The sequence below is a fragment of the Ostrinia nubilalis genome, chromosome 10, assembly GCF_963855985.1.
Source record: "Ostrinia nubilalis chromosome 10, ilOstNubi1.1, whole genome shotgun sequence".
In the NCBI taxonomy this organism is placed as follows: Eukaryota; Metazoa; Arthropoda; class Insecta; order Lepidoptera; family Crambidae; genus Ostrinia; species Ostrinia nubilalis.
The window spans coordinates 448,968-574,093 of NC_087097.1; the positions used below are offsets into that span (position 1 = coordinate 448,968).

The 125,126-nt window shown below is 36.6% G+C and overlaps 7 protein-coding genes across 12 annotated transcripts; 2 read left to right on the forward strand and 5 right to left on the reverse strand.

The window, feature by feature from the left end:
- Positions 1 to 28,323: 28,323 nt before the first annotated feature.
- Positions 28,324 to 34,230, reverse strand: LOC135075655 (putative inorganic phosphate cotransporter). 3 transcript variants are annotated; one of them, XM_063970069.1, is made up of 11 exons: positions 34,088 to 34,230; positions 33,542 to 33,677; positions 32,646 to 32,825; positions 31,773 to 31,914; positions 31,033 to 31,250; positions 30,284 to 30,433; positions 30,024 to 30,156; positions 29,806 to 29,927; positions 29,499 to 29,618; positions 28,610 to 28,724; positions 28,324 to 28,464 (listed from the first exon to the last, which is right to left on the reverse strand). In XM_063970069.1, the coding sequence occupies exons 1-11, from the start codon at positions 34,117 to 34,119 to the stop codon at positions 28,445 to 28,447; spliced, it is 1,368 nt and encodes a 455-aa protein (XP_063826139.1). In that variant the 5' UTR covers positions 34,120 to 34,230; the 3' UTR covers positions 28,324 to 28,444. The 3 variants fall into 3 exon arrangements, with proteins under 3 accessions (XP_063826139.1, XP_063826138.1, XP_063826140.1); XM_063970068.1 differs by having other exon boundaries at positions 28,589 to 28,724; XM_063970070.1 differs by having other exon boundaries at positions 28,589 to 28,724; positions 34,092 to 34,202.
- Positions 34,231 to 39,822: 5,592 nt separating this feature from the next.
- LOC135075490 (putative inorganic phosphate cotransporter) lies at positions 39,823 to 46,505 on the reverse strand. Its single transcript, XM_063969929.1, has 11 exons — positions 46,376 to 46,505; positions 45,755 to 45,879; positions 44,370 to 44,549; positions 43,727 to 43,865; positions 43,354 to 43,571; positions 43,136 to 43,285; positions 42,897 to 43,029; positions 42,368 to 42,489; positions 41,735 to 41,854; positions 40,125 to 40,251; positions 39,823 to 39,904 (listed from the first exon to the last, which is right to left on the reverse strand). The coding sequence occupies exons 1-11, from the start codon at positions 46,416 to 46,418 to the stop codon at positions 39,861 to 39,863; spliced, it is 1,401 nt and encodes a 466-aa protein (XP_063825999.1). The 5' UTR covers positions 46,419 to 46,505; the 3' UTR covers positions 39,823 to 39,860.
- A 481-nt stretch (positions 46,506 to 46,986) lies between these two features.
- LOC135075654 (putative inorganic phosphate cotransporter) lies at positions 46,987 to 54,696 on the reverse strand. The gene is made up of 11 exons (XM_063970067.1): positions 54,461 to 54,696; positions 54,195 to 54,316; positions 52,575 to 52,754; positions 51,434 to 51,572; positions 50,865 to 51,082; positions 50,299 to 50,448; positions 49,585 to 49,717; positions 48,903 to 49,027; positions 48,307 to 48,426; positions 47,767 to 47,890; positions 46,987 to 47,118 (listed from the first exon to the last, which is right to left on the reverse strand). Exons 1-11 carry the CDS (start codon positions 54,501 to 54,503, stop codon positions 47,078 to 47,080), a joined length of 1,395 nt encoding a protein of 464 aa, XP_063826137.1. The 5' UTR covers positions 54,504 to 54,696; the 3' UTR covers positions 46,987 to 47,077.
- A 2,508-nt stretch (positions 54,697 to 57,204) lies between these two features.
- LOC135075653 (putative inorganic phosphate cotransporter) lies at positions 57,205 to 70,797 on the reverse strand. The gene is made up of 11 exons (XM_063970066.1): positions 70,650 to 70,797; positions 65,881 to 66,005; positions 63,321 to 63,500; positions 62,977 to 63,115; positions 62,623 to 62,840; positions 62,186 to 62,335; positions 61,912 to 62,044; positions 61,461 to 61,585; positions 60,923 to 61,042; positions 58,378 to 58,507; positions 57,205 to 58,043 (listed from the first exon to the last, which is right to left on the reverse strand). Exons 1-11 carry the CDS (start codon positions 70,684 to 70,686, stop codon positions 58,000 to 58,002), a joined length of 1,401 nt encoding a protein of 466 aa, XP_063826136.1. The 5' UTR covers positions 70,687 to 70,797; the 3' UTR covers positions 57,205 to 57,999.
- A 1,624-nt stretch (positions 70,798 to 72,421) lies between these two features.
- On the reverse strand, positions 72,422 to 79,908 carry LOC135075651 (putative inorganic phosphate cotransporter). Of its 3 annotated transcripts, none has more exons than XM_063970063.1 (11): positions 79,682 to 79,908; positions 78,465 to 78,586; positions 77,818 to 77,997; positions 76,916 to 77,054; positions 76,060 to 76,271; positions 75,222 to 75,371; positions 74,790 to 74,922; positions 74,064 to 74,185; positions 73,501 to 73,620; positions 72,760 to 72,889; positions 72,422 to 72,545 (listed from the first exon to the last, which is right to left on the reverse strand). In XM_063970063.1, the coding sequence occupies exons 1-11, from the start codon at positions 79,755 to 79,757 to the stop codon at positions 72,508 to 72,510; spliced, it is 1,422 nt and encodes a 473-aa protein (XP_063826133.1). In that variant the 5' UTR covers positions 79,758 to 79,908; the 3' UTR covers positions 72,422 to 72,507. The 3 variants fall into 3 exon arrangements, with proteins under 3 accessions (XP_063826133.1, XP_063826131.1, XP_063826134.1); XM_063970061.1 differs by having other exon boundaries at positions 78,465 to 78,589; XM_063970064.1 differs by lacking the exon at positions 79,682 to 79,908 and adding an exon at positions 79,485 to 79,504 and having other exon boundaries at positions 78,465 to 78,589.
- A 24,953-nt stretch (positions 79,909 to 104,861) lies between these two features.
- LOC135075637 (putative inorganic phosphate cotransporter) lies at positions 104,862 to 110,489 on the forward strand. Of its 2 annotated transcripts, none has more exons than XM_063970042.1 (11): positions 104,862 to 105,131; positions 105,825 to 105,970; positions 106,091 to 106,270; positions 106,513 to 106,651; positions 106,968 to 107,185; positions 107,421 to 107,573; positions 107,993 to 108,125; positions 108,845 to 108,969; positions 109,228 to 109,350; positions 109,945 to 110,086; positions 110,371 to 110,489. In XM_063970042.1, exons 1-11 carry the CDS (start codon positions 105,077 to 105,079, stop codon positions 110,439 to 110,441), a joined length of 1,485 nt encoding a protein of 494 aa, XP_063826112.1. In that variant the 5' UTR covers positions 104,862 to 105,076; the 3' UTR covers positions 110,442 to 110,489. The 2 variants fall into 2 exon arrangements, with proteins under 2 accessions (XP_063826112.1, XP_063826111.1); XM_063970041.1 differs by having other exon boundaries at positions 104,865 to 105,131; positions 110,368 to 110,489.
- A 1,331-nt stretch (positions 110,490 to 111,820) lies between these two features.
- LOC135075650 (putative inorganic phosphate cotransporter) lies at positions 111,821 to 120,896 on the forward strand. The gene is made up of 11 exons (XM_063970060.1): positions 111,821 to 111,945; positions 112,184 to 112,323; positions 112,679 to 112,858; positions 113,306 to 113,444; positions 114,111 to 114,325; positions 114,687 to 114,839; positions 117,587 to 117,719; positions 117,982 to 118,106; positions 118,409 to 118,531; positions 120,050 to 120,194; positions 120,753 to 120,896. The coding sequence occupies exons 1-11, from the start codon at positions 111,888 to 111,890 to the stop codon at positions 120,824 to 120,826; spliced, it is 1,485 nt and encodes a 494-aa protein (XP_063826130.1). The 5' UTR covers positions 111,821 to 111,887; the 3' UTR covers positions 120,827 to 120,896.
- The last annotated feature ends 4,230 nt before the right edge of the window (positions 120,897 to 125,126 follow it).

The following is a 125,126-nucleotide window of genomic DNA, read 5'->3' on the forward strand; positions in this document are numbered from 1 at the left end:
TTTATAATATTAGTAAGACTAGTAAGATAGTAAGATGAATTATTTTAGTTATTTGTTTACTTATAATAATATTTATTTATTTATTTCTTAGCTCTGTCTGATAATGGATCTGGAGGAGATGCAATGGCCACCTCCGTAACAAAACAATAGAACCCTATGGAGTTTGGGCTTGTGTGATTCACCTTGACGAATAGTTCGTATCCAGCGTCCGATGATGGAGCTGTAAGGGGGCATTTTTTTTTTTTACTATGTGACTGTCTTCATTTTGTACTTAATATATATTTTACATATTATACCTATTCGTGTTTCATTATGAATCGAAATATAAAAGACTTAATAAACTCTATTAAAATTTTAAATTAATTTATCAAGTTTGAATACCTCATTCTACCTTAAAATCAATAACTTAAATCAAGTCTTAATACGGTCACGGCTCAAGATTTTTTTGTCCATTTCAGCGTTCTTTTTACTCTTTTAACGTTGCGTTGACAGCTTTTACCTAAATTCGCGCGGAATATTTTTGTGAAATGGCTCTTAACAATCATGGCGGCTCAATATCGTGTGTATGGCTGTAAAAAGCCTAGAATAAATTATTGAGGGTCATGCGGGAGAACTATAATTTTTATTGTAACAACTTTTTTAATGTCGGATACCTAAATCATAAAATAGAAAACATTAAAAGTGTGTTTATTTAATATTCCCGGTATTTAAACTAAAGCACTTGAATACAAAAAGTGTGTTTACCAAAGGGCTTAGTAATTTACTGCCTGCGTAAAATGAAGTTTTCTTTGGTAGTAGGAATATTATTGATCATGTTGGCATTACCTTCACCTGGTAAGTATAAAAAAAAAAATCTTCAAAGCAATTCCCGTGCAAATCGACTTGATTTCATATGACCTGTGTTATGGCACTTACAGAGACATTGTGGGTTGAAATGACAAATAAGTATACTTGTATACTTAACTGGCTCTTATAATTATAATTTAAACTTAAAAAAAACTAAATTAATTCCTATATTAACACACATATTTTATACAAGGTGTCCCAAAAAGTAGTGTCATGCCGAAGCGCAGAGGTATGGGAATCACCCCCATATGTATGTTCCGCGATTTTTGATAGTTTTCGAGTTATGATTGTTTTTGACATTACTTTTTGGGACCCCCTGTATAATAAACTTGTTCATGTATCGTTAGATGTTGTATGAAGTGTTTTCTATCTTAAAGAGATTATGAAGCCTTGTAAGAGATTATGTGTGTTCTTTTTTCAGCAAATACCGAACCTGAAATTACCGTGCTTTGTCCTCCGGATTGCCCATACGACTGCCCACAATTTTGCGGCTCTCCGGGCACGTGTTTTTGCGGCGGCTGCCTCTGTGAATATGATTAGAAGACAAATTGAAAAATAATAAATATATTTTGAGTCCATTCAAATTTTGTAGCTTATTGAAAATTAACTTAAATAAGGTTCGACCAAACCGCGTTGGTGCGCGTTGGCTATGGTGATTAGTAGAAATCAGTAGTATCGCCATCACCCAGGCGGGCTGCATGCGGTGGTTTGGTCGAACTTTTACTGATGAACATTGACACTCAGACTGAGTTGCACTATCTTACTTTGATTTTAACAAACAAATTCCATACAGAAAACACCGGTTATCGTTAAAGATGGGTGGTGCAACTCAGCCTAAGATTTAGTCTTACTGGACCGGCAGATTAAAACGTACTCAAGTAGTTTTAACGACACAGTGAATATTAGGATAATAAACAGAAGTCAGATATGAAAACAGGATCTTTAATCAAAGCCACACCTACCTTAGATTGTTCTTCAGATTATTAATAATTAATACCTAACCTACTTTTTGATACTTATTAGGTATCAAAAAGTTATTATATTAAAAACTTTTTTCACTTTTTTATGCATAACAAGGCAGGTATTTGTCCGCAATCGCACCTGGTGTTAAGTGAGATGTAGTCTAGGATGGTAGGTACATAATATCTGCCCTGAAAGTGCCTATTCACTCTCGCCTTGAAAAGGCCCGATTTACTGATTATAGGTTTAAAGCAAGCATATAGCAAATTTTCAAACGCACCGGACTGTATCCATGTTGTGCGACTATAAACTTATGGCCTGGAATTCACCATGCAGCACTTTGGGGTCATGCGGGTAATAAATACATAAAATAAGTATAAAGTAAACTAAGGTATTTAAACACATGTATTGTACTAAAGGGTCAGTAGAATAATTGCTTAGTTAAGATGAAGTTCTTATTGCTTATTGGAATAATATTACTCGTGTTGGTGTTTAATATACTTGGTAAGTATAGAAATTAAAAAAGTAATAACAAAATAAACTTTAGCATAAAAATGTAGCCAATTTTAGAGCAGGCATGCTGAGGGAAAATAATTAGAAAAAAAAAATGGAATAAAATAAATAATGCAGCAAGCATTCTGGCCACTTTGTCGCTTTAGGGCATATTTTATACTATTTCTTTTAAATGTCGTTTACGTAGGTAGATTTGGTGGATAATTTAAGTTTATTTTATTATATCATGCTTATAAATGAACTACGTCTACGTCATGGACTAAATATTTACAAATAAAAAATATGTCCCGAATCGCTTATAAATTAATAAGTACTCGTATTTCTTCTCTTTTACCACCAATGAGAAATCTAATCAGAAAAAATTAGATTAAAATCGTTGATGCGACAACCCAAGGGGTGACAAGATGTACCTTTTCCTGTTTTTTTTTTTGTAGCACGGTTTATCTGTTTATTAATTTGTTCTTTTTTTCAGCAAAGGAAGAAAATCCCTTTGATAAATTTTTTGACACCACGTGTCGTCGCAGATGTAAAGAAAACTGCAATGCATATTGCGCCCCAGACTACGGCTACTGTTACTGTGGTTACTGTCGTTGTAACTAGGACACGAATATTAAAACAAATTTTCTTTTGTGTACCTACATAAATAAAATTATAAAATTTACAAACCACACTTTTATTATCAAATTTCGCTTAGAATTTTTTGAGTGAAAGAGTAACAAACGTTAATATATTCTCACAACGTTCACATTATAATAGGGGAGACCGAGGTACCGAGGAACCTATTAACTATCAGTATCAGCGAGCTCGCAACAGCGCGCATTAATTTGTTAGCTTGAAACTTGAATTAAAAACGCGGACTGTTACGAGCTCGCTAGTATTTAATAAGTTCAAAAAAATTGACAACATCACAACTCTCCTCTGTTACAACTCTCCTCGGTCTCCCCTAGATACCTACGATACTACGAGTACAAAATAGGAATGATTTATATTTTCGGAGTAAGTGCCAGTCCAGCAGTGGACGTCATTTGGCTGAAACAACAACAACAAGTGCCATACTGTAAAGCATTCAAAGTCAGAGGCATCCATATTATGGGCTCTTATTACTTACACGTAATATCATAAATTAAAAATTGTGACGATTATTTTGATATGGGTGTAGGTAACTATCATAGAATAATAACAACTAGCTCAATATCATAATTGAACTACTTAAGTACAACTACTAAAAATTCCTGTAATTGACTTTTCTTTATAGTCATGCGGGTGATTTTTTTTATAACTATCATTTAAATGCCAGACATTAATTATTAAACGTAACGTAAAAAATATTTTTATTAATCATTAAAATTGAGGTAAATACGTATTTAAACTCGAATAACATTTCTATCAAAGGATCAGTAGTATAATCGTAGGAACAATGAAGCTTGCTTTGATTGCAGGAGCAATATTAATCATGCTGACATCAACTGCACTTTGTGATGATGATGATGATGAATATAGTAAGTAGTTGAATATTAATTAGTAACACGAACAAAGCTACTGTAATGTAACAACGATTCACAAGAGTGTACATACATTACAATTACTGATTCAAGTTCTGTATGCATGACATGCATTGCGTGCTTTATACAATGCTTTGAACTTCTACTCCCTTACTAATAAAAAGTTACACAGTTGTTGATCACTGTTTTAAAATGATATTTCCATACTAAACGTCACTTTAAAACACTGATCACCGAACGTGTAAGTTTTATTAGTAAGGGGGATAGTAATTAAGCCATTATTAATTATACCTATTGTAATTGTGAGACTTTAAGGCTGGGTTGCACCATCTCATATTATTATTAACTTGGACAAACGTCAAAAATCTGTCAAAATCCATACAAAATACACCGGTTATCGCTACAGTTACGGTCAAAGTTAGGTGGTGCAACTCAGCCTAAGTGAACTTGTTTGACTGACAAAGAAACTAGATAATCTTATAACAGGGGTCTAATATAAATTGTCCTACTAATAATCCTACTTGTTCGGCAAGACGCATTCCTGATCTAAGGCATAGGAGTAATTTTTAGACACACCAAGTTTTTTTTAACCTAAAAAATTAATGTATTGATTTTTTTTGCAGACTATACAGCGTATGTGCTTTGTCCTGATGAGTGTTTAGAGGACTGCAGGAAATTGTGCGCGCCATTGAAAGGCGTTTGCTTTTGCGGGTCTTGTGTTTGTGACGCGAGCTAATTTTTAACAAACCACATGTATTTTTAATAGTCTTATTAAATCCGTTCCATTTAAATAAAAATATGTAAGTTGAGTGTCGTATTTGGTGATGAAAGGAGAACCAGCCCATAAAACTGGTCTATTCCATTTTGATCACCTGGGTGATCTTATCCATGCGTGATAGACCAGTTTTAAAGGCTGGTTCTCCTTGCATAAACCTTAAAACTCAAGCCAAACAGAACATTGTGACACTGAATACAGGTACCCCAAATGGAGGAAATAAATGGATTTACCTTATTTAATTTTTGGTATCTTTATTTATAACCTTTCCTAGTTAATTTATGGCCTGTAGTATTTAATAATGTTGAATGATAAATGAATAATGGTACTTTTAATTCTATAGGTAAGAATGACGTCATGCTGGCTCCATCAATCAGTTCTATGCATAAGCTCTGAATATACCTTGCCTTTATTAATAATTGTTTACAATAAAAGAGCATTTTTTTCAATCGAAACTCAAAAAAAAGACATAAATAGATATTATCTCATCCTAACAATCCATTGAAAATTACACACTTGGATGGATAAATTAGGATCAATCCCACGATTTTAAGTTAAGGACATTATTATTTTTATGCGGTGGTGTCCCAGTGCGTACAACGCGTCGTGTATGACTGTTGTTTATCTTACTTGGGGTCATGCGGGCAAATTACGTCATTTTTAATGTTCCACAAAGTATTTCAATGCTGAATGATTACATAAAACAAAGTTACAATAAAAGTACATTTTTTATTATACAAGGCATTTAAACTAAGGTTTTTAGTATGTAAAAGCGGATAGTGTGTCAAGGAATTTCATAAATATTTATTTATTAGGATAGTTAACAGTGTGGCCGTGTGTACCTACATAAATAAAATTATAAAATTTACAAACCACTTTTTTTTGTTTTTTTTTTTTTCGTTTGCCTCCTGTCACATAAAAAAACACTAATTTATTTTTTATTATTAATCAAATTTCACTTAGAATTTTTTGAGTGAAAGAGTAACAAACATCCTAACAACATTCACATTAATAGGGGAGACCGAGGTACCGAGGAACCTATTAACTATCAGCGAGCTCGCAACAGCGCGAATTTGTTAGCTCGAGACTTGAATTAAAAACGCGGACTGTTACGAGCTCGCTAGTATTTAATAACTTCAAAAAAATCAACAACGTCACAACTGTCCTCTGTTACAACTCTCCTCGGTCTCCCCTAGATACCTACTTATAGGAGTAGTAGGATGAGTAGAAAATATGAATGATTTAAAATTTCAGAGTAAGTGCCATACTGCAAAGCATTGAAAGTCAGTGGCGTCCATATATTGTTTTTAATAACTTCGGCACTTTTGCGATTTTGGTTAAAGTAGTAATGTGTTCGACCTAATAATGTGCTCACAGTTTTTATTGAACTTCGAAAGTTCTGAGCTCCAAGGGCGTTTGGCTGCAGTCTGCTAATGGATATGTCACCGTAAAATTGTGAATTCCGTTAGATTATTATCTGACGTAGTTAAATTACAATCTAACCTAACCTAACCCACTGTTAGTTTACAATCTAACGCGTTATATTATAAACTGACAGAGTTCACAATTTCACGTTGACAGATGCAGTCTGCTACCAAACGTGAAAAGAGAGAGATCCAACAATACGTAGCTTACAAACTATGTTTTGTATTATGGACTGTTATTACTTACCTACACGTCTCAAAAATTACAAATTATGACGATTCTTTTGATATGGGTGTAACAATCATAGCATATAACAACGAGCTCAATAACATAATTGAACTACCTAAATACAACTACTAAAAATTCCTGTAATTGACTTTTTTATAGCCATGCGGGTGAATTTCTTATAATTACCATTTCAATGCCAGACATTAATTAAATGTAATGTTAAAAATATTTTTATTATTCATTAAAATTGAGGTAAATACGTATTTAAACACGAATAACATTTCTATCAAAGGATCAGTAGTATAATCGTAGGAACAATGAAGCTTGCTTTGATTGCAGGAGCAATATTAATCATGCTGGTATCAGCGGCACTTTGTGATGATGATAAACATAGTAAGTAGTTGAATATTAATCAGTAACACAAACAAAGCTACTGTAATGTAACAACGATTCACCTACATTCTAATTACTGATTCAAGTTCTGTATGCATGCAAAGCTTTGAACTTCTAGTAATTAAGCCATTATTAATTATACCTATTGTAATTGTGAGACTTTAAGGCTGGGTTGCACCATCTCATATTAACTTTGACAAACGTCAAAAATCTGTCAAAATCCATACAAAATACACCGGTTATCGCTACAGTTACGGTTAAAGTTAGGTGGTGCAACTCAGCCTAAGTGAACTTATTTGACTGACAAAGAAACTAGATAATCTTCTAACAGGGTTTCCAATATAAATTCCTACTTGTTCGGCAAGACGCATTCCTGATCTAAGACACAGCAAGTTTTTTTGAAATTATATAATTAATTTATTGTTTTTTTTTGGCAGATTATGCAACGTACTATGTACATTGTCCTGATGACTGTTTAGAGAACTGCAGAAAATTTAGGCTTTTGGTTTTTCGGGTCATGTGTTTGTGACGCGAGCTAATTTTTAAAAATTATCAAATACCTATATATAATAGTCTAATAATTGTATTGTATAATACTGTATAATAGTGTAATATTAATAATAGTGTAATATTGTATAATATTCTAATTGTATTGTTTAATTCGTTACATTTTAAATAAAAATATCTACTTTAGTTGAGTTAATAATAATGGTACTTTTAATGCTATAAGAATGACATGCTGACTCCATCAATCAGTTCTATGCATAAGCTCTATAGACTTGTTAACAATATTAAAAAGAGCATCTGGGGGCACGGCAGTGCCCCCACCAAGTCGAGCAAAAAAGCGGCACGGCCGTACCATTCTTTTCTCGAAGCAATTCAGGCCATTTTCGACCGCCTGTAACTTCGTTGTGGATAAAACTAGAAGGCTGAATTTTCATTAGCTATGCAGGCATTGTAAAGACACGGTATATTTCAAATTTCATTCAATTTGAACCAGTAGTTTAAGAATTATAACGGGTCAAAGTTTCTTAATTTTGTCACTCACTGACTTGACTTGGCCATCGCACTAAATAATTTAATTTACACGTGTTTTCATGCGATGGCCAAGTCAATATACTTATATAAAACATTAAAGATTTTTAAGACTGAATCGCTTAAGTAGAGACTGAATAAATTAATAACCGACTTGGTATTACATAGATCTCACAACTTTTTACCGTAGAACAACTGAGTTGCGAGACTTGGTTTTTTTGACAAGTATTGTTTTTGATTATTTTTTTCAATAGAAACTCAAAAAAAGACAAAATAGATATTATCTCATCGTAACAATCCATTGAAAATTACACACTTGGATGGATAAATTAGGATCTATCCCACGATTTTAAGTTAAGGACATTATTATTTTTATGCGGTGGTGTCCCAGTGCGTACAACGCGTCGTGTATGACTGCTGTTTATCTTACTTGGGGTCATGCGGGCAAATTACGATATTTTTAATGTTCCACAAAGTATTTCAATGCTGAATGAATACATAAAACAAAGTTACAATAAAAGTACATTTTTTATTATACAAGGCATTTAAACTAGGGTTTTTATGTAAAAGCGAATAGTGTGTCTACGAAAGGATTAGTAGTATTTTGCTTAGGAACGATGAAGTTCGTTTTGATAGGTATACTACTCGTATTAATCATGTTGGCAAAAGCTTAGGCTGGTAAGTAGATGTCTTTTTAATAGTCAACGCCAGTCCTGTGCAGCCTGTGGTCTACCACAATGATGAAAAGACGTAATTAGCCAGTTGGGTATTTGCCACCACTCCCCAATAATCCTAAAGCACAACTTTTTTAAAACGGTACTTTATTCTGATCTTAAAAACTTAATTAATTTTAAATTACCTGTAATTAAAGATTTTTGGATGCATTGTAGTTGAAAAAAGTAGTACCCATTCAGACCGATAATTATTTTTGTAAATAAAAATCAATTTTTCAGCAAAAAATTACAAAGGGCAGCCTAAAAATCATGAAAAAAATACTCAAAAAAATTATCCATAAACAGGGGCAGGCCTGGCTCACTCCGCGCGGTACATCCGGCGAAGCGCCCCGCCGGCGGGTATTATATCAGTCGAGTGTCACGCGCGCGTCCGTCGGGACTTGATGTTTTGCCTTTAATAAATAATTTCTTTTGAATACAATTTATGATGTTTTAAGAATTTTATCGTTAAAATATTAACTATTACCTTTCCGTGTACTTAGGTAAATGAAACGGAAGAGTAACATCGATACACCAAATTACGACAAGCTAGTTCTTTTACCATAATGCATAGGTACCCCAACAATATTCAGTAAAAAATAAATTGTTGCCAAAGTACAGCGAGTAACATTAGATTAAGTTTGTGCAAAGCCAAATACAAATATGATTTTCGGGTGATGCCTCTCGTTCTAGGATGTAGCCGTTTCGTGTTTGCGTAGTAAGTAGGTAGGTATGATGTCATTCTTTCTTTTGTGATAGTAGGTATGTTTAATTTATTTGTCTTATGTTAAAATAGGTATGAATGAAGACATTGTATTAAAATAAGTACTTTTTTATCCTAAGTAGGTATATTTAAAATGTTATTTTTACAAAGGTAAAACAACACTAATACTTACCTACATACGTACCTCATTACAAATACCTAAGTAGATTAATTCTATTTTTTCACTAGACAGCATAGCAACCCTAGCAGCGTAAGAAGAGTTCAGAGGCACGCGATAGAAAGAGACAAAACTTGTAGGTGAATAAAATTGTAGGTACGTAGTGCTGTACGAGCTGAATTCCACTGTATAGCGTCGTAGCAAGACTCGCATTTATTTAAATCGTCTTGCGGAGTAATCCTTCTGTACCTGTACTATTACTTATTCTGTGACAGGGGGTCGTGGGGAGCCCGTACCATATAGGGTACAGTAGGTCTATAAGCAAGCAAAACATAGTCGTTGTTCAAAGAAGATTTTAATTTATTTTTGTGCGATATAAAATAAAATAAAATCACATAATCACTAGTATCACACTTGGCATATCTTGTAAGACTACAAGATATGCCAAGTGTGATACTAACCACATTTGGTTCTTTTTTCCTACCTTTTCCGAAGTTAGTGAGGATAGCTGAAGAAGTCCTGGCTTCTTCTGATTTGTTGCGTTTAGTGCTATCCATAATCGCATTTAGCAACACGATGATGGAAATTTAGCAAATCCATCGAAGAAAACTCTGAGGGTTATTATTTACATTGACACTATCTTTATCGCCTAAATCTTCGTCAATCTGATCATCATTAACGGTCATCTGACAAGACAGCAGTAGAAAAATACCAAGATTGCTTTATGTTTGCTGAAAGTATAAAATTTTTCATGAATTGTGGCAACAAAGTAAAGCATCAATAGCCTAAACAAATAAAAATAATAAATTTAAATTATATTTTTTCGCATGATTTGCTCATGCATAGACCTACTGTACCATAACGGTACACCTATTTTAGACTGAAATAAACCGTATAAAAATAATCTCAATAATGTTTTTTTTTTGTAGTCATGATATCTATTGTACTCTATTTCTTAAATAAAATTGATAAATAACATAATTTAAGATTAATAATATCAAATCAAATCAAATGAAATCAAATCATTTATTTCGCTTGAAAGTGGTACATGTAAGTGATGGTAAAGTAGATTAGAGTAGTATCACACATTTCACCAGAGTATGGCATGCAAAGATATAAAATTTAAACAATGTCATTTTAAGTAATCATGTCAAAAATAGAGTTATTAAAACATCAAATAGAACACAAATATTAGATAAGAAATTACACCTTCCTAAATACATTGTAAATATTTTATTTTGTTTTCTGTCAAGGAATTTCATAAATATTTATTTATTAGGATAGTTAACAGTTGGCCGTGTGTACCTACATAAATAAAATTATGAAATTTACAAACCACTTTTTTTTTTTCGTTTGCCTCCTGTCACATAAAAAACACTAATTTATTTTTTATTATTAATCAAATTTCACTTAGAATTTTTTGAGTGAAAGAGTAACAAACATCCTAACAACATTCACATTATAATAGGGGAGACCGAGGTACCGAGGAACCTATTAACTATCAGCGAGCTCGCAACAGCGCGAATTTGTTAGCTCGAGACTTGAATTAAAAACGCGGACTGTTACGAGCTCGCTAGTATTTAATAACTTCAAAAAAATCAACAACGTCACAACTGTCCTCTGTTACAACTCTCCTCGGTCTCCCCTAGATACCTACTTATAGGAGTAGTAGGATGAGTAGAAAATATGAATGATTTAAAATTTCAGAGTAAGTGCCATACTGCAAAGCATTGAAAGTCAGTGGCGTCCATATATTGTTTTTAATAACTTCGGCACTTTTGCGATTTTGGTTAAAGTAGTAATGTGTTCGACCTAATAATGTGCTCACAGTTTTTATTGAACTTCGAAAGTTCTGAGCTCCAAGGGCGTTTGGCTGCAGTCTGCTAATGGATATGTCACCGTAAAATTGTGAATTCCGTTAGATTATTATCTGACGTAGTTAAATTACAATCTAACCTAACCTAACCCACTGTTAGTTTACAATCTAACGCGTTATATTATAAACTGACAGAGTTCACAATTTCACGTTGACAGATGCAGTCTGCTACCAAACGTGAAAAGAGAGAGATCCAACAATACGTAGCTTACAAACTATGTTTTGTATTATGGACTGTTATTACTTACCTACACGTCTCAAAAATTACAAATTATGACGATTCTTTTGATATGGGTGTAACAATCATAGCATAATAATATAACAACGAGCTCAATAACATAATTGAACTACCTAAATACAACTACTAAAAATTCCTGTAATTGACTTTTTTATAGCCATGCGGGTGAATTTCTTATAATTACCATTTCAATGCCAGACATTAATTAAATGTAATGTTAAAAATATTTTTATTATTCATTAAAATTGAGGTAAATACGTATTTAAACACGAATAACATTTCTATCAAAGGATCAGTAGTATAATCGTAGGAACAATGAAGCTTGCTTTGATTGCAGGAGCAATATTAATCATGCTGGTATCAGCGGCACTTTGTGATGATGATAAACATAGTAAGTAGTTGAATATTAATCAGTAACACAAACAAAGCTACTGTAATGTAACAACGATTCACCTACATTCTAATTACTGATTCAAGTTCTGTATGCATGCAAAGCTTTGAACTTCTAGTAATTAAGCCATTATTTTTAGTGCCCAACCGAATGTTCGGTTTCGGTTTCGTTTTCGGTTGAGTTTCGGTAAAAACACGAGTTTCGGTTTAATTTCGTTTTCGGCGGCAAACTTGCCGAAACTACGACCGAAACCGAATGTGCATTCGGGAGTTTCCGCGCTCTTATCGGTCATGTTCGGTGCGTTCAATGAGTGAATGAATCCGATCAGAGCCAATGTCGTGATTCGGTCGCTTGTTTGTTTGCTGCTAGTTTTGTTTTGTTGTGGTGGCGAGTTTTCGAGTGATTTATTTTGAATTTGGTAAGTTTTATCTCGTTTTATGTTGTTATAACATAAGAGCGGGTAGTAAACATAAAAAAAAATATTCGATATGACTGATAAAAGTATAATCAAGTTTAATCTAAACTATAATTTTTTTTTGGTTCGCAAATGCTATACGTAAACAAACATTACGATGGTGGAAATATCAATTACTGTAAGGGACAAAACACGACTTTTCAGGAGAGCCAAAAAACGAATTTTTTTTTCTTTATACCTCAATATCTTTTTATGTGATGTTACGATTTAAATAGTTTCTATGGCAAAGGTTCTTAAAATTTTCTGTTCTTTCATAATATAAACGCCAAATTTTCGAAAAACGGGTAGTTTAAAAGATAGCATGTCCCTTACATTAAAGAAACGAGCTTGACTGTACCTTACAATGTTGAAATTTCACAGTATGGAATGTCATGTATGTTGTAAGGTACATTTAAGAATAAATACGTCAGTAATATTATTGTAACTTGACAATTTTAACATTGAAACCTGATGTAAGTAGAGGTTGCATTCGAGTTTTCATTAACAAAACGAAGAGAAGAGATAGAAACAAGACAACTTAGTGTTCACAAATGCAGTTGGAGGCATCAAATACACATCACCAACAAAACATTTAGTCACTGATGATGCGTACGTCTGCATTTGTGAACAAGTTGTCTTGTTTCTATCTTTTTCTGTTCATTTTTACGCAGTTAGGTTTTTTTTTAATCATCGTTCGTTCGTTTTAGCCGAATGACGTCCACTGCTGGACAAAGGTCTTCCCCCAAGGATTTCCACAACAACCGGTCCTGCGCCGCCCGCATCCAGGCACCTCCTACAACCTTCACCAGATCGTCGGTCGACCTAGTGGAGGTCTGCAGCACATTACGTCTTCCAGCTCGTGGTCGCCACTCAAGAATTTTTCTGCCCCAGCGGCCATCAGCTTTGCAAGCTACGAACTCCACTCACTGCCACTTGATTTTAGCGATTCTGCGGACTATGTCAGTCACTTTGGTTCTCCTGCGGATCACGTCATTTCTGGTTCAATCACTAAGAGCATAGCACGCTCCATCGCTTTGAGCTTGAGTCTTCTTATGAGGCCCACAGTAAGCGACCACGTCTCAGATCCATAAGTTATCAAAGACTTTTGTCTTGAGACAGTGCGATATTTCAGACGTGAGAATATCGCGAAGCTTCCTCAACGTTGCCAGCCGAGTTGGATTCGACGATTGACCTCTTCCTCGAAGTTGGACCTACCTAAGGCTGGTTTTAGTGTCACGCGGATCGTCAGTGCGGATCGCTCCGCACAGCCAATCTGTATGAACTGCTAGGGAGCGAGCGATTCCTGCGGACCGCATTACTCTAAAACGCTGCCTCGAAGTTTACAGATCGGCTGTGTGGAGCGGATCCGCACTGGACGGTCCGCGTGACACTATAACCAGCCTAACTGGACTGTTTGTACTAGGTATATATCGTTCGTTCGTTTCAGCCAAACGACATCCACTGCTGGACAAAGGCCTCCTCCAAGGTTTTCCACAATGCACGGTCCTGCGCTGCCCGCATCCAGCAGCAGCAGCAGGTATATATAATTGTCAACAACTGCCGAGTGTAGAGTATCCAACCTTTAGAGTGCGAATCGAAGGTGGGTTATTTACGCACCGTTGATATTTATGCCGAATCCGTTCCAGTCCAGAAGCAGTTCTCCAGGTGGTGAACAGTTTCGGAGTTTTCAGTTCCCCCTGTCTGCTGCTGCAACTGGTTTCGAGTCTTGATCCTGAAGACGGAACGACATTGTGGCGTTTTCGTACAAGCCTTTCAACACTTCGATGTATCGATATAGTCAATTTGACACCGTTGGAGAAACTGTAGTAGGTACTGCCCAGGTCTCGATCGAAGCTTTCTCATAGTCCACAAACGCCAGGCAAAGTGACTGACTATACTCCTCGGTCTTCTGTATAATCTGCCGTGGCGTATGTATGTGGTGTACTAAAGCCTTTTCGGAAACCGGCTTGTTTGAAAGGCTGGAAGTCATCGAGCTTACGAGCGAGACGATTCGTAATGACTCTCGAAAACAGCTTGTAGACATGGCTCAGAAGTGAGATGGGTCTATAATTCTTCAACGAGGTTTTGTCGCCTTTTTTGAAGAAGAGTATCACCACACTTCTGTGCCATACCGTAGGCGTTTTTCCTTCGAGGATGACGGAATTGAACAGCTTCTGAAGAGCCTTCAGCCCCTCGGTGAAAAACCCAACTGCGTAAAAATGAACAGAAAAAAGATAGAGACAAGACAACTTAGTGTTCATAAGTGTAGTAGGAGTGGGAGGCATTAAATGCATATCACCACCAAAAAAAGTAATTGATATCCTATAAGCATATTAACGTAAGGGCCTAATTATGATAAATCAAAAAGTTTAAAATGAAGTAAGGTTCAATGAGTTCAAAAGTTAAAACCAACAGTTTAGGGTAAGGGCTGAATTGTATTATTAAAAGGAATTTACGTCCTTTAAATCATTTATTTCCCCAAAAGTCGTATTCAGACGACTAAAAATGTTTAAGGTAAGGGACATTTTTTTAAAGATATCAACATTTCAAGTATACCAATCGATAGAGCCGAAAATTCTGAATCCGTTGGTATATATGTTACTGTAAAAGCTCGAATTGCAGTAAATCCTAAGATATTCCAGTAAAACCTAAGATCTACCAATTCCTAATGGTAAATGTCCCAAAAGGTTTGCGATTCGAACTCTTACCACCATTTCTTTGGTAAATCTTAGGATTTACATTAATGGCACGGTAAATGTTGAAAAACAAAACAAGCATTTTTGACAGGTAACAATCGGTCTTATCTACGCATTACACGAGCGCAGCCTTTTTGTATTGTTTAAATGTACGAACAATTTAAGAACTAAAAAGAAAGACCACGGCATCACTTTTCATTTTAATACAATTATACAAACCATGATGTCACTGCCTTGTTTTTTCTTTAGCAACGTAAGATCATGTCATATAAAATACTAGCTTTTGCCCGCGGCTTCACCCGCGTGAAATTTAATTTGTCACAGATCACCATAAATTATAGCATATATGTTATATATTCTGGGCTATAAACAATAATACTGTAAAGTTTCATCAAAATCAGTTGAGTAGTTTTTGCTTGAAAGAGTTACAAACATCTACACAAACTTTCGCGTTTATAATATTAGTAGGACGCATGCAGTACAAAATTTCAGTGTCCTAGATAGGCTAGATGATATTTACAGGTATGCGCTACTATCAATGCTGGGTTATTATAATTCCGATTTTTTCCACTTCACATTTCGTCCATGCCATGGACGAAATAACAATCTTACTAATTAAAAGTTCTGTAAACTTTTACGAAAACAGCATCGTTGGTAATGAGTCAGAAGGAATAAAAAAAGGAAACAGTAAAAATGTGAACACCAAAACACAAGAAAAAGAAATTATTGCAAATAATTTAAATAAGTTGGTATTATAATAGTTTGTACTTATTACTATCATATGATACCTTTATAATACAACGAGTATGTACCTGTTTTGTCTAATAGTTGATGAAAGTAAGTAGGTAGTTAACAATTACTCATTGTTTTATTCCTAAAACCACATCTACCAGCTGACAGAGGTAAAACCTAGCATATACTGAATTCGAATGGTAAAAGCTCGAAAAAATCGTCGTATTTTCAGAAATACTTACATTTACCAACTCATGTCGGTAAATCTTAAGACTTACACTTAAATCTTAAGATTAACCATAGTTCGAGCTTTTACAGTAACATATATAACTCATTTTGGCCAAAATGTCCCTTACATTAATTGATACTTCCACCATCGATTAGTTAAGTAGTTAGTAATGACTATAGTGCATTTCATGGTGATTATATTATGGATTCAGAGTTTCAAAGTTCATTTTAGTATTTATCACCAAGGTATCCAAGTGGCAAGTACAGTAGATATGTGCAGGACGACTACAAATCGGCCGAGCGGAACCCTAAAAATATTAATAGAAACCGCAGGAAATAAATATACGTACCTATAGGTATGTAATAAATCATCGGCGCTCGGCAAGTACATCAAAAGACAGAGACAGCGCGAGCGCGCAAAGGACAGCGATAGCACGCGCGCCCGCGATAACCGCCCTTAGTGCATACGCAATAAGGCTCATATCCGGACGCCTTATAGTTTGTTTACGACTCCCGCGAGTTCGAGTAAGTACTTGCGTATTCCCGAATACGGGCGGACCGCGTATGTTTCTAGAAAATAGGCGGGATTTTATGGGTATATAAACCGGCTGCCGGGCCGAACCTAGCATAGTCTTCTCTAAGCAACCGAAGAGAATAGTCTCCGATAGCACAGCGAAGAACAGTCTACTCTCGCCGAGCGCATAGTGAAGATAGTTAATAGAAGAACGACTACAGCATAGACCTCGGACACCGTTATAGCATCGCGACTTCGGATACCGTATAGACCGGACTCCTACAGCGTGTGACATCGACCGCACCGTGTTCACCGTATAGAACGTCACACCGCACACCGTATAGAAGCCACGAAGAACGAAGACGTGGCAACGATCCACCACCGATTATAGTATAGTAGTGCAGCGATTGGAGACACCGTCAGCGGAGCTTCTACAGTCTACAGTCCACCGCTCTCCGTTCACCGCATCCGTACAGCCCACTCCGCTCATCCACTCCAGTCATCAGTTATCTGGCTTCCGACAGTTCCGTACAGTTTTTTAGCCGGATAATAAACAGTCCTGCACATTTTTCTGGTCCTTCGAGCCGGATCGTTGTCGACCTATCTTGAAGACATAGAACCTTCGAGAACACCGAAGCGGCCTTTGTGAAGTGGCATAGTATAGCACAAATAGAAGATGCCTGTGACAAGATCGAGGAAAGGCAAGGCGAAATCATCGCAGCCCGCCACACCTCCTATGACGTCATCACCGGAACCGACAGCGCAAGACATGACGTCATCACAGTCCGCCGTTACCGCGCAGGAGGAACTGATACAGTTGGAGCCTTCATCCGTAGTACAAGTAGAAACCGACGTCACAGGACATGGACAGCACTCGACGGCTTCACCGCGAGCACCGCTCACCCCATACGACTACGCCCGTCGATTAGCCGAGGCGGAGGCAGAGATAGCCCGCCTACAATTAGAGCTTGCTATTGCCCACCGCAAGCTTATAGAAATGGAGTCCGCCGATAGTGAAGATGACTCGGCATCTTTGAAAGGAGATGGCGACTTACAACCGCCATCCCCTGTAACCGTCACCGTACCGCAGCCGACGTCATCAAAAATTGACCTCAGTGAGCTCGCCACAGCAATCGCAACCGCAGCGCGCGCCGGACAGCAGCCACGGTATATTGAAGAATTGCCGAACTTCAGTGGCGCGCACTACGATTGGCTCGCGTTCAAAGCAGCCTATAACGAGACAGCGAGTTTTTTCAGCGAGATAGAAAACATCGCACGACTCCGGCGGTCACTAACAGGAAGAGCAAAAGAAGCCGTGACCTCTTTGCTGATAGTGAACGCGAAGGCGCAAGACATTATGCGCACTTTGGAAATGCGTTTTGGCCGGCCGGATTCAATAGCCCTGTCCGAGTTAGAAAATTTAAGGAGACTACAGAGACTCACCGATTCGCCGGAACAGGTTTGTGTGTTCGCTTCCCGAATACAGAACAGCGTAGCGACTCTCCGTGCACTTGAGCGAACACACTACCTGTACAACCCAGAGATAGTTCATAGTCTTACCGAGAAGTTGACACCGGCGCTTCGCTACCGGTGGTATGACTACGCCTGGGAGCACACAGAGGAGGAACCGGACCTCATGAAATTGAGCCACTTCATCGAGCGAGAAGCCGAGAAGTGTGCCAAATTCGCCACTCCCGAACCGATCTTCAGAGAAGATAGTTACCGATACCGCAAACAACAGCACACCCAGCGTGTCTTCCACATCGAGGAGAAGACAGTACAGAGATCGTCGTGCCCAGTGTGCGACGGCAACCACTCCGTAACCGACTGCGGCAAGATTAAGAAAGCCGAAAGCAGCGAACGCTGGGAGATGGCGAAACAGAAGCGCCTGTGCTACCGCTGCCTTCGACCCTGGAATAGAGCACACAGATGCCCAGGGATACAGTGCAAAGTTAATGGCTGCAGGAAAACGCACCACAAGTTACTGCACCATGAACCCGCTGCGCCTACAGAAAAAATACACGCAATAGTTTCGCCTACGCACGTCGATAAAATTGCTAATAGAAATCCGTCAGGCGCTATTAGAAACCGAAGATCGTCCCAAAACCAGCGGGAGTCATCGAAAAACCGGCGGGAGTCATCGTCAAATAGAAACCGACAGGAGTCATCGCCGCTTCCATACCGGCGGGAGGCTCCATGGCGTGGAAATACAGAAGAGAAGGAACAGCGCAGAAACTCCGAGTACCGCACATCGTCCGTATCACGCCAAACACCGCGAAGTAAAGACAGACGGCGTTCAACAGCAGACTTCTATAGACAACGCCAGACTACAACAAACTGGAGAGAGAAGACTCCAGCACCGGCAGGAGATACAGAACTGCAACACCGTCACTCTAATAGCCATCTGCGTTACCGTTTCACCGGGCAGAGACAGCAGCCGTCCTGCTAGCTGTTTTTCTGCATCGACGAGTCCGTCGCTGCACGGCGGGAGTATGTGCAGGACGACTACAAATCGGCCGAGCGGAACCCTAAAAATATTAATAGAAACCGCAGGAAATAAATATACGTACCTATAGGTATGTAATAAATCATCGGCGCTCGGCAAGTACATCAAAAGACAGAGACAGCGCGAGCGCGCAAAGGACAGCGATAGCACGCGCGCCCGCGATAACCGCCCTTAGTGCATACGCAATAAGGCTCATATCCGGACGCCTTATAGTTTGTTTACGACTCCCGCGAGTTCGAGTAAGTACTTGCGTATTCCCGAATACGGGCGGACCGCGTATGTTTCTAGAAAATAGGCGGGATTTTATGGGTATATAAACCGGCTGCCGGGCCGAACCTAGCATAGTCTTCTCTAAGCAACCGAAGAGAATAGTCTCCGATAGCACAGCGAAGAACAGTCTACTCTCGCCGAGCGCATAGTGAAGATAGTTAATAGAAGAACGACTACAGCATAGACCTCGGACACCGTTATAGCATCGCGACTTCGGATACCGTATAGACCGGACTCCTACAGCGTGTGACATCGACCGCACCGTGTTCACCGTATAGAACGTCACACCGCACACCGTATAGAAGCCACGAAGAACGAAGACGTGGCAACGATCCACCACCGATTATAGTATAGTAGTGCAGCGATTGGAGACACCGTCAGCGGAGCTTCTACAGTCTACAGTCCACCGCTCTCCGTTCACCGCATCCGTACAGCCCACTCCGCTCATCCACTCCAGTCATCAGTTATCTGGCTTCCGACAGTTCCGTACAGTTTTTTAGCCGGATAATAAACAGTCCTGCACAAGATACTAACTTAACGTACCCAATTTTGTTTTGAGAAATTATTATGGTAAAAGACCCTGACCATGGGACGGGTTAACCCTTAAATTGGCACTCATTGAACCCTTGCTTCAAAAATTGTCAAATTTGGGATTTAGGTATTGTTTTGATAGATTAAGAAAAAAATATTTTCTTTTTGAAAAAATTTCAATTAGTATAGAAGTTATGACATGTCACTCAAAACGGACATTGCCAATTATTTAGCATTACATCCATGTCACTTAGGGCGGACATTGCCAGTTTAGGAAAACAAACGTAAAACAACTTTTATTAATAACAATACAGGAATCCCTGATAATCAGCCTCTGGCTAATCCAGCGCCTTTTGCAATCCATCCGGACTATTTACTGTTGATTTTACATACATTTATCAAAAAATACCCAGACATATAAAAAGAGAAACTGACTGCCTGATATATCAACATAAATCCCAAACCGGTGGGTATAAAGACACAAATTTTGGCATGTAGGTTCCTTATTAGGGTCTTAGAGTGTTATCAGAAAGGATTTTTCTAAAATTACCCCCTAAGGGGGTGAAATGAGGGTCCAAAGTTTGTAGGGCGAAACAAAATTAGTTGCACTATTTAATTCGAAACTTCACAGGAGTACTCCTATGGATAAATTAATAAACACGTGTTTCAGGTTATTTCAGAATTCAACCCCTAAAAGGGGTAAATGGGGTAAAAATGACTAAAAATCAACATGAGTATTTATTACTGATACATGGCGTTGTCCGTTTTAAGTGACATAACATTTGTAACCTTGAAATGAATGAAAAAAAATCGATATTTTTTTACAGTTTTGGCAATAATCGTCAGTTTTATTCGTTAATATTCTAAAATCAGTCAATAAAGCACAAGAACAAGTGTAATACCCACAGTGTTGCCATATTTATCAACAGCGAAAACTTGACCTTACTGTTGCAGTTATTCAACTGTCTTAATTTTTAAAATTCGCGGTTTTTTATGGAACTACTGCCCCGTGTTTCACATAAAATATCATGCTTTTTATAAAATATCCCTTGAAAGTCGATAAATTGCTTTAATTTAGATTCTGTAGGCAATTGTTTGACATGTCCTTTATAACGGACAGAAACCATTTAAGGGTTAAGTAGATGTCCTGAATATTGAGAGTAATTGAAAAAAATCTAGACTATAAATCCTTCTTTTTCTTTTTTAATACATAATTTGATACCTTTTAAAGTCAAAAGGCGCTTTATAAGTTCAATTTTAATGCAATTTAAAGAGAAAACAATAAAGACTGACTGATTATAATAACGTTTTCTTTATTTTTCCCTCAAAATATGAGCCTTGTAAGGAAGTTTCGGTTTCGGTTTCGGTTTCGGCCGAAATAGACACCATTGCCGATATTCGTTTTCGGTTTCGGTTTCGGTCGTAAAACTAGTTTCGGTCGGACACTAATTATTTTATACCTATTGTAATTGTGAGACTTTAAGGCTGGGTTGCACCATCTCATATTAACTTTGACAAACGTCAAAAATCTGTCAAAATCCATACAAAATACACCGTTTATCGCTACAGTTACGGTTAAAGTTAGGTGGTGCAACTCAGCCTAAGTGAACTTTTTTGACTGACAAAGAAACTAGATAATCTTCTAACAGGGGTTCCAATATAAATTCCTACTTGTTCGGCAAGACGCATTCCTGATCTAAGACACAGCAAGTTTTTTTTGAACCTATATAATTAATTTATTGTTTTTTTTTTGCAGATTATGCAACGTACTATGTACATTGTCCTGATGAGTGTTTAGAGAACTGCAGAAAATTTAGGCTTTTGGTTTTTCGGGTCATGTGTTTGTGACGCGAGCTAATTTTTAAAAATTATCAAATACCTATATATAATAGTCTAATAATTGTATTGTATAATACTGTACGACCACGAGCTGGAAGACGTAGCGTGGGCAGGCCTCCCACTAGGTGGACCGACGATCTGGTGAAGGTCGCGGGAAGTACCTGGATGCAAGCGGCGCAGGACCGGTCTTTGTGGAAATCCTTGGGGAAGGCCTTTGTCCAGCAGTGGACGTCTTTCGGCTGAAACGAAAGAACGAACGATAATACTGTATAATAGTGTAATATTAATAATAGTGTAATATTGTATAATATTCTAATTGTATTGTTTAATTCGTTACATTTTAAATAAAAATATCTACTTAAGTTGAGTTAATAATAATGGTACTTTTAATGCTATAAGAATGACATGCTGACTCCATCAATCAGTTCTATGCATAAGCTCTATAGACTTGTTAACAATATTAAAAAGAGCATCACCAAGTCGAGCAAAAAAGCGGCACGGCCGTACCATTCTTTTCTCGAAGCAATTCAGGCCATTTTCGACCGCCTGTAACTTCATTGTGGATAAAACTAGAAGGCTGAATTTTCTGGCTTTGTTAGCTATGCAGGCATTGTAAAGACACGGTATATTTCAAATTTCATTCAATTTGAACCAGTAGTTTAAGAATTATAACGGGTCAAAGTTTCTTAATTTTGTCACTCACTGACTTGACTTGGCCATCGCACTAAATAATTTAATTTACACGTGTCTTCATGCGATGGCCAAGTCAATATACTTATATAAAACATTAAAGATTTTTAAGACTGAATCGCTTAAGTAGAGACTGAATAAATTAATAACCGACTTGGTATTACTGGTATTACATAGATCTCACAACTTTTTACCGTTGAACAACTGAGTTGCGAGACTTGGTTTTTTTGACAAGTACCTACCTATTGTTTTTGATTTTTTTTTCAATAGAAACTCAAAAAAAGACATAAAATAGATATTATCTCATCCTAACAATCCATTGAAAATTACACACTTGGATGGATAAATTAGGATCTATCCCACAATTTTAAGTTAAGGACATTATTATTTTTATGCGGTGGTGTCCCAGTGCGTACAACGCGTCGTGTAAAACTGCTGTTTATCTTACTTGGGGTCATGCTGGCAAATTACGTCATTTTTAATGTCCCACAAAGTATTTCAATGCTGAATGAATACATAAAACAAAGTTACAATAAAAATACTTTTTTTATTATACAAGGCATTTAAACTAGGGTTTTTAGTATGTAAAAGCGGATAGTGTGTCAAGGAATTTCATAAATATTTATTTATTAGGATAGTTAACAGTGTGGCCGTGTGTACCTACATAAATAAAATTATAAAATTTACAAACCACTTTTTTTTGTTTTTTTTTTTTTCGTTTGCCTCCTGTCACATAAAAAAACACTAATTTATTTTTTATTAAATCAAATTTCACTTAGAATTTTTTGAGTGAAAGAGTAACAAACATCCTAACAACATTCACATTAATAGGGGAGACCGAGGTACCGAGGAACCTATTAACTATCAGCGAGCTCGCAACAGCGCGAATTTGTTAGCTCGAGACTTGAATTAAAAACGCGGATTGTTACGAGCTCGCTAGTATTTAATAACTTCAAAAAAATCAACAACGTCACAACTGTCCTCTGTTACAACTCTCCTCGGTCTCCCCTAGATACCTACTTATAGGAGTAGTAGGATGAGTAGAAAATATGAATGATTTAAAATTTCAGAGTAAGTGCCATACTGCAAAGCATTGAAAGTCAGTGGCGTCCATATATTGTTTTTAATAACTTCGGCACTTTTGCGATTTTGGTTAAAGTAGTAATGTGTTCGACCTAATAATGTGCTCACAGTTTTTATTGAACTTCGAAAGTTCTGAGCTCCAAGGGCGTTTGGCTGCAGTCTGCTAATGGATATGTCACCGTAAAATTGTGAATTCCGTTAGATTATTATCTGACGTAGTTAAATTACAATCTAACCTAACCTAACCCACTGTTAGTTTACAATCTAACGCGTTATATTATAAACTGACAGAGTTCACAATTTCACGTTGACAGATGCAGTCTGCTACCAAACGTGAAAAGAGAGAGATCCAACAATACGTAGCTTACAAACTATGTTTTGTATTATGGACTGTTATTACTTACCTACACGTCTCAAAAATTACAAATTATGACGATTCTTTTGATATGGGTGTAACAATCATAGCATATAACAACGAGCTCAATAACATAATTGAACTACCTAAATACAACTACTAAAAAATCCTGTAATTGACTTTTTTATAGCCATGCAGGTGAATTTCTTATAATTACCATTTCAATGCCAGACATTAATTAAATGTAATGTTAAAAATATTTTTATTATTCATTAAAATTGAGGTAAATACGTATTTAAACACGAATAACATTTCTATCAAAGGATCAGTAGTATAATCGTAGGAACAATGAAGCTTGCTTTGATTGCAGGAGCAATATTAATCATGCTGGTATCAGCGGCACTTTGTGATGATGATAAACATAGTAAGTAGTTGAATATTAATCAGTAACACAAACAAAGCTACTGTAATGTAACAACGATTCACCTACATTCTAATTACTGATTCAAGTTCTGTATGCATGCAAAGCTTTGAACTTCTAGTAATTAAGCCATTATTTTATACCTATTGTAATTGTGAGACTTTAAGGCTGGGTTGCACCATCTCATATTAACTTTGACAAACGTCAAAAATCTGTCAAAATCCATACAAAATACACCGGTTATCGCTACAGTTACGGTTAAAGTTAGGTGGTGCAACTCAGCCTAAGTGAACTTTTTTGACTGACAAAGAAACTAGATAATCTTCTAACAGGGTTTCCAATATAAATTCCTACTTGTTCGGCAAGACGCATTCCTGATCTAAGACACAGCAAGTTTTTTTGAAATTATATAATTAATTTATTGTTTTTTTTTTTGGCAGATTATGCAACGTACTATGTACATTGTCCTGATGACTGTTTAGAGAACTGCAGAAAATTTAGGCTTTTGGTTTTTCGGGTCATGTGTTTGTGACGCGAGCTAATTTTTAAAAATTATCAAATACCTATATATAATAGTCTAATAATTGTATTGTATAATACTGTATAATAGTGTAATATTAATAATAGTGTAATATTGTATAATATTCTAATTGTATTGTTTAATTCGTTACATTTTAAATAAAAATATCTACTTAAGTTGAGTTAATAATAATGGTACTTTTAATGCTATAAGAATGACATGCTGACTCCATCAATCAGTTCTATGCATAAGCTCTATAGACTTGTTAACAATATTAAAAAGAGCATCTGGGGGCACGGCAGTGCCCCCACCAAGTCGAGCAAAAAAGCGGCACGGCCGTACCATTCTTTTCTCGAAGCAATTCAGGCCATTTTCGACCGCCTGTAACTTCGTTGTGGATAAAACTAGAAGGCTGAATTTTCATTAGCTATGCAGGCATTGTAAAGACACGGTATATTTCAAATTTCATTCAATTTGAACCAGTAGTTTAAGAATTATAACGGGTCAAAGTTTCTTAATTTTGTCACTCACTGACTTGACTTGGCCATCGCACTAAATAATTTAATTTACACGTGTCTTCATGCGATGGCCAAGTCAATATACTTATATAAAACATTAAAGATTTTTAAGACTGAATCGCTTAAGTAGAGACTGAATAAATTAATAACCGACTTGGTATTACATAGATCTCACAACTTTTTACCGTAGAACAACTGAGTTGCGAGACTTGGTTTTTTTGACAAGTATTGTTTTTGATTTTTTTTTCAATAGAAACTCAAAAAAAGACATAAAATAGATATTATCTCATCCTAACAATCCGTTGAAAATTACACACTTGGATGGATAAATTAGGATCTATCCCACAATTTTCAGTTAAGGACATTATTATTTTTATGCGGTGGTGTCCCAGTGCGTACAACACGTCGTGTAAAACTGTTGTTTATCTTACTTGGGGTCATGCGGGCAAATTACGTCATTTTTAACACTGCAGTACACGCGCCCCTTTTTTTACACGAATACACGCGCGGCCTACTCTGGTAAGCCAATTTAAAATCACTGTAAATCAGTTTGTAACCAATTTATAAATATAATAATTATGTAAATGATAAAAGTGTTTATTATAGTTATTTTATAATCAAAGTTTCTTTATATAACTATTTGGGATCAAACATTATAAACAGATTTAAAAGTTGTAAATTTTTTGGACCAAAATTGCACTCTGAGACCAATGTTAACAAAAAAAAATTGTCTGAAAAAATATGATTAGTTTTTTATCTGTCATAGTATTCATGACTTTCTACTGCCTGGTACACGGTGTAAATCCATTTGTTGCAAGTCTTTCATAATTTTTTTGTCGAGTGTTTTCGGGCTTTTGAGTAGACCCGCAGTTTTGACGGCCAATTTTAGAAAAGTGCGCAGTCTAGCGACCTAAGCTTTTCTGGCTTACTGACAAATTTAGTAAACGAGGCTTTCCTGGAATGCTAGCTCTCTGGCGCAAGTTTTCAAAAAGTTATAGCGTAAAATGTTACCCTGGTCTACTATGGTAGTCCGCGCGTGTACTCTAGTGTTAATGTCCCACAAAGTATTTCAATACTGAATGAATACATAAAACAAAGTTACAATAAAAATACTTATATTTTTTATTGTTCCAGGCATTTAAACTAATATTTGTAGTGTGTAAAAACGAATAGTGTGTCGACGAAAGGATCAGTGGTATTTTGCTTAGGAACGATGAAGTTCGCTTTGATAGGAATACTACTCGTATTAATCATGTTGGCATCAACTTCAGCTGGTAAGTAAAATTAGAATATTCGTTCGTTTTAGCCGAATGACGTCCACTGCTGGACAAAGGCCTCTCCCAAGGGTTTCCACAAAGATAGGTCCTGCGCCGCCCGCATTCAGGCACAAAGTCAAAAGTCAAAGTCAAAATTTCTTTATTTGTTTGGACTAATAAATAGTTCTTACAAATCGTCATTTTGCTCTTAAGGAGCCTCTACATGTCTCATAATCTTTTTACCCTACTAGCGCTTCGAGACCAACATTTGGCAAGTGCTGAGAAGAAGCGCCGCAACAAACTCAGTCACCACTGTCTGCCGGTTAATATAAATAAATAGAAATAGTAGTAGTAGTAGGTACATTCGATTCAGGAGCAGTTCACTGAATTTACCATGCATTCTTGTATGGTGTATCTTATAAGAATGGGTATACAAGATTGCGTGGTATATTAAACAAGGTAGTGACGTGCTAATATCTAGACTTACACACACACTAGTCGCCACTCGAGAACTTTTCCTTCCCAGCGGCCACAGCTCTGCGAGCTATGTGCCCCGTAAAATCTTTTAATATAACAACAAATGTCTTAAAACGTTATAGATACGTTGTGAATGCCAAGTGTAGCATCTGTTGAAATGAAATGTTTGTGTATTTGTAAATTAATTTTATTGTTTTGTTTTTGCAGACGATGTGATTATGTTTTGTCCTGGCCATTGTCAAGAGGACTGCGTCGCAAGTTGCAAGCCATATGGAGAAGGAGTGTGTCGTTGTGGTGCTTGCTATTGTTATGAAAACTAAATAAAGTTTGTATAACTTTCTCATTTGTGTAAGTAAATTAAGTAATTTATATTTACCTCGAATTTCTTTGATTGAAAAAAAATAAGGTATCTTTGGTGATCCAATTACCTACTTGATCTGATTACACAATTACTATTATGTTTTCACAGTGAGAAGAGATATTCGTTTGCTCACTATAAAACTGCTCATGTAAAGATTTCAGAACTACTAACGCCATCTTTTACACTTTCAGTCAAACCATTTCCCAGTCTATTGTACGAGACACCACCACAACCTTTTGTAAGAAGGCACAGAGGGATGGAAAAGTACAGCCTTTTAATGTATGTTGGCGCCCACAGATGGCGTTACTTGTTCCTGAAATGAGCAAACGTAATAAAAAACTACACTCAAACAAAAGATTATTAATGATAAATGAGTGATTTATAAAACTACAAACAACACGGTGCAAATGCTTCTCACATAAAAACTGTTGTCAGGCATATAATATTATTTTTTTAAAATACTTTTTATAGTGAAATTACCAAAGCAACAGTTAATTTAATTTAATTCAACTGTCAATAAATTCCTTGTGTGCATTATTAAACGTTAAAGAAGTGGTACTTCCTGCCGGAAAAGCATATCTAAATCCTGTCACTTTAGCCATCAAAGTGGCCCTATATTTTCCGACTATACAAAATTTCTTCTTCTTATAGTGTCGACAACAAACCTACACAGTGTCAGCCCAAAACTCCGCCACAAGAGTGGCGTTGTCAGCAGCATTCATTAAATCCTTCTGAGTGCAGTTGCTCGGGCACTCAGGGCACGACGTCATGTGCTTCATCGACTGGGGAACAAAACCGCACCTGCACTCCATGTTTGAGCGACCGACCTGCGTTCGAAGTTTATTTAAAGACTTCGACTTTAAAGTCTAATTAATGATTATACGAGTATGTCTTATTCCTTCTCTTTCCAAAACTACTAGATGGTAGTACCTACTAATGGGGTTATTCAGTCTTGCAGGCACCGTGACACGGGGACAGGGAAGGGTCGCCGCGGTTGCGGGAGGCTAATTTGGAAATCTGATCGCAATCTACTGGGACCCTTAAGCCTGAAGGAATTGGGGAATAATTCGCGTGTTATCACAATTAACAATTATCGTTAAGACTTAATCTAAATTTAATCTTAATAGTATTGTAAAATACATTTAACACAGAGTGAGCAAGAACTGCGACAGACGATGCAGGCGAAATTTTTGTTGGGACTATTTTATATCGAAGAATTATTTGTTTTCTTCTGCTCCTGCAACATAAAAAAGTATCAGTGATAAAAAAGAAAAAGATTACTGTGGGTTTTTCCTACAAGCGACGAATGCGAAAATTTCTAGACTTTTATTACAACAAATTAAGCAGTTTTATTAATTTACCTCCTTCAACGATGGACGAACCTTTCTCGTTCCATATTTGCTTCATACTTGTTCCAAATGCGATGTAGAAAACTCCTCCAGTTAAATATAAAGCTGCGCTCAAGTTGAAAACATAGCGCCAATCGGATAAATCACTCTAAAACAATAAAAAACGGATAAATCTCGAGTTGGAGATTAGAATTGGGTAAGTACCTATAATTTAAAATTGCTAAGCACCACGCTATAAATCTTTGGTAAAAGTATAAAAGTACAATAAATGTACGCAGTTCGAAATTCCAGAACTTAACGCCCGTTTTCGTGTATGTAAATAAACGAAAAAAAAAAAATTCAACGTGATTCAAAATCGATGTCAATTTTCAAATTGAGAACGCTTACGCCGTAGTTCGAAATTTGAATTACGCGCCAACGCGCAGTCAATGACGAGCGGCGTGCGCGTGCGTGTTTCGTGCCGCTTAAAAATTGTTATTTAGTGTAAAATACGCAAAATAGGGTGATTTTTGGCTGTGATTGGATTCCCTAGATACAGCAGGCTATTTAAAAGTGAGAGAACGGTAGACTTTTTCATCTTCACGTGGTGGATCACCGGTGAGAAGACTCGTGATGTGCTACAAGTAAGTGTCCTTATTGTTTGTATTTTTTGATTCGGTAGTGTCCAGGATGCGAAGCGGCCGCTGTATTCCTCACTTGCCCATTTTCTAAGTTTTTTTTTTCACTTTAATTGATGCTATAGGTACTACATAATTTACTCAACCCACTATTTTGTGTGGATTTGCGGTATAAGTAGGTACTATTTAGCGCCCACAATCGCAATTATATTATTAAAAGTTTAGTTATGTTATCGTTTGTACCTATCCCCGAACTAAAAATAATATACCTGATAGGTTACTTTAAAAAAAATTTGATAACTTACATGGTCTTCCAACATCACTCCAGCAATGAGAGGCGCAAATATTGACACAACATCAGCAAAGCCGACTGTAGTTCTTTTCAAAATGTTTGAAAAATTTGGAGCCATCTCTTCGTGACTAGACTGTAACATAAAAAAACATTTGAACTTAACACAAATAGGTTGAAGTAAGGGCAAAATTCATGGGGAAATTTTGATTGTTACTTGTAAATATTACAAAGATACTACTTATAAGTGATATTTATTCTTCATTGGGATTTTATTATTAATTAAATTACATAAATACTACTCAGAAAAATTATTAACTTACCATGAATCCAGAATACTGTCCGGCGTTGAGCGCCATGAATAAAATGAGTAGTGAGGCGGTAACTTTGAGATCAGTTGCTATGTACACCATTGCTATTAAACAAACTGCTGGTCCAACGAAACCTAATAAGAAATAGTAGTAACTTACAGAACTAAACTAAAAAAACAAGACATTTCTGGAGTAAAAATAAACAGTATTAAGCCATTGTATGTAGTTACCAATAGTGTTAAAAATCTTTCTAGTAACTGTAGCACTCAGATGTTTCCTCTTGATAATACAGTCTGATGCGCATTGGAATGGAAACACCATTAGAAACATTGCGAAGTAAGATGCAGCTATGATGACACCAATCTAAAATGGTAAATTATGAAAATAGGTACTTATTCTTAACGCAATTAACTTCGTTAGCAAGAACCCTAATTTTTATTCATTAATCTATAAAATGTGATGTTAGAATTACTCTAAAAGCGTTTCTTACCAAATCAATTTCAACATTATAAGCCTGGCTCAAATATATCGGCATCATAGTCATGATTGTCCACAGGCCCCAATGTTGGGCACAGCAAGCCAACACCAGGGAAAAAACTGGCAACGAGGTCCACAGAGATTGCCAGGGCATTTTGAGATTCTGTGAATAGATACAATCAAGTTATGTAAATACTTAGAGCTATAAATCATACATAGTATAATGGCATAGTTGTTGCATTTGTTGTGAGTCGTTAAACGACTCAAGCACTGAATCACGATAGTGACTAAAAATATTTATATGAGCTTTCAGAAACTGCTTAATCACTAAGGTTTATTAATCTAAAAATAATTATTTTGGTCTATTCATCATTCACGTGTTTTTTTAGAGACTCAATCAACGATTAGACGATCGAGTCAATTAACAATTGCCAATCATAAAATATTGATAAAATAAACAATATATAATCGATAAAATAAGAACTGATAAATTCATTCGTTGATCATAATACTTTAATCTATTTAGGATAACGTGAGTGATCAATAAGTAATACCTCATTTAAATAATATAAACTTTAATCAAGACGTCTAACTGAAAACTCGCTATAGCACCAATAGACTGGACTCTGTACCTACTGTGGTTAATCATAATTCGTTATCAAAAAATAAAACACCTGTGAGAAAAAACATGCGACATATCGGATTACCAAATAAAGACAAGGCTAATACTAAACAATATTTTTTTAAGTTTAAAATACCCACCTTGCGTTCAGTCTCTTGCGACAAATGATCCTGAATATAAACTTTTTCTTCTTCGCTGATAAATCTAGAAGTTGCAGCATAGCTTGATCCAAATATTACGTAGATGACACACCAAACCACCCCGGTGATGAGGTTGATGAAGAAAGTTGTTTCCCACCCCCAGTATACTATGATGAAACCTGATTTTAAAAACTGGAATGCTGCTCCTAGCTGCATACCTGCAAATATTAAAGTTAGGTAGGGTGATTGCTACAGTAATTAGCCTATACAATCATAGTTATTGGCATATTGGATTGTTAATAAGTAAGAGACAAAAATATTTACTACATTGGACTGCGTATTGTTCAGAAAAAATATTTGTCTCTTTTCCTCTCTAAATAACTTCCATTAGGCTTGTTTCTTTTCATTTTAGGCAAGTTGGCCAATAACTATGTATTGGCTAATTACAATAGCGATCACCCTACTCTAATACCGTCAAGAATTGACTGTTTTCTTATTTTAAACTTTTTTTAAAGGTAGGTAGGTAATTTGTTTTTGCACAAAATACTAATAGTCCCGCCACACCCGCTATCCACTCGTACTAAGCTAAATATGCTTGTGTTATGAGTAGGCTCACCACAAAGTCGAGCGGCGGCGGGATTCGAACCCGCGTACCTCGGATCTCGAGTTAGTCCGATCCCTTCACAGTTCGGCTATCGTGTCTTTTTTTTTGTAAGTTCTAGATATTGGTAAAAACCCACCGCATACAATTATTAAAGTTTCCATAAGTCTTCTATTTTTTTCTGGAATCCAGTTTTCCAAGAGGTGATGAACAGCTGGTATCATGGTCCCTTGCGCCAGGCCCTGTATGCCGCGGCAAAAGCATATCAAAAGCCATCCGCCCTGAAAAAGAAATGGGCAAAAACACTTTTAAATGATTTGTGATTGATGATCTAATACTAACGTTAATATCTTATGGAAGAAGTAGGTAAATAGGGAATTATCAATATCTAAACAATTCATTTTATTGTTAAGATATTGTTGAATTTTATAACTTGGTAACGAGGCAAAGAATGATTGGCTAAGTGACGTCAGAGTACAAACAATAAAACGAAGTTTAATGTATGTGGGACGAAGACTTTGAGTGACGTCACGTCATGTCTGCCAACTCCGAATTAGGATGCGTAAAAGCGTCACAAAGTGTCGTCTCAATTGTCTCAAAAATGTCCCTAACATTTTATAGACTTTAACAAAGTTATTGCTGTGACTTATTCTAGCTAGAGTAATCCTACTAATAACCCATATTATAAATGCGAAACTTTGGATGTCTGGATGGATGTTTGTTACTCTTTCACGCAAAAACTACTAAACGGATTTCGATAAAAATTTACAGTATTATTCTTTATAACCCAGAATAACATATTAATTGTCCATTTGTATAATTCTCTCTGTTTGAATCTATGTCTTGGCTGCTTGTATAACTTTCTTGCAAATAAAAAGTTTTCTATTCTATTCTATTCTATTCTAATTAGGCTATAATATGACGATCTGTAACAAACTAAATTTCACGCGGTTGAAGCCGCGGGCAAAAGCTAGTAACGTATAATTTCAAACATCAAAAGACAAATACTTACATCATACGCACCTAGAGGGATGAAGGCGGACAGACCAGCACTGACGGCTACCCCGACTGTCATCAGAAGTTTCCCCCCGAACCGCGAAGCTAGGACGTAACCCGCGGCCTGGGAGATCACATAGCCCACAATGAAGGAGGACAGAACCACCCCTTGTGTGGAGATCGGCCAGGCTAAATACTGAAAGCAAATTAAAAACTAGTTTAGGTACTTTTACCAATAACATCGAAAAATAATTTTCAACAATTGAATATAAAATATGCAAAAGGCGTTGAATGTTGGAAAGCGTTTAGCACTAAGAAGCTGGTTCGTTCTTGTTTTTCTGTTTCATGAAGTACCAAATGACCTCGTTTTTCTTGTGAGTTAAAAGTTAAGAAAATCGTTAGGGGAAAGGCTGTAATAAATAATAAATAAATAAATAAATAAATAAATCTTTGGACAATTTCACACAGCGCCAGCTAGCCCCAAAGTAAGCAACTTAATGCTTGTGTTATGGGTGCTAGCTTAACGGATATACTACTTATATACTTTTTTTTTAAATACATACATATTATACATAGTCACACCCAGACCCGTCACAGAAATTAAAATTCATCATTTCAATTTCTGCCCGGCCGGGAATCGAACCCGGGGCCTCTCGGCATAGTAGTCCGTTCTGAACCACTACACCAAACGGCCGACGAATAATATGTAATATTAAGCGTTTAAATGAAAAAGTGTCAAACAAAGCATGAGCAAGTTTTTTGTCTTGGTTAATTTGTAGATTCAACATTATAAACGGATAATCTTATGGCAAGATATCGACCTCATATTGATTCTCTACTTCGAAATAACGGGGTTGAAACTATTGGAGAAACTTCTGACAAAAGTCATTGTAGGTACTTCTTATCACTTACTGTGTATCCCTCCCAATCCATACTAGGTGGGGCAGTCATATCCACGATGGCGATGCTCATGTTCACCCTCATCCCGAAGGCCAGAGCCATCCCAAGGAACAGCAGGAACACTTGCACATGACGATAGCCAATCCGTCTGTGAATGTACATTTATTTTAAATTTATTACTAGCTAATTACAGCTGATATAATCTAAACTAAAACAAACTTATTAATTGAGGATATAGTAATAGCCGCCAGTTTGCAAAGTAACGGCTGAACAATATAATAATAATAATATATTTAATTAATTTATAGTATACATTTTATTCTAGCAGGACCGTTCATTGTGGAAAACCTTGGGGGAGGCCTTTGTCCAGAATGTCCAGCAGTGGACGTCATTTGGCTGAAACGAACGAACGAACGATACATTTTATTTTACCCCGGGTATAAAGCTAGTAATGTACCCTCAACGGGATTCGAATCCACTACGCGCACAGATCTGCGCAGACGGTCGTTAGTCATCATAAAAATTATTATAAACAAATAAAGTAAAACAATTTTGTACTTGCTTGCAACGGTAGACCCTTCTTCTGTCATTTTGTTTGATAGCACTAATCAATATCAATATAAACAATAAATCACAAAGTCATGTTTCTGAATACAAGTCCGAATCAGATGTGTGAGGCCACAGATTACCGGTTGAATTTGGACCGATCGGATTATTTTATCTTTTGATATTAGAACGGCGATATCAAAAAGATAAAGTATTGTATGTATTACATACATATGAGAGAAAATAAAATAAAAAGCAAGAGTGATTGAAAATAACGTTGTATTTAAAATTTAAATACATATAAGTATTTAATTACATTATTTATTATAGTTATAAATCATATAAAATGATGTTTATATATTTATATTTAATAACATTTTGTTATTCAACCAAATATTCTATGTATCAAGCCATTATAATATTATAATTATAACAACAGTAAATAGGTATTGCATTACATAATACAATTAGTTTACCTGACGAGCTCCGTCCGGGCCCGCAGTCGGCCAACAACTGACTGCCTCTGCGCGCTGCAGGCGCTTTAATAATACGACACAAACAAGCGGCAAGGCAAGGTGGGGAGAACACGAAATGCTTTTTGTCGTTGGAATAACAAGTCGTTTGTAAACTCCTTGTTTAAATTGAAATTAAGATATATTTTTTTTTAATAAAATAAATTAATCTCCCACACGGCCATACTGACGAGCAGCCGACACAGTCAGGCTCGCGAATAACACTTTGCAAATAAATTATTTAATCATTTTGATATATCAAGAAAATCAACAACATAATACAATCATTGACAAAAATGTGATCATTCACATTATTTTTAAATCGTATGTATCTTAAAGTTCGGCCTCGGTAAAAAACACCGAATTATACGGCACAGCCATTGATGTGGGCCTCGGTAAAAACGCCGAATGTACGGCACAGCCTCTTTTTTAATGTGTGGGCCTCGGTAAAAACGCCGAATGTACGGCACAGCCTCTTTTTTAATGTGTGGCCTCGGTAAAAAACGCCGAATTATACGGCACAGCCTCTTTTTTAATGTGTGGGCCTCGGTAAAAACGCCGAATGTACGGCACAGCCTCTTTTTTAATGTGTGGGCCTCGGTAAAAACGCCGAATGTGCGGCACAGCCTCTTTTTTAATGTGTGGCCTCGGTAAAAAACGCCACAAGGGCACGGCCAAAAATTTACATTTGTGCTCATTACCCTGTATACATCCAGACATCTGGCCAGGATTCAAGGAGTATACAAAACGATGAGCTCAAATCACGAAACTTTAAAAAATATAATTTTCAGTACTCAAACTAATTTCAATTCCCGCCTTAGGCAGTTCGATTATTTTTTTCAAGTTATTTATAATAACAGTTTTTTTTTTCAATGCACGTTTATCCAATTGCTCTACAAACATCTTAATCAAGGCGTCCAAAATAAATAAAAAGAGCAGAGGTGGCAGGAGGTGTTCGATGGCACCCGTCAAGTGGCTGGAATGTATTGAATAAACTATTTATTGCTCATTGGAACTTTTGTAACCACATCTTTCCAGCCCCTTGCCGAGGTGTTTTAAATAAGCGTGAAGCAATCATTGCAGTCAGAACCCTCATAAGACCTTAGACTTGGCTGTTTGCGTGCCTGACACCACTAATTTCTATTATAAAATGAAGTTCAATATTTATTTATTTATTTATTGGGCTATCAACATGTGATACAGGATACAGTATTAAACACAACAAAACAAATATACCATATTGTGGCAAAAGTTTCACAATTCCTGTGCCTGTGTGTGTGTGTGATGCTGCGTAATTAAACTTTGTACAGATGTCCGACAATAAACCGTATGCAATACATTGACAGGAGGGCGCCAAAGACTTTATTGATTTAGTTCCCATTTTTGCCACGTTCGACAACCGTGATAAAAATATAATTCTTAGATAATATTATATATATTTTTTTAATATATTTTTGCCACTCGACGTTTCAAAATCGTTATGACTCTACAGGCCGCTGCATGTTGTGACGAGTGACGTCCGAGATTTCTAGTAGCAATGTTTAAAGGTATTTTAAAAATATTAAAAATAAAAGTACTGGATCACTTGGCATTATGCCAAGGTTAGAGAAATGTGACAATTACAAAAACCTTGCATATTCCCTATTCAATATGGCAGCTGCCGTGAGATTGGCGACATGTCATAAAAGAGAGTACAGTACGATGAACAAGGCAATTCTTAAAATTCTTCGGACATTGGTAGTTATAATTGAGAACCAAAATTGTTTACTGATTTTGCAGAAGTTTGTTTATTACTCGTATTTTGTTGCTTAAAGCAATTTTCAAATTTGTCATAACTACAAAAGTAAAGTGGTAGAGTGTGTGCCTCTTCTTTTTTTTTTTTTTTGAGACTCAGCATTCAATTGACCATTTGTAGATTGAGCGGTGGTGGAACTAGTACTAGGAATATGATTTATTTATTTATTTATTTATACTTCAATGCCAAAAATATTAACATTAGGCGAACTTAATGCCATAAGGCATTCTCATCCAGTTTACCTTTGGAATATGATTATTAGTTATTGTTATTACTTAAAACAGTATGACAGTCCCTTTGAAAATGTCTTAGATAAAAACATCTTTGGAAACATTGATGAACATTATGTTACACTAGATAAGTAGGGGAAGAAGTACAACGATTGGTAGTGCCAATGACTAGGCTTTCGAACGAAACACCGGGAATAATCAATGGTTCCCCACTAAAAACATATTTCCAACTACTTGTTGTAACATAACTGATTTTGCTTTAAACGGTACTAAATTTACCTATCGACTAAAAGAAACAACACATCAACCAATTTTAAATCAAAAATGAATAGCAAAATGTGTTGGTAAGCGCATAACTCAACAACGCATGAACCAATTTTATCATTTTTTTTTTATTTATCGTTGTTGTCCAAGGATGGTTTTTAAGACGGAAAAATTCGAATAATTTCCGGAAAACCTCTAAAAAATAAAATCGAAACTCGAGGTCGCTAGTATCAAATAAAAACAAATTTTTAACTCATCCAGCCCCCCTAGACAAAACGCACTTTTTGATCGAATCGAAAATCGAATCCGTCAAAACTCCATACAAATAAGGGGCTTTTCGACCACTTTTCGACTGGTTCGCGATTATAATTTGCACTTTGTCTAGACAAATTTTCATTATATTTCGCGAGAAATTTGACGTAGCGCATCACCATGACAGAAAAGATATTTTTCGCGGTATTTCCAGTTATTTCGTTATCACTATTTTGTGTTGTTACTAAATAATAAATTCTTCATTTAGCATTTTTTTTTCTTATTTATTATTTATTAGTCAGTGAACCTTAATATTTGCATAAAAATCTCGGAGTGCTGATCACTGATGGGTGCCAGCATTAGCACCCGTTTTTAATTGTAGCTCAAGTCATTTCAGTGCTCTACGTGACGCGGATCGAGTGACGCGGACGAAAAATAGCAAAAATGGGTAAATGCGCAGTGAAAGAGTGCGATTCAAGATCACAAAAATATCTGGAATTACTTTCCACATGTAAGTCTATTGTATCTGTGTTTATATCATAGTAAAAACACAATAAAATGAGGAATTTTTTTTTTTAAATATTAATTTCAGTGTTTCCACTAGGTAAGAACCTAGTTTTAAATGTTGTAGAAATCGAAAAAGAGATACTAGGTGCAATAACTGAATCGCCGTTTTAAAGCATCAAAATGAGGAAATAACCACCACAATTCACCGTTTTTAAAAATGTATTGACTAGAAGACTAAGAAAAATTAAAAATATTCACAAAGAAAATGTCTTAAATATTTGAATAAACTTCTAATACACATTCAATAAGAAATTTATAAAATTATTTCACTTGACGTTTAACGTCTTTTTAAACTTTTTTTTTTTTTATGACTTAAAAAGTTGGGTAAACTTTGTCATGGGTAGGAAACCTCATCGCGCCATTACATGTCTAAGGGGAGGTTACACCAAATAAAAAGGATATTAACTTTGACAAACGTAAAATATCTGTGAAACTCCATACAAAAACACCGGTGGTCAAAGTTAGGTGGTTCCACTCAACCTAATTGTTTCTATTGCATTGTAATATTATAATTGCGAAAGTTAGTATGGATGTTTGGATGTTAACATGTAAGTATTTTTTTCTCTTTCACGCAAAAACTACTGAACGGATTCTGGGGAAATTTACAGTTTTACTGTTTATAACCCAGAATAAACTATAATTTATGAAGATCCGTTGCAGACTAAATTTAAAGCCGTGGGCTAAAGGTATTCTAGTGGTTCCAAGCTATGTCATCGCGTTTCAGTAGCAACATTTTTAACACATTTTAATGAGGTTTGTTTCTCTAGTTAATAGCTCAATGTTTTGCAACGCTGCAATTTATATTCAGATTTCATTTCTTTAAAGGAATAACATGATCATGATCAGTATCAGACACTGGCTATTTACGTTCGTAAGAATTCAGGCGTTGTATTACTTGAGGTAAATAGACTCAACGGGACTAAGCAGTGAACTCTAAAGACAAGGGCTGCCACAATAGATCAAACCTGGTTGAGCTGGCGCAAATGAAGGCCCAAAAACCAATAATAATAATAATACTTGAGGTAAGGTTTTAGGTGTCAGTCGCAACAAGTCCGATCAAATATGAAAGTCTGACATACCTGGTATTACGGCTTCCACCAAATGCGATTCAGTCACCTCCATGCCAACTGCCTTCATTTGCGAGTTACGTACTCTGCTAGGTTGCTCGCCTTATCGCTAGTGCTTGAACCAGCACTTCGGCCGGCCAGCACCATGCGTGCTGGAAGCAGGCCGGTGGCGCTGAAGTCCAGGGTCAGGTGACTCAGGCGTCTCGGCTGCATCATTCAGGCTGATGCTGTTGACTCGACATCGTGCTGCGTCTCTGAAACTCGTAAACAAGAATATATGTGAGCAAGATGCCCTAATTTTGTTCAGATCCCACTTCTGATATGAGAGAAAATAAAATAAAAAGCAAGAGTGATTGAAAATAACGTTGTATTTAAAATTTAAATACATATAAGTATTTAATTACATTATTTATTATAGTTATAAATCATATAAAATGATGTTTATATATTTATATTTAATAACATTTTGTTATTCAACCAAATATTCTATGTATCAAGCCATTATAATATTATAATTATAACAACAGTAAATAGGTATTGCATTACATAATACAATTAGTTTACCTGACGAGCTCCGTCCGGGCCCGCAGTCGGCCAACAACTGACTGCCTCTGCGCGCTGCAGGCGCTTTAATAATACGACACAAACAAGCGGCAAGGCAAGGTGGGGAGAACACGAAATGCTTTTTGTCGTTGGAATAACAAGTCGTTTGTAAACTCCTTGTTTAAATTGAAATTAAGATATATTTTTTTTTAATAAAATAAATTAATCTCCCACATACATTTGCTATAAACACACATTTTCGATTATAGGTATACTTTTATGATTATTTTATCTTATAACAGACGAAATATTTTGCTTCTAAATTACCTAGGTACATATTTTTCAGTTTATGAAAATGATTTTGTTGTAATAGCATCGCCTACCGTGCTCACCCCACCAAAATTCAAATCCAGGACCCAATACTATCCATGCTATAATTTTCTTTACAATATTTGGGGAATATTAATTAACAACGTCACTTCTGTGTTGTAGGTATAATATAAAAAATACAAGTTAAAAAAGTATAGAAAATCAATTTATTTATTTCTAATTGTCTTATGAAGTCTTTTCTGTGTCTTCTTTTTTCTCCACATCAGCACCTGGAATCAATTTGGGTGATATCAATAAAACTTTTTAAGGATTTATCTTATCTTTTCTAATGCGAGAAGATCTACTTTACTGCGCTGTATTTCGTTCATAGCTTGATATATTACCTAAAATTAAATTAACTAGGTCTATACCTATCGCTTTTCACATTCCGCGTAAAAATATTAATTTTGCTTTGGCACAATTTTTACGAATCTAAATACAACATTATACCTTCAGATTTATCTGGCTCATTCCAGCCTTGTCTCTCGCTACTGCCGAAAACGAGATAGAAGATATTGCAGCCGATGTATATCGCTGACGATAGGTAGAATACCTTTCGCCAATCGTTTGCGTCCGTCTGAAAGATAACGAAATAGATCATGCTCTGATAAAAATGTCTTCAATCGGTGATAGCAAAAAAATTATGACACGTGTGTGCGATTGTTGTCACAAAAGTATTTTGATGTAAGTCTTGTACTCATTAGAGAGTAAGTTTTACAAAGAGCTTACTTACGATGGTAACTGCTATTTTTAGTAAATAAGGTACGCAGGCTGGGTTGCAACCTCAGATCATAAAAGGGAATAGGTGTGAAACGGGGGCGTGGCGCGTGTCTCCGCGATATGCCCAGAAACGAACATCGGCCGCGTAGCTAGGTTAGTCGCGATTCAGTCGTACTAAGGAAATGTTCTCCGATATTTTGGATAATGCGTCGTTACGTGCAATAAAACAAGTGAAACGAAGAACTACAGGAACAATGGAGTCATTTACTACATGTAAGTATTGCAAATCCATTGGTATTTTGCTTATAAATAAAAAAAACTAAACATTTTTACGAACGAATTCAGTGCCGTAACAGTTACTGCGATATCGAAATCAGTGGTGATAAAATTCTAACACACTTGTACATTGACGATTTAGTTAGCAACCACTTTATGTCATGCTCAACTACTGCGCAATGTATTTAATTTCTTCCGATATCCACTGTCGTGTGAAAATACACAGTACGGCCGCATGTGCCGGTCGTAACATAGTGCCGTGCTCGTGTTCTAATGCGGTTTCCTATTATCGATAAATAGAAGTAAATTATAATTTTCTATTTTGTAATTTTAAATAAAAAAATGATGTGTTACTTGCGATTATAAGATTTTACAAAAAAAAAACAGTAGAAGTAATTGGTAACTGTCAACTATGTAATTACTATAAGAGCTAGTTGAAAGCCTAATATAATAGGCATTATTTTTGATAAACATATGCGGTACGCAGATCGCCATAATTAAAAAGTAATTGCGTGATAGTAGTTAATAATAACGTATAATAATAAAAAGGTTTTCATACATAAGCATTTTGTGAAACCAGTTTCGTGCCTTGCCCCTAGCGATTTAAAGTATCGATATCTTGTCGACTCCATTTTATCTTTGTTCTCTCACTAGCGTTTTCAAAGTGTGCGTCACGTCACGCGGCCATTGATTGGCCATAAGGCACGCCTTCTGGCCAATCACAGCACTTTTAAGCCGGTTGTACATGACATGTTGTCGTAGACTCTCAGTCGCTTTGTTTTTACACAGTTGAATGTGTGTGTGGGAGCTGTGGTGGGGGAAATGTGGGGACACTGGTTCTCGTTTTAGTTACGCGCGACTTCATATCTATTCTCTTTCTATGATCTGAGGTTGCAACATTTTTCTTTATCTTTAACAAATGTCAAAAATCTGTCAAAGCCTATAAAAGAAACACTGGCTATTGTCATAGTTACGGTTAAAATGAGTTGGTGCAACTCGGCCATAATATTACATTATTATTACTTCGTCTAAAAAAATATTACAGTGTAGGTACATCTACAAACCTCGTCTTTCAATATCACTCCCGCGGCAAGAGGAGCGAATATCGACAGAACGTTGGCGAAACCATTGGTTATGCCATTCATGGTGCCGGCGAAATTGGGCGCCATGTCAATGTGGCCCAGCTGAAAATAATGTTTACTTTAACTCAAATAACAGATTTCAGGAAATAAAGATAACGAGGTACCTAAGAGGTGATTAAAAAATAATGTGCGCAGGAAAGTAGAATCTTATGATTAAAGAATGGACTTAATTCCATGACGTCTATTAGGCCAAAGGCATTAATTATTCTATTCTGTGCCAAAGAAGCGCCTTTATCTAATACCAGCTTTCCGCCCGCGGCTTCGCCCGCGTGGAATTTTTCGGTTTTTATATAACCTATGACACTCAGCAATAATGTGGCTTTCTATTGGTAAAATAATTTTTAAAACCTCTTTATAATATTAGTATAGAAAAACAACATAGGAATGGCGACTGGAGATACATAATATGCCTAATATTTTTTTGTCCCTAATCCTCTATATTTTATTAAAGACAAATTAATAAAATATAGAGTCAATTACAATAAAATCCACGTAGAAATTTATTTATTAAAGAAAGAACAGGCAAAACAAATTGAAGTGTTTCTTGAATCTTACCAAGAAGCCGGTAAAGTGGCCGGCGTTTAAACTCATCACGAGGGTCAGTAGAATGACTGCAATGGCGACGTCAGCCGGGGAGTACGACAGGCCGATCAACGCAAAACCAGGACCGAAAAAGCCTAAAAATACATAACATTATCTACACATCAGAATAATCAAAGGAACCGACATAGCTCGCAGAATTGCTAAAATCAAGTGGCAGTGGGCGGGGCACATAGCTCGTAAAGACGATGGCCGTTGGGGCAGGAAAGTTCTCGAGTGGCGACCACGGGCTGGAGGACGTAGCGTGGGCAGGCCTCCTACTAGGTGGACCGACGATCTGGTAAAGGTCGCGGGAAGAGCCTGGATGCGGGCAGCGCAGGACCGTTCATTGTGGAAAATCTTGGGGGAGGCCTTTGTCCAGCAGTGAACGTCATTTGGCTGAAACGATCTTCCCAACTTGTTTAATAAAATACTACATAGATTTATTCAAAATACTTCTTTCAAATACGATCATAGTGACAACTACGAGTTTTATGGCACATACCTACTGTATTGAAGATCTTTCTAGTGGTGGTGATGCTGCACCATTTGTTTCTTACAACGACATCAGCGATGTATCCAAATACAAAACCCACTATGAATATAGCGAAGTATGGTATCGCTGACATTAGGCCATTCTAAAACAGTACAAGACATAACTTGGTACCTATAGTTAATAAAACTGATGGTCTGTAAAGTCAGCATGAGTCATAGTTTTGTGATTTGTGTCAGGACTTTACTGACCGATCTGATGCTGACTCCTTGGACTTGACTCAAATACGATGGCATGAGCGTCATCAGAGTCCACAACCCCCAGTTCTGTGCGCAGTTAGCTATGATCAGGGATATGAAAGGCATGGACGTCCACATTTTTTTCCATGGAGTTGGCAGCCTCTGAAAAATAAGAAACGCAAGTATAACTGTAGCAATGTCTAGAGCAATATTTACTTTATGAAACCCACCTTATCTCCCCCGATTTGTCCCAAAGATGTCTGTATATAAAGCTTCTCCTTCTCACTGATCCATCTTGAGGTTTGTGGGGAGTTAGCCCCAAAGATGATGTACAAAATCATCAAAACTACTCCCATGATGGCGTTGGTGTAAAAGATCGCAGGCCAGCCGAAGAAACTAACCAGGTATCCTGATATAACCATTTGTAGAGCTATACCAAAATATGCCCCTGTAAAATAAAAATGTTCAAAATACCTAATAAATATCCTGGCTTCAAAATTAATCACTGCTATGTAAAAAAGGGTTTGCAAATATGTAAAGAAACATCACACTATTTCTCAAACAACTTTTCTAAATATCGAGACCAAGTACGAGTATTAATACCTGAATAAATAAAAGTTCCTACACGGCTTTTCTCTTCTAAGGGAGACCATTTCCCGATGAGGTGGTGCACAGCAGGCATTAAGATTCCTTGCGAGAATCCTTGGATGACCCGGCATAAACATACCATTTTCCAACCACCCTGAAATCATTAGGATGAAGATACATAATAAATGCACACACTGTGTTTTGTCATTATTATTTTCCTACTGATATTATAAATGCGAAAGTTTGTTTGGATGTCTGGATGTTTGTTACTCTTTCACGCAACAACTTCTGAACGGATTTTGATGAAACTTTACAGTATTATTGTTTCAAAATCAAAATCAAAATTATCTTTATTTGTTTAGACTAATTAAATTAGTACTTACAAATCGTCAAATGCTCTTAAGGAGCCTCTACATGTCTCACCTAGAATAACATAAATAGGCTATAATTTATGACGATCTGTGACAAACTAGATTTCACGCGGGTGAAGCCGCCGGCAACAGATAGTTGAAAATATTGCTCAAAAACTTGTTATGAAAAGTGATAAAGTATTTTAGAAGACTGAACATCAGAAAGGTCAAAGTAATCTCTTATAAGTTATAAATAATGACAGCATAGGTGCTGATTCAACAATCAAGCCTTTTGAATGAAAACTCACTATTTGTGCACTGATGGGCGTCACCAAGGATACAGCTGAGTTCACTGCTAGACCTAAGCAAAGAAGCAGCTTCCCTCCAAATCGGGAGACCAGCTCTCCCCCCGGGAACTGCGATACTACGTAGCCCCATGTGAAGGATGACAGGATCACACTTTGCGCTTGGATGCTCCAGTCAAAGTGCTGTAAGATAGATAGATAGAAATAGTTATTGACACAAAACAACAGGCTCCAACAGGCCCCCGCTCAGCATTTATTGTGACATGCTAGAAAGGGCATATCACGAAACTGGTCTTCCGCGGACATCCTTGCGTTAGACATAAATTAGGTATTGCGCATCCTTTGGAGGAGATACCGACTAAAATATTTTAGTCGTTAGTACATAATTTATAATATAGATATAGTACATATTCATGTCATCATGTGATATGATAGTTCTAGATATTGGCTAATGAAGATTGAGGACTCTCGTTTTCATACTTAATAATTGGCACCGCTGGCGAGTTTGAACCTTATTCTGTAGTGGCGCCTAGAGTGCAAATAATGCAATAGTCCTACTACGTTTCAACGCTTTCTATTTGGCGTCTCTGTGGCGTCTCTCTTAGCTACCTAATAGTAAGTGACAGGACCTTAGTCTATAGTGGCGCCCACTGGTGAGTGCTATAACCCTCATTGTTTCTGAGTCTGATATACATATTTGGTAACAATCAGAAGGATAAGCTTTCGTCCCATTCATAATCATTAGATAACACATGAAACGAGCTAATCTTGACGCACGCCAACGCTTATTTCACGTTTTGTTTACTCGTTCTCGAGCGGAAAAAAAGGGTTCATCTTCACATTGTCAATACTTATCTAATAGTACAACTTATGTAGATATATTATCAGTAATCTCATAGAAGTTTAGGTAAAATAACAAATACACGGGTGGTATATTATAACTCGATAGCCGATTTTGTCTTGTGGCTGTGGCAACTAAATTGTGAGCGTCAGCTGATGTTTGTAGTTCGCTCCGTTATTACCTAATTACTTGAATCAGAATCATCATTTATTTGCTTTATGTGGTTTAGTTTAGGTTAATTAAGTAGGTAGTTATCTTTAAATATTATTATTGTATTTTTTTGTAACACCAGTTTTGTCTCGAATTAAAAACCACAATGTGGTACAGATTTCTTAATATTGATAATTTTTCTTTTGTAATTTTAATTATTATTATTTTTAATTTATATTTTTCACAACAAAATATTCTTATGGTTTGCCAAACTTTGTGTTTATATTTAACTGTGGAAACTGAATTGGTTTATGTGTGTAACTGTATGTTTCCCAATAAATAAATAAATACATCACTTTGGGTTCCGGAAAAAATGGCAAAAGAACGAATCACTTACAATTTCATTGCTGTTGTCAGTCATGGCCACGACTGCCATACTTATGTTGCTTCTGAATGCGAACCCAAAAGTCATGGCGAAGAATAAAAGCAACACCTGCACGTGCCGAAAGCCAAGACTTCCTCCTGAAAAGTTTCATGATATACCTACCTATAAACAATCAATTTCAGAAATACTGGAGTGACGTTTAGCTAATTCTGAAAATAAATAAGCTACTTTCAGTGATTTCGTTGTATATTTTACTACACGATTCCATTTTAGTTATATTTGTGGCCTGTGATGATAAATCTATGCAAATGATTAATTAACTTTCGTTTATGAATACTAGCTTCCTTTGCACTCAGGTCTGAATTATGAAAGGATAATCCTGAAATTACCTATTACGAGTATAATAAACAATCGATAAAAAGATAACTATTTTACCCATTTTGTTTTACAAAAGTAAAGTTACCTTACTTAGATTTAGAATAAGTCACTTCAGAACTTGTAGCTATTTTCAGAACAAAAAAATGTCTCTAAAACTATAAAATTAAGTTTCTCCGTAGCATGTTTCATAAATACAAAAGAACAATAACCTTAATTCATAAAATCACAAAAATAATAGAAAAACTTGCCACTTACTAAACTTTTTTTCTGAACAATCATCTTCACTGATTGCTGTCATTGCAATTGTCCAATTATTTTAACAATTTTGCTTTTCGCAACACGTCAGCTTCTGCCGTGTCCCAGATGAAGATACTGTCTTCTTACATCATTGATCAATAGCTTAGCGAAGATTCACTACGAGTAGATAATTTACCTATCGATAAGATAATACACTCTTTACTAAAAGAATGAGATATAAGAGAAGGCGCACACCGTTGATTTTTAGTTGGCCGATAGTTGTGCCCGATTTTAATTTGTATGAAGAATCGGCCAAATCGAATCGGCGTAGTGTGCGCACTCCCATACATGCCCATACTGATCAACTGCCCGACTAAACTATCGGCCGACGAAAAATCAACGGTGTGCGCCTACTCTAATGCATTAAGAAAAGTGTCCATCATTACCACAGCAAAAACATGGCAAGTACCTAGTTTATCTACTTACGATATGCATGCTCCCTCAATAGTTTAGGTACGCAAGGGGTCTCAAACGCAGTCTTTATGCATTTCAAAATAGTTAGCCAATCGACAACGATTTAGGGTGCAATTCAATATTTGTTAATGTCAAGTGTAATAAAACAAAATTCATAATAATAATGTACTTTTTAATTTTCACATTTTTAATTAATTTATTTACAAAATTCAGACGGTGAGTTTTAACATAATGCTTATTAGTTAATTACGCCTTTGCTGCTTCTTCTTTCTTGATACTATCGGCATCTGTTGAGTGAAATAAAATATTAGTTGCAATAATTTACGAGTAAATACAGAAACAAATACAATAAATGTTTCTTACAAACTATAAGCGCTCTTTTAGATAAGCATTTCGTCTGCACTTTTTGACATTCAATGCACTTCAATAACAAGATAGTTGGGACTTTAGAATTCTAGACGAGATTCTTATCACTTATGGAACTTGTGGCGATCTATGTACGCCACAATGCAAACTCATTGGTCCGCCCGCAACGCTCCGTGCCGCGCGCTCCTGGCCGGCAATAAAAAAGAAGATTTTATGTCGTGACTTTGAAACTTTCCTACGACTGGCTCTTTTGATTTTATTCGGATTGATAATTTTATTTCTTATATGTTTTTGTAATTTAGTCAATTGTAAATAATATAATTATTTGTTTATTCAAAGCCGCTTACAATTTGTCTAAATTCGATTCGTCTCCCACAAACTCACAAAACAGATCGCACGTGCAGAAATAATGCTAATCTGCATCTTTTTTTAAATTTTAAAATAATCCATTCTTTATGGCCAGTGCTTGGTTACCTTCCAATATTCGACGATTTACATGCGTGTTTTCTATTATAAAGTTCGGTTTAAGCTTAAGCTTCGTTTTTTAATACAAGAAAAACAGTACATACCACTAGTTTCAGGCTCATTCCAGTCTTGTCGCTCGCTGCTTCCAAAGATGACGTAGAAAATATTGCAGCCGATATAGATTCCTGAAGATAAGTAAAACACCTTGCGCCATTCGTTTGCATCCGTCTGAAAAGATACAATGAAATTATTTGGCGAAAACAGAAATTAGAAGAAAATATATTTTCTGTATTGGATTTGGATATTTTTCTCAGCACTATGTAGTTTTAAATTAACCAAATCTTGTGAACAAATACCTATACAAGCACACTGGGATTGATAACAAAATAACTATCCTATGTCCTTTCCCGGGACTCGAACTATCTGTATGCCAAACTTAATCAAAATCGGATTCAGTGGTTTAGGCGTGAAAGCAAGACAGACAGACAGACAGAGAGACAGAGTTACTTTCGAATTTATAATATTAGTATAGATAATGTGGCAGTTCGTGAGGGTGGAATAATGTTTGTTACTTTTACACAAAAACTATTGAACGTATTTAGATGAAACTTTACAGTATACATTTTCGTCATCAGTTAATTAACCTCATCCTTCAAGATCCACCCCGCAGCAATGGGTGCGAAGATGGAGAACACGTTGGATATCCCATTGGTGATGCCACTCATGGTGCCCGCGAAGTTCGGCGCCATGTCGATGTGGCCCAGCTGGAACGAATTAAAATAAGAATCTGTAAAATAATATCGATATTAACGCATGAGTGGGTTAAATAGGAGGGATTAAAAAGTTTTAGAATAGTGTAATTTTATACCGTTTCAGCGCAATGACGTCCACTGCTGGACAAAGGCCTCCCTCAAGGCTTTCCATAACGACGACGACGACGTAATCTATAAATATCTATAAAAGCGAAACGTATCTGATTGACTGACTGACTCACCCACTCATTACGAAATCTCAGAAACTAAAAGTGCTAGGAGTCTCAAATTTGCATGGGGGTTGCTTTTAAAATATAGGTGCCTATTAAGACAGGATTTTGCAAAATTCAACCCCTAAGGGGGTGAAACGGGATCCACGCGTACGAATTCGAGGGCGGCCGCTAGTTTTGTATAATTTTGTATTACAGAGGGTACAAAACGGGAGCATAATTCCATGTGGCGTTTTTCTATAGTCAGTGTATAGTTACCATGAACCCGGTGAAGTGTCCCGCATTGAGAGCCACCACTAAGGTGAGCAGAGCCACAGCGGACGTGACGTCACCGGCCGGCGCGTACGACAGGCCAATCAGCGCCAGCGCAGGGCCAAAGAAGCCTGAAGTAATCTTATGTCATTATTACGTAATGATAGTATTATTATATCTTAGAACTGCGCCTAGATACAAATCTTGATTTTTAGTTGGCCGATAGTTGTGCCCGATTTTAAATTGTATGAAGAATCGGCCAAATCGAATCGGCGTAGTGTGCGCACTCCCATACTTATGCCCATACTGATCAACTGCCCGACTAAACTATCGGCCGACGAAAAATCAACGGTGTGCGCCTACTCTTAGTCACAGAAACATAAGTATTTTTTTCGGAACATCGGAAAAATAAGACTTCCCCAACAAACTGAAACCTGGAATGTTTTTTTATGCATAACAAGGCAGGTATTTGACCAAAATCGCAAGTGTTAAGTTAAGTTAATCATATTATTATCTGCCCTGTAAGTGCCTATTCACTCTTGTCTTGAAAAGGCTCTTAAATAATTTATTATATTAAAGTGGTAAAATAGGAATTAAGGCGTTTTTAGGAATCTTTCGAATCATGCGAACATGCTTCATTAGACGTCTTATTTTTTAAATTGTGTTTGTACTCCTACAATAGTCATACCAAAAGTATTGCAGATTTTCCTTGTAACAGTGAGGCTGCACCATTTCTTCTTGATGGATAAGTCCGCAAAATACCCGAACGGCAAACTCAAGAGGACTATGGCGATGTAAGGAATGGCAGACATGACACCATTCTGGAATAAAAATATCATTATGAATACTAGGGACAGCAACGTAAAGCTTTTAATATCTATTGAATTTGCGGAGCGCAAAAAAAGTAATGCGGATCTCTCGTGACCTGCTTGATTATAGTCTTTGACAGACGAAAACATTAGGTTATTCAAACAAATAGACAAATACAAAGTTATTACTAAGCGTGAGGCATAGCTACGTCGTAGAAAAATATTTAGGCTTTTCTTTATAATCATAGGAATAATAATTTTTCAAGTTTAATTCTATCCACATTCACACGCGTTCATTAGATCAATAGCAATAATGTTTATAAAATTGCACATACTCGTAGTATTTATGTTTTGGTAGGTTCACGTACGAAATAGGTAGCTATAATTTAGCCAAGGTTACTTTTGGAAATTAATATTTATTTATTTATTCCACACATTTACACCATCATTCATCATATTTCATCCTCGACACTACACAAGTCAGACAAGGGATATTCGCCTTTGTATGAGTAGTGTAGTGTCTAGTAAAGTCATGTCGAAGTAACGTTTGTCGGAGTTTACATTATGAAGCCCTTCGAACAAGACAAACTCACAGCCTTAATGCTGACTCCCTGGACGCTGCTCAAGTACGAGGGTATCAGCGTCATAAAGGTCCACAGGCCCCAGCTCTGCGCGCAGTTGGCCACGATCAGCGCGATAAACGGGACGGAGGTCCACATCCTCTTCCAAGGAGTTTTTAGCTTCTGGAGTTTAAGAAGTTACGCTTTAGTGTTATTTTATAGTAGAGGTATCGAGGTGTATAAGATAATCAAAAGATACAAGTCTAATAAAACATACAAATCAAGATGAAGCAATAAAAAATAGTTTGAATTTGATATCTGAAGAAGTCTAAATAATGACTGAAATAATTGTTGAAGATTGAATATAATATGTCTTTGATTCGTAGCTTTTTACGTCACATATTTTTCGACTGAGAATGACTATATTCTATGTATGTGGAAGATTTTAGATGTCATGGTCCATGTTTATTTATTTATTGCAATTTTAGATTTTGCGATAGTTCAATGATGATGCCATATTGTATCTATGTGCGGCTAATAGGTACCCTATACTTGAATTAGATTGGACAGTTTAATGTAAACATCACGTAAAAACTTACTTTGTGCCCTCCAATCTGTCCCAGCGATGACTGGATGTATAATCTTTCCCTTTCGCTGATCCACCTTGAGGACTGAGGGGAATCAGATCCAAAGATAATGTAGACTATCAACAAGGCCGTCCCCATGATGCCATTAGTGTAGAAGATGGATGGCCAACCAAAATAGTTTACTAGGTACCCTGATAGAATCATTTGTAGAGCTACTCCAGCTTGGCATCCTGGAAAATAAATCAAAACATTTTAATTTTAACACAGGTGGTTCATGTCTTTATTTCAATGATTTGCAAAAATTTTGAATTTTATGAATCAAAAATCTTTCAGAAAAATCATATTGTTCATCAAGAAATCGCATCAAAGTTTAGTTATGCGCCTTCAGTAAAATAGGGCTTGGTTAGTCAAAATAAAGCTTGCAATTCCAAGAAACCGCGGGCTTCAAAATATAATCATAAGTGTCTTTAATCCTTTGTAAGCCGTCCTTAACAAGAGCTTAACTCTTACTAGGAAAAAAATCTTCCTTATTAGTGAAGATTTTTCAAGATCAAGAGGCGCAATGTATTTTTTTAACTCACCACAAATAATCAAAGCTCCTATACGACTCTTCTCATCCAATGGAGCCCACTTGCCGATGAGGTTGTGCATGGATGGCATGAGGATGCCCTGGCCCAGGCCCTGCACCACTCGGAAGGCGAACAGCAGTCGCCAGCCCCCCTGGAAAAGTAGACAAACCTTTATGTTTTCTATGTACCTATTATGTGTTTACTTATAACCTTCTCACCCGGGAGGTGGAAACGCGAATTATGATGGAGCGAGCATGCCTATTCATTCAGTCATGCCCTAATTAAAGGCCTTAGGATTGTTTAGTTTTGGAAAAATGACATTTAATGTATAGTTATGTAAAAAAAACATGACCCTCCTTCAGGCGCAGTCTGATAAAAGTAAAAGTAAAAGTATCCATAACATCAAGAGTTGAAGATTAAAATAAAACCATTTGAAAACCAAATCGTTATGAACTAGTCCTAAGACAAATATTTTTTTTTTTTTTTTTTTTTTTTTATGTGATAGGAGGCAAACGAGCAAACGGATCACCTGATGGTAAGTGATTACCGTCGCCCATAGACACCCGCAGACCCAGGGGCGTTACAGGTGCGTTGCCGGCCTTTAAGGTAAAGATACGCTCTCCTCTTGAAAGCTTGCAGGTCGTATCCGTCCGGAAACCCCTTTGTATTTTTCTGTCCCCTGTTACTTTTCCCCCTGTATTTTTGGTCGTCTTAAATAAATACCTGCATGCACTAAATGTAAATAAAATTTTTAATCACTAGGCTATAAATGCATAGGTATCAAGAGAACAAGTGAACGTTCGATATACAGGGTGGAAACGTTAAGTGATCTCACTCGATTATTTCTAAACTATACAAGATATCGAAAAACTGATTACTGATTCTGAAAGTGCTTCACAAGTTCTTTTAAATGGTACCAATAATTAGGTTACAGAATAAACTGGATCTATCCGAAAATTCAATGTTTCCAGCTGTAGTAGTAGTTAAAGCCAAAGCACACGATGCGTTGCGGCGGCTCTGCGACGCTGGAGCGGAGTCACTGCGTCGTCTTACCTACATAAAAATATCTATGGCGGGTTCACGAGAGATACGGCGAAATTTTTGCGCAACGCATCGTGTGATCTGGCTCTTACTGTACATTATGCATACTTACATAATTAGCCCCAATAGGCGATATGAACGATATCAGCGAGTTGGTGATCAAGGCGTTGCAGAGGAGGACCTTTCTCCCGAGCCTGGCCACCAGCTCGCCGCCCGGCGTCTGCGTCACCACGTACCCCCAAGTGAAGGCTGACAGCACCAGGCTCTGCTCTTTGATGCTCCAGTCGAAGGACTGCAAGATAGAATAGATAAAAATCAACCAGATCTGGTTTATAACCCTTTAGCCTACTCAGCCATAGGACGTCCACTGTTGAACATAGGCCTCCCCCAATGATTTCCACAATGGCCGGTTGGTGGCGGTTTGCATCCACGCCATCCCGCTACCTTTATGAGGTCGTCGTCTTTATGAGGTCTTTAGCCTTAATTAATTTGTATATGGCGTAGTTTTTAAGTAAAAGAAAATCTCCAAAATTACTCATCATTCATTTAGTATCCAATACAGGACGACCCTGTCTAATTTACTAGCAGCAGTGCAACAACTAAGATCTGCACTCCTCACAAGTTTTCGTCTAAAATGGTGATCTAACCTTTTCATCCGACTTCTAACATTCGTTTGCCATTTTGATAGCTTTTTTGTGTAGATCCTTCCCACCATTCTTAAACATAGTTAATATTTTTCTTCTTTAGTTATTAAATCTATGAAGTATTAATCGTTTGCTATAGCTGTCTAGTAGCCCTCTAAAATTACGTAGTTATTGGATTGTTGTGATTACCCACATATGACACTATCACCCAGTTTTGCTTGATTCCAATCTTAAGTGTGATAAAACAGCAAAATCTGATATTTCCGTAAACATTCTGCACGTTTAGTTACATAATGGTAAAAGGGTTTTTACAAATCTGGTGGTGACAACGGCACTTCTAAGAGTTCGACTGTGTGTGAAACTTTAAAGGAACAATCATTCAATGATAGCACAAATCTCCAAAATTTGCTCTATTTGTCGCTTTGATCATTGCTTATGTATCTAAGCCTAGGCGCAGATCACCGACTTTTTGTCGGCCGATAGTTTGGTCAGGCTGTTAATCAATATGGACACGTATGAAAGTGGGCACATTGGTATCGGCCGATTCTTCATACAAATTAGAATTTAACTGTGACAAATATGACAAAAATCTGTCAAACTCCATACAAAAAGCACCGGTTATCGTTGTAGTTAACGTTAAAGTTAGGTGGTGCAACTCAGCCTTAAAGTTTTCTCATCACATGCCACCTTAGTTGTTGTATCACTATCACTACATAGTATAAAACAAAGTCGCTTTTCTGTCTGTCTGTCCCTATGTACGAGTATGCTTAGATATTTAAAAATACGCAACGGATTTTGATGCGTTTTTTTAATGGGTAGAGTGTTTCAAAAGGAAAGTTTATATGTATAAAACATGCATGTAATTGAAGAGAAAAGCCGAGAAAATCCATTGCACTCGTGCGAAGCCGGGGCGGGTCGCTAGTCCATACAAAGATGTAGATGTCTACTAAAGATATCGTACTCAATGAAACTCGGAAATCCCAGCTACCTGACATACTGATTTGTTTCTGACACAGATTGCGGCAAATACCAGCTTTGACAGATCTCGCGATAACTTTGATCAATCGAGGCCGTGATAAAGAACTTACGTTCTCGTCGGCATCGTCGGTCATGGCCACTATAGCCATGCTGATGTTGACTCTGAATGCGAAACAGAATGTCAGCATGAGGAATAGCAGCAGAACTTGCAGGTGACGGAACCCGAGAAATCCTGAAAACACCGACAAAATAAATAAATGAAATATTGGTACAGGTGCCTAAAGATTCATAAGTCGAAACTATACCTAATAAGTATTATTTTTATTTAATTCTACACATTTTTGAGCGATAAAACAATCATAGTTATTTTACTTACTGCGATTCCCATCAGTCAAAAGTTCATCCGTGCTTGCTATCATGGTGAAAAAACACTATAAGGATTTTCAACCAAAACTGTATTTCTTTTCGCGTCTACGAGTAAATAAGGAATAAACAAGAAATCTAAATTTTATCTGTCAGTCGCGGTGAGATAAGAATTAAAGGTTACGCTGAGATTGTCAATAATTTAAAGAGATCCTAAATCGTTGTGCAATGGCACACGACATACGAGCGCACAAGGACGGCGATAGTGACCCGCATGCTCGTCTGCCCACGCCACAACTATGAAAATTGACCAAGTGCGTGTCGTGTCACGCGTAGTGTAGGGTTCCGTAGTTGTCCTTCGGTACCACAATATATTTCAGAAGTAAGCAATTACTTCATCTAAAGTCGCTTTTAACATTTTCTTCTAAGGAATTTTTATTAGGTATGAAATTTTATAATACCTGAGTAAAACGACTATTACTCTTAAACTCTATAGTTTCCCTTGAAAGTTCATAAAAAGCACTATTATCATGAATTTTTCAGATTTTTCAAGCCAACAGTTTATTTTTAAAGAGGAGTCCTTGTCAGGACTACGGAACCCTAAAAACTCGTGGATCACGACCTCTCAAGCCTAGTATATTGTCGATGACGTCAATTACGTAAACCTAATATCCGTAACTAGTTTATTCTTTAGCTTGTCCGCGGCTTTTTGCGCGGTGTTCCAAAGCAGTCCTTGAATTAGAAAACGCTACATATTATAAAACAAAGTCGCCGTACTGTCTGTCTGTCTCTATGTATGCTTAGGGTCTTTAAAACGCAACTGATTTTGATGCGGTTTTTTAATAGATAGAGTGATTTAACAGGAAGGTTTTAAGTTTAATACATTTTACCTGTGCGAAGCAGGGGCGGGTCGCTATCCTACTAATAATATTATAAATGCGAAAGTTTGGATGTCTGGATGTTTGTTACTCTTTCACGCAAAACCTACTGAACGGATTTTGATGAAACTTTACAGTATTTTTGTTTATAACCCAGAATAACATATAGGCTATAATTTATGACGATCTGTGACAAACGAAATTTCACGCGGGTGAAGCCGCGGGCAAAAGCTAGTATACAATAATCCTTTGTTAGCTTTGCTTAAATTATACGATTATTTAAATTTTAATTAGTAGTTTGTGCTGCTGTATGTTAATATGCGGGTACAATAGAAAGATTCGTTCGTTCATTCGTTTTAGCCAAATGACGTCCACTGCCAAAATACTCTAGCATAATAAAGTTCTTATTTTCAAGAATTAACTATTTATTTGTTAATATTTATTACTGCTGGACAAAGGATTTCCACAATGACCGGTCCTGCGCCTCCCGCATCCAGGTACCTCCCGCGACCTTTACCAGATTGTTGGTCCTCCTAGTGGGGGGCCTGCCCACACCTTACGTTTTCCGATTAAATAGAATAGAAAGACTAACATAGAGATAAACAGTAGGTCGAAGGCGCTTGCAGTCTTTGGTTTTCTTTATTATTTATAAGATTATTAACTTTGAAAAATGATGTTAACATCGATATCTATTGATTACGCCACTTTAGTCTTTGCCACTATTTGTATCAAATCTATCATTCGATTTTGGAACGTGGAGTGAGGAGGAAGTAAACGTTAGGTAAACTATTTTGTATGGATTCCCAGCATACTATTTAGCCCCCACACCTATTTTATTTTATAAGTAGGTACAATATACTCTTTTTATTATTGCCTTTTTTTAGTAATTATTTCTCGCCAGTTCAAATAATATTATGCTTTCCATTGACATTTCATGTTATTTTTATATTTAGTCACTCACCGTCTTTGTTTCATTATAACGCAATCTGAATTGTCTGTTTGAGTTACTTAGGACATTCTCAAAAACATTTGAAATGCATGAAAGATTAGAAAAATGTCCTAATATCTCATACAGAACAATGACATGTTGTTGTTTCAAATTCGATTTATTTTTTTATGCATAACAAGGCAGGCAATGGTAATGGGTATAATATTTTTGATTTATTTTTTCGTTATATTAACGGATAAACTTCTAATGTATCTTTAAAAATGTTTATAATGCACTCTATTCTGTTTAGAAAAGAATATTGCTTGTTTCAGAAAATAAGACTGAAAATACAAAGGCATCACTATCTGGCAAACTTAACATTATACCAATATACCAAACTTTCTACGGCATAGTAATTTAATTTACTTATCAGGCATGAATGCAATAGCTCGGACTGTACCTACGCTTCATTATTATGAACTTGGTGACTAAACAACAAAATAGGCTAGATGACAAAATTTCAATTATTATTATTTGTCCGTCAGACAGATAATTAGAAAATATTACTCATATTTTTTATTTTCTTTCATAATTAAATAATAACAGTGCTACATCGAGTTGAAATGGTGCGATACGTCACGCTTGAGTAGAAATTTTTACTCAAAAGTGACGTCACGCGACATTTCAACTCAATATAATACTGTAATTATTCGATTATTGAAAAAAATAAAAAATAAGAGTCTAATAGTTTCTAATTATCTGTCTGACGGACTAAATAGAATTTCGATTTCATTACCCAGTCATCATGCCTATTATGCGTTTATTTCAAAACGTATTCGTTTTGGTGTTCTGATGATAGATATTTGGAAATATTCTAAGCCAATATAATATTGTGATATCGAACATTACTATTTAGGTTTGTGAATGAGTTAATATACAAATAAAACACTATTAAATATTTTAATTTTATTGTTTTGATCACTACATTTTTAATACAACTACACTACACTATTGACTACTAGGTTAACAGCCTTTAAAATATATGCTATATTATCTACTCTATTTACAAATATACTCAACATCAAATAAACCGCACCTTCCGCAACGCGAACTTTAACGATTTTCTTCTGACACAATCATGGTGCCCTAACAATATTGGTGTTATTTGAAAGCCCAATTATATGAAAAACACATTTAATTTCTTAATAAATTATTAGCATATACCTACCATAAATGTGACTTGAAAAAATACCTCATGTTGGGCCCACCTTTGGGATCAATTAGACCAATTTTCATGGTTATAAAACCAAATAATGATTTCACGTGTCCTCTTTAACAGATGGATAGCAATTAAACCCAACTTAACAGTTTTATAGCCATAAAAGTTGGCTCTAGCGTAACTACCTATTTTTTGAAGAAGTGACTCTGGATCCTTCTAAAGACACATTTTTGGGGTAAAAACCTTTCCTTTAATGAAATGAAGGTTAGAACTAGGCGTTTAAATGGTACCAATATTGGTGGGAAGTGGGGATGCATACGTTTAAAAATGCTTGTCGCGGGAGGTGCGATTTATTTGACGTCGAGTGTATATAAGTATAATACTGTAATAATTTATCAAGTAATTAAATAATTAAGAATAAAACCTTTTTAAACAAAGTTTTAAATATTTCTCTGGCAAAAAGTCTTTTAGTATGCTCTCTCCAGAAATAAAGCAGGATACAAGAGCTAATAATATAAATATAACCATCAAACTACTTTTTCTACTTTCTTCTCTGTCGTGATGTCATCATCTGAAAAAAGAAACAGATAAACATTATTAACTTATTTTATTATGAACTTTGATTTTATGCATCGAGGTTCCGTAATTTTATAGATGACCCACGCTGAACTGTCTCACCAAACTCAATGACAGGGGGGCGCTACCATTGTTCAAATATATGGTTTCCAACATGGCAAAAATCAGAACCAGCGATCCGGTATTGACGGTGGCGCCCCGCTGTCAATGTCATGGATAGGACAGTTCAGTATTTTGGAACTATACTCGATTTATGGGATGTAATAGGTAAGATTTTTCGCATATTATAGTGGAATTTTTATTCTCCAATTTCTTCTTATAACCCTTACCAGTATCCTTAGACTCTGGTTCGTTCCACGCCTGTCTCTCACTCGTTCCGAAGATAATGAAGATCAGGTTGCAGACGATGTAGACGGCTGACGACAGGTAGAAAACGATCCTCCATTGGTCTGGGTCAGTCTGAAAAAAGTTTCAAAAATATATCATTAGAAAAATACACCAATACAGTGTGTCTGGAACAGGGCTAGCGATAATTTAAGGCGATGTTACTATGTCAATTTTATCGACAAAAATGCCCCCATATGTGGGTCTACTCCCCTCCTCTTGGAATGGGGGGGGGGGGGGGCTTAACTTTTCAAATTATTTTTATGTGACTCTACACAAACATGTTATTTATTTCTTATGTGCCCGTCAAAAGTGAATTTTTTGACAAAAACTAAAATTAATTAATTTTTTCAAGTGTTTTGGTCATTATTTTTAATTTTTGTGTTTTTTTTTAATAACACATTTATTATTATCATTGGCCCACAAATGCAATTTTTTGTTTATCTGTAAAATCTTAAATTACCTACCTTTACAAATGGCAATGCCAGATTTTGTATGGAAAGTGGCGTCTTTTTTTTTCGCGTGGCCATCGACCAAACTTTGTTTTTTGATTACAAAATAGTGTAATAAACCAAACTTACTATGGCATGTATACCTCTAAACTCAGTCTGAACTGAGTTACGAGCATTAGAAGTTTGATGATTTTCATATTAGATTTGCTTTTTGTGCGCAAGTTTTGTAAGAAATTGCAACAAAATATTGCGCTATTTTTTTATTGCGCTGATTCTGCTCCATACTGATGTCTGGAGCCTTTAATGGATGGTATTGTTTGTTTACACATACAATCTCACTATTTTGTAGCAATTTCTTACAAAACTTTGCGCGCAAAAAGCAAATCTAGTATGAAAATCATCAAACTTCTAATGCTCGTAACTCAGTTCAGACTGAGTTTAGAGGTATACATGTCGTAGTAAGTTTGGTTTATTACACTATTTTGTAATCAAAAAACAAAGTTTGGTCGATGGCCGCGCGAAAAAAAAATGACGCCATTTTCCGGCATTGTCTTTTGTCACATTTAACTCAAATAAATCTTTTTTCGTTCGTTCGTTCGTTTCAGCCGAAAGACGTCCACTGCTGGACAAAGGCCTCCCCCAAAAAAAACCCTCAAATCTTTTTCTATTAATGAAAATATTATTTCGAGAAAAGAAACAAATACAATTTCAAAGGCCTTGTATAAATGTGAAAATGAGTATTAAATGCCGCAGCTCGGGAAGCGCTGAAATAACAACGTTAGAACTTACAACTAATGGAGAAAAGTGTGGGGTTAGCTTTTAAGTTTAAAAGTTACGGTTCTTTTGCAGAGCAAGCGAAGAGCTGCAATTTATCTTACATTTTGTACCGTTAGCTTAAGCTGTAGCTGTAGGTAAAATATAATAAATATTTTGATCAAATGAAGACGAGTGGACTCAGTGGAGACAGACAGACATGATAGACATTATTTTGATCTGAATTTACAGTGATGTGATTAAATTTTCCATTGAGACGGACTAGCAGTCTCTGATACAGTGATTTTCTCATGTTCATAAAATTGTATCTATGTAAATAAAAATGAATTGTTGTTCGTTAGTATGATTAAAACTCGAGAACGGCTGGGCCGATTGAGCTGATTTTGGTTTTAAAATGTTTGTCGTAGTCCAGGGTAGGTCTAAACGGTGAGCAAATAAGGAACAATGGCGATGGCTTATTTATTGCCTTTAAGGCGGAACAGAGTTCGCGAGGACAGCTAGTAAGAAATAATAATTAAAAGTGTTGCAACTAAGTTGTGATAAAAATTGATAAGAATGTACAGAACCATTTTTTCCGGCTTCCACATTTTAAAATGCAAAGTGCACGAACGTGCAAGGATAAGCCTGTGAAATGAAGAGACACGTCGGTACTCGGTATCCCTCTCCCAGAATAGGCAGTTAAGGATAGTTCGAAGTTTCCAACTCCTTCTCAAGTAGACGGATTATACGAAGATTAGGACTTTTATTAGTTCTAAACTGGGACTTTTATACGTGTAGTGGTTTTATCATCGTACTTAAAGTTCCGTGTACACTTTATTTTACAAGCATTTCTTGTGATAGTCTTGGAAATTTTACAAAATGTAAAGAGATGCGATAATTTGTACCTACCTGAATAATTCATATTCACATGAGTTAAACAAATTCAGCTTAGTTGTGTTTAACTGTATGACTTTAAACATTTTAAAGAACGGCTCTACATTTAGTGAATTTTGAAGAAAATTCATAAATTAGCTCTGCAACGTTTGATGTTTGTTACTTATGACAACCAGCAGTCAATCGGTAAAATCTAACTTCTTAGAACAGCTTACGCCCGAACAAACATTGCTATGAGGTCACACAGTGCGCGTGGACGCACAGGGTCACATACGAACTAATCACAGAGCTCTATTCAACGATTCGATTTTTTGCTTCACTTAAGCACGCATAGTTCGTAAATACGGGCGTTAATCTTGATGTGCCATGTTCGCATTATTCGTCTAGTCACCTGATCTGTCAAGATGAGCCCAGCCACCAGCGGCGCTAAGATGGAGACGAAGTTCGCGATACAGTTCGTGATGCCCATCAAGGTCCCGCCGAAGTTGGGCGCCATATCGATGTGGACTAGCTGGAAATAACAAAAAGATTCTGTGAGTGCAAAAGTTTATTCACTGCATGAGAAAAAAATAACTGATTAGTACATCTCGTAAAACTGAATATAACGTTGTCTGACAAAGTCAAAATCAAAAATGATTACTCTTAAAAAGTTTTACGTGTCCAATGTTTGTTCTACCCCCTAGCACCTTGCTACACTCTACAACGTAAATACTTAGTATGAACTGAAAAAAAGCAAAAAACTTTTTTTCCTCCTTTCAGTCATAGATTCAGGGTGGTCCTAGTTAAGGCTCCACATCGCATACAGAACAACAATTATTGTTATCTTCCTTTATACTTTAATGTACCAGAATGAATGTCTGATAAAATAAACAATTTTTTTATAGAATTTCAAATTAACAACAATATTTCAATGAATAATGCAACTGTACCAAGTATCCAGTATATTGTCCAGCGTTGAGGCCGACTACCACGCACAGAATGATGACTGCCGTGGTGGCGTCGCCAGCGGGTGCGTACGTGAGCCCAATCAGAGCTACAGCTGGACCCCAATGACCTGCATTCCAAAGTTTTTTCTACATTAGATAATTTCGTTATAAATTATAAAAAATTCATCGTCATTTTGCTTATACATCCGTACCAGAGCGTCAACGTGATGACACGGCTGCTAGGTGCGCACTTAACTCGACCGTGTTGTGATTTCCGCATCAGATGTCATCACGAAAGGTTCTTTAAAACCTTACCTAATACGTACACCATGCAAGCAATAAAAGTTGGAGGAACCTCTCAGCTAAAAGCCTTGCAACCTTGCAGCAATTGTCATCGTACCTAAAAACGATTGTACAACATCTGACATCCATTGTTAAGAAGTAATCCATTTACCAATAGTATTAGAGATCTTTCTGCAAGCTGTGATGCTGAGCCACTTCTTCTTCTGAATCAAGTCGACCAAGTAACCGAGTGGAAAACTCAACAGATACATAGTAAGGTATGGTAGAGCTGACATGACACCGTTCTGGAAAATAAAAGAAAACGCTTATGTCGAGCTGTCTATTGGAGGGTGGAGCCGTAAGACTTCGTACCTACCAGAAGTTTGACAAAACACTTATGTGATTTATCACATTTTAGGAAAGAGAACATTCGAATAGCTACTTACAGCACCAATGTCAACGCCCATGACTTGCTTCATGTAGGAGGGGATCTCCGTCATGAGAGTCCAGAAGCCCCAATTCTGGCCAGAGTGGGCGACGATGAGGGCGATGAAAGGCACCGACTTGAAGATTGCCTTCCATGGCGTTTTGAGTTTCTATAACAATAATAGATCTCTAGTAAAAGCCTTAATCTAGTACTTAATGGCAAAAACAGATATGCAATCCAAAAAGATTTATGTTATAGCAAGAAATTGAGTAGAGACAGCTACTTCAGGAGTTCCTTTAATCCAATGGTCAAAAGGACCTCGTAAATCGTAATTTAAGGCGATAGAACATCAGTTGATTTCAAGCTAGCACATATTACTCGTACTACTAATGCAAGAGGCCACAGTGTTGATGTGCTATCATTTGTACATTCCTTTATTTAATTTTAAACTCTTACCTTTTGTTCACCAACATGTCCCAAAGAAGTGAGTATGTACATTTTTTCTTCATCGCTAATAACTTTCGAAGTTTGTGGCGTTGATGAACCCAAAAAGACATAGACGGCGGCCCAGACTGCCCCAATGGTGCCGTTGACATAAAATATGGCCGGCCACCCCCAGTAACTGGATATGAAGCCCGAAATCATAAGCTGGACAGCTGTCCCCAATTGTCCTCCTGTAAAAATACAATATTTGACCATGTCAAAATTTTGGCTCATAAGATCGAGCACATCAAAATGAGTCGTTCAAAATATTGGCTTCAAATTGAAATGACGTAGCCGAAAGTAGGTTGTGGTTTACTAATTTATTACCTGAATGAACAAAAGTTCCAAATCGACTTTTTTCCTCCAAAGGAAACCATTTTCCAATGAGGTGGTGCATTGAAGGCACCAGGAATCCTTGCGACAGACCCTGAATAACGCGGCAAGCGCATACCATTTGCCATCCACCCTGAAATCATTAGTGACAGTAAATTCTTCGTTTCAGCCAAATGACGTCCACTGCTGGACAAAGGCAAGGCTTTCCATAAAGACCGGTCCTGCGCTGGCCAGATCCAGGTTCTTCCCGTGACCTTCACCAGATCGTCGGTCGACCTAGTAGTAAACTCCTATATTAATACCTATTTTTCAACCTGCATACCAACTCGGAAACTTACATAAAATGCTCCAATTGGTATCAATAAGGATACAGCGGAGTTGACGACAATGCAGGTCAAGACAAGCACCTTTCCCCCAAATCGGGCTGCCATCTCACCGCCAGGCACTTGCAGGACAGCGTAGCCCCAGAAGAAGGAAGACAGGATGAGACTCTGCGTCTTAGAGCTCCAATCGAAGGACTGGAAAGAGAAAAAAAAACTATGTCAATGAGTTCTATCATGATCATCACACCTTTTTTTCAGTTCCTGGTAAAATGTCTTTCAATAATGCAATTACATTTTTAACAACATTGGTCTTTCAGCATTTTTGCTATATTTTATCTCACAGTTTCGAAATTTAGTTTAATTTTTATACACTTTAAAAATCGCCCCGCAAAATGCGAGCTCACTTAATTTTATATTTTTGACCGACAAAATGGCTTGGAAAATTTCCGTGTCACACTTTCTCACATAAAATAACCCTTTCTTAATACACAAACAATTTTTCCATGGCCGCTGCATATTTTAATCTCAATTTTCACAGCACATCCGCATTCCCTGGATATCCACACAGGAATTCCCTTTATAAGGTTGTGGAATCTGTCATACTCGCAAAGCGTTTGCCAAAGAGGAATCTGGTGGCATATTCACTATGTTTTTAGTGGCATGTTGTTATTTTCGGATATCCTTGGACATTTTAAATGGTGCCTTCAAAAAGTAGAGTACTTACCTGAAAACAAATTCCTTAATCATTCTACGTTTTTTAATATTTTATAACTTGAAAATACATAAGTTACAGTAGGCAAAAAGTAAATGTTCGTCCACATACAATGTTTATATTGTGCGAAATATTACGCGATGGTCAAAACCGTGACCTCTAGTACGCGAATCACCAAGCCGCCAATGTCTCTGAACTAATTATTCATACTTGACCGAGTGGTCAAATCATTTTGTTTTCTATTACATTTATTTTATAAATTTTGTCGCATGCTTTTTTGGATTGTGTTCCGGACTAGTAAATATAATAATAGCTAGTGAAGTCTCCATACCGGCTCCACGCATTCACTGTTCGTGCTCAATCAGCGGGCTGCGGCATGCCGATTGGTTGCGGTGAGATTAACTCGCTCGCGGCGACAACAATTAACACGTCCGATGCCAATACTGTTATGCAATTATAAGTGGACCAAACAACAATATTATTAAGTGCTCTATGGCAGAGGAGGTGCTGAGGAACTTTTTATATTTTTTTCTAGAAACCATAAATAGAGTTAAGACGAAAATATGTTTTTGTATTATTTTTAGTAACCTAGGTAGCACTAAGAACGTTCGCCTTTGTTTGTGACGAACGTGACAAATGAGTGTAACAACAAAAAGTAACATGAATGACGATTAATGACCTGCCTAACTACTTTATAATTCAAAGTTATGACTTTGTTGTTTTCTTCTACAACGAATGCAGGAGATTGTAACGTCATTGTGATAAAAATATTGTTCGGGTTGATAATGACTCTCCAGTGTTCAACAAATACTATCAAGATTAAAATAAAAATTGGACATTTACCTTGTGCGCTTACTTATCCCTATTTAGTTAGAACATTGCAGACTTAAATAAAACAGTGTAGGTGAATTATGAGCCGGAACAAACCTAAATATTTGAAAATAAAATATGACATTAGTCTTCGTAAGGTATTAAGGCCCATGGAGACTGTCACAAAGCTATGTAAGTTTGTTATAACTCAACTCATTTGATGGACGAAAAGGATCAAGTTATCCTACATAATAAAGGACCCTCTCCACGGATGCTCTGTTCCAGTAATTTCCTGATCAATGAATGGCAGGGCTGTCCAGGGGCTGATTAGTTGCGGCCAGCGCTCCATCCCTCGTGGACAGCGATGGATTTATGGCAGCGGCTATGTACGATGAACAAACATCTAATCAAAACAACGTTATGTACCTACGATCGCTTGCTGATGATGCACAAGCTTCAGATTTTTATTAACTGACTACAAAAAGGAGGAGATTCTCAATTCGAGTACCTAATGTTTTTTTTTTGCACTGGAAATGGTGTAAGTTCAAGTGTTTTTATTATTGAGTTTTATTGGGTCGAGAGATATTACATTAATTTGCAACTCCTTCATAGCGAAAACTTGAAAGTAGAAACGACATCGCGACAGTTTATCATCGGCTCTCGAATATCGGTGTTCATACTTTGTCGCTTGAAATAATCGTGTCGATATTTCCGCTGGTCTCAAAGCAAAAAAAGTTAAATGGGGAAAATGAGGTAAAAATGATCATCATCAATAATATACACCCGACACATTTTAACGCTCTTAAGAAACTATGGTTCTATTAACCGTGTTCCAATATTACCTAAAGATGGTGTCATAATAGATAAAGCAAATACGGAAGATCCTATAAATAATGTCCCACTTACCCTTAGACAATTGCACCTGATATTAAGTGCATACAGTCTAGGATGATACTACCTGCCTTGTAAGCGCCTATCTACTCTTGCCTTGAAAAGGCCCGGATTATAGTGTTCAGCAAAGAAACAACACTGAACCCAACCAGCAAGCCTTACATTTTCAAGGTCGGAGTCGGTCATGGAGACGATGGCCATGCTCATGTTGACGCGCATCCCGTAGGCGATCAGCATGGCCAGGAACAGCAGCAAGGCTTGGGCATGGCGAACTCCGAGGCAAGCACCTGGAACCGAAAGCATAAAGATGTGGGATTTTTTTGCGTATCACCAATTTGTTTTGATGATATTTCAACAAGATGGTGTTACCATCCAACCAGCACGCGACACATTCAATTTATTGGAGGAAACATTCGATGAGCGCATAATTTCACGTGATGGATCTTTGAATTTGCCTCCACAATCGGGTGATCTAACACCTATGGATTATTTTCTCTGGGGATATGACTGTGAAGTCCACTACTGCGCAGATAAACTACGGAATTCAATGCCAACATTCATCGCGTTATTGCCGATGTATGGCCCCAGTTGCCCGAAAAAGAAATTGAAAATTAAACATCTCGATTACGCTACATTTGAGCCAACCGTGTACCTAACCCTTGGGCCCGAAATCATTTTGAAGCATAAATGCCATAAGAACATCTTTTAAACAAGACCAAACTAGGTATATGAATAAAATATATTTTTACATATTTTATTTCATTTTGAAGTTGTATATCTCTAAAAAAACACCCTATATTAAGCAATTGAAAAAGTATTATAGCCAAATGGCGAGACATTTAGGTATTACATTGATGTTGATAACGATGACAGACTTATCAGTTGCATAATTTTTGTTTACGAGATCGACTGAGATTTCAAAATGCGATATAATCCAGGGTTATCTCTAATTTCCAAATATTGATCAGATCTGAACACGAGAGCTTGTCATGTGATAGATACATCAAATCGTAGACTGTGAGCATGTTACAATAATGCTTTTTATGATGATCAAGGAGGTACTGATAACAGGACAACAAGGTAAATACTGTGACTTCTTACACCTTACCTTTTGCAACAAAGGTAATAAATAATAAATAAATAAAACATTTATTCGCTGCAATTTTAGGGTTACAAATTAGGTGTGGACTTCCTCTATTAAGTACATAAGCACCTGTGTCAGAGGTAGCCGCTCTTCCATAGCATAGCATTGTAAAAAACCTTGGTAGGGTGCAGTAAACATTTCAAACCAAAAGAAAAACAAAAATGAAAGTTAAAGTTAAACATCGAGACTATGTAAAACTTGAATAATTAAATTAAGTACATGTTCGATTAAAAGTACAATTTAAATTAGTGAGCCAAACAAAGTAACAGTAAGTAGGTATGTGGTGTGTGTGTGTGAATATGTGTGAGTGTGGTGTGTGTGTGTGTGTGTGTATGTGTGTGTTTGTCTGAAAATAATGAATTATTATTAAAAGGTGACGCGAGGTGGGAAATTATTGTCCCCTTTCTTTTTGCTAATGACATGACCTTGAGATGTTTATTTTTTTGATAATTTTGTTTTGTAAGTACTCTTCTGATCGCGACAGTTAAGATTATTTTAAGAGTAGTGTCAAATTTAATGATAGGTGTTTGAGATCACTAAAACTTATCAGTGAAAAAAATCCCCAATCAAGAAATGATATTCTGATCAAAAGTAAACAATGTCTGTACCTTTTAAGTATGATCTTAATGTAAGTTCCATATTTAATATTCTTATAGCTTATACCTTACTCTTGGGCAGTTGGATTATTGCGTTTTCACGCCTCTGAAATAATTTGGATGAATTCGACTATAGAAAATAATTAATTATTATTTTAGTTATACGTAGCAATAAGAAAACATTTTTTTACTATTTGGGTGACTTAAGAGCGTTTACGGTGTTTGGCCCAAAAACAGTACTTTTACAACCCGTTACAATCATTAACACTATTACATTTTATAAATATGAAAGGCATACATAATTAGGCAATTTCGTCGTCTAAATAGTTAGCTGAGAAAATATTTCGATTAGTATAGTATTTATTTATTTATTTATTTTATAGTGTTTAAGACTTCTATCAAGATAGTCTACAGATTCCTCAATTTCCACTTTAGCATTGAGTAGCTTCAAATTTTATGAAAATACTGTAAAAACGAACAAACAAACATTTATATCCGATTGCAAAGATCCTTGGGAAAATAGTTAGTTCAGATTTTTTTTTTGATTTAGACATTTTACAATAAGAAATTACAAATTCAAACAACGTGAAATACCCAGAAAATAAAGTGAATTTTACACCAATATTCTTCTTTCATCATCATCATAATTTCAGCCACAGGACTTCCACTGCTGAATATAGGCCTCCCCCAATGACTTCCACATCGCACGGTTGGTAGCGGCCTGCATCCTGCGCCTTCCTGCTACCTTTATCAGGTCGTCGGTCCATCTTGTGGGTGGACGTCCCACGCTGCGTTTTCCGGTACGTGGCCTCCATTCCAGAACCTTGCTGCCCCATCGGCCGTCAGTTCTGCGTACTATGTGCCCTGCCCACTGCCACTTCAACTTGCTGATCCGTCGGGCTATGTCAGCGAATTTAGTTCGTTTACGGATCTCCTCATTTCTGATTCGATCTCATAGCACGCTGTGCAACTTTGAGCTTCTGTATAAGGCCTATAGTGAGGGGCCACGTTTCCGAGCCATAAGTCATCACAGGTAACACACATTGGTTGTAGACTTTCGTCTTCAGGCACTGGGGTATTTTGGACGAAAAGATGTTGCGTAGTTTCCCGAACGCTGCCCAGCCGCATGCTGCCATGACCACGATATCGTCGGCAAACCGAAGGTGAGTGATGTACTCGCCATTAACGTTTATGTCGTATCCTTTCCATTCCAGGAGTTTGAAAGCGTCTTCCAATGCCGCGGTGAAGAGTTTCGGAGATGTAACATCTCCCTGTCTTACGCCTCGCTGTAGAGGAATCGCCCTCGTGCTTTGCTCCTGTACTCGGACCGACATGGTGGCGTTTTTGTACAAGCACTTTAGTACCTCTATGTACCGATAGTCGATACGGCACCGCTGGAGAGACTGCAGCACTGCCCACGTCTCAATCGAATCAAAGGCCTTCTCATAGACCACGAATGCCAACCATAGTGGCAAGTTATACTCCTCAGTCTTCTGTATAACCTGCCGCAGCGTATGGATGTGGTCTATGGTACTATAACCTTTCCGAAAACCGGCTTGTTCGGGAGGCTGGAAGTCATCGAACCTACGTGCGAGACGATTCGTGATGACTCTTGAAAACAGCTTGTAAACATGGCTCAGAAGCGAGATGGGTCTGTAATTCTTCAGTAAGGTGTTATCTCCTTTCTTGAAGAAAAGCACCACCACGCCTCTGTTCCATGCCTCTGGCGTTATTCCCTCGAGTACAACGGAGTTAAAAAGCCTCTGGAGGACCTTCAGTATCGGTGTACCACCCGCGTTCAGAAGCTCCGAGGTTATTCCGTCATCACCCGGTGCCTTGTTGTTCTTAAGTTGTTTGAGAGCCATCCTAATCTCGTATAGGCCGATATTCTTCTTTAACTCAACAGAAAAATAACTTAATATAATAAAAAACATCTTATTTATAATATTTACTTTGAAATTACAGTATAATTTGTAGTTATTATTTTTCTATAAACATTTGAAAACTATTAAAACGCCGCGCGTGAATCATTTCCAATGATGCCCCTTGATACGCCGCTAGACGTAAACGCTCTTAAAACACACGGAAATTAATTATTACATTTGTAATAACTTAATTATTATCTAAACATTAATGTTAGCTTTAATACCTAGGGTTTATAAGCTGAAGTGTGTCACAATAAGTGTACCTTACGTAGGTACAGGTAATCCGTTGAGGTGATGACTATCTGCTATGTACCTACCTATTACTCGTTCGGGAAAAACAGATACGGTTATTTACAAATAACTGGTTTTAAAGGAAAAAACACCGACTTTGCGCATCGTTGTGTAATGAATAACTCATGAACGGGATACATTTTCTTGGAATTTAACAAATTGATGTTTTTTTAATGGCACTTTATTCTGACTATTTATCTTAGCTTCAATGCCTTACGATGCAGTTATGTCCCAAATACAACTTTGTAAAACAACGTTGTATTTGGGTGTATACAGGGTGATTTTGTAAACAGTATCCAATTTTTTTAATAAGCTCCATAGAACAATTTATCAATACTACTTTATCTTAATTATTTTTAATCGTGGTATCTTTCTAAAAAAAATATTGAAAATCTAATTCGCGGGTGCCCATTGCTGTGCCAATTTTAACCGACTTCAAAAGAAATAACCTCCTCCAGGTTATAAAATATCTTCAACTGTATGTATTTTTTTCTATGTAACGTCAATTGAGGACCGATTTTCAAAAATCTTTTTTTGTTCGATAGGGTACACTTCTGAGTAGTTCCCATTGCCACCAAATCAGGATCTGATGATGGGATCCAAGGGAAATTGAGGGCAAACCTCAAATTTTATAAGCACGTATTACGTTTTTCATTTTATAAAAAAGTTAAGGTAAGGCACCGACTCCAAGAATATCAATCATGGTCAAACATTTGTCCTAATAAATAAATAATGTAATTATTTTCTACTTTTTAGTGCAGGTTTTTTGGAGTCGGTTTTAATTTTTTTTATTGCAAATTCACCCAGTATAATAAATGCATAATATCTCTTCTCACAAAACAAACAATTCGACGTCTTTCTAAACAAGGTGTAGAGTTTTCATGAATTTGTCACCTAAGATTGATGAAACCAATAAATACTATTTCATTCGAATAAAATATGCAGAATACGTTGTAATTATTACATTTTACTTACTTGGCTTGCTAACGGTGCTTTCCTCTTCACTTTTCATATTTCACAAACGTTTGACAGTCAATTAAACAACTTATTTTTATCAACAGTTTTTATTTCTTCTTATAACAAAAACGTTAGTTTTGTTATAACCGCAACGACTGCTGGCGGAGTACTACGTCTCTGTTATCTGTAGTTTTTACTATTGAAGGTTTTGATTAGCCACGGTGACCATAAATTTGATTAAATCCAAGACTTTCAATATTTCAATTCTCCTTACTGAGAAGTCTCATAATCCCATATTAATATGAAATATTAATTATCCCATATTAATATTTTTCACAGTTCAGAGCCTCTTGTTCGTTTCAGCCAAATGACGTCCACTGCTGGACAAAGGCCTCCCCCAAGGCTTTCCATAATGACCGGTCCTGCCCTACCCGTATCCAGTTTTTCAGAGCCTCTCATTTTTATAAAATAAATAATTTTTCGATGTATGTAACGTATTTATACGTATAAATAGGTAGTAAGACTTCCGCTATTTTTTTTAGTGTAATGTAGAGTTGTCTGAAGAAGTACTTCCAAAGGTTTCATAAAACAAACGCCTTATTATTGTTATATTCCTTCAGAGCCTTTGTTTAGTAGTAAACTAATCAGTTGTCACGTCTCACGAACTCCGGAACGATTAGTCACCCTACAACCAAGTATTGTGAACGTCACGGTCGTGCGTCTTCAGTGAAGAAATTATTCTTATTCTGCGTTGTTCATTTGTTTTACATCAACAATTCCTGCAGGTGTGTTTGAACCTTTACAATTTGGTAGTTGACCTTATCAATGAACGCCGTATTCACAAACGATGCTTGCTTAAGTGAAGCAGCAAATCGAACGCACAGCATTGAATAGAGCTCTGTGTTTGGTTCGTGTGTGTCACTCCGCCATTCAAGTGTTGTCTTTAAATAGGTTTTTGGGACCATGTGCATCCGCACTGTGAGACCTCATAGTAATATTTGGGAATACGGGTGTAATTCCTGTCAAACCCACCGTAGGTTAGCTATAGAAACAGGTAAAATAGGGAAGTTAGATAGAATGAAATTTATCAAAGCTAAATCCGTTTCATATTTCATTATTATACTCGTACACAGTGAATATGTTTTATATCATTTTGCTAACGAGTTCCTGTAATGCTTCAAAACAAAATTAGGTATGTCTTCTAAACATTAGTTGAGACAACACAATGGCACATTAACTGTTCGTCAATAAGGTGACAATGTAAATGAAACAAGGAATGCAGCAAATGTACGTATTTATTTCAAGAATGCTGCTAAGTGACCTTACGTTTTACTCGTAGTTTTTATTGCATTCCTATTACATCACAGATTATTTCTGGTACACTGCGATTGTTACGGTTAGTATGTTTACATACTCGCATAATGAAACACAGATTTATAAAAATAATTTATTATTTTGTTATCCTAAATAAATACACTTATTATTATGACTTGGTCCACAGAAAGTAAGTTCATCATCATCATCATCATTTCAGCCACAGGACGTCCACTGCTGAACATAGGCCTCCCCCAATGACTTCCACATCGCACGGTTGGTAGCGGCCTGCATCCAGCGCCTTCCCGCTACCTTTATCAGGTCGTCGGTCCACCTTGTGGGATCAGCAAGCTGAAGTGGCAGTGGGCAGGGCACATAGTACGTAGAACTGACGGCCGATGGGGCAGCAAGGTTCTGAAATGGAGGCCACGTACCGGAAAACGCAGCGTGGGACGTCCACCCACAAGGTGGAAAGTAAGTTACTAATCATAAATTATTATGTTTGTTCTTAAACTTTATAAAAAAAAATCTACTTCAGAGCAACCATGTCCACGTCGTAATGTCAACTTTTAATTTTCTCATTTTTCACAGCTCTATATCCTGAAATACAAAAAAATGATGTCAGACGACCGAAAGTCATTTTTTATGAAAATAAAATTTTCTTTTTTATAATTAACTAATACATTAAACTATATTTACATTGAAGTAAAAAACTCAAAACTCTCTCTTCTCGTCTCTTTTGAGACGTCAGACGACCGCGAAACTTCACTGAGTTAAGCGCTACCCGAAAGCACTTTATGGAAAATTTCCTCACCCAACAATTCTTCATCGGGATCGTTCCACCGCTGCCGCTCGCTGGTGCCGTAAATGATGAAGATGGTGTTGGTGACGAAGTACACTACAGCTGATAGGCAGAACACCACTCGCCACTCATTTTGATCAGTCTGAAATAATGGTTTGCCCAACTTTATGTGTATATTTAACTGTGGAAACTTAATTGGTTTATGTGTTGTCTTACTGCACCTAAGTTAAATTATATTGTAACTGTATGTTTCCCAAAAATAAATAAATAAAATCTTTGTAGAAGTAGAATTAGTGAAGTTAAAGTGGATTTCTAGAGTATCTACTTTAGTTTCGAATTGGTTGTTGATTAGATTGTTTAATTGAAAAGTATAAGAATAACCATAGTAAGAAACGCAGTTTAGAGAGTAATGAACAGACATTCGTTCAATATTAATTCCAAGGAAATACTAGTCTTTTTTAACTGAGAAGAGTCCTGTGAAGTTTCGGTTTGATAGTTTAGAGATGACCCAACGTACTCATCGTTGATTATTTTTTATTTTCCTTTTATGTCTTCGTATTCTCGGCATCGTAAATATTTTGTTATTTTATCCATTCAAGATAATCGCGGCAACGTAGAAAAAAGGGAACCTCCTCCTTTTTATTTAAAAATATAGTTAAAGAAATATTCAGAACAACAAACTATTTATTTTTCAATCTAAGTATTTCATATAATGTGCAAAACTAAGCAGATTTTACATTTTATAGTACTCACATCGTCCTTCAGAATGGCTCCAGCGACCAGCGGTGCTACGATAGAGATGATGTTAGCCAGGAAGTTCGTGATTCCCATCATGGCGCCTGCAAAGTTGGGGGCCATGTCGATGTGGACCAACTGTAAAGGGAAATAATAAATAGACTATACCGTTGCGGGTCCAATGACAGTTTAACTTTCCCCCGAGACAAACTTGACCTTCATTGGTTGGGTTTTTATGGCGGTCAAGCTGCAGATCCTGGCTACACAGGAGTTGCAGTGGTGGGAACGAGAGGTGGGAATAGTCCCGAGACTATACCTGTGTTTCTATTTGAATTTCCGATACTTAGTCTTTAAACACGTGTTCTTTATTAAGTTTAACTAATAGAGAATGCCACAAGGCGTTAAGTTTGCCTTTTGTACCGCATTTTTTGTGCAATAAAGATTTTAAATAAATAAATTCTGTCTGTCGGTAAAGAAACACACAAAGAGGGGCCGCGTTCGTCACCTCTCTTGACGCGGGCGTTTTTAAAATGCAATTTTTCGGAATTTTCCCAAGCCTATTAAAACTTAAGGTTAGTTACCAGGAACCCCGTGAGATGGCCAACGTTGAGAGCCACAGCTATGGTGAATAGCGTGGCTGCGGCTGTGATGCTGGGAGGCACATAGCAAAGGACTATGAGAGCTGTCGCTGCACCGTAGTACCCTGAAAATAAAGTTAAACTTTTTACAATAGTAGGTAATGTGTCTGTTTATACTTGATAAAGAGTATTTTCATCTTTCAGACAATAATGTAACATCTAATAACTATCTTGGACACAAAAGTGGTTTACGCCCATATTCACAAACATTACTATGAGGTCTCTCAGTGCACGTGGACGCACAGGGTGACACATGTACCAATCATAGAGCTCCATTCAACGCTGTGCGTTCTATTTGCAGATTCACATAAGCAAGCATCGTGTGTGAATGTCGAAAAAAGGGTTTGCAGACCGTCCCTCGCATTTCGTCTCAAATTCAAAAAAATTGACATTAATTTTGTTCCTTTCAAACTCACGGTCTTATTATTATTGGTTTTTTGGGCCTTTTTTTGCGCCAGCTCGACCAGGTTTGATCTATTGTCTTGTCTTTAGACTTCACTACTTAGTCCCGTTGAGTCTTTAAATTTCTCTCATGCACGCGAAAACTCACGGTCACACTTTAATAGAAGAATGTTCATTAACTTTTAATGGAAGCATATTATTAGTTAATGGAAAAATCATAATGAGTTTATTAATTAATGCATTAATTTCTATTTTAATAATACTTACCAATAGAATTAGATACCTTTCTTGCTGCACTAAGGCTCAACCAGTTATTCCTGATCGAGTAGTCTACCATCACCCCGAAGGGAAAACTGAGGAGATACATCGCTAGATACGGCAATGCCGATAACATCCCGTTCTGTAAGGAAACACCTAAAAATATCATTTTCATACAGAATTATACAAAATTATTATCAAAAGATACCTCTTTATTTTCAAAAAGGTTTCATTAAGGTCATAGCACACTGATCAACCTAGAAACGGATCAACAGGGTGTCGCCTTTACGTTACGGCGAGGCGTTTACGTTACGGCGCGGATAAGTGTGCGTCGCACGGAGTTTCATATAAAAAATATAGACCGCCTCGAGATGATAAGTTTACGATCCGATTCCGGGTCGATAAGTGTGATTCTTTCTTTACTCTTGTTAAAAAACTTACGGATTTTATATCGACGCCCAAAACTTTCTTCATATAGGATGGCATTTCAGTCATAAGGGTCCAGAATCCCCAGTTATACCCACAATGGACCACAATCAACGCCACAAAAGGAACCGATCGTAGCAACGACGTCCAGGGAGTGTCGTATTTCTGTAAATAATAATAACAAATGAAAAAAGATATGAGCATATTGGTTTGATTTAGTATTTCTTTCAAACGTGTTATCGATAAAGTACGAGTATGTATCCATTTATTTATCGGTCAACAAATAGTTTTTCATGAAAACTAAAATATTTCTTTTAAGATTACATTTTGTTACAAGTGGCTGGGGTCTCCTGTTTTTACAAGTTGGAAACCACCGGAACAACGGATTTTGATGAAACTCCATAGTAGCACGATATCAGAATATAGGCTACTAATACTTATCAGTAACTGTTACATGTGGGCTAAGCCGCGATTATTTGATGCGTTGTTTTATATAATCGGGGATTTACTGATAATGAAGTATAAAAGAAAGATTACTTTCATATTTTTCAGCTAAAAAATCTACATATTTTCGGCTAACACCCAAGCCAACAGTTAATTCTTAATATTTTGCAAGATTTTTCCTAAAAATGTACGTACAAAAAACTTAAACGGACGTTAAACACGTGTTAAAATTACATTTACGTACTAAATATTAACACTTTTAAAACAAGTGTTCATCGTCCATTTAACTGTAATCGCCATCAGGATTGTAGGTTTAAGCTATGGCTCAACTTGGAACAAGATGAATTTTATCTAGAAAAAATATTTCACTTCTCTAACTTTTTAAGATATAAAATAAACAATTCATTACCTTATCCGACACTCCCAGAGACCTCACGATGTACTCTCTCTCCTCCTCACTGATGACCTTCGAGTCTTGCGGCGATGATGACCCCAAGCAGACGTAGAACCCTGTCCACACCACTCCGAGGACGCCGACACTGTGGAAGATCATAGGCCAGCCCCAGTACTCCGCTATGAAGCCGGAAAACATCAGCTGGAGAGCTGTTCCTAGTGATGAACCTGAAAAAGGATAATTAGAGAGTGGATTTGAATCGCTATTGTTTTTAAAAACCTTGAAAATATTGCTTTGCCTCAGGTGAAAGTAAACCCGCGATCTTGCCTTTGATAATATTTTTCAACCAGAATTATTGTAGGTGAAACATTGTAATAATCATGAAACTGACGTCACATAAATCAATTAGAATGCTACGTAGAAATTAGGCAAAAATCCTAATAAATATTCATGATATTGCTAATCTTATATTGCAACAGTCCCATTATTTGACAGCAATGCTATGAATAATTTTGAGGTCACTAGTCCGTCTCTGTCTCAGTCTTTATTAAAACTTATTTGCACTTTCATCAAGGTATATAAAAGGCGAACTTAATGCCATATGGCATTCTCATCCAACGGGACTATTCCCTCTCGTTTCCACCGCTGCAACTCTTGTGTAGCCAGTATCTACAACTTGACCGCCAATAAAAAACCCAACCAGTGAAGGTCAAGTTTATCCCGGGGAAAAGTTAAACTGTGATTAGACCAGCAACGAAATCAATCGGAAGAACAAGAGGAGTTTGAAATTAAGGTTCGACTTTCCAGTACAAAGTAACCTTTAAGAAAATAACTTCTTAGCCAGTCAAACTTTGGGCTAAGCAGAACTTACCCGCATAAGCAAAAGTTCCCAGTCTACTCTTCTCCGCAACAGGCACCCACTTCCCTAACATGTTGTGGACTGATGGGAAGACGACCCCCTGGGTGAGGCCCTGAAGGACTCTGCAGGCGCAGAGTAGTTTCCAGCTGCCCTGAAAATGTTATAAAATGTTTATATTTAAATAATATTTAGTATCATTGGTCCGATTTTAATTATTTTTGTGATCAATGTGATCAATGAGGAGGACCTACCGAATTGTTTTTTCAGTTTTATTGTCTTCAGCATTTTTTAAAATGTTTATTTTCAATCTATACTTATAATAAATCTGTAGAGAGGTCAATTCTGTACATGAAATATATTTTCAAAATAACTATCAGGGAGTGATTAGTGATCGATACTGATGCCAAAAATGCAATCAGTAATTTTTTTGTCTGTCTGTCTGTCTGTATGTTCCTTATAGAAACAAAAACTACTCGACGGATTTTAACGAAACTTGGTACAATTATTCTTCATACTCCTGGGCAGGTTATAGTATACTTAGGAATTCCCACGGGAACGGGAGTTAGCGGGAAAAAACATTTGTATGGAAAAATCTAAACCGCGTAAGATAGATGAAGGGGGTAAAACGGGATCCACACGTACGAAGTCGCGGGCGGCCGCTAGTAATTTATAAAAAAATAAATCGCGTGTCCGCGAGGCAAAGAGGCGAGGATGCTGGCTGCATTTCCTCGATGAATGGCAATGCTAAGCCTGCAAGGAATGAGCCAGCATTAATATTTTACGATTTTTTTCTAATTTGGGGGAAATTTATTTATTTATTTAATAGGACAACCAACAAGACATACACTAGAAAACAATCAATATTTATTTAGAAATGGTCTGAAATAGTAATTAGTTTACATAATAATACTTACGTGTAAAGCACAGTACGGTATTATCAGCACCAGAAGCGAGTTGATTCCTACAGCAGCTGCCAGCAGCGACTTCCCGCCTATTCTGTTGGCCATCACCCCAGCTGGCACCTGCAGCACGATGTAGCCCCAGAAGAACGAGGACAGGATGATACTTTGGGTTTGAGTGCTCCAGTTGAAGGCCTGTAATTTTTGGACACACTTGTTTATAGGTTTTGTACTATTTATATGTAAAACAAAAGAGTTTAATGGGAATTAACTGTATTATATTCTTGTATCATAGTATCCGTTGGTTTGTAATCAATTGTTCAAATATTACTTACATGAAAATTGCACTTGTATTGTACAAGCAAATAAAAAAAATGATCCTAGAATCATACCTAGCAATAGTATGGATTTCAACGAGGTCTAAACTCAATTTATTGCTATTTCATTCATACGTTATACCTATTAGGTTCTTCAAAATAATATTGAACAGTTGAGACCCCATCAGACACAGCAAAAAATAGAGGATACGAGGAGGCAGAAACTCCACTTCACTTACTTTATTATACTCTCTTTGAAATTATTCTTGAATAGTATAGTAAAACTCTTCATTAAGTATCTATTTGACAATAGTAGGTAATTAACTGGCCAAACGGTTTACTTACATGTTTGCTATGAGGATCCGTCATGGCTACAATAGCCATACTCATGTTGACTCTCATGGCGTAAGCCAGCAACAAGCCGAAGAAGATCAGAAGCACCTGCAAATGACGGACGCCGAGAGCTGCTACTGTAAAGAAGGAAACAAAATGATTTTCAAAAACCAAAAATCAGATTTTGTTAGGCCTACCCTTCCTCATCAGCCAGAGAGTTTTGACGGGTAGCTGCCAAAACCACTTTGACCCAAACTCCATGATGCACAAACGTTCTTACCAATGTTAGTATGCGCTGACAAACTTTCAGATTTTATAAAATAACTTAGGTCTGGCGTTCACTAGCTCTTAGTCTACTAGTAATGTTGAGAGAAGATGAATGAAGTGAATGCTAAAGGGTGGGTAGACAACAGATTCGTTTAACCAAAAAACTCCCACTGCTTGAAAAAGGCCTAGTTTTTACCTACCCCAAGGACATCCACAATGATTTATCCACATCCAGGCGCTTGCAAAGATAAAAAAAGAAACACAATGGTTAAAATAGATCGATGTTTACTTGTTTACTACTCGTATAGTGAGCTCATGAAAATAATTCAATGGGGAAACCTTTACACAATATTTATGAATAGGGAAACCTCCAACTCCAAATAAGCGTTCTAAAAATATATTTCTAGGGTATTATAAAGGTCAATTTTGATTAGCTCTGTCGAAATTCTACTGAACCTCCTGGGGTTCGAACGGTCGAATAAAATTAATTGCTAATTTATTTCGTCAGTATTTTCTGAATCCAATTAGGTTATTAAATTTGTTCGATTTTTCATCGGATTATTTTCTCTCAGTGATGTAGGCTAATAAGCAAAATCTATTCAAATCGACTCAATGCCAGTTCTCAGTAGAGTCAATTGATAAAAAGTATTCAATTGTAAATACTTTTACTATCATAAGTATTCGTCTCACTCTCAGTAGTTTCATTTGCGATATTTATTTACGTAAATATACACTGCAGACAAGAAATAGTTCTCATCATATTACATTAATATTATTTTGTCACAGTGCATTTTCCTTTTAGCAACACAACATCCAGCCGGTGTCTCTACAACTATTTTCCTTAACGCGACAACAAATAGATTGATCAACATTTGAATTTATCGAAACCCATTTAGTCGCTCTAACAGGTAGCGTATCAAGACTAAGGTTATGACGTCATAGATAAGCAAAGATAAACTCACGTGCAGCTCTCGCCCGCCATCCACAGCATTGGTGTACCGCGGTCCTCGTCACTCGCGTCGTCAGCTTCCACAACATTTCTGACAGCTGGCCAGTTGATTACAAACATCACTATTGTGCGGCCATCGCTGGCGGTCTGGCGAGGTCGCGCCGTGACAGAGTTCCGTAGGCGAGAAAAAAGTACAGTTGGAAGAGTGGGATTGATTGAATTATAATGATATTTATGTCATTAGCCAATCGATAGAGGCACAAATGGTAGATTAGTCAATTGTGATATTGCTGTATTTTAATAATGTTAAATGAGTAGGAAGGTAACACCTGCCTGGCGTTTAATTATAATCATAATCATTTATTTGCAATTAAAGATGGTAGGTATACAAAGATGTTAGGTACAAACAGACGACAACATCGAATTCATAATGTTTTTTTTTGCATTTTTTGGAAAGGATTATGTTCGGCAATGGACTGTGATGTCATTGTTACTAGCTGAGAATTTTAATGGTATTTTAACTTATTTGATGCCAACTGTTAAAACTCATTAAAACTCATTTATTTCTGTAAATAGGCTTAAAAAAAGCACTTTTACACGTCCCAGTATTAACCCTACCACTGCTTCAGGACAATAAATGGGCCAGTGCTGAGAAGAAGCAGCGCAAGAAACTCAGTCACTATTGTCAGCCTCTTTTTCAAAGGTTTACATGCTTTAAAATGTACAAAGTTATAAATATTTATGCGAGCTAGGCAGTAACGTATCCCAAACATTTTTATCTTTTAAATAATCATCGACTTTATAGTAGCCCTTTTTCATTAAGGTACTTTTAACCCTTTACGGCGCTCAATTGCAGTTCTGCATCATACCACTTGAACTCATAGAATCTTTCAAACAGTAACAAAAATACCTTATAACGTAGTGCGGCATATCTGCAGCAAAGCACCCTTACGAGTTAGTTAACTCTGTTTGTGCTAGATGGCGCTATTTTATTTTTGTGATCACCTAAAGTGAGAAACTTGTAAAATTCGGTTTGTTTTGTTCGGTGGTGATTTTGATTCTTTGTTTTTCTGGTGTTAATGAAAATATTGATCTGAAATTGATGTGGAGTGAGTGTAAGTTATTGGTTTTCAATAATTTGATATATTTGAAATGATTTTTATTGTATTTACAGAATTAGAGGACAATTTTCTTATGATGCAGTTATGCATCATTGCGCTTTAAATTTATCATTTTTACTAGGTGTCTAATATCTATCTCTTTTCTTCTAGACCCATTATGACTTCGAGGCTTCCACATCCAGGTACCAGGACCCAATCTTGGACGACTGAGGACTTGGAGAATATTCTGGACCAATGGGAAAATAGTGATGATGGCTCAGATTTCTCAGGTAACGATGATGTAGCTGATCCATCATACACATTGGAACCTAATGAACAGAGAACTCTGATGAGGAACCAGAAGTACTGGAGCCAGAGGACAAGAACATCTTGCCGCCGTACTTTGAGGCTGATAGCAGCACTACAGCTCAGCCATGTGATACTTTGCAAGCTGTTCCTGCCCCTAGTTCCAGTTCTGCCACCATATCAAGAAGCGCGCTTATCCCTAAAGGCAAATACACTATGGAAAAATGAAAACTTAGAGCTTAGTGTAAACCAGATAAGGTTCAGAAGATCTTATGACCTGGCTAATGAAATCCAAGAGCTGCCGTGAGATTTTAGCTTTGGAAAACGTTAGGTGAAACCGCATTCTTAACTGTAAGCTCCCAGAAGGAAAGCAGCTAAAAGGGTAACCTAGAGGAACATCAGTTGAACAGGTTTCAAATTATGATGGCGTTGGTATATCCTTGGTAGCTTGGAGAGTTAATAAGATTGTGAATCGGGTATCCAGAATTGCTGGCAAGAACCTCACATCCGTAGTAAAGTAGAGTTGACAAGTCACAAAAGAAACATTACTGTAGAGGGGCCTTTTATAGTAGCAGAATATTATCATCACATGGGAGGACCTGATGGACCGCGTAATGGTATATTATAAGATTAAACTACGTAGTAAACATTGACACATAAACCTCTCTTACCCCCTACTTTTTGGTACGATTTTACACCATGATGCACTTCTGCAACACCATGTTTTCTTCAAAAATAAATACTTTTTTTTCAAGTGTGTTTTTTTTAACTATTTTTCCCATCTTCTATATACCTCATACGACCTGTTTTTGATATAAAAATAATAAAATACGTTCTTGCGCCGTAAAGGGTTAATATGTGCTTTGAATTTATGAATGGGTAGTTCTACAACAGTTTGTGGTAATTTATTAAAGAATTTAATACATTTTCCCATAAATGAATTACCAAGAACAAGTACTGTATAGTACAAGCATGGACTATTTGCGTACAACTATCTGAATCCATTGTTTATTTAGCTGCAAAAATACCTGACTGTAACGTATAACCTCGAAGATTATTACTATTTTTATATGACAAAAATAAAACCGTGGCAGCCTCTTATTAAGACAACACTTAGTTCTAAGCACTTTTAGTTATGGTAATTCATTTCCATGTATATGCGTGTTTGTCTTGTTGCTTGTCCTAATAAATAAATAAATAAAAATTATTATTCTTTTAAAACCGAATTGAAAGATAAATAAGACCACAAATAATTGTTTGCTGCAGTCTATATTTTTGATCCGGCCCTGTTGAACCGAACTGAACCCATAATAATCTCCTGAAATTAATTTAATAATGGATGAATACTAGATGTAAACAAGAACCCTGAATACGGAACCCCGAGCAACACTATCAGTAATGAACGATTTATCAGCACACACCTGCGTTATCAGCCCTATGGAAATGGACGTTAATCATAAAAATATCGTTAACTAGCTGTTACGCGGAAACACTACTATTAAAAAAACTATGTTGGTAATAAAAAATGGTTGTTTTTTTAATCCTAAAAAGCAGGAATCTTAGAAAACCTATTTTCTTTCCTTTTCACCTATGCTCATTCCATAACATAATCATAGACCAAACTAATTATAACAATAAGTAGTTTAGTAGAATAGGCCTTACGCAATAAAGTTACTTACGCATTAATGAGGTTTTTTACAAAAAAGATAGGCATTTCCTTAAGGACCTTACACACCAGGCCGCCTGGCACACAGAAAAAGGGCTATCCAAACTCAAATTCATTTTTTTAAATTAAAATAGTCAGGTCTTAACGCGACTTAACGTGTCGTACTATTTTAATTGAAATGGAACGCGAAAGTTTAAAATCTTGCATTTTTTTTTGTCCATTGACTATTAAACATCAAATTAACAAAGAAAGCCCTTTAAAGATCAAACTCTTTCATTCATCTTTTCAGCGTGCTTCTTACTGAAAAAATCCCGCGAAAAGTCCGACACTTCGCGACCTGCTTCAGAAAATTCCTTCCACTAAAGTTTCTTGATCCAGGCCTCGAATTCCGAGCTAGTAGATTTGTCACTTAGATTAAAGTCGGCGGATTACAAAAGAAAAACGACAGTTCAGAATCTTTCGCATATTCGGTTCCATGGAATCCTTTTAAGCCGTTTTGACTGGTGAAGTTTAACTTGTAACTTTGTGGTCATACATTATTCATTGTTCTTGCATAAATTATGGTGCTTAAGTTAAATGAGCGCACGTATTTTATTATAACTATTTTATTTTATTATGATATGGAATATGAGTCTAATTTTTTGTTCAAATTAGACTCATTTTAAGATTTTAACTCTAAAGTGTAGTCATTATTTTCACGAATAGGTAGGTACTAAACTTTTTTAGCATTCGTCTTTCTCTCGTAGATAAAATATTGCTATTAAATAAGCGCAGGCGCAATTAATGCTTCTAAAAATCATCCCATAACTCTATTTAATAATAACGTGAACTTGAGACTAAAAATACTTGTAAAAATCATTGTTAGCTTCGTAGTTAGTATTTAATTTGTCAAAATAAGTTTTCCTTATAAAAATGTTTTGTTTTGTTTAGTGGCAACCAAACCTCTCTGAGAGGTTTATTTCTGCTAATGTCGGGTGAAAAATTAACGTAATAGAACGTGGGTGTTTCAGTTCTATTGATTTTTCATGGATTGCGTGGAGTAGTACATATGCCCGTAAGCAGGTTTCAAGACGCCATCGGGTTCAAAGCGGGTTGTTCATACGACAACCCACTCAACACTCGATGTGCATTCGAATTCGAAGTGTTTCAATGTTTTCATCACCATGCTTCCAGTTCAACTACCCTCCACGGAATCCCAATATTTTTCTTGCTAAAACCAGGCCTCCGTCACTCGCCTATGGCCGAGATAATTACCTACAGCGCGCGACAACTTCAGGTTGCAAATCAGCCAGGGCCGCCACGCGCCTGTGAGCACACGCGTATTTCTATACACGCTCGGTCGATCATCGTCGCAATCAAGGTTTATTGTTCCAACAGCTCTGTTATTCTTCTTTATTGGAAAATCGTAATATTTAGGAATAATAATTAACTGTAGTGATTTAAATAATTTAAAAAAACTACACTTTTGGTCTTTGTGGAAATCCTTGGGGGAGGCCTTTGTCCAGCAGTGGACGTCTTTCGGCTGAAACGAACGAACGAACGAACACTAAACTTTTTAAATAATTTTGAAATACTTATGACAAAAAACTGTAGTAAAAAATTATTTTAGCTAATAAAAAAAATAACTTTACTTCACCGTGTCTATTTTCCGACACTACACCTTTTAAAACTGTTTGTCCAATTTCGAATTATCGCAACACTGAAGTTTATTAGTAGGTACTTTAGAGATGGTACGATTATACAAACACCACTAGATTAAAGTTTACCAATCGTAAATACAATAAATGCTTCTTAAAATTAAGTTTTTATTTATTTTACTTTGCTTATACAACCCTGACGCTTGAGCTGTGAGGTAGATTAATTCTGAACACAAAAAATTTGTGCTCTTGTGAGCGTAGTAGTAAGGTGCGATTTCGAATGCACCATGTGCGTTGGATATTTTGCATTATTATTATTACCGTTAAAATGCCGGCATCTGATCCTACACAAAGGAGTGCAATTTCTGTTGCTACTATTATGTATTCTGTGCTAAAACCTAAAACCCTTGCTTTAAATTTCAAATTGTTGGTCAGTGATAATTTTAACAAATAGCGTACTTGTGGGTACTCTGATATTTGGCGCGCGGCGCGCATCGTCGCAGACGCAGCCTGTTCTATCTAGTTATCGCGTGATCGCCGAACCGTGACGACGCGAGACTGGCGAGTGTACGAGTAGTGTGCGATATTTTTAATATTATTTGTGAAATGTATTTCATAGTTACTAGAATCATTATTTGTACAAAAAACACATACAGAGTACAATCAACAAGGTACATTTACAACCAACAATAAATACAGTTTTAATCTAGATTGTAATCCAAAAAAAGTGTTTCTGACATTAAGTCATATTTGTCTATGAGTAGGGTGTAAAATAAGAAATGAGTGGTGTTTGTGAATATTGTATAAATAGTGGTGAAAACGACAGTGGAGCTACCTCCTTTCAACGTAAGTTCTAGATAGACACATTTTCTTACTATAGGAATGTGAACTTCATTATTGCGTGTTATTTTGCTTTAGTCCTAATGTGGACTCGAAACTAAAATACTCGAAAATATTTTGTTAACTCCGTAAATACCTATACAGTTTGGAATTTTGTAATGCCACCTGAAGGGAAGTACTCATAATACTTAGTATAGATAGAAAATTTTACTCAAAGAAAATTTTCAAGCGGCAATCGAGTTTTGGGAAATCTGTGAATGCAGTTTTCTTCAGATGGCATTAGGAGTACCTAATGCCATCGGTGGGAAGGTGCAATACAAGGTGGAATTTAGTAAAATTCCACCTTGTATTGCTTAAGTTTAGAAAAAGATAATAATTATTTTGAGTTTCTTTTTTTTAACATAGGTTTACTCGTACTACCCGTTCGCGCTAAGTTTGCCGGTCCGTGGAATGTGCGTCCCTCAGATCATAGAAAGAGAATAGATATGAAGTCGCGCGTAACTACAACGAGAATCAGTGTCCCCACATTTCCACCACCACAGCTCCCACACACACATTCAACTGTGTAAAAACAAAGCGACTGAGAGTCTACGACAACATGTGCAACCGGCTTAAAAGTGCTGTGATTGGCCAGAAGGCGTGCCTTATGGCCAATCAATGGCCGCGTGACGTGACGCACACTTTGAAAAAAGCAATTAGAGAGAAGAAAGATAAAATGGAGTCGATAAGATATCGATACTTTAAATCCTGGGGGCAAGGCTCGAAATTGGTTTAAAAAATGCTTGTATGAAAACCTTTTTATTATTATACGTTATTATTATGTTCTTTAACGATTTTTGCATAAAGGAGTCAGTTCCATTTTGTATGGACGAAAAACTCAGAATCAATTATTGGGACTAAATGAAGTTACCTTATATTAATTTACCCCAACCAAAGCTCAATGTCGTTATCGATGGAGTATAGAAGTTATAGACTGACAAATTTTGTATGAAAAGTCATGGGTTAAGTAGGTACTTGCGATTTTTACCAGTATTTACAATATTGGTAATATATTATTATTTACTTTAATAATAATAACAGGATCACTGTAATTATTATTAACTACTATCGCGCATTAACTTTTTAATTATGGCGAAATTCGTAGGTACCGCCTATGTTCATCAAAAATAATGCCTATATTAGGCTTTCAACTAGCTCTTATAGTAATTACATAGTTGACAGTTACTAATCCCTTCTACTATTGTTATTGTTTTTGTAAAAACTTAAAAATCGCAAGCAACTCATGATTTTTTCATTCAAAATTAGAAAATAGAAAATAATAATTTACTTCTATTTATCGATAATAGGAAACCGTATTAGAACACGAGCCCTGCACTATGTTACGACCGGCACATGCGGCCGTACTGTGTATTTTCACGCGTCAGTGGATATCGGAAGAAATAAAATACATTGCGCAGTAGTTACGCATGACATAAAGTGGTTGCTAACTAAATCGTCAATGTACAACGTGTTTGAATTTTTATCACCACTAATTTCGATATCGCAGTAAATGTCACGGCACTGAATTCGTTCGTAAAAATGTTTAGTTTTTTTTATTTATAAGCAAAATACCAATGGATTTGCAATACTTACATGTGGTAAATGACTTCATTGTTCCTGTAGTTCTTCGTTTCACTTATGTTATTGCACGTTACGACGCATTATCCAACAATATCGGAGAACATTTCCTCAGTACGACTGAATCGCGACTAACCTGGCGTCGCGGCCGATGTTCGTTTCTGGGCATATCGCGGAGACACGCGCCACGCCCCCGTTTCACATCTATTCCCTTCTATGATCTGAAGTGCGTCCCCTCCTCCAACCGCGATTAAACGCAATTTGTTAGTGATTTAACGCAATTAAGTGTTTTATTTTACGCAAATACACAATTTTCTTCAATATTAATAAATAAATAATATTTTCAATATAGTTTGCTAAAATTATAGACGCATTCCTTCGAGTGACGTCATATCGCCAGCGGCAAACTTATCGCGAACGGATAGTAATTGGTGGTATGATTTTATGCGAAAGTTCTCTGTCGTTAACTACCTACATACGACATTGTAGGTACACTATAAATGTTTAATTAATCCACGGTTTAGTACAGTATTTTAACTACACATAAACTTAACCTTTACAACTGGTTTCCTCTTTTCCAGGTACCTATAAAGTTTGGCGACAGTGAAAACATTTTGTAGCGGTCACCGTCTCGTCGGAAGCTGATAAAGCAAGTATTTCGTTTATTTTATTTTATTTTTATATTAGAATCAAATTTAATTATAATAATCTTTGGCGGTTTTCACAGTAATTTTGATCAGGCAGTGCATGATAATGAGGACTTAAGTTCAGTTCAGTTCAATAAAATCAGTAACCTATGAAATTAACTAATTTATGTATTGTCTTTTACAGGTGATGGCAGAGTACGGGGTAAGTTTATTTTGCATGTTTAATTTTGTGCTTCTGTCGTATTTTGTTATCTTGTCTTTCTTACTTTATGCCCACCACTGATACGCGTAGTAGGATGTGTTTTGTGTGTTTTTAATGACAAGTTCTTTTGATGGTGAAATGTATTTGATGTCTCCGAATGCATTTGTGAAGTTGTCCTGTTTTTATCTTTTTAGGTCATTTTTACGCAGGTAGGTTTTTTTGTTTTTACAATACCTACATAATATTTTTTTTTAGTTATATTATGTAGTTATGCAACATGGTCATTTTTGTAAACTACTTATAAAGCCCTTTATTTTGATAGATTTTTTTTAAGACAATGGCGCCTTATATTGGCCAGTTTGATTTCTTCCAATTTTAATACATATAGCCAGTGTCACTCTCACGAATCTAACGACACCTCTCACGCTAAACGGCTTAAACGCATCTTGTGCAATTTTATTGTGGAGTTCATTGACTCAAGTCTATTATTAGACGAACAAGAAACTGCGCATGATTCAAATTCAGGTTTCGAATGTGCAAAATAGATATGTAGCCAAATGAGAACAATAGAAAGCAATCGGGCAAGATCAGAGTTGAAGAACGGCACAATTTGCAACGGCTGCCGGGCTGGATGCCGCTCGTTTATCACATCGGAGGCGGTCCGGGTGAGGTGGTGCAAGGTGGAGGAATAAGCGATAAGTCTAAGAAAGGTTCTTAGATTTTTTTTATATTTATGCACTACAATCTGCAGACTCAATAGGCCCGCACTTTTTAGGTTTCCGTAGTCCTGACAAGAAACCCTTATAGTTTCGTCATGTGTCTGTCCGTCCGAGGTTTTGCTTTGCAACTATTGGTACTAGAGAGCTGTAAAATTTTGTGGAGGTATGTATATTAATCACGCCGACAAAATGGTAGAATTAAATTATGAAAAAGAACAATTTAGGGAACCTACATGTAAAGTGGGGATGATGATTCTTTTTTTCATTTTCTACCCCATCGTGTGGGGAATCGTGGATAGGTTAGGTTTTAAAATGGCTTAGGGGTTTCAAGGACCATTTTTCGATTTAGGGATCTGTTTGCAAAATATTAAAGTTTAAAATGCAAATTTTTGTTCGAGTAGAGCGTCTCCCCGTCCCCCCTCTAAAAACTAAATAACTGTCGGCTTGAAAAATATGGAAAAATTCCAAGAAGAAACGGTTAAGATAGATCAGTTAGTTAGTAAGAGTACCTAATAGTCATTTAACTCAGGTAAGTATTAGAAAATATTAAAAGTGACTTTAGATGAAGTAATTGCTTGCTTCTGAAATATTATTGTGTTAACGACGGACAACTACGGAGCCTACATTGCGCGTGGCATGTCGTGCCACGCAAGCACTTGGCTAATTTTTTTGCATTCTCTAAGCTGTCTGTGCCATATCTTATAACTGATATCCAGGCTGTACAATCATGGCCGCCGCGACCATTTTAGGCAACGAGTCTCGTGACTAAGCTAGTCATTGTTTCCGCGTGGCCGGCAACAGAGTAAATACAATAAATGAGTAGGTCATATTCATAGAAACGCCCGAGCGCGGTTTGTATGTGAGCGCGCCAATACGTATGCTGCGCGCACGCACACACTGACAAAATTTAGCGTTGATTAGCGGTGAGTTGCCTCGAATTTTGTCAGTGTGTGCGTGCGCGCCGCATACGTATTGGCGTGCGCTCACACACAAACCGCGCTCGGTGCGTTTCTACGAAGATGACCTACTCATTTGTATTTACTCTGCCGGCAAGTAGTCTCTAGGGTTGCCTCAAGTTCTCACTTATATCGCGAAAGAACTAGCCGTATGACTCAAGGCTCCAAAATGATTGACACCCGTATTCACAAACGATGCTTGCCTAAGGCCCTTTTCACACGTCCCGGTTGCCGGCTAACCGGCGCCGGGTATCCGGTGGTGAAGTGTATGGGCATGGTACGTAGCTTTCACATGTTCCGGCGTAATTAATCTGGCATGCCCATACACTTCACCACCGGGTACCCGGCGCCGGATAGCCGGCAACCGGGACGTGTGAAAAGGACCTAAGTGAAGCAGGAACACAGCGTTGAATAGAGCTTTGTGATTAATTCATGCGTGATCCTGTACGTCCACGCGCACTGTGCGGGCGTGATACGCAGTTTGAGGCGGTGACTAGCATGTTACAGCCACTAGTAATCTATACTTCTTATTTGGAGAGGCATGGTATACTTCCAGATTTCCAGTCGGGTTTTCGAAGGGGGCATAGCACTGCAACTGCTCTGGCGGATGTTGTGGATAACCTTCTCGCGGCTCAGGACAGTGGGATGGTATCAGCGTTGGTGCTTCTTGACTTTTCAAGAGCATTCGACTCAATTAACACGTCGCTGCTGCTGTCGAAACTCAGATATTATGGTCTTGATCATAGAGCTATCAATTGGTTCCACAGTTATCTACATGGACGGAGTCAATATGTGGAGCTGAGGTTGAGCAATGGGAAAAAGCTTCGTTCGAACTCTCTGCCGGTGAATCGCGGGGTCCCACAGGGCTCAATTTTGGGGCCGATTCTTTACATTCTGTACAGTGCTGATATTGTGGGACATATTGCACACTGTCGTTATCATATGTACGCGGATGACTTACAGCTGTACCTATCATTTGCGCCTCGTGACCAGGGCGGAGCTGCGGCCATGATAAACAAGGACTTACTAAGCGTATCCACCTGGTGCTCCGAAAACTGCCTCACCTTAAACCCAAAAAAGTCTAAGCTTATGCTAATAGGGACACCTAAAAGTATAGCTAAGATCAACAGTCTAAGTATTACATTAAATGGGGAGTCAATAGAGAGGGTTGAGGATGCAAGGAACTTAGGTTTGGTGCTTGACAGTCATCTCAAATTTGAAAAACACATAACTGAGTGTGCAAGGAATTGTTTCTACAGATTAAAGCTCCTGTACAGAATAAGACCCTATTTATGTGAAAGACTTAGGATAAATCTTTGTGAGGCACTTATCTTGTCCAAGTTGAACTATTGCGATACTGTCTATGGGCCGTGTTTGTTGGCAAGTTCTGCTAAATTATTGCAACGAGTACAAAATGCATGTGCCCGCTTCTGCTTCCATATCCCACCACGATCTCATGTTACACCTTTCCTCATTACTGCCAATCTGATGAAGATGGAGGCCCGTAGAAGGCTGCACCTAGCGACAATGTTGTTTGGAGTTATCAGCACAGGGCGGCCAAAATATCTCTTGGACAAGCTAGCCCAGGCCCCTAGTAGAAATGAGCATGAAAGAAGAGTGATTACTCACGTCTTCCTTACACCGAGGCATCGCACATCGGCATTTCGAGGCTCGTTTAGATTTGCAGCGTCTCGATGTTGGAACGACCTGCCCCCGCCGTTGCGTGCTCTGAAAGTAAAGCACTCGTTCAAAATACAGTTAAAAAAAGACTTACTGTCTAGGCAAAATCAATCCTATTGATAGACATTACCATCTGAGTACGCACGCCGTGCATGCGGATATTGGCGTGCCGTTCCGTCATTGATAACGTTGCTCTTCGTGGTTCCCTTCCCTTTTTTCTTTAAGCTTTTTTGAGTCGTGCTCTGGGGATGCTCGGATGCCATGGTTTCGCGATTGTATTTTTTCCCTTGATGAGTACCCTGCAAATAGGTTTTAAAAATTATAAAAATTATATCGTGCGTAAGGGATTGTTAACTTAGCAACCAAGAGGCCACTTACCATCACGTTCACGACTCCGAGTGTGAAATCTCGATGATTTAATCCATTTATTTATTTAAACTAATCATAGAATCCTGATATTTATTTTAATTATTGCAAATTGTGACTGTAATGACATTTGGATGCTGCGTGGCTGATTTGACGTGGCGGCAGAAGTGTCATTTTCCCTTTTTTCTCCTTTATAGCAGTCACGGCCCGTCGACTCGTCACTTTGGCCGCGCACATCTGACCATAGATTCTTTTGTATTGACATTTAATTTATTTTTCATATTATTATTTAATTTCATTTTTATCGTGTCTCAATGTGTCATATTTTATTGTAAATTGTATTTTATTTTTCTTTATTTTTTTTTTTATTTTTGTGTTGATGATGATTGTTATTTTTATTAGTTTTATTATGTAATTATTTTTTTCAATCCAATTTTTTATATTTTTTTTTTTTATTTCTTTTATTTTGACTAATTTTAATTTATAATTATTTAATGCAATTTTTTTTTTGTTGTTTATTTTGTATAATTGAATGCCCCTACGTACAAAAAGGCGCCCACTGAAAATCAGTGTCTTGGTCAACGGGCCAAGACGTTACTGAGTGGGTGGCCTTTTTGACAACTTTATTATTATTTTTTCCTTTTTTCTTTCTCCTTTTTGATGTTTGTGTTCTAAAATGAATGTATCTATTTTCTACTATTGTTGTTGTCAAATAAAGATTTTCTTTCTTTCTTTCTTTCTTTCTTTTCGTGATTCGTGAATCAATTACAAGAGAGTTCAAATCTCTCAGTGAACTCAGTGGGTTTTATAGGTTTAGTACGATTCTATATCCTGTAACATGACCCTCATCCACAATTTTACGATCATTGGTCATAAAAAATAAAATCGCCAGTCACCGGCCGCTTAGCGATGCTAAACGCGATTCAATTACACCGAGATAAATCATTTCTATTGACCTATTTGCGGATTCCAGGCGTATCTGCACTTTTTTGCTATTGAGATACGGTGCTTTTTTGATTGAACTGTTATTGCGTGTTCTATGGGTTAAATATTTTTGATTTGGATTGGGGTCGCAACAAATATTGAGCTATTGAGATTGCAAGGGAATTAAAATTGGATTAGAGCGAAGGAATACATATTTCTCACCAGACTTAGTAAAAGGAGTTTCCAATATTTCAAACCATCCTGCACTATTCCAAGATGATAATTTAGTAGAGTTTTATGACAAAACTGAGGCGTGAAATCCTAACTGGTTTTATGTCTTTAAACTAAGTAAAAAGGGTGTTAATCTAGCGGCAGAGTGCTATAGTTTACACCCTGGACATCTGTATTCCCAGCCTGGTGGTCGCCGGGACCATAACTTTTTTACACACGCATTTTAGGGTTGCCAATCCTTAATTCAACGAGGAAAATAATTTGTAATTTGTATAACAGGACCGTGGGGTAAAGAAAGTAATTTGGAGAATAAAAGGAGCATAACGCATAATGTCGTAAACTGTAATGGTTTTGACAATGATGGTATTTTTTGTCGATCGTTTTTTATTATTGTCCCTCAGAATACCAAATTAGTCAAAAAGCTGTGAGGATGGTATATTTTGCTAAATGTTTTGTTTATGATAACCATGGTGTGATCCACGAGGAAGAATAAAACATGAGTGTAGTGACTACATTCTCCAAAAACCGGGACAGAAGTTATTTCTCGAGTATGCTCATAAACAAAGAATAACAAATCATATTCCAATGGAGGCTAATAAATAATAGTATTCGAATACAAAAGCGTGCCTCACGAGCTCAGGCGAGGATGCATCTCCCTGAATAATTAACAGCTATTGTAAATGAATTGCATGTTTGTTTCCGTTGAATTATGTTCTCGCATCGTTCAGAAATACTCCGTTTTCAGGTGAAATGTTTTCTAAATTGAATTGTAGATTTCATCGCTTTTGCAGAATGGAACTGATATTAAATTACAAGCTAAAACGAAATATCTAATCTGGACACAAAGACGTGAATACCTTTCCAGACATTTAAATAATTGATTTGGTTCTTCTAAAGCGTTGAAGTGAAGTGTTTTATGTTTATCAGATCTTTAAAAATGTATATTCTGCCTTTATTGAAACTGCTTGAAACTTAAGATATTTCTGATTTCAATAGTCACATTAAGTAAGTATGAGATAATTTTCTCGTGAAATGGGCTGGTTCTTAACACTATTATTCATAAGATATTATAACAAATTTTTCATTTATTTGTATTTTAACATGGCTACAGTAATTACATAATTAGGGTTTGCAGGTAGGCTTTAAAACTAGTAGACTATCAAGTAGACTTATCAAGATACTGGGTTTTAAAATAAAAAATGTTGACAGCCCTTGACGTGTGTCCAGTTTATGTCTCGCAAAGAGGGCGGCTGAATGAGAGGCGTTTATGTTAAAAGCATACTGTAATTAAGAACAATATGAGCCCACTGCTTTGCATATTTCATGCTATGGTTTCTGCTCCAAAATGTGCGTTCTTTGTAACTTTTATGATGAAAGTGACTACAACTAAAATCACCAGAGAAAAAGATAATAATGATTGAAACACTGCAATATGTTATTATGTCAGGATCCCAATTTTCAGGACTCGTTCTTCATGCCGAATTCGTCTTTCTCTACTATAAGTCTGCGTGGACAGAATTTGTACTCGTAAGAATACATTTTATGAGACACTGGTGAGTACACATAGATTAATGGTTAATAAAGTAAGGAATGTATACCACAGTAAAAATTCATCATTATTTCAGCCATAGGACGTCCACTGCTGAACATAGGCTTCCAATGATTTCCATGTTGATCGATTGGTAGCGGCTCTATGATCTGAGGTAGCGGCCTACGTCCAGCGCCTTCCTGCTACCATTATGATGTCGTCGTGGGCAGGGCACATAGTATGCAGAACTGACGGCCGATGGGGCAGCAAGGTTCGGGAGTAGAGACGACGTACAGGAAAAGGCAGATAAATATAATAAAGACTAGCGTTTGCCCGCGGCTTCACCCGCGTGAAATTTAGTTAGTCACAGATCGTCATAAATTATAGCCTATATGTTATTTTGGGTTATAAACAATAATACTGTAAAGTTTTATGAAAATCCGTTCTGTAGTTTTTGCATGAAAGAGTAACAAACATCCACACAAACTTTTGCATTTATAATATTAGTTTTTGTCGTTATTCACGATACAAATTGTGCCGTTGAAGGCATTACTTGTCTGAGCAGCCAATCGATTCGTAATTGATTCATCTATTGAGCGGAATACAATTTACATGCTAATTGCTCCGGGCCCGCTCTAGGGCGGAGTCGGTTTTTATTGAAACTGAAATTAGTCGGTGGTTTACAAGATAGGACTGGATTTTGATATCAAATTAGTATTGAATATTATAATTAAACTAGCGGCCACCCGCGACTTCGTACGCGTAGATCCAGTTTTACTCCCTTGTGTGGTGGAGTGGAGGAGGAGGTGGAGTTGAGCTTGAGTGGAGCTTGGTGGAGTTTCGTAAAATCCTTTCGTAGCGGATGCCTCTACGTTATAACATCTACCTGCATGCAATTTCAGCTGGATCCGTCTAGTGGTTTGGGCTGTGCGTTGATAGATCACTATGTCAGTCAGTCACCTTTGAGTTATATGTACATATTTACACTTTGAGATAAATTGACTATTGACGGTTAGTATAGAAAACGATCTCTTAGTTTTAGTAAGTATACTAAGTCACTGATCTTCATTGTCCTGAAGCAGTGGTAGGGTTAATACTGGGACGTGTAAAAGTGTTTTTTAAAAGCTTACTCGCAAAGGGAAAATGAGTTTTATTAGGTGATCTATTTAGATAGTAATAAATCGGGAGCAATTTTGTTACTTTAATCGTAAATTGTTAAAAGCAGGATACAAGTTTTAATATAACTTACTCGTAGCTTCTTAAATATATGAATCGTGGAAGCAGCATTCCCGGTTATTAAAAACACCAAATACTAAGGTATTTACTTTATGTACCGTTGTACAGTTAGAAGCATAAGTAATTTATTGCTACAAAACTTGTTCTTCCAAATAGCAAGTTTCAGTTGTTTATTATTATTTTGTTTTTCATTTATCTTGATGTAAGAGAAATACCATAACTCTAAGCAAATCACCTGCGTATATTCGCCTCAAACTAAATTCGAAATAATGCTAACTACAGTTTTGTACATAACAACAATCTTAACATTTATAAATCGCTCATTTTATTATAACATAAAAATATATAAGTTTTGGTAACGAATGTACAAAACTTCGTGTTATTCCACTTTTTTAATTTTCTCGTTCTTACCGAATGTAAAGGAAAATTTTTCTCATAAAAGGTGGTGTAATAAACGGACTCCTATGAGGCAAAAGGCGGGCAATTTAGTGTACTATACAAAATACAGGGAAAGCGAATGAACCTTCGTAGGTAATACTTTCTTTGACGATAACTTCTATTATGAAGTTCAAAAGTATAGTAGGTATACGCTACCAAATGACAAAACTAAAAAAAATCAATTTTGATCGTTCAGTTTGTATAAGTTTTCACGTTCATACGACTATGTAAATATGTAATATTGCAGTTTTTCTTTCACAAGAGTTACAAGTCGTGGCACAAAAATTGGACCTTACTTTGATGAACTACTAATGTGATTGATTTGAAGTAAAAACTTCTATATTTAATTACCGTTATAATTACAACAAATACCAAAGAACAAGACGCGTTTTAATTAATGAAGACATTGTCGAAGTCAAACAATCGCCTGTATTCGCGGGAAGCGAACTCAATCAACGGCAATAATTTTAATTTTATACAAATTCTTCGTTAAGTGTAAAGAAAATTTTAACAAACTTGTTTGTGATGTTACGGGCTTTTAATTAGTAAAGTTAAAGATCAAAGGAAACAGGTTGGATGGAATATGAGCAAGATGTTTTTATTAAAAATGTTTTAATTTGCAAACTTAATTGAGAACACTAATTGTTTTTCAGTCAAAAGTTTTCATTGTATAGTCGACAGCAAGTCAACGTAAACACTGTGGTATTTTACATAGTTGCGATAGGAGCGACTTTGCAACGAAAATGTATAGCTTAATGTGTTATCTACTGTACATAAACTGATACATATTACATTTTGTGTATTCCACCTTTCAACTAAGAGCTCTTTTAAATTAAACGTTTTGAGACGGACATTTAATTTTGTGGTGCGTATGCGAGGCCGCTCACTCTGTTGGTAATTTATTGTCATTTTTATTCCAACGCCGTTGTAATACAATTTTCAGTCTGCAGTTCTGCAAGTGGACGACAAACGTCCGTCTCAAAACGTGCATTTTGAAATACCTAAGCGCCGAGAATTACATTGCATTAGCATTGAAATACAGTTTTAAAAACTTGCAAGTGTGCTTAAAGTTTCTAGCCGTTTGAGTATTCGTGTATGTATATTGTTCATGTTCTTCGTGCAGTGTTTGAAACCGTATGCAGAGCTTTGTGCATTCTCTAGTGCTTGCTCCTTTGTTTCTGTTTGATGGTCGCTACGGTCGTTAACAACTGTTGCCGTGGAACAAAGCCTTCTAAAGACTGGTTTTACGATGAAGTCATACAGTTTGAATTATTATTTATTACAGGAAATACAATTACAACATTGATGTGTAATAATTACGAGTTTAAGACTGGGTTGCACCATCTTATTTTAACTTCGACACACGTCAAAAATCTGTCAAATTCCATACAAAAAGCACCGGTAATCGTTATAGTTACGGTCAAAGTTAGGTGGTGTAATTTAGCCTTAGTATCGGGTATATTTCTTGTACCAGACTTGTGTGTTTTAAAGGAGTATTTATATGCACCACCGGTGAACTACGTAGAGAGACTATTTCACCAGTAATCCTAGAATTCAGGTCGTGGGTTCAATTACCGCCCTAGGCAGTTCGATATTTTTCAAGTTATAATTTTCAAATCCTAGAATCAATCGATGATTCTCTCTACCTAGTTTAGTCTAGTATCTAGTCACCACATAATATTTGTATTTGTATTATATGACTCAGTAGAATTCTAACTCTATCTCAGCCATTACTAGTCCAAGTAAAAGCAGTGTGAGAACTGCACATTACCTTTGCCCGACAGTAAAAAAGCGAGCTTACTCCACCGTTAAGGAAATAACAAGGCAAAAAGTCCAAGCCAGTTTCGTTAACTAAGTCCCGACCCAAAACTTTTCTACGTGATTGTAATAACTTGAACGTTTCATTCGTACATGCTTACGGATGTCATTGTTGACATACCCACTGCAAATATGGTGGCTTCAGTAACTCCTCAGCACTCCAGTCTAAAAAATAAAAACCTAGAAAGGTTATTTCCAATTGAAAGTGGAAAATAGCCTGTCTAGGTCATTCCTAAACAGTACCTACTATAAAGTCGATGATTATTTAATAGACAAAAATGTTTGAGATTCTGCCTAGCTCGCATATTTATAACTAGTAATATTTTAAAGTGTGTAAACCCGTGAAAAAGAGGCTGACAATTTTAGAGACTGAGTTTCTTGCGCTGCTTCTTCTCAGCACCGGCCCATTTATTGTCTTGAAGCAGTGGTAGGGTTAATACTGGGACGTGTAAAAGTGCTTTTTAAAAGCATACGTGCGTAAATAAATGAGTTTTATGAGCTTTTAGTACACTTTTTTATCCACAATGATGAAGCTACCTGCCTGCATCTCACCGATAGAAAATGATGATCAGGCCGAAGCTAGAAGCAAGCTTCACACGGATTTTGTATTGTAAAAGCCAACTGAACCGAACTCAATTATATTTTTACGGTATCTTCTTGGTAATGTTTGGTTAATTGTGTCGTGAGATAGAAGATTTTTTAAGATATTTGTGTAGTGAGAGTTAGGAAGAATAGGTATCAATAAATGCGCCAAAAGATTCCAAATGGAAAGGTTCTTCAGGGAATAAAAAAGTGCGTTTGTTTACTCTATTGAAAAATATTTCTGAACGATTTTTCCGAGTTATTCAAAAGAAAAATCGCAAGCCAATGCTTATCAATCTTATCTTTTGTTTTACCCGGCACTAAAGCGGGGCACCAGCGCCCGGGGACCGCTTGCCCCGCCCGACTGATTGTCACTTATCGCGCTTTTACGCTGCCCCGATAAACTGGGGACACCCTGGCGATATCAAAGTCAAGGGAAATGATATTGTACCCATATTTTATTGGTAAGCATGAGTGCACATTTATATAAGGATATTTTTTAAATTTATTTTTATTATGCTTTGAATGGATGAATTGAATTTCGAAAAACCTAGAAATGGATTCCAAAAATGATAATTAAAGAAAAAAATAGACATTTTCCATTTTAAAGTGAAAAAACAATCTTCATTCACGCTTTCGATCGCTAATAATAATAAATAATGGATAATAACAAATGTCATCCTTACAATTTAGCGATGTAGCATGGAATCTGCGGTGACCCCATTAAGTGAAGCAGCAGATCGAACGCACAGCGTTGAATAGAACTCTGTGATTGGTTCATGTGTCACTCTGTGCGTCCACGAGCACTGTGAGATCTCATAGTAATGTTTGTGAATACGGGCGCTATTTACAATTTGACTCTTGGAACTCATAACCCAAACGTCCATTACTTATTTCACCTCACCTATCCCACCGGAACATAAAGAATATTTTTTCAGCCCGACATCGCAGCGGCAAAATTAGAACGATAATCCAGCTGTTAGGGTCTGACTAGACTTTAGATATAAATTAAAAGGCGGACTGTATTTCATAGGTGTAATGATTAAATATATCGCTAGTTCGCGCCTACGTGGGAGGGCCGCGTCTGACACCGGTGGCGGTCGTGAGGCTGAGTGGGCGTCGGGCACGTACGGAGTGTGCCGGCGCCTCGCGCGGAGACGATGATGGCCGATCGATGTCGAAGAAGCCCGAGGACCCGAGAAGCGCCAACACCAGCTATGAAAAAAGACCAGGTCATTCACAACTGCACTGGCCATATCGTTTGAAACCAAACGGGAACTGTTCGCGCTCGATTCGAATTTATCCTCTTTTCTCGATGGCAGCAAATATACCTGACTGTCACTCCCATTCCCCAATTACTTGGAAACAAAAGAAACCCAAACCGGCCGCCCGGTTAGGGCTGGGAAGGTTCCAGTCTCAAGTCTTTATGAAAATATTTTTTACTACAATGAAACGATTAATTTATTATTAGAAAAAGCGGGAGATTTTGCCTTTTGGTGCTTTTTAAGTCCGGCTTGCAAAAAAATTGGCTTAAATTATGAAACTAAACTTTGAATGTACTTCATCATCATCATCATTTCAGCCACAGGACGTCCACTGCTGAACATAGGCCTCTCCCAATGACTTCCAACATCGCACGGTTGGTAGCGGCCTACATCCAGCGCCTTCCTGCTACCTTTATCAGGTCGTCGGTCCACTTTGTGCGTGGATCCCCTATCTCTCCCACCTACCTTGAGAAATGTAGGTACTTACATTAAATTATTTAAACCCCTGACTCTTGAAGGGATTTGTTGTATCCTTGAAGTCTGGCTCATAATTCAAAGAATCTGTTCAATTTAATTGAATTATAACACAAAGTAACCCGTATCTTCAAAGAAAAACTTGACGGGCGTACTTTTGGTATAAAAGTTATTTTCATTGCTTTGCTCAGACTAAAGGCTGAAAAGACTTGAGCCCTTTCCATCACTAGTTCCGTTCATTAACATCAAAATAGAATACTTTATTTCTATGCCCATAGGATCGGAATTTCCGCGGCACAATGAACAGGAAGTTGGGTTTGATACGACGTTTGGGCGTGGGCCTGTCATGACTTATGATATTTGAACCGACGTAAAGAGAACGCAGTGAGCTCGAGCCATTTGAAGTATATGTTGATATTTTTGGATTTTCTGGAAGAATGGGTGGATTATTGATTATCCTGGGGTTTGGCTTTTCTGCCTTCTTTATTGGGTTATTTGAAAAGTATACTTTCCTTACATGCCCTTGTCAGTTACCCTGTCATTTGAAGTGTAACTTTGTCGGTCGATAGTTACATAGTTAGGTCGGGCTGTTAATCAGTATGGACATATGTATAATGCACATTACGCCAATTCGATATTTATTTATTTAAGGACAACCAACAAAACATACACCATACATTCACAGTTTTCTTAAAAATAAATTAAGCTAAGGTGTTGCCTTAATTAAAGGTTGCCACGACATGCACAGAATGTTGGATAACAATAACGCTGCCAAAGTGACAGAATGCAAAAGAATGAATTATTTACTAACTGTCGGAGTATACAATTAAGAAAGTTTTGGAAGAATCGGGCACAAATATCGGCCAACTAAAAGTTGGTGGATTGCTCCTAGAATGAAACCATTTGACATAAGTTACCTAGTTATCAAATTAATTCAGTATTCACATTTTCATTTCCTCAATCCATTTTGATGAATTCTTGTCGTGAGTAATCTCTTATCATCTTATGTAAAAGTAGAGTCGAATGAAATCTAAGAAAACTAGAACTAATTTTCGCTACTCCCAAGGCTCGTAATTGGCCGTCAGAGTGTACTCATGGAAGCTGAACGGCAATTAATTAAATGGAATAATTAATGATGTCTCCGGCGCTCAAGACACCGCTGTAAGTCCCCGGGGCCCGATGTCCCGGTCGGTGGAGCAGCCAAACTATTTGTCGGCATTAAAGCGTCAAGAACCATTCTAACCAGGAAAAGATAATGTATTTTGCCGCACAATTTGCAAACAGTAAAATAAATACCGATTCTGGCATTTATAAAGCCTAAATATTCAAACTTCAAACATTAACTGAACGAAAAAATCTAAACTTCTGTTGCAAAATCAATTAGCAGTTAAGCTTTTGACCGCGGCTTCACCCGCGTGAAATTTAGTTTGTCACAGATCGTCATGAATTATAGCCTATATGTTATTATGGGTTATAAACAATAATAATAGTTTCATCAAAAACCGTTCAGTAGTTTTTGCGTCAAAGAGTATGTTTGTTACTCTTTAACGCAGACATTCCGACATCTATACAAACTTTCGCAATTTATTATAATATTAGCACTACTGTGATATTATTAAGAAGAAATATAGTATGATAAGAAGTAAAAAAAACAAGCGACCCGCCCCGGCCATTGTACGGGTACTACATAATATTATATTGTACCTATCATCACATTAAAATAACATGCCTCCCTCTTGAATCACTCTATCTATTGCTGAAACCCAAATTAAAATCCGTTGCGTAGTTTAAAAGATATAAAAGCACAAACAGCGGGAGTGACTTGATTTAAACTATGTAAAGCTATATTCCTACTCCATACATACCTGCTTTATGTAAATATTCTTTGTTTTGCGAATGGATGTTCAGATTAAGAATGACTATCATATAAATCACAACTCATTTCCTTGAGATCGGCTAAAAATCCGCGGGCATTTCGTATAAACATAGGCGAGCACTCCGACCTTTATCATTTTTTATTACCTTAAACCCTCCCTTATTACACGGTAAGTGGGTACCCTTGTTGTAGGGTGACCAAGTAAACTAGATTCTAGAACTACTTGGTCAGTCACATATTCTAGACTTTAGTTAAGTTACCTACTTAGAATAATTTAATGCCAGTCTTATTGGGATTTGCATTTTGATCTTTTTAATCTGAGAAGAATTAAACACATATTTTCTCAATGGAAGCATAATCCGTTCACAATAACATTATTTAACTGTCTAGCCACCATTATTTAAAATGCTTAGGTACAGTCTTTTTCAAATTATATTCTTGTAGATATTAGTGAGTGTCTCAAGCAATATTTAACAATTAACTGTTCACTGTGTTCTACAAATTCCCAGGAATTTTATTATGTAGCAATAAATTAATTTGAATTATGCTCATTTTCTTCCTGAAATTATACCTTAGCCTGCTTTTGTCTCGGGTACAATGGCCACCCTATCCTCGAGGCTCTGATATTGTCTCCTTTGTGAGCTAAAGAATTTGTGTTGAATGCATTACCTGCGGTCCCATTACGTTTAATGTGAGATACTTTTGGCCTTTGAGTCTTTGTTGTAAATAAGAGTTCGAGTGTAATACTTTAACGCGATTATTAGGGGCTTTGAGTTGAAGAAGTTTTTTGGCTGTGTCTCAAGAGCTAGGTCAGTCAGTAGTAGTCAGATAGTCAAATAATGACTGGGTGTGTTTTCAAACTAGTCTGACGCCCGTATTCACAAACGATGCTTGCTTAAGTGAAGAAGCAAATCGAATGCACAGCGTTGAATACAGCTCTGTGACTAGTTCGTGTGTCACCATGTGCGTCCACGCACACTGTGAGACTTCATAGTAATGGTTGTTAATACATGCGAGTTACTGGACTAAGCTGCAATCGCAGGTTTGAATAAATCTTATTGGTATGAGTGCGAACATTATGGAGCCACGAATGTTTAACTATGAATAGTTAATCGGTATCCATTATTATGTTTATCTACTATATCTCTTTGTCATCGTACAAGTTCTGCTTTGTTTTGGACTAGGTAATCGGAGTAATTGTTGAAACTATTTATTTAGAGACTACTGTTACGCACATAGTAATGCAGGTAAATGGTTACATCCGCTTGTCATCTTAAAAATATTTACACAATAGGTATAATATTATGTTTTTCTCATCTTTCAGGCTTTACAAAATTTCTAGACCGTACAAATAGGTTTTATTAAGGAAATGTCTGAAAACTAGTAATATACGGCCTGGCAAGAAGGCATTTAAGGTAATATCATTATTATGTTAGTACTTACTCGTGAAATGAAACACTCTTGTAGGTTGTCCTAACTTGTATTTCAGCACCACTGATTTACACAATTCCTACATTATGACGTCATCTTAATAGTACCTCTTGCTTTGAACGCTCAAATCGAACTGATTGTCCAGCGGCATGCCAGCGATAAGGTAACTTCCCCTTCCATCAGTGAAAGTCGACCGGTTCAAAACGACTTATCGACGGCATGCCCCGGAACTAGTCAAATGCAATACTTATTTCATAATAAGCTGTTTTTGAATTATTTAAAATACTAGAATGTATACAATAAAAATCTAAAATCATTAAATTAAATAATAAATATGAAATATTTGGATGTAACACAAAATCAATTCTAAAATCATTCTAATGTCTGCAAAATGCCCAGGAAGTATTTAAATAAAGTATTTTAATTTAATAATGGGTTTTTGGGTTCTTCTAAAATACAATACAAATACTAAAATTGTTACAATAACTATTTAAAAGTAACCAATAATCGTATAAAATACAATATAAATTCTAAAATCATTAGACTTGTATAAATAAGGTTGCTTTTCGTAAAATGATAAAGTAAATACTTAATCTGACCTTACGAAAAAATTACCAAACATTAATCTGATACGGGAATGAAAATAACAATACGAAAAAGCCAAGATATTTATTTTCCCTTATGAAATATAATACTAAGAAGAAATAGGTTCCAGAATTGTAATCTCTCTAATATCCCAATTTCTGTTGTTTCCTGGAATACAATAATACGAAGTAATATGTGTAAGTCGTTAAATATAATGAAACACACCAATCCAATTAAGCTCATTATAAAACCAAATGTTTCTGCTATATCACGAAATTCTTGATTTATATTATGCAAGTTTATAATGTATATTATACAGTACGAGTATGTATGAGATTGGAGTAGACCGGCTGTAACTAGATTTTTTAAAAGCCGTGGCCACCATTATCTTTATGAAAATTTTAGCTATTCATTATTTTTAAGTAATATACCGAGGATTTTCACGTAATCACACCTGAGGGTAAGTAATGATATGAATTAATATCCAAGATTTCTCACGGAGTTTTAGTGAGTTGGTAAAGACTTTTCAAATGAGAAGGGCGTCTAGACAAATCAGAATCGTGGCAGATTTAATTTGTGACCGCTTCACGCAGGTTTGTTTTCACAAAGCATCGTTAAAGTTTTTCACTCGGTAAGTACGTCACTTGACTTTATATGCACGTTCAAAATGTTCCTATTCAATTTTCACATTATGTTCACTTCCCAGTTTTGACTACAAAGACAAATTTTTTAGCTTCGATGATGGAAAATTTTCAAAAAATATTTAAATAAGTTTTACACAAAATTATTTGTGTCTATTCAACATGAAACCAGTAAGCGCTAGCTAATATTTAGTTCATTACGTCATAAATCATTCCTAAGCCCGTCACACATTTCAGATAACTTTATTTGCGTTTATAAATATAAAAACATAAATACAACTTATCACATCAGTCACTTATGACTTGACAAACCCAATTATGAGTCTTATTACTATAGATATTGGGTGTAATTAAGTAACGGTGGCACTTTTACTGGTATGCGTTATTTATAAGTCGTATTCACGTGCATACTCAGAGATACGTTGATGCCTTGTCACTTAAGAGTACTTCTCATATGTAGCTTTAACCACACAAAGCACTATGTGCTGTAAAATTAAGTTACATAAGGTATAATTTAGAATAATAACGATTCCAACAAACATACGAACCCTGGAAAGGATATAGTTTAGCTACTGCAAAATTCCAGTCACTTGATGTAAGAAGATCACGATGTATAGTAGGGTCACAGTGTAAAGAAATCAAAATGGGTGAACAAAGTTACGCTATAAAACAAACTGCTGGAGTAATGACAAAAAAATGTAAGTAAAATTTATACATAAAAATATATATTTTTTTTGTATAAAAAAAATGTGTCAAGTAAATCAATTAAACCACCTTAACTCTGGTGCAAAACATGACAATACTTTTCTTACAAGATACAATTTTACCGTTTCAAGTGATATTTAATTTTGATGGCCGATATACACCAGCAGAAGTTACAATGTATATCACCAAATAACCGTTGGTTATTAAATTCTTGGGCAAGGCTTTTGCCCAGCAGTGGAAGTCATTTGGCTGAAACAAAATGACAGAGTTTCATACACACATTCCCTGTCGAAAAATCCGGTCTTACCTACGCGTGCAATTAGTTTTTTGTAATGTCGTATGAGGAGAAGATGATGAGAATAGTAAAATGAGAATGGGCAAGTAAATATTTACATAGTAATAAATACCTGATTTGCATAAGGAGATAATAAATCAATAAAAATCATGATCTGCTGACCCGTGTTCTCTGTGTGTCTTTTATCGACTCTACCACAAATCATGATCAGTATCTTATAAATGTTAATATTAGCACTTCTTGGAGGTTTATTAATAACCGTTTTGCTGTCTATTGACTATAGCCTAAAGCCTTCCTCTGGCGTTACTATCAATAGATTGATATCCTGATTAGTCATATCCACGAATAGAATAGATTCGTCAAAGGGTTTCCTTTCGATTTCTTCTTCCAGGCCAATGTTTTGGTGTCAGGCACCTCCAGTTAGCATGCATGTGCCTTACTACGATCTCTCTGATCATCGCCCGAGGGAGCATGGGCGTTGCTGTTCTGGCCATGGCAGGTGAAGGACGAAAAAATGATACTCAAGCGGCTGTTGCTGTAAGTTGGGATAAGATGATACATACTCGTACTATGTGGCTTTATGCTAACAAAAATGCGCGTCAAAATGATCCCACCAGGTAACCGCATTTCTAAGCCTTAAACATTATTTGATTCTAGGTATACAACTGGGATAAGAACACCCAAAGTTTGATCCTTTCTTCATTCTTTTGGGGCTACGTCACGATGCAGATCCCTGCAGGACTGCTCGCCAATAAATTTGGCGGAAAAATCATCCTGCTAGCTGCACTCATTGTCAACGGTGTTTTGTGTATAGCGTTGCCTACTTTAGCTGCATTGGTAAGTATTTATATGAGTTTTTTGGTGGTGCTTTTAAAAGCTCAACAAACAGCTTCACTTGATGCTCACTCACGACACGTGATGCTTCACTAAAGAGGCAATAGCATTATGTTGTCCATTGACCAGCTGCTGACTCGAGATCCGAAAAACGAGAGTTTGAACCTTGCTTCGACTGCAGTATTGGAATGAACCCACTCGTAAAACAACTCCTACTAAAGTGGATCAATCATGTATTTTTTCAGGGAGGTTGGCCATTAGTATGCATGGCTCGAGTGGCAATGGGCCTATCCCAAGCCTGTCTTTTTCCTGCTTCTCAGACACTTTTTGGGCAGTGGCTCCCACCCAATGAAATGACAAGTTATTCCGGAATCGTTTCTGGAGGTAAGATTATTTTCCAGGCTTTAAAGACTTTAAAACGATGTCATTGTTAGCTCCTAGAAGTTTAAAGTGAACATATGCCTTCTCCTATTATTATCGTATACTTCATACATGTGACAACTTTCTATCCACATGGACAAGGCATTCTTCAAAACTCTGTCACTTAAATCTAGGACTGACTTGTGCCATCTTACATTAAAATTCCTTCAATAGGCCTTGTTAAGGTCTACTTATTTTGTACCCAGGTAACTCAATTTATTTAAATACACTAGGAACTTTTGACTAACAAAAGCCGTGATAACATTTTTGCGGTTCACAGGAGTTCAAATAGGGACAATCATAGCCATGCCCGTATCGGGGCTGCTCGCCGAGACGGCTCTTGGCTGGAAGCTGATCTTCTACACCATGTCTGGTCTGCTGTTCATCAACGCCGCCATCTGGTACTGGTTCTCCGCTAGTACCCCAGGCGAACACCGGATGATCAGCAAAGAAGAACGGCAGTACATTGAAAATGGGCTTCAAATTAAGGGTGGTCAGGTATGCTCCTGAATACCTACTATAATGTTAAAATAAATTGGCTCTATTATTTTTTTATCAAAAAATACTTGCTAATACTTGTGGTTTAGGCCTTGAGTTCCTATACCAGAGGGTCTTGGGTCCGTGTACCATCCTGATGATAAAAAGACGACACCAGACGGGATACTAAAACCAAAACTTTAATAAGTAGGTACCTACAAAATAAGGCTGATATTTCATCATAATATTATTTCAGAGAAAAATGGCAACTCCGTGGAAGCAGATCTTCAGATGCGTACCAATTTGGGCGATCCTGGCAACACACATCGCGTCATCCATCAGCTTTGTGCTATTCTTCGTGGATATGCCGACTTATTTGGAGAAGGGACTGAAGATATCCTTGAAAAATGTAAATTCATTCACTAAACTTAATTAATATAGCTTCAACTTAACGTTAAGGATATCTGATAACCAGAATATTCGATAGAATCGTATCAGAGAGCTCCAACTTGCCGTAATTTGACTAAGGGAAATTGAATCAGGTCGATTGTAAGCAAATACTACAGCCTTAATTCCTTAAATAGATTCCCGTGGACTGAGTTTAGGATTGAGTTTGGATTCGTGATAATATTTTTTACCAACCTGTCCCAAAAACGAGTATTCTTACGCTCGTATTCACAAACGATGCTTGCTTAAGTGAAGCAGCAAATCGAACGCACAGCGTTGAATAGAGCTCTGTGATTGGTTCATGTCCATAGAATACGGGCGTTAGTCTCCAAGCAGATATTTGTATTGGTTTTTAATGAATTATAATTAATCTGTTTTCAGAGTGCGTCGTTATCAGCTCTTCCATACATCGGGATGTGGATCGGAAATACATGTGCGACGGTTGCTGCAGAAAAACTTACTAATAATAAAATCATATCAGTTGGTACTTGCAGAAAGATTTTCAATTCTCTTGGTGAGATATTTATATTTATTTGTATTTTACTAATAAAATTGATTCTTTGCTTTTCATTGCATTGATTGCTTGGTCGATCGATTTAAGATGATTGACTTAACAACTAATTTATCAGGCGTTAATTTACATCACTAGTATTTGATGAAAGTACAATATTTAGTAGGCACTATCAAAACTAATCAAATGATGGTTAAAGACATTTTATTTCTCATAAGAATCCAATTCATTCACTTACTGAGAAGCTAAAGCCTTGATCACACGTACCGAGTAATCGAGCGAGACAGTGCTCGCTCTCGGCCGAGTACTCGGTACGTATGAACATAGCGCCGAGAGATTGGCCGAGTGCTCAGTTTTAAAATGTCGGTACTTAGTCAAATGTGATCTTATATCTTCAAATCTTATACTTTCCGTTATAATAGATTAGGTGGTTTATCTTGTTACCACTAAGCTGGTATTTCTTGAGCTTACGCGAAACAAAGTTATCCACTCACTAATGAACTTACAACAAATTGAGCCAGTTGGCGTTAAACGTTTGTTGAATTGCAACCAGAGTACAACAAACGCATCTAGGTACAAACTTATGCACTAATGAACCTTGTAGTAAAAGTTTCATAAAGATTAGTGAAAAAAACTAAATTGCATTGCAATGAATGTTAATTTTACTTTTCCTTACGATTTTTTTATTTGCATTATCTATTCACATTTGTTTATTTTTTTAGGTATGTTTGGAATATCCGGAGGTCTAGTGGTCTTGTCCCTACTCGGGCCAGAAAATAAAGGAGGAGCCATCGTAGCACTAGTGGCCACCCTTACTATGAGTGGTTTTTGCTACGCTGGATATGTTGTAAGATTTTATTTTACCTTTTCTTTTCAGCTGTATGCCATAACCCCAAGGGTTATGCTTAAAACTAAACTATACTATCATCCGAGTTCAGAAACGATGCTTGCTTAAGTGAAGCAGCAAATCGAATACACAGCGTGATTCTGTGATTGGTTCGTCTGTGAGCTGTGACCCTGTCTGTCTTCGAGCACTGTGAGACCTCATAGTAACGTTTGTGAATACGGGCGTATATGTCTCAAAGTTCATAATTATTTGTTTCAGGTGAACTACCTAGACATGGCGCCCAATTTCGCAGGGCTATTGTTTTCTCTTACGAACTGCGTTGCTAATTTTGGGAGCGTACTGATTCCGATCGTAACTAGTCTTATTCTTCGAAATGATTCGGTGAGTATAGTAATCAATAGATTTCTATCGCTTACACACTAATAAGAAGATACGTGGGCTGGGGAAGAGTTGAATGAGCATCCTACGCGTTTCTAATGAAACGAATTGATGCTATGAAATCCTTAGAAATCTTCATACTTTGTCCACAGTTTGAGGCTTCTGTGAAACCTTATTAGGTTCATTCAAGTTTACCTAAAGGCGGAGGTCCGTACAACGACAAACAGGAAACCACGACCGTTACTTGACCTTAGGCAATGTTTCTGCATCATTTCGTTCAGGATTAACCGAGGCCGAGACAGGTGCAAAACGGTCGAAGTCTTCCCTCTCAGTTGCTTGTAGCGGTCGCTTGTTTCTATCGCGATGCGAACGGTTCCCTTTAGCCCCCTTATTAACAAAAATTACACCCTAGCTGAACTCTGGCTTAAATTGTCAGTTAGTATGGAAATGTCATTTTAATCCTGGGTTCATCCTAGGTGTAACTTTTTATTAATAACGGGATAGAAGTTTAAGAAGTTTGTCAACTCTCTTTCTATAATTTGTTCAAAACAGTTCTAAAGACTTGAGTTCTAACATCTTGATCATCATTGTTCGTAGTCAGACCTGAGTCGATGGCGCGTGGTGTTCCTGATGGTGGCAGCACTGGCTGCCAGTACCAACATCATCTACGTCATCTTCAGCAGCTCGGAGCGACAGCCGTGGAACGACCCAGACTACTTTGATAAGCAGGCTGACCCTGGTAATTGATTTGATGATCCTTTTTAACAGACAACTAAAATAGTACATAATTAGTTGATGAAGAAGTTATTGATGTTGGGTAAAACGCATTGTCGCACAGAGAGAGATGGCGGGAGATCGTGCGGAGAGTTGTATCCGCCTCTACAATCGATGTGAACAACGCCTCAACGTGACCACGACCGCTCTGCCAAGAGCGAAATGAATAATAAGAAGAAAACGCATCGTGTGCTTTGGCTAAGAGTTTCATGCCTTTCTTTCACAATTTTTTATTCTCTGTTACAGAAGAAATGAAGCCGGTACTAACAGAGCAGCAGAGCAAAAACAAAGAAAAAGAAAATGAAGCCTACAGACACTAATAGCGACTTTTTCTAATGGTCTGCACCCGTGACCTTAACTGTACAAAGGCAATTAATTTAAGAATAGAATAGAATAGAATTATGTTTTATATTAATTAAACTGTGATCTCCTCTTGCCCTTGTTTTAATTCATATTATTTTTATCTTGAGAAAATCTTCCCCTTCTACTACTTTCAATAACTTATAAATGTTTTCTCTTTCCCATACAAACTGAAAACTTCATTAATTAGTGTTCTCCGAGGTCAAGCGGTCTTCAGTATATTTGAAGAAAACCTAATTCCATAAGATGTCAACATAATATTGAATTTAATTCCATAACATCAAACAAGTCCTACTTGCTTCCTACAGCTGCATATCAGCTGGACTTCTACAATCTATTGTACTTCAGCTTAAGGCAGTCAGTAGCACTTCGTAATTCCTCCATGCGGTCAAACAGTGCAAGACACACACTGGCTGCAAGATATATTGCGACTTTAGTTTAATTCGTCAACGACTGTTGACAATTGCTGGAGCAGTTAACAATGGGTATTCGAGTAAGCGATCCGTGGAATTTGTTAAACAATACTGCACAGTTGATCATTTTAATGCCAGACTAGATATTTATCTATCTATATCTATATAAATAAAAATGAATATTGATGTTCGTTAGTCTGATTAAAACTCGAGAACGGCTGGGCCGATTGAGCTGATTTTGGTTTTAAAATGTTTGTCGTAGTCCAGGGTAGGTCTAAACGGTGAGCAAATACGCGCGCGATATTGTTTTTCTGTGACAGGCTCCTTCAGATTTCCATAACGATTCCGATTTCGTACAAAAATTCCCGTTTCGTATCTGAGTTGCCCGTATAAAGATATTTCTCTCCTGCTTACTTATCATTGAGAATGACACACAACCTGACAAAAAGTAGTAGATACACAACCCTGGATATATGGTAGATATTTATGACATAGCATCTTGCATGACCAATGTGTGAATACATAATTATACGAAAAACTTATTCTATAAAGAGGGTATAATCTAAAATATTGATTTTCTCTTGTAAATTCATTGACGCAATCTCTGTAACTTATCACTATGGTCTGTTTATTTTTAAATTGGCTATCTGTACCTGCATTTCAAAGAATAAACATAAACTAACATAATAAAATTCATTGGAAAAAAAATAAAAGCAATTTTATCACTACCGTTAAAAACTACGTTAACTTTGGATAACTATTTGATAGAACTGCCGTTTACCAACATTTGTTTAAGGATTAAACATCTGATAACACTCCCACACAAACAGATATTTGTTACCCCTCAATTTTGAGTCTTTTGCCTTGAAGTATAAGGAACATAGCTACTTGGTAAGTTAATTGTTTAAATGCAAGGACTAATTAAATTAAATTAATTAGAGTGCGCTTGAAGCAGTTCATTTCGCAGATTGCGTGACGTGGGTTGAGTTCACTATGGCTGCGGAGAAAGTTAAACAATGTGAACATGTGACAAAAGTTATGGGAGACAAAAGTAAGTATTTATCCAAGGAGCTTCTTACATTCGCATACTTGTATTATTACAAATCAATATAGGGATAAAGTAATAGGGCCCTTCCTAAGAATTCTAAATGGAGAAACTTGCATTAAGATCCGCATTAATTATGAAATTACAATCAAGTGAACAATTATTTAGGTAATCAGTTTTTTAAATAGTCTATGACATCATATTTAGAAAATCTAGAGGTCTTAGAATGTTTTTAAACTTGCAGCATATGGCTTCGGCATCAGACACCTCCAAGTGGCGTCGATGACCTTGGTGGTGATAGCGCTCATGGGTGCTCGCGCGAGCATGGGGGTCGCAGTGCTGGCCATGTCGGATGAAAGCCGAAGGAATGATACTGGTATCGAGGTAGGTACAGCTGAAACTTTATATTTTATGTCATCATCATCACCATTTCAGCCACAGGGACGTCCACTGCTGAAAATAGTCTACTATCAATGATTTCCATATAAACCGATTGGCGGTGGCCTGCAGTACACGCCCATCTTGTGGGTGGACGCCCTACGCTGCGCTTTCCGGTACGTGATCTCCCTTTCAGAATCTTCCGTCGGTTATGCATGCTATGTGCGCCTATTACCACTTCAGCTTGCTACTCCGTCAGGCTATGTCAGCGACTTTAGGATTCAAGGATAACTTTATTTATTTATTTATAATATTGTGAGGGTTCCATAAAAATAAGTACAAAATTCCTATTTTTCTACAGATCTACGAGTGGGATAAAAAGACACAGAGTGTTATCCTCTCCTCCTTCTTCTGGGGCTACGTGCTGATGCAAGTTCCAGCTGGAATCCTCGCGAATAACTTCGGAGGGAAACCCATTCTTCTGTTCGCTTTACTAGCCAACATGACGATATGCACGTTGGTTCCAACTCTTGCAGCTGTGGTAAGAAAATTATATCCAATTAAAAAGTTTTGGCTTTGTCAAGCACCTGGGAACATTAAGTAAAAAAAAATCAGTACAAAGAAGACAGTATACATAGAAGATACGAAGGCAGTATAAATGTATACATACAATGCCCTCAACTTCGACTTTCGCTTCAAATATTATTGAATCGTAATTTATTGAAGTATCCCAGTATTGATTGTCAAAGCTATGCAATTATTCTACCTATGGTGAGTGATGGTAAGTGATGATCATGCCGAAGGTGGAAGCGGGATTCACCCGGAATCCTCCACCACGGAGGAACTGGCTATCTTACCTCTAACTGCCGGAACACAACAATGCTGTTAACATTGTTGTTATGGCGATTGACTTCGGTGTCGTATGTTTGGTGGGTGTGGCACAATTAGTGGTCTAACTCTAAGGTAATCGAAATGCCATATTTTCTAGGGCGGATGGATGCTAGTGTGCGCATGTCGTATGGGCATGGGCCTATCTCAGGCCTGCCTATTCCCAGCCTCGCAGGCCTTGCTGGGCCAGTGGTTGCCCGAAAACGAGAGGACAAGTTACACTGGTGTTGTGATGGGAGGTATACCTTCGTTACTGATTTTATAAAATAGGTAATCTAAATATAGGTAGGTAACGTATATGTTGACGACGAGTGTTTGGCCGAAAGATTTGTTAGGTTTTTCAAGATGATATAATTCCGCTTCGATCATTAACATTTTAACGTTTTATAAAGAAATTAAGTTGTATTAAATATTTATATTCTTACAGCATTTTAAATACTGTGCAACAAACATACAAGTAATATTTTTTCTTGTGACACATCAGAAAGGAACTTGAATCAATAAGATAACAATAAAAAATATCTGAAACAGTAGTTCTCCGTACTAATTTAATTTAATGGCTTTCATCTTATCACTGTAGAAATAAATAACCAAGACGCATTATCACAATGAACTGGCATTTATCTACGTTTAACTTATAAGTTTTATGGTATTGTTATAATGTCTTGATGAATTCTAACTACATACTCGTAGATCAATATTTCAAATCTTAGGAATTTCGTATCAGCAGTGTTGTGGCAATACCTACTGCCTTTCTAATATTAATTTTATTTTGATTATTCAAGATTGATAAAACATAGACACAATATCATCAACATCGCTTTACAAAAATGATGATTATTTAATTAAAATAGGATCAATATAAATTCTGTACTTACCTACTTGATTATTTTGGTCTTCCGCAGGGATTCAACTTGGGACCGTTATTGCTATGCCCATTTGTGGGCTCCTTGCTGAGACGGCTCTGGGATGGAAGATGATCTTCTACGCTTTCGCTGGCTTCCTCTTCATTGTCTCTGCTATATGGTACTGGTCATCTGCCAACTCCCCGAGGGAGCATCGCATGATCAGTGAAGAAGAACGGCGGTACATTGAAGCTCTCTTAAATGTTTCTGAAAATGTAAGTGAGGAGAATTGAAGCTAGCCTTTAATTATATCATAATGTAGCTCTCTTAAAATAATAATGTTCTTCAAAACATCCAAAGTTATATAAAGTATAATGCCAAACTTCAAAATAGAGTAGAATACTCGTACTTTGACTGGTTAAATAGTCCTAATAAATCTTTGGCACGACAATGAATTACTTAAATTTTCCCTTTTTATTTTATTTTTTATTTTATTTATTTATTTAGGACAACCAACAAGACAAGCACCGTACATGGGTGCTGTGTCGCAACTCTCTCTAATATTCCAAAGACAAGGAAAGAGAAAGCAGTATAAAATCTCAGGTAAATTATAAAGGGTCGTTTTGATAATTGCAGAAGAAGCCACCGACCCCATGGAGGCACATCCTCCGCTCTCTCCCTATGTGGGTGCTGCTGGCGCCGCACTTTGGCTTCGTGGCCAGCTTCAGCATGTTCTTCGTCGACACTCCCACCTTCATGGAGAAGGGACTTAAGATCTCGCTGAAGAACGTAAGTTGTTTATTGGACGAAAGATAATAATTGTTCAAAATTGTAACAATTTAGCAATCTTCTTGCAAATCCGTACCGCGCGGGAATAACTTGACATCTCGACCTGCACTTTTTTTTTTTTATTAGCTTAAACGTTTCCTCTACCTTATACCCTTCTGGTATAAAAAACTCAACTCGAAATACCCAAAAATACTTGAAATACAGCTCTTGTTCATAAGTAAATATCTCCAATTTAGGCAATAAATATTTGACATAACGATATATCCAATTAATATTATTCGTACAAACATTTATATTTCGATTTATCAATGTATGTCAGAACATGTATTTGTTAATATCTCGACTTATACATTTATGGATTTTCGTTTTTAATTTGACAAAAACAGTTATCAAGTTATGATCCCCTCTGAGTACTAAACATATCCATGATATGTGCAGTTGTCTAGTTATGCACACTGTCAAGAGTTTGGATATTTGGAGTTATCCAGCTATTACATTCGTATAATCATATTTTTATATGTGTCATTAGCAGTTTTTAAAATATAACATTGTCAGGATTTCGAGCGTCTTTAAATATTTTTTACTTAGCAACCCCTGAAAATATTTTTTTAATATATTTAAGAGTTAATTATTACTTTTACCTACTATTTTCAATAGTTTAAAACTAAATTAACGTTTAAATAGCAAGTTGAAAGTAGAAGGATAAGTTTAGTCAATAGGTAGGTACTATCTACTAATGTTTTTTCATAACAGACTAAGATTTCGTTTGACAACCGAATATAAGTGAAAAATCTAATAATAAAATTTTAGGTCAACTTTAAGTTCCGGATATTTTCTATAGTCTATTGACTTCAATGACATTAATTAGGAATAATGATGAGGTAAGTAGGGTCGATACGCCAGATCTCGTCCATTTAGTGAGTTGGTAGATTTGAGGAATAAAAATAATATACAATTTTTCGTAATCATTTTGAACGAAAAATTGTTGTCATTATGCTCCATTTAGTCTTTATAAGTATAGTATTAAACTTGCTCTAAACCATTAGAAGTTTTAATATCTTTGTAATATTAATATAATATAGAAAAAATGCATTCAAAATCACTAATAATTAATAACAGCATGGAAATAAAAAAAATATAGATAAAATCTTACTAATTGGTATTCAAAATATTTAGGTATCACACTTAATAATTATAAACATACATTTATATTTTAGTTTATTTCATTTTTTTAAATTTCAATAGTATGGCTCAATTTGCAATATTATTATGGTCTCCTCTCTAGGCACAGTTTGCTTTTTAATATTATTTACAACGTCTGTATTTAAAAAATTGTCGTGATAATGTGGACGCAAATTGGCTATCACAAAGGGTAAGCTACATTTGGAGCGTGTATTAGCGTCCAGGAAAAGTCCTAAGTACTGAAAAAAATCTTTGTGTTCGATAAGTCATGTAAATAACGTTTTAAATAATATACAACATGCATTGTTTTGTATATTTTAATATCTTAGACCCAGTTAGACCAGACCGCGATCAGTTCTGACGCAAAGTGGAAATTTCATTGTAGTAAATTCGCATCCACCTTATTTTAAGTGTCATTTAATAAAGTACAATCACCGATATCATTATCCGTATTGTATGGTTCATGGTTAAGGCTTAGAGACTGCGGTAAATCCCAAACTAGACCTAAATATATTAAAAACTTACCTTGAAACGCGCACCTGCTCACGTGGGATTTATTTTTGGCAAAAACGGTAGCATGATATAAGATTTTTTTATTTTTTTTAACCTGTCATACATTCAGGGAATCATAGCAATAGCTTACGTTCTAGAGTGATCCATCATTTGGACGTGAACTGGACGGTGGACGCGAAAGGGCGTGTCGACCTTACGCAAAAATATATCCAGTTAATTTTAATTATTTTAAGCTTAATGGTAAGCCTAAAATAATTAAAATTAATTGTGCTTGTTATGAAGCATGGCTTTTGTTCTTTTATTTGTCTTTTTTTTTAATTTTAAGTAAACGTACAATTATCTGATCAGAAGCAATCATAATCTGCGATTATATTTGATTTTTCTAATAAATTTGTTACTATTTCATTGCAAAAGTGATAAAAATATGTTCTATTTTTATGTTTTGTTTTTTTACTTAAACTTCATTCAAAATAATTAACTTAAATCCAATTTTTACACCTTAAATGTTTGTTTTTCTTTGGTGAATAACTTGACAAGTCGTCGGTACACAACTTGACAAGTCTTTTTTTTAATAGATTAAGAAGATAATTTAATCAAATTCTTACGCCAATCGAAAGATACGCATCAAATTAGCTTATTTCAATCATAAAAATATCAATTATCATTAATTCCGATTTACCAGAGAACTCTAAACTTTAAAATCGCTCCCCTGAAAAGTACGCAAAAATGACATGTCAAGTTATTCCCGCGCGGTACGGAAATAATCCATCTATTTGAAACGACCGGTATGACATTGTAAAGGGTTTTAATTTCCTTTTCAGCACCTATACATCTGACCGAACGAATTGTTTTTTTTTTTCCCAAAACTTAAAAACACAATAAAAACTCGTGTTATCGTAATTGCCTGCCTTGTGCTAACTTTTAAAAATAAGGGAAATATTTATAAGTATTATGTACCTAAGTTCCCATCAGGTGACCAATTAATAAGCTTGACTCCTTATCAGTTAAAAAATAATTTTAAATAAAAATCATACATTATTTATTTTCCACAGAGTGCCCTATTATCTGCATTGCCGTACGTGGGCATGTGGGTGGGGACCATATTCTCGTCGCTGCTCTCTGAGAAGCTCATCAACAAAGGGCTGCTGAGTATCACTGCTGCTAGAAAAGTTTTTCAGTCACTCGGTTAGTATGTCCACGTTTCTCTCATTCATAAATGACTTACTTGACTTAAGGTCCTATAACCCCTAGATAGGGCAGAGGGCGTCCACAACAGTCCTCCATCGCGTTCGGTCTTGAGCTTCGCGCTTGAACTCGGTCATAAGTGTTAAGTGATATATTTTTTAAATTTTGAATTCTATTGTTTTTGGTAAGATTTCATCAGCCAGACATAGATTTACATTACAATGGCATTTATCTATTTTGCTAATGGAAACTTTTTTTTCAGCTCTTGGTGGTGCTGCAGCAGGGCTGGTAGTGCTCGGATATTTGGACGTGGATAGTAAAGCACTTGCGATTATGGTTCTTATAAGCATCATGACTATGTGTGGTTTTACTAGTGCAGGAGTGATTGTAAGTACTGACGCCAATGAAAAATAACATTTCCGGGCGTTTTCAAGGCGAGAGTGAATAGGCACTTACACAGCAGATAAGTACCATCCTAGAATGCATCTTACTTAACACCAGGTGCGATTGCGGTCAAATACCTGCCTTGTCTTGCATAAAAAAAAAACAAAATTGTATAAAAAATTATGACTTTACCTTACTTCTCATACTTAAGACTTCTGGTATTGGCTTCTAGAAGGAGGCTTATAATATCCTCATCCAGGAGCATAACGTGCTGATAATTATCCATAAACAATTAAAATTTTCAGGTAAACGAACTGGACCTATCCCCGAATTACGCAGGAGTGATCGTGGCGTTGCTGAACTTCCTCGCCAATTTTGCGAGCATCCTGATGCCCATCGCTACTGGATACATTTTGAATAACGATCCTGTACGTATCAAATATCACACATTTAAGATTTGGATACAGGGGGTAGGTACATGGAGTAACATGTATTGTCTTTTTCCTTTTTGTGAAAGTAAAAAATATTATGTTATGTCATGAATCTCAAACAAATGGCAATGCCAGATTTTGTATGGAAAGTGGCGTCTTTTTTTTTTCGCGCGGCCATCGACCAAACTTTGTTTTTTGATTACAAAATAGTGTAATAAACCAAACTTACTATGGCATGTATACCTCGAAACTAAGTCTGAACTGAGTTACGAGCATTAGAAGTTTGATGATTTTCATACTAGATTTGCTTTTTGTGCGCAAGTTTTGTAAGAAATTGCAACAAAATATTGCGCTATTTTTTATTGCACTGATTCTGCTCCATACTGATGTCTGGAGCCTTTAATGGATGGTATTGTTTGTTTACACATACAATCTCACTATTTTGTTGCAATTTCTTACAAAACTTTGCCCGCAAAAAGCAAATCTAGTATGAAAATCATCAAACTTCTAATGCTCGTAACTCAGTTCAGACTGAGTTTAGAGGTATACATATCATAGTAAGTTTGGTTTATTACACTATTTTGTACTCAAAAAACAAAGTTTGGTCGATGGCCGCGCGAAAAAAAAAGACGCCAATTTCCGGCATTGTCTTTTGTCTGAATTTATATCCACCCAAAATAAATCAAGACACAAATAATTTAATTTAACAAATCTTCTTACTTATCATTATCTTTATGCCAACCTTATGTTGTTTCTGCTATATTATTAGTAAATGTTAGCACAACAAGTAGGTACCAAAATAAAACATTATCTTCACCTAAAGCAAAACTATTTTAACAGTCTATTTATTCAGGCATCGGATGCATTACAAGGTGACTCGAATCTGATGCAAAACGAAGTAAAAAGGCATCTGGAAAAACAATTAATAGGAAAGAAACTTCCAAGATAACGTTCCGAACAGAAATTGATTTTATTGCGCTCATAAATGATTCAATGTCCCATCACGATAGAGAATTATATGATATAATAAAGATGGTAGGAAGGAGCTAAATGTAGGTCGATTCCAACCACACTGACAGCCAATCTGGAAAGCGTTGAGGGAGGCCTTATTCCTATACCCAGCAGGACGTTCTGTGGCTGAAATGATGATGAATCTTCGCTCAAAGAATAATTATGAAGTCATTTAATATGAAGGCTTTTTTAACGTTATCGTACGGTCATATTAAGTCAGGATCTGTCAGGGTCTGTCAGGATCTGTCAGGATCTGTCAGGATCTGTCAGGATCTGTCAGGATCTGTCAGGATCTGTCAGGATCTGTCAGGATCTGTCAGGATCTGTCAGGATCTGTCAGGATCTGTCAGGATCTGTCAGGATCTGTCAGGATCTGTCAGGATCTGTCAGGATTTGTCAGGATCTGTCAGGATCTGTCACGATCTGTCAGGATCTGTCAGGGTCTGTCAGGATCTGTCAGGATCTGTCAGGATCTGTCAGGATTATAAAGTTGTTCCTTTCCAGTCCGACCTGACCCGGTGGCGCATCGTGTTCCTCATAATGGCAGCCATCAGCGTGGCCATGCTCGTCATCCACGTTCTCTTCGGCACCAGCGAGCGCCAGGAGTGGGATGACCCTAACTTCTTGAACAAGGAGAACGCTGATCCAGGTACGAACAGTCTTTGTATTTATTTTCTCGACTACAGCAAATAATAGTGTTATCACAAATAGGTGCTTTATTATTTTCACCCGTTCTGGGTATTATTCAAAATCGAATTGAAAATTACAAATAACTTGAAAAAATCGAACTGCCTAAGGCGGGAATTGAACCCACGACCTTCTGCTTGCTTGGCGACTGCTCTTCCAAGGAAGTCGTCGCAGTAGAGAGAGAGAGAATTTTCAAATTAGTTTGAGATGTGACTCTTAACGCTAAAAATTAAATAACTATTCAAAATTGAATTGCTGAAACTTTGTCAACTTAGTCCACTGTTAGGATAATAATTACTGCTAGCTCTGATGTAATCTTTACAGTACTTATTATTATTCTGTCTTTACTATTTAATTAAGATTTTATTGATTTGCTTCTCAAAGGCTAGTTCTATCCATAGTTAACGCCATCTTTAGAATATTAGTAAAACTGCCAGCACATGCTAGCAATGTTGAAGATAATGATGTAGATAAGATAAAATATTCCATATTTTTATAATTCTCAAAATTATTTTTACAGAGGAGATGAAACCCGTACTGACAGATGATGAAAAGCAAGAAATGAAGTTGAAGCCTCTAGATGCGAGAAAATGAAGAATAAGTTATTTGTTATATTCCTGAATCCTCACTAGTCATAGATTGTAAATAAATATTTTGTATATAATTTTGTTTTTATTTCCCCAATAAAATACTATCGGTTCTTAAACAAAAACTGGCACGCAGTTATGTAATTTGATAATTTTTTTATTGGTATAATAAAATGTTGAAAACTGCTTGCTAAGTTAATGTTGTAAACCAAATCAACCAAATCACGGGCTATTAGGAAATTAAAATATCAAATATTAGCTAAAAAAAATATTTAACCAAATTGAGATTGAGTGGCTTTGAAAAAGGATGGTTCAATCGATGGTAAATAATCGCAATCGGATAAATATTTCTTAACCAATCTGGAAACTACTTTCGACAATCAGTCGAAGCCCAGACGCAGAACTAATCATACACTGATATTAAATACAAACAAAAGTCAGACAAGTTCCCATTCCTTCGACTCCATTATCACTAATGATCATGCGCCACATTCATCAAATAGTTAATTTCCTCCTAACGACATTGTTTATTATTTTATAGTATTTATCGTATTAAGTACACAGCATTATCTATTATGTACACTGCCGTCCGATCACTATAACGCCGTTAAGTGCAAAAACCACTTTCGGAGAAAAACGAGTTTAAAGATCACGAATTAAAAAAAAATCGCTGTTTCAAAAGTAAAAGAGTAATTTGTAATTTAAATATATCATTTTAAAGGTATTTTTAAGAGCTACAATTGACACAAACTCTCACGACGCTACATATTATAGATTTTGAAATATTTTAATTTATACATTTTAACTCAGTATTATTGAAATAATATCTCAAAATATACACAACTAAAACGCCGGTATGGCTACCTTAACGGCGTTTAAGTTTTGGATCTTGAATAACTTTGATACATTTGTAAAATGAGTTTCTAACTAATAATTCTACTAAACTTTAATGCCGTTAAATAATTTAACGACGTTTTAGCTGGGTAAAACTATTATTTTTTAACGTGAAAATACTTGCCTTAAATGCAGCTAATGTTAGCTAACGTCAGTTAAGTCTAGTATTAACACATAAATTACGAAACTATTGGTATGCCTGTTTGATTCGTTTTGATTACAAGACTAAAATGCAGTTAAAAACAAAACTTTTTACCATAACGGCATTTAAGCTAAGTACTAGCTACTTAATAGTTCAGGAAATAAAGAAAATTGCATTTATGTCAAAAATAACAAAACCTGTTTTAGTGTTGAAAAGGATAGTGCCAGGGTCTGGACCAAGTGCTGCCCAGAATCAACCCATAGTGCATTTTGTTCCTCAGACCAATACCAATTTGTAAACCGAAGCGCACTGCAATCTATCCCTGGAGTTAAGAGAAAATAAGAGTTTTGTTTTGAAATATTTACATACAAAATATCATCGATGTATACGTACTACGCATAAGATTTCGCGATTTTGGCATTAAATAACACTCGCTATGTTGAACTTAACCATACTGCATCCGTACACCTTACTTTAGTGCGACTTAGACATTCTTTATAAGCGATCTAGCGCTGTTGCAATAGTTTGGTTACTTGACAGAAATCATTATTTCCAAAATGAATCAAGAAGTTTTAGTTCTCTATCCTTGCGAAAAATCAATTTATTGGTGTATTACAATCGATTATTGAAGTTATTGTAAGCTAAAACTTCTTGCTCTATTTTGGAAATAATTAATTTCGGTCAACTAACCAAACTACTGCAACAGCGCTTGATCGCTTATAAATAATGTCGAAGTCGTACTAAAGTAAGGTGTACGGATGCAGTATGGTTAGATTCAACATAACGAGTGTTATTTAATGCCAAAATCGCGAAATCTTATGCGTAGTAGGTATACATCGATGATATTTTGTATGTAAATAATTCCAAACAAAACTCTTTTTTTCTCTTAACTCCAGGGATAGATTTCAGTGCGCTCCGGTTTACAAATTAGTATTGGCCTGAGGAACAAAATGCACTATAGTTTCATTCTGGGCAGCACTTGGTCCAACTTCCATACATGGATTGGCACTGTCCTTTATATTGATTTTAAAAAAATCAAGTCTTTACTATTTTTAGCATTCGTTGATATCAATCATACGTTTTATTATGATATTTTTTTTAATTTACCACTTTAAAAAAGTAGATACTCATAAAAGACAACTCAAAATAAAATCTTTACATTTTCATTATTTAAGATCAATTAAAACCAACTATTGAAAGTTCTCAAACTTAGCAGTTTCATAATAATAAAATAATAAGTGACGACACTTTATTACCAATGCCGCAATATGTTTATAAATATTATTTTGCCTGTTTACTGAAACAGGTTACAACTACAATATTTTGTAGTTAATAAAAATTGAGATCTATTTATTTAATTCAATAATAATGTACGCGGCAAGCCTTACCTAATAAATTAACTTCACGCTGCTTATAATAATCACCTAGTTAGTGAGAATGGTGAGAATCATGTTTATCAAATGGAAATAATAAGTAAAATAGTATCAAATTAAGTCGACATATAAGTGGTTCACGGTAATTATTCTCAATATAACTACACCTTTACTAAATTTAATTTTTTCTTCGTGAAATGTTGTTTTAATGACAGAAATGTCTTTTTTCACGTAATTACATAATGTTACTGTCCATTTGTTCGTTTTTTGACATTAAGGGCATATTTCACGATCGCTTAGTAAGGGCCTATTTCACGACTTCTGAATAAGTTGTGGATAGCCTATGAGACGGATCATTTGACACATTTTTATAGAAAATACGTGCTAGCTAGATTGACCCGACACTTGCCGAATATATCCCGTATATTAGTCTGTACGAGATTAGAATGGTTCTCAAATAGCTAAAAATCAACAAGGCACCTGGTGATGTTGTAATCACAGCTGAACTTCTGAAAGCAGGCGGAACGCCGGTACTAGGCTTTTCAGAAGCTGTTTGATTCCGTCATCCTCAAGGGAAAAACGCCTACGGCATTGCAAAGAAGTATTGTGGTACTCCTCTTCAAAAAAGGTTTGTATAAAAACGTCATAATGTCAGTCCGTCTCCAGGATTAGGTCTCGAAACCTATCTAGTTGCAGCGAGGGGTGAGACAGGGAGACGTAATATCTCCGAAACTGTTTACCACCGCCCTGGAAGTTGTTTTCAAGCTTCTGGGCTGGAGAGGATTCAGCATAAATATCAACGGCGAGTTCATCACCCACCTTCGATTTGCATACGATATCGTAGTTGTGGCAGATCTAGGCACAATGCTCGATGGCCTCAGCAGAGCCTCGCAACAAGTGGGTCTCAAAATGAACATGGACATGACAAAAATCATGTCAAATGTCCGTGTTGTACCCACTCCTCTGAAAGTTGGAGACTACACTCGAAGTTGTTGACAATTATGTATACCTGAGACAAACCATCTAGTTAGGTAGGTCCAACTTTGAGAGAGACGTCGATCGTCGAATCCAGCTCGGCTGGGCAGCGTTCGGGAAGCTTCGCGATATTTTGACGTCCGAAATACCGCAGTGTCTTAAGACAAAAGTCTGTGACCAGTGTGTGTTGCCAGTGATAGTATATGGATTTGAGATGTGGTCGCTTACTATGGGCCTCATAAAAAGGCTCAAGGTCACCCAAAGGGCGATGGAGCGTGCTATGCCAAGCATAGTTTCCCTGCGTGCTCGAATCAGAAATGAGGAGATCCGTAGAAAAACCAAAGTGACCGACATAACCCGCAGAATTGCTAAAATCAAGTGGCAGAGCTGACCTTTGTCCAGCTGTTGAACGACATTTGCCTGAAACAAACGAACGTTATGTCTTCGTCTAACATAGAAGATGTAAAACAAAATGAACAAGTAAAATGATCGAACACCAGGCTTTTTTTACTTATTTTTAAAATTAGAAAACAAAACGCAACGTGTTCTTATCATTTAAAACTCAGAGGCACACTGATGCTCAATTACCGCGCTGCCGTGTCCTACAGTTGCAGTGCGCATTAGCCACGAAAATAGTGACAAGACAGCAATATCTCACTAACACGTTTCATACCTTGTTTATAACGACTAGTCTTAGATAATAAAACATAGAAACATTGCACATCACATATTAATAAACAACAAACATAAAATTAAAACTAAATTTATTTTGTTGAGAACGCTAGGAATATTTCCGGGAGCGTTATCAGCGGCACATCAGTAACTCTGACTGAGCTGAGTGATCGACGCACGCAACGACGCTTAGAACACTTCATTCAACTTTTTGAACATAGCCGCATTATAGTTTAGGAATGTAGGTTAAC

Excerpts from the sequence above, each read along its gene's own strand:
- LOC135075655 (XM_063970068.1), bottom strand. The coding sequence starts at position 34,119 with ATGACAGAAGAAGGGTCTACCGTTGCAAGCAA. Across the intron at positions 30,157-30,283 it reads ATAATGTTGAAATTGATTTG|ATTGGTGTCATCATAGCTGC; the intron begins GTAAGAAACGCT and ends TTACCATTTTAG. Across the intron at positions 29,928-30,023 it reads AAAGATTTTTAACACTATTG|GTTTCGTTGGACCAGCAGTT; the intron begins GTAACTACATAC and ends ATTTCTTATTAG.
- LOC135075490 (XM_063969929.1), bottom strand. The coding sequence starts at position 46,418 with ATGACAGCAATCAGTGAAGATGATTGTTCAGAAAAAAAGTTTA. Across the intron at positions 45,880-46,375 it reads TTGTTCAGAAAAAAAGTTTA|GAGGAAGTCTTGGCTTTCGG; the intron begins GTAAGTGGCAAG and ends GAAACTTTTCAG. Across the intron at positions 44,550-45,754 it reads CTGACAACAGCAATGAAATT|CACTTTGACTGGAGCATCCA; the intron begins GTAAGTGATTCG and ends TCTATCTTACAG.
- LOC135075654 (XM_063970067.1), bottom strand. The coding sequence starts at position 54,503 with ATGATAGCAAGCACGGATGAACTTTTGACTGATGGGAATCGCA. Across the intron at positions 54,317-54,460 it reads TTTGACTGATGGGAATCGCA|GATTTCTCGGGTTCCGTCAC; the intron begins GTAAGTAAAATA and ends CGGTGTTTTCAG. Across the intron at positions 50,449-50,864 it reads GACAGATTGGAGGGCACAAA|AAGCTAAAAACTCCTTGGAA; the intron begins GTAAGTTTTTAC and ends CTTAAACTCCAG.
- LOC135075653 (XM_063970066.1), bottom strand. The coding sequence starts at position 70,686 with ATGAAAAGTGAAGAGGAAAGCACCGTTAGCAAGCCAA. Across the intron at positions 66,006-70,649 it reads AAGCACCGTTAGCAAGCCAA|GTGCTTGCCTCGGAGTTCGC; the intron begins GTAAGTAAAATG and ends TTTCGGTTCCAG. Across the intron at positions 58,044-58,377 it reads ACCAGAGTCTAAGGATACTG|ATGATGACATCACGACAGAG; the intron begins GTAAGGGTTATA and ends TTCTTTTTTCAG.
- LOC135075651 (XM_063970061.1), bottom strand. The coding sequence starts at position 79,757 with ATGTTGTGGAAGCTGACGACGCGAGTGACGAGGACCGCGGTACACCAA. Across the intron at positions 77,055-77,817 it reads TACCGTACTGTGCTTTACAC|GGCAGCTGGAAACTACTCTG; the intron begins GTAAGTATTATT and ends TAACATTTTCAG. Across the intron at positions 74,186-74,789 it reads AAAGGTATCTAATTCTATTG|GGTACTACGGTGCAGCGACA; the intron begins GTAAGTATTATT and ends CTTTATTTTCAG.
- LOC135075637 (XM_063970041.1), top strand. The coding sequence starts at position 105,077 with ATGGGTGAACAAAGTTACGCTATAAAACAAACTGCTGGAGTAATGACA. Across the intron at positions 105,971-106,090 it reads ATACTCAAGCGGCTGTTGCT|GTATACAACTGGGATAAGAA; the intron begins GTAAGTTGGGAT and ends ATTTGATTCTAG. Across the intron at positions 108,970-109,227 it reads TTTGCTACGCTGGATATGTT|GTGAACTACCTAGACATGGC; the intron begins GTAAGATTTTAT and ends TATTTGTTTCAG.
- LOC135075650 (XM_063970060.1), top strand. The coding sequence starts at position 111,888 with ATGGCTGCGGAGAAAGTTAAACAATGTGAACATGTGACAAAAGTTATG. Across the intron at positions 112,324-112,678 it reads GGAATGATACTGGTATCGAG|ATCTACGAGTGGGATAAAAA; the intron begins GTAGGTACAGCT and ends ATTTTTCTACAG. Across the intron at positions 120,195-120,752 it reads CAAGGAGAACGCTGATCCAG|AGGAGATGAAACCCGTACTG; the intron begins GTACGAACAGTC and ends TTATTTTTACAG.